The sequence below is a fragment of the Haliotis asinina genome, chromosome 8 (assembly GCF_037392515.1).
Source record: "Haliotis asinina isolate JCU_RB_2024 chromosome 8, JCU_Hal_asi_v2, whole genome shotgun sequence".
NCBI lineage: Eukaryota > Metazoa > Mollusca > Gastropoda > Lepetellida > Haliotidae > Haliotis > Haliotis asinina.
The window spans coordinates 13,401,189-13,545,367 of NC_090287.1; the positions used below are offsets into that span (position 1 = coordinate 13,401,189).

At 40.1% G+C, this 144,179-nt stretch overlaps 2 protein-coding genes across 2 annotated transcripts; one reads left to right on the top strand and one right to left on the bottom strand.

Annotated features, from left to right (window-relative positions):
• The first annotated feature begins 16,309 nt into the window (after window positions 1–16,309).
• On the top strand, window positions 16,310–66,503 carry LOC137295069 (uncharacterized). Its single transcript, XM_067826339.1, has 4 exons — window positions 16,310–16,842; window positions 56,950–57,602; window positions 65,565–65,607; window positions 66,028–66,503. The coding sequence occupies exons 1-4, from the start codon at window positions 16,732–16,734 to the stop codon at window positions 66,238–66,240; spliced, it is 1,020 nt and encodes a 339-aa protein (XP_067682440.1). The 5' UTR covers window positions 16,310–16,731; the 3' UTR covers window positions 66,241–66,503.
• Window positions 66,504–75,380: 8,877 nt separating this feature from the next.
• Window positions 75,381–83,260, bottom strand: LOC137293452 (solute carrier organic anion transporter family member 3A1-like). The gene is made up of 9 exons (XM_067823988.1): window positions 82,531–83,260; window positions 82,021–82,107; window positions 81,563–81,739; window positions 80,633–80,797; window positions 80,087–80,273; window positions 78,940–79,066; window positions 78,183–78,337; window positions 75,967–76,031; window positions 75,381–75,712 (listed from the first exon to the last, which is right to left on the bottom strand). The coding sequence occupies exons 1-9, from the start codon at window positions 83,258–83,260 to the stop codon at window positions 75,381–75,383; spliced, it is 2,025 nt and encodes a 674-aa protein (XP_067680089.1).
• Between the last annotated feature and the right edge of the window lie 60,919 nt (window positions 83,261–144,179).

The window sequence follows — 144,179 nt, forward strand, 5'->3', positions numbered from 1 at the left end:
AATTATGCCAGATGCAACTCCCTGTTTTTAGGTGAACCTGGAACGGGTGCCACAGACGGAATACGACGCTCTCACCGTTAAAGAGAACACCTGGTGTCATCACTATTTCACGGATCAATAATAGATTCAGAGACGGTTGTTTGGTTCAGGCTTACCATCGAACCTCAATCGATGCAATCACTGGTTTGTCTGTCCATAATCAGTTATCTCGAGGTCGAAAATATATATCAGCTGAATGTGGCATTATCATATAAAGTAGTAACAAACGAACAAGCACACTTTAATTTCTCAACTGTCTCTTGTGACTTTGATATCAGAAGCTGCATTTAGAAACACACTGATATCTAACATCAGTGATAAGCCTGACGGCTTTACCGTTGTAGTCTAATTGCTATACAATTGCCCTGTTTGATCTCACTCTCTCGCTATTTCACAGACAATGTTCTTAAGTATCATCACATTTGTCATGACCTCGTACCACCTACGCCAGTTTGTCTTGTACAAATGGACCCAAATTGGCCGTAAAGAGACCATGACAGACGCTGGTCAAATTACCATGCTGATCAGCGAATATTGTCAAAGGTCAACACAAGTCTTACACAAGTCTTACACAAGTCTTACACAAGTCTTACACAAGTCTTACACAGATGGCAAGGGGATCTGGTACTGTACGTCCGGAGATGAAACTGGAAAGAGTTTTCATACTCAGATCAAGATCATAAAGTGAAATAGTTGCTGACAATATAGAGATGATACATTTTCAAGCGGATCGGCGAACGCTGCGATATGATATAACAGACGTGAGCTATCATTGTTCACCAGGAGTCGCTTCCGTTTAAGCTGGTTTTGTAACAAGAAGAAATGCGTGTTCAGAACATTAAGCACCGGCTTGCCTGGCCCAAGATCCGTTGAATGACACGTCTGTTAACAAAACATCCATTATCTATAAGTAAGGATTTGAGTGTGTGAGTGAGTGAGTTTAGTTTTACGCTTCACTCCGGAATATTCCAGCTATTTGGCAGCGGTCTGTAAATAATCGAGTCTGGACAATCTGCGCAAGTGGGAACCGATGACATGTGTCAACCAAGTCAGCGAGCCTGACCACCCGATTCCGTTAGTCGCCTCTTACGACAAGCATAGTCGCCATTTATGGCAAGCATGGGTTGCTGAAAGCCTATACAACCCCGGGACCTTCACGGGTCAGTAAGGATTTGAACACATCTCATCTTTATGAAGACGCTCTACACATTATCAATGGGGTCGCCTAGTGGTTAAAGCATTGCTTATTGCTAAAATCTGCTTAAAACCCAACTCACTCACACAAAATCGAGTTTGATATTGTGATATCGTCATATTACATGACCCTCTGAACCACATAGTTGCTTCTCAGGTCATATTTCCCTCGGAACTATTTCTAAATCGGAATTATCATCGGGAGACATAAAGTATACTTCAAACATGATATTATTCTTTGTAAGGTAAAGTAGTACTACATAATTGTTGGCCAACGCCATCGTAATGCGTAGTTTAACTGATAGCCCCAGGAGGGGATTTACGACATAAATATTCATTATCTGTTGGTCTGGGTTAATAAGTCACTGTGACATTTTGGTTCAAATGGAATTTGACCTCACTACAAACGCGTGTGCCACACCCGATATGACACCATTAATAGATGAATAGCTTCACACTTTACACGTTCAATTAGGGACATATGTACCCACTCGACATTGCAATGTATTAATAACACTGGCCTGCTATAGGAAATGTTCACTTAGTTGTATATTTCATACGATAGCAGTGCCCAAACGTACCATGCTGTGTCATTGAACATTTGAACTCAAGCTGACACGGGAATAGTGGCGGTTAAACGTAAACTTGGTACTTGAAGCACAATTACTTGTCCGCAAACAATCGATCGACGTGACAACGTGAGGCACAATTAATTTTCATCATGTATCATTATTTTAGGTTTTGAGTGTACATAAACGTTGGACTTCCTCGTTTTCTTTAGAAAATACAGGGGTAATTAGAGCAAGAAGTAGGCATTCACAATGGCACCAGCTATGCTCCCCAGTAATTGATTTATGCATTTCTTTCTTTCGAATCTGAAGCCAGCTTGGGTCGGCGAAATAATGCAATTAGGACATTGGTGATTGGTTGTTGTTTAACGCCACACTCTGCAATATTCCAGATATATGGCAGCGGTCTGTAAATTAATATTCAAATCTGGACAAAACAATCCAGTGACAGCATGAGCATCGATCTACGCAAATGGTATACGGTGACGTGTGTCCACCAAGTCAGCGAGCCTGACCACCCGATCACGTTGGTCGCTTTTTAGGACAAACATGGGCAATGGAGACCAATGACAACGGTATCTTCATATGACTGACTTTAGCTTTCGGAAAGAGTACCTCAGAAAACGTGTTATATCAGTCATCTAATGCTTTTCACTGTACTTGATTCAATAAAGGGGAAAAAGAACGATTTCCTGTCTGCTGAAATACGTGTTTAGCTTGTCATATAAGAAACCAGCGGTACCGCTCCATCCTGTCCACGTGTTAGATCTGTTCTTAGAGATTCACTGTGACAAAAACTATCCACAAGACTGCATGATGGATGGACACAAGATGGATGACTTCATGTTTCCCAGAGTCACCTTTCTCGAGCAGTATCACTGTAGCGCAAAAACTTTGGTGTAATGATTTCACAATGTTTGAGGTACGGTCGGACAAGCCTTTCCTACGATGTTTTCAAGAGCGTCAAACGACTTGCCCGAAGGTTTGTTTATTTGTTTGTTTATACGCCGCACTGAGACTGGGCCAGACAATCCAGTGATTGCCATCATGAGCAGTTTATCCAAGAACATAGGATATTACGACATGCATCCACCAATTCAGCGATGCCAATCCCGATAGTCGCCTCTTCCAACAAGCGTGAGCAAACCTGATCAAGACTACATGTAAGGGCTTAGTATAGCTTACAATTTGAAAACGTTTGTAAGGTTGGCACATGTATGTGGAGGTCATTTCCAAATGCGTCAGTAACTAGTATTACGTCCAATGCATTTAAGTAGTTTGACCTGACAGACAAAATGCGTATCGCGCGAATTTCTGACAATGTAACAGTAATACTTTCAGTTACATTATGGTCGAAATCGTACAATGGCGTGGTTAGACACTTCTGTTAATATAGCCACTTTGAGGATAGGCTTCGTAGGTTCGGCCGCGCCTTACAGCATAATTTACGCCGATTTTATACCCCATCAACTTTATGACGACAAAAAGCTTTCATGTAACCCAGGTTATCACAAGTCTAAGTCCTCAATGAGGTGAGGCAAAATGGGGTTTATCGTCGCACTTGAGAATATGTCACTCTTATGCTCATGTCTGTGTGGCTGCTTGTACTAGCCCAGATTTAAGCTGGTTTTATAGTGCCAGCTCATTGAGATACCATGCCGCAGTTAAGCATGAGTACCTCACTCAGACACATTACACTGACTCCGGCGCGACCAGTATTTCTTTTTACCAGTCATTAATGCCGGGTGTCGTACAGGGACCAACAAGTACCATAATTTACCGTCTTTTGGTCTAAGGACGCCGAGGACAGAACCCGCGACTTTTAGCTCTCCGGGTGGATGCTCGAACCATTACAGCATGGAGGTGTTCCTTTCAGCATGAATCAAGGTAAACGTCAAGGTTGCACTTAAGACAGAAGTGCCAAACATGAGTCTATGTGTTCACATTTGCAACTTAGTCCCCAACACATGTTTGGACTGTCGTGTGTACCCACAACTTCAGTTTTCATGAAATTTATTCTGATTTGTCGAATAAGGTCTCGTGGTGTTCCTGTTATTTTCGCACGGAAGTTGAAAATCACCTGCACGCACCTGCTCCGTCCAATATCAGCTCGTGTCGGTCGAAATCTGACAACTTTTGCATCGAGGGTTGAATGTGCACGTGCAGCAGAAAATCGTTTGCCAGCAAAGGAAGCCTAAGGTGAAATGAATCGATCGTTGCAGTTGTTTAGACGTCAGGAGAGCTGAGTTGGAAAGTGGTCCGTTTCAAAGTGTTTTAAGACATTAAAATGTTGACAACTGAAATTTCCCTAGGAATTGTCACCAAAGTCAGGTCTTGTTATAATAAAACAATCAAATGTGGTATTCCTGGTATAAAGGAGTCTTTAGCTGATTAAACTTCGTGACTTGAAATCTGCAGGAGTTTTATGCATTGAGATCAGGGGTGCAACAGGATGAGTTGCATTTTGAACAGAGGATATCTGCTTAATCTCAGCCATGGGTTAACAGTTTCCTGTTTTCATTTCGCTTCAGACTGACACCCAATTAAACTATAATCCCATGCTTGTTGACCGAATATATAGTGAAAAACAACTGAGCAACTTGTTGGAAAGGTGATGGTTGGGCTTTGTAGTGGTTTCACAATCCTGAAATACTGCAATGATACATTAATGAAGATATGCACATATTTATGATGAGAAACAAGCAATGCCACTATAAGGAATGTTGTTTAATGGGAAAAAACCCCGGAAGCACCCTTTTCAAGAAATGTTCATTATGCTGGCAATTAGCAGCATAACTGAGTTTTGATCAGCTGGTTACAATTCGTGCTGGAATCGGCAGTCAGATTATATTTAGCAGTAGATGTCGTCAAAGACGTTTTAAATGCTACCCCTGCACGATATTCCATTTCAATTCGTGTACATGTACATAGTGAGTGAGTGAGTTTAGTTTTACGCCGCACTCAGCAATATTCCAGCTACTTGGCAGCGGTTTGTAAATAATTGAGTCTGGACCAGACAATCCAGTGATCGACAACATGAGCATCGATCTGCGCAATTGGGAACCGATGACATGTGTCAACCAAGTCAGTGAGCCTGACCGCCCGATCCCGTTAGTCGCCTCTTTCGACAAGCATAGTCGCCATTTATGGCCAGCATGGTTTGCTGAAGGCCTATTCTACCCGGGACCTTTTGTACATGTACATAAGTTGAACTCGCTGATAAAAGCAACGACGTGATCAAACCTCAGAATGATGCAAGTCCTTGAGTAACATTCAACTCTTTTCAGATTATTTGCCTTTATGAAACTAATAACTGAATATTGCTTCACGGCGTTTTTAGCCGTTTTCCAGCACATTTACCGCGTAAGATACCGGATATTAATTAATGTGCTTCACAAAGAGTGACCATAAGGGGTTTGAACCCCGGCTTTGTATGTGACAGGCTAACGTTGTGTTGAGGACAGCGCTCAGATGTGAACAAAAAGCGTGATCTTACGTGACCATGCCTAACAAGGGTTTAAGAACAACTGCAGGTCTGATCTCACTTTAACAAGAAACCTGAAAAAGATGACGCTTGCCAGTGTGTGTGCATGGCTGCTATGCTCTACATGAAACGTTGTGTCTGTTTAGCGCCGCACTGAGCACTTTTCTAGCTTGTCTAGTCACGAATGAATGCATATCTGGAACAGGCATTCCAGAGACTGACATCATGAGCAGACATCTACGAAACTGGGTTAAGATACCATAGATTAACCAACTCCACTTAACCCCTTAAGTCGCCTTTTTCGCCAAGCATCGGAAACTAAAGACCAATTCTTACCCGTATTTTCACGGGTAGTATCACATAACGCCATCTGTAGCAAGCGTTCTGCTGTTACAGGCAAAACTTGTACGTAATCATAGTAGAAATGTGAAATGTGTAAAAACTATTGATTTCCTCAAGAATTAACATTTCCCGCAGACCTTCTAAGGCAGTCCCATAAAGCATGCATGGAAGAGCTTCAGGAATTTAATGTCCGATGGAACTTTCGCTGTAAATTATTCATATGAAATAAAACTTTCCATATGAATAAAACTATTGGCATAATAACTTAAGTTGTGCATTTTGATGCAATGCTTCCATGACATGCTCATTTTGCTCCGCGTGCAAGTTGGCATGACTGATCACGGTCTAGGCGATTCATGTTCGTTTCAAGAAAATCTCTGATCAAGTGTTGCAATGTGAAACAGTGGTTCCACGTAAATCACGAGGACCATGCTTGCCTATATGTTGGCTCTGATGTAATTGGAGTGACGTGCACACATGTTTATGTCAAAGACATCGCCTACACCGGTATGTCACAAATACATATACCAGTATATTAAGTCCCCGTCTACGAATGTGCTGTGACTGCATGTCTTCTCATTAAGATACGTGTGATTAAATCAGCTACATTTTAGGATCTCCTTCAACGAAGCTATCTGACAAATTCTCGGCGTAACCGAAGTTATTTGTTGTCTTCGTTTCAACAATGACCTAAGCACTAAGACAGTCTTGCATACAAGCTATGAGAAATACGACGGACTTATGCTAAGATCCATTTGTGGAAAGCAAGAGATTGTGTTGTTCATACAAATATCAACATGAGGATATCCCGGGTTTTTTTGTTGGCAAAGGACGGTAAAGGTCTTCATGCGTGGTCTAAATATATTCATTATATGTCATGAATTGCCACTGAGTATCATTATGTGATTTTGGCCGTCATTACGGGTCACTAGTATATGTTTTATGTCATGTCAGATAGATCCCGTGATGATCTTGGTTAGAAATGGCCACCAGCAACCATTGTTGCCCTAACGGTATCGGGTGATCAGCCTCAACGACATGGTTCACACACGTCATAGAACGGAACTCATAGTGGCGATTATAGTGCGGCGGCGTTTAATAACAGACAAACAAGTATTACATGTCAGTAAGTTACCTCTCTCAATCAGCCATAAATTCGAAGCTTCTGTAGCAAATTTAGCACTAAAAAGTAAAATTAATTGATGACATTTCCCAACATGGTGAACCAGACCACACGGTCATGTACAGCAAAGTGACTGTGAGCAATCCATACCATTCAGTACTCGACATATCCGTGTTTCCTACTTACTTATACATGTACATAACACATACTTCCATAAATTAGTTCTGACAACCGTAAGACTACTTAACACGCCAGTCTCTTTGATGTAAGGAATCATGTAGATTGAAATGAAAGTACTCGCCAACGGGTCTGCGAATAGAAAATTAATGACTAAGCTTGTGTTTTTGTGTATTACACTTGAAATATGATTTCTTTGGAAAGACGTTAATATTTGGACACAAACACAGAAAGTTCATTTTGTTTATAAAACGGTAATATCTTCAAACGCATTGGAATAGAAAAAAGACATGTTTCAATTGCAATTCAAAGACGGTTGTGCTTTTCCTCTGAAGAGGCTGTTGAAAGTATCAATCGATATTTCTAATTCACAATCTGTATTGACTTTAAGAAGAGTGCTTAAACACTGTCGACACGAAAATGACACAGCGTTTAGTGTACTATACAAAACATTCGGTCGATGCTAAAAAAGACACGATGCTTAACTTAATAATAACGTTATTTTACATGTCTAAATAATTGAGAAGAATTTCACGAGAAGTGACAGTTTTGACTGACAGCATGTCACCTACACTTTGGGATATTGATCAAAGGCACCGCTTTGCAACGTGTTAAATATGTTTAAATAATTAAAATGATGGCAAGCTTAAGAAGCCTGTCATTCATGTTTTTCTCTGAGGAAACATGTTCAGTATTTCTTTTAAGGTGTTTTTATGTTTGTCAATAGCTATTTGTCTGGGGACCTTTTTCTCTAGGTTTTCATTTGCGCTACCGACGACACTGTCTGAAAGTGCTAATCGTTTTTATCCTCGACATAAACGTACCACGTGCTCTTTGTTCCTTTCTTGATGGAGAGGTGCCTACTTGATTTCAAGAACGTATAGATACGTGTGGGCTCACTCAAAGATTATCTAATTAAATCATTGTGATTGATTACGTTTGGGAGAAAACAAGATGGTGAAACACACACACATATATATACAGTACTCGCCATATATATATATATATATATATATATGTGTGTGTGTGTGTGTGTGTGTGTGTGTGTGTGTGTGTGTGTGTGTGTGTGTGAGTGTTTCACCATCTCGATTTCTCCCAAAAGTAATCAATCAGAATGATTTATAATATATAATTATATATATATTTCCCATCCAAAGTTTAGACTCAATTGTGTACATGTAGCCACTTACTTCAGTCAACGGTTCTACACCACTAGATTTTGCAAAATATTCCATACAGCTGAAAGGCACTGTGTACACCTAAACTGATGTATTGTAAAATTCTTAACGTTGAAAAGAATATTGTCTTGAGTTCGATAAATGATGAAAATCAGAGAAAATTGGCGAATTCTTAACAAAACTTTACACCAAAACGTAGCTGTTCACGCGCACGATACTTACACGTGATGTGATGTGATGCATGATCCTCGTGCAATTCATCTGCATAATCTTTGCAGTTGGTTCCCCAAAATTAGTGGAGAAATCAATCTTCGATGCAACCATATACATAAGCATAACATATAGCGAGTGTGTGTTTTAAGTGGGTCTAAACATTTGATGGGAAGCATGCATAATCTACAAGCACCCCTGGACAAGCATACTATACAGTGTACATCACAGAAGAAGCCGAACAAGATGTAATCAGAAGACATGCAGACATTCATGAAACTAGCTTCCATGGTTTCTCCTACTCCAATCGGAAACATCTAAGCCTCATTGAGGATGTTTTGTGTAATGTGAGGTTTCAACCCATTCCAGAAACAAATAATGTTTAGACATAAGATCAAGTTATCCGTTTTCAAGAATTCCTAAAGAATTTGACATAGATAATACAGACAGGAAAATGCAAAAATTATGGAAACTGAAGAACAGACTGTGATAAAGAACTTGAACCAGAAAATGTCAATGTCACCGACGGAAAGACACCTCGTAAATGTGAAACGAAGACTTGGGAATGTCTGTACATGTGATTGTGGGTGAGAGGTACGTAATAAACTATGGGGCTAACTATGACGAAGTTTGTGGTTATCTGACAGTGTAACTCATTGTGTAACAGTGTTCCAAGTGTATGTACAACAGTGATTAAGTGGATGTCATTAAGGAGCAGTGGTGTGCTATATACAGACATGTTCTACATTTAGACGGAGTTCTGGAAAGTACTACAGGGTAGTACAATCCTATGGACCTTTCCACTACTGAAACGCAAGGACGCGGTGGTAAGGCGTCTACCTATCACACTAGAGGCCCGGGTTCAAACCTTGGTGGAGGCACCTAGGTTCTGGTCCCGAGGTGGGCTCATTTGCGTAGTATCTTTGGATAAGATGCACATTGTCACAGTTCCCCCAGTGATAAAATGGGTACCCGAGAGGATCTGCTGGCAATGTGAGTGTTTAGTTGATTGTGCATTACAGGCAACATAGCCGTAAGATCCCAGGGAGTTGAAATAGTATTTGAAAGTACGATGGTGTCCTATGACTTAGGATAGTAACGTACGTAGCGTCGTATTACTATTGTTTTTACAGATTGAGACTGAAATGCAGCAGAGGGGGTTTGGGTGATCCTGGCACAGTCAGGCTGGTAAAGCTCATCATCAGCTCAGGGCCCTCGACCCCTCTACACGCAGCCCAGACAGTGAGTGGGACTTCTACCAGGAAACACTGCCCAGTCGAACCCACCAAGAACCTTCCAGAGAATATGAAAGCTCCCCAACACTGCATCCTTCTGCATTACCCAGATTGTCAGAAGGGCTGTGATCCCGGCGGAGAACCCGGGCACTCTTCTGATCTGCGCCAAGAGATCAGGAGGTACCAAACCAAGGGCACCGAGAACAATGGGGAGCCTGACGACCGTGTACTTGGGATACAAGCGAGAGGCGAGGTCCGCATATTTATCATGCTCTTCCTGAATCTTGCCAATCACGTTGCTGTCAAAAGGGACAGAAAATTCAATGATATAAAAAATTTCATTGGCTTTGTCAAAAAGGACAAGATCAGGTTTGTTGGTTGGAATTCGTCTCAGACTGTATATTCCAGAGAAGTTTGAAAGCATCATTTTCCAGGACGCCTTGGACATGTTCAGGGTCGTACCATGGATGGGCCTCGTCGTCAAAGCCACAGGCATGGCGTCGATGATAGTAAAAGCAGCGAGCCATGCCATCGTGGCTTTTAAGAGATGCTGTTTGTGCCAAGGACATCCACTGACAAGGTGTTGGGCAGTCTCATATTGGACATTTCATATTGATATTTTCTTTAAGAATCACATACTGACGATTGCGAGTGGGAAGTGACTAGTCCTGAACTGCAAAAAGGAAGCCCTCAGTTTCACATTTGAGACCAGCCGACTTCATCCAGGCGAAGGACTCGGTTGGATTGCTGTTCTGTTCCACACATTACATATACACACGATACCATGGCTTCTCAGACATCTTCTCCACAAAGGACTGACTCTGGGCAGACTTGGTAAAGGACTTCACCTGGTTTACTCCCATCGCTGTACCGTCCAGCAGTACATCGCCGTCAACAAAATCAACTTTAAATTTCAGATTGTATCCAACAACCTTAGCACGCTTAAAATAACTGTGGAATTCCCTGCTTTCATTGTGAGTCTTGACATGCATCACCAGAGGATCATCTGACAAATAAATGTGTGCAAAAGTACACAATAAAATTCTATCATGAAGAGCCTCCACATTAATCAAACCCCGACCTCCAGATTGACTGGCATATATAAACGACTAAGAGAGGAACGAATCTGGTGTGCTCTGTTATCAGACATGATCCTTCTGGTCAGGCGGTCAAGACTCTGGGTGTCTTGTTTTGTCCAATTCTGGAGCTTGTCTCGAACTTGCATTCCAAGATAGGTGTAGGCCTGATCTTCCAAAAGACGCTCAATAACTCCTCCCCCTCGTAACCAGACCGATCCATCATTAGTTGCCTCGCCCGTTTCAAATGAAGAGTATTACATTTGTCGAGTCTAAATGTCACGCCAATATCATTAGAAAAGGACTCGACAAGGAGAACCTGTTCTTTCAAATTGGTATCTCCTTTGGCAAGGAGCTCGGTGTCATCCATGTAGAGGAGATGGGTTAGAGGTGTTGGGGATCTGTGCTGAGGAGGTCCGGGATGGTAACCCTCCTCCCTATTGAGCAGAAAACTCAAAGGATGTAGAGACAGACAAAAAAGCAAAGGACTAAAGGAGTCCCCCTGAAATATTCCCCTTCTGATTGGAATAGATTCCGAAGTCTGCACCTGCCCTTGCGAAGTACATCTCAAGTTGAGTCGACTGGCAACTCATTAAAGACTTGAGTAAATCAAGTAGTAGTATATTTTGATAACTACTGTATTAGATTGAACAAGAAAATGAACAGTTTCTGGCATCGAAGACCACCCTTCAGCCATCGGTGTCCAATCGTTTGGATCACATTGGACGTTCCCTGTGCTAAAACACTTCATCTGCAGTATAATTGACGTCACCATCATTTGCATCATGCCACAAAATTCTTTCTTCTAGTTTCGGAAATCTCTCTTGTGACTAAGGAGAATGCTCAATGCGTCATACTGTTCTATGCTGCAGCGTATTCGTGTATAAAGGAGCAACACAGCTTTGGTTTTCAACGACGTGGTTTTCAACGACGGAAATTAATGGTCTGACATTCAAGAATGTAGTCCTCCAGTTGGCATTCTGTACAGAAGGAAACCGGCACCATCTTCTTAACAGCTGTTAGAACTTCTTACCTTCTTTGCAGGAGCAGAAATTGGATGTTTCCTCACTTTGGTGACTGCTAGTTACTGGGTGATGTTGTGTTGACATATCACCAAAAGGTTGCTTCTTCAAAATGTAGATTATCACGAGAGCTGATGAACGTATGACGTTTCTGATCATGAGTCTTGCAGCCCAGAGTTGTGAAATCTTTGTTCATTCCATAAAATGTGACAGGAACACCCTGACATGTTGCCTGCTATTATGGTAAGTACTTCTCCTGAAACCTGGGAGCTTGAAACCGTTTGCCTCCATCATAGTTTTGCTCCTCACAGCTCCTTCTTACTTATCCGTTGGGCCCAGGTCAGAATTAAGACGAACTGAAGAGGGGAGGTTCAACTGATCCTCAGTAACTCATGCCCAGAACGGTGTTCATGCTGTTGATCATTGGATTCTCTGGCGCAGAGAATCCTTATTTACGGACCGCTGCTAAATTGCTGACTGCGGCGTAAAACTAAACTCACTCACTCACTATTTCGGGTAGTAAGGGGACAATCGTGAAGTTATCTGAGATCGACCTCGATGCATGGAAATCAGTAACTCATCGCATGAACCCCGTCAGCGGGTTTCCGATGCCACGCCATGGGGCAGAGCCCAGTCACCTAATGCCCATTTGGTCCGGACGTTAGGGCATTTTCATGTAAAGGTTTATGGACTGGGAGTTAAGCACGTATTTACGAGAGACAGAAACATAATTGCAAGGAGACAGGGACGCATACTTTGACCTGACTTCCACATTAAACCAATATCATTAAGTAATATACAGTTCAATCTGCCCAAATCACTCTCTTCTTCACAATCCCACCCAACCGTATCCACTCTGAAAACAAACCATTAGCAATCATGGATTGATATGCTAACAACTGAAAAGAGTTTGACAGGTTTTGATCAGATAATGACACCATGGCTACGGAACACAAACACGTTCAATAACCTTAATGGAGAACTGATAGCTTAAACACTTTGAGGACAATCAGTTAATGAAACACATTGCCTTGGGTGTTTTCCGACCTTAGGTATAAAGGATTTATTGTTCCACTGCAGTACATCATTTGCTGATAATATTGTTACTAGGTATTTTGCGTTATCATGATAAACACATGCTAAACTTCTATACTACTTTTATTATCGATATTATATAAATCCATCATCATGAATCTGTTGCACATGTTTCTAATATAGCGTAGATATATATGTGTCACGTGAGCATTTGTCTGGTCGCGGAGTAGAATGGGCGATGTGGGTAGGCTTGTGGTTAAGGAGTTCCCTCATCGCACCGAAGACCCGGGTTCGATTCCCCACATGGGTACAACTGGTGAAGTCCATATCTGGCGTCCCCAACTGTGATATTGTCGGAAGTTTGCTAAAAGCTTTGTGAGACTTGCCACATGACTTTATAATACTTGGTGAGAATACGTTACTGAATGCCCTCTGGTGGATGCGTGCCCTACAAATGGGAGGATATACAGGTTAATAGTACGAATTCGATTACAAAAACCTTTCGGATCAAGTAAATGCATCAGCGGATTTGGAAACATAGCAAACAGTAACATACGGTATCGTTGTATGAGATAGTAGTTTGGCTGTTGAAAGTCGTATTCACACCACAGGGCTGAAAATGAATTTTCAGGTGTACATCATTGCTCGTACGTATGTGCTACAAATACGGTGCTTCGTTCCTACACAGTTGTGCTCTTTGTTACCGTATCATTATTTGTGTTATCATTATGGTGAGTATTGTTATCATCTTTAAGTATCCACTGACATACGTTGGGGCACCATTTAGAGGAAATACAGTATGCCCAACAGCAAGACATCAAGTGTCGCAGCCTTCAGACGTCCTGTTACGTAACGACGTCCTGCGAATAATCGAACCTTGACCAGCAGAACTAGTGGTTAACAGCATCAACACTCCTTGCCGCATGTGCACAATGACACAATCAGCCACATAAATACTTACAACCGACAATCACTGAGTTGTTTACCATAGTGAGTGAGTTCCGGTCTGTAAAAAAATCAAGTCTGGACCAGACAATGCAATGATCAACAGCATGAACATCGATCTACACATCTGGTTTACGATGACATGTGTCAGCCAAGTCAGTGAGTCTGATCACCCGATCCCGTTAGGCGCCTCTTACGACAAGCATAATTACCGAATATCAGTTTTAACCCGGATCCTCATGGGTTCCAAGACGAGAATGGACAAACATGCTCATCTGGAGATGTGATAAGACCATGTGTCATCATACTACGCCTCGTTAACTATACACTAAAATGCAACCGTTCCTCCCAACTTCGATCATTTACGGGCTGCAATAATATTCAGTTGGAGAAATACTAGTATCTCCACACAGACCCTGTCTCCTACAACCCGTTTTAGTATTTAATTCACCCATACTTTATGTACATCCCTACTCAGGTAGACAGCTATAAAATGCCAAAGGTAGATCCTATCACCTTGCCAATGATGAAGACACTGCAGCAACCTGTCTCTTCAGATGTTTAACTGAATCACTCTTTGAAACATCTGATAGGTGTAACCCAATTCTAAATAGATCATGCCGGTGAGTTTAGATTTTATGGTTGCTATGCCAACGTGATGAAAGGTCATGTGTCATTCCGGTTAGAAGCACATAAATAACCAGCGAGAATGTTTACCGGATCCTATATAAGGCAGTGAACAAATACCGCATTGCATGAGACATACAGACAAAAATAAGAAAAAGTGAAAAAAGCAAATACAGAATTGTTAAGTTGCTTATACTTTTTTGTATAATCAAACAAAACAACGTTTAACATTTTAATAAGGAATTTACAAATCAGAGACATAAACCTACAAATATAAGATCTAGCCAAACCCGTGAGTACTCATGGAAATTTCAAGCCACAACTCTGGTTACCTTTTTCAATAATGTTATACTACCCCTTCATGAGATATACGTACACCGACTAATCAGATAACCAAGCATATTGGTTCTCTGGAATGGTCATCATATTGAAAAAGATGAGGCGGTGTCCATCAACATGTTATAAAATATGATGAAATAATTCTGCATGGAGATGAATTACGCAGCGAGATATCTGTAAAGGATCAAGTATATATAATTTAAACTAATTAGTTTGTGTAATAAATGCCATGTCTCCTCAACTCCCGGTAGCGGTAGCAGTAACAGTAGATGAACAAGCTCATCAAATACTAGTACTGAGGCTTGACAACACTGATCATCCCCCGTTGGATGGTCGTAATTCGTCATTTAACAACTTTCCTTCAGGCTGAGGATGTATGATTGTACATTCATATTTGTTCTGTAATTATTGTTTGTGTTGAAATGGTTCAGGTTTAGGTTCAGGTTTCAGCTTTAAAAGTCTTATATTCATTACATGACAGATCCATTTTACAACATATCTCCCGGCTGACATTGTCACTTTAGTTACCAACTGTTGCAAAACACTCTACATTAACCGTTCTTAACTGATACAGTTATTCTGAATTTGCAAAAAGCTGTTGAGTCTGGTTCTCTTCCGTGTCCATCTAAAAAACAGATAACATGTTTTTTATTGACCCTCACCTGTTTGAATACAAAGGGAAAATACAGGGAACTGTCCCAATACATTAATATGACTTAATGTCCTACGTATGATTTGTTTTCGGTTGTGGCAATGTGATTATGCTTTGAAATCGACAAAAACGTACACAGGTATTATATACAGCTTTACGGTAGACGTAAAACAACCATGTTATGTTATTTATGCCTGGTTTTGCAATGATATATGTAATCTAGCTTTGCACTGTGATTTTACATAGAGAGTACCACAACATTTCATGAAACAGTTTCCGGCGTATAATACGACGAGCCCCATTGGGTAGCCAAGTGGGTGAAGCGTTCGCTCCTCATGACGTTCACCAAGGTTCGATTCACCGGATAGAAGGAAGGTATGAAGCTCATTTCTGGCGTCCTCTACCTTGAGCTCTCTGGAATATTGCTAAAAGCGGCATTAAACTTAATTCACTCGTTATGCGACAATACATAGAGTATATTGATCATGAACTGCTCTAATCCTACTAACTTATAACCCCATGATAACATCCCCAGCACACACCATTCACTTCCCGTGCTCTATCGATCTGTTCACTGTTAGAATAATCCCAATCAACACGTCAATAAATCGTGAAATCAAATAATTACTCAAAACACTGCGGCCTGGATTAGTGAGGCGTGCTAACAACATGATGCCACATATTAGAAACGAAAGTAACCACTCAGAGAGAGCTAAAGACTAAAGTGACTATCGTGACAGTCGGATATTGTAGTCCTCTCAGCTGATTAAGGCTAGAACTCGAACGTGGGGTCGCAGGAACTCTGTCTTGCCTCTTAAATCTCCTTCCATCGTTCTATTTTGGCGACACATAAAAACTTCTTTATCACACCCATGCCGTGGAAGATCTAACCTCAAGTCACGTGCTCTAAAAAGCCAATTAATTACAGCATACAGACAGACCTAAGCTCACCTTTAATTTCAATCGTTCTACTCTCGAGATGGGAGCGACTTCAAATAGCGCCAGTGATTTTCCGAACATTTAAACATTCTCAATAATCGCTCGCGCGGCTAACGGAAACTTGACACTGGGTTCAGTGAAATAATTAGGTCTGTGCACCAAGAACATCCTCTGATCATATTTAAAGGGATATGTAATTACGTTAACATCCGCGTGGGTCGCGTGGACAGGCCGTCGCGAGGCAATATTGAGCTTCTTATTTCTGAAACACTAACTGTTCCAGTTGGCCAGAGTGAGCGTCGACGGAGCAAGGGATTGTGAGAGTGTATTGGTATTTCTTGAAGCACTAAAGCATACAAACGTCTTGAATAATTTCCAGAGACACACAAAGAGAGGAGGAGATTCTAAAAATAGTTCCTGCTTTTTTTCTCACCCAAGCGCGATGCCGGGATGAAGTGAAGTTCATAGCCTGGAACAGATGTTGGTTGTTCGCCTCGCTGTATGAAGCGAGGATGTGAGACTGGATAAGCTATAGTAGCCCAACCATGGTCAGTTTCTTCAATGACCAGTCGGCTTTACCGTTCATTCTGTCATTCTTGGTCGTGACTCAAGCACATGAACACTTTGTGTGTAAGGACGAGTGCTACAATATACAGGTAAGTCATGCCATTCGCGTGTTTACCTGTGTAATTATTGATCTGTTGTCATTGATGACATATGTCACTTTAACTCAGATTCACATGCAGTCGTCGTAATGATGATGTAATTTATAGTTCCAATTGTAGCAGAGTTGCTTATTAATCGAAGCAATTATTTGCCCATTATAGCCATAATGACCAAATTGACATGTCGTGGTACGCGTAATCGCTTCGTCAATTGTCCGTCTGTTAATCGCAACACGCGTGTATGATTTCCTTGTCGTGATGGTGTAGAGGTAATTATTTGTCGTGTGTTTATCTCTACTCTGAATGAGTCTGCAAATCAACCGTATATACCGGAATACCCAAATGTGTATAACCGTACATGTAATCGACGTTACAGTTTAAAATTGTCATAGATATCTTCATATGTCAATTAGTTTGTTTTTGCGATTTGCATACCGAGACATACATCTTAAGATTCGTTCAACGCTCGCTAAGATGGAAATCTATCCTTCTACTTTGTATATTAACTGTAAATCTATCCCTATTTCCTTTAGCCTCAGTGACAAGTTATCATGAGAGAATATCACATTTCCATGCCATGTGGTTCTTAATGTGGAATTAAACTCTAACCTTTGATCTCAGTAGGTCACAGACAGCGTTCGCCGTGTTATACCAGTCATAATTCAGAGATATGTTTCAGTAACATGTATAGATACAGATATTGTACACTGAAAAGCATAATTATTAAAATGTGAAATGGACACTTCATATAGTTACTCTTTATATAATCAGTTTTAAAGAATACATAATTTATCTTGGCTATTTTATTGCAATGCAGTTTGTAAAAAAGGATAAGATACATAACATGATCAAAAGGGTAATGTCTGTTGTTTAAAATCGTAGTTTGTGTGTATATTTTGACGCTGCAAACAGTAATATTCCATAATCACGGTGATGCGGTAATATTCGATTTTGGACAAGATAACTCATTGATTGCATTCAAAGATGGTTCCTTTTACAATACTAGACTTAACTGCGAATTACGTCTATGACAAAATCGAAATGGTCCCAATAAACATAAAATGGCTATTTATTACAATCACAGCGACAAAACGGTCATTTCAATACTTTTATACGTCATAGTTACTTCATATACTATAAGAACATATCCATCAACCTTCATAACTATTTAGAATATGGCCAATTAGACTGCTCCAAATCCTGGGAGGACACGTGTGTATTGACGGTAGTTGTATGATCCAAGAATAACATTTCTATGTTGAGAAGCTACAACTTGTACAACTAGACAACCAGGATCCCAAGTTGCCACAATGATTACCTAAAAGTCACAGCGTGCAGTAGTGAGCTATAAATATAAGCATCACAGCTCGTTTATTGGTTTGTGTTTGTATATATTGGAATTAAATACGAAACGCCTGTTATGTTTACCGGGCGATAATTACTACACGAGTGCAAGCATGTTTCACATGGACACATTGGGTTGTTAAAGTGATCAAATTCTTATAAGTATGAGTTTAACATATACAGAATGTGTTAAGTTGTTGGAAGTAAACTGCATTCCTGAATGCACCAATTGTTTCCAGACATTATTTTAGCATCTTGCGTCAGGAGATCTGAGTTTTAACTTCTATCCCTCGAGGAGGCAAGTCTAGATATGCGAAGGACCCCAGTCAGTTCCTTATTCTTTAAAATTATTATTGAAACTATTAATTTTTACCTTAGAGACTAGTCCAAGTCTATGCATGTCATGGAAACTTCCCACTGTTATGTATTTTAATAAGTCGAAAATGAATTTAATAAATGCCAACACGATAGAATTTATCCGATTTAATATGTTAAACGAGAGTACAAAAGGCTTCCCAAACTAGGAATTTGATCAGAGTATGATGCTAATCTGAACGTACTTCAGCATGTCTGTTACAAACAGCCGCCAGCTCTATCGTTTTTGGGGCAGCACGCCACATGATGCTGAAGCAGATTCATAAACATTAATCCATCACCATCACCAACCGTTCCCCATCAGGCCAGCATGTCTACAGACGTGGTGCTCGTCCGCTAGTAAACACAAGCAGCCAGTGATTACTCGTATAATGCAAGACGTGCTCTTATTTACAGAAGGATATGGAATTTTATGCGTAACTATGGACAAGCGATATTGCTTATCACGAACAGACAGGAATGTTTCAAATAACATCGGCCCTTTCTCCAAGAGTTATGAGCGTTTGTTTATTAAAGATAATCCACCGAGGTGTATTCCTGTAACTAGCATATGTTGCTTGAGAGGATGGTATAGGCGTGTTGCAAGGTGCACGCTACGACCCCCTTCTCTTGGGACAACTGAAACAGTAAATAATGGATTATGGTCTGTAGTAGGTATTGCCATGCGGTATCTGATGATGCATGATTGATGTAAATACCCGCGTCAGTGTATTCATATAGCTGATGTTGCAGGTATGTGAGATCACGGCATTCATTGTCTTCAACAGATAATGGTTGTTGTACTTAAAGAAGCTTTAGCGAACACCGAAAACGCCGTCTGATGTTTGTATTTCTGACGTTCTTAGCAGCAAAGTTTCTTCGTGTATTTCGAATCAATATCTTCGGTATTAACGTGTCAGATAGATCTTAAAATATGTCAAGTTACTTCACTTTTATGATTTATTGTGTAAAGAAAAAAAAAATAATCCATATATAATGGCACTGTGTGAACCTTGAAGAATGTAGATCCTACCAACCTATGCTGTTCTGAGCGCTGACTCAGTAGTTCTCGTGTCAGGCTCGGACACTCGGTTCATCGCGCGGACCTCGTACCCGGCATCGTGGATTGTTGCTCATCCAACAATCACTGGATTGTAGGGTCCAGACGCACTCACACCTCGCTGTATATTGTCCGGAATATTACAGCTGGCGTTGAACACCTTGCGAACAAATAAACAAAGAAACGATGGCGAATATTTATTATCAATTTTACTAAAGCTAGTCATTGAGCCATGCGTGACCTGCAATGCAATGACATACTAGAATGTCATACTTTTGCATTGTATATTTCCAATGGTAAGGGATAATGCATAATTTATAAACATAATATATATCAACCATGAAATGAATCTAAATTACTGCTATTTGAGAAGATAAATAACAAATGTAACATGTACATAAAGTGTTATATATGGCATGCTTTCAACACACTACTGAAATTCGACTTTCGTAAAATTTTATAACTAAATATTGCGAAACCGCCTTTCAAATTAATTAAATGAGTGAAAATACCCCTGAAGCCTGATATAGGCTTGTCCAAATATTGACAAGTGTGACATAAAACTGAAATATAACATTTTCCAATGAGTTAAATGTAACATCACACTGACGTTAATTGGAAACGGGAACCCTTTTTATGTCGATCAAAGGCAGTAATTTGATACGAATGATATTGCACATTATACAGCTGACGTTCATTTCCCACACCTGTGATGTAAACGTCATATTTCATTATACTGTTGCAACGATCGATAACATCAAACGAACCTTGTTGTCAACGAAGAGTGGTGTCACAAAATGTCACGATAATGTCACGTTTGTGTGTCACATCTTATAAAGCTTTTACATAAAACACATTTATTCATTGTGATTAACTTCTTCCGAAAATCAAAACAGGTCAAAACATGGTTAATGCAAACCTTTGAATGAAAATGCAAAAAATAAATGGTTTTAGCTGAAGATTTTTTTCCATATTATATCCAATTTCTGAAAGTTGTCAGAAAACGTTTAGAGAAATTGAAATGTAATATAAATGGCGAGGCAGCTGGTACTGCATGATCAGTGTGGGGTTCAAAGGCAGAAAGGTCTCTTTGACACAGACATTTTGTTGTAGATTAAAATGGTTCTCGGCGGGACACAACGGTTTGCAGTTTTGTGACATTTTATCTAATGCCGAGTCAGAACCTGGCTGTTGTCGTATGCATGTGTGTGATACTTAATCAGAACATGCCGCTATTTTCACGCAAGTGCATAAAAGATATACCGTATTACCTATTCTAATGTTATATAGTAGAATTCATATGTGGTGTCTCCGTGTGATTCATGTGTCACGGATGGCTTCGTACGCATATTATCAACCGTTAACCTAACGTAATCATACAAAGCGATTCGGTCATTAAAGCTACAGGCATGTCATGTCTCAATACCATAGAGACTGAAAACAAATAGATGCCCTACTCAAATGTAGAAAGATCTGGCAAATTAACAATTGTTAGGTTTTGTAAATAAATGTATCTCCAAATATGATATTTTTTTCATAAAAAGTATAGTTTTGAATACGATAAGTACATGTATATTTCAGTCTATTGGGGTAAAGATGAATGTGAAATCATTAAATGACCACAACCTTTTCATATGTAATTGGCAGTTTGTCAAGAAATGTATATTTTCAGCTTTCATATCACGCTCTGTTTAGACTTAGAGTGTGTATGTGTGAGTGAAAGAGTGGTGTTCAATGTCGGTTTGATAAGTTTTCCCACAATATCACGTCTTTCAGCGCTGTAGGACATTTCAAGAGAACACGTGTCAGACATTTACCACTTTGTGGAAAGCAACGAGCACGTGTCTGGCACTGACATGCCAAGAAACATAATCGGAATCAGCTGGTTTTCGGACCCTTGATTCTGGCGTGCCCAAGGTAGGCAACCCGTGATATCATTTAGATCTGGAACTTTTATGAGATTTGTCAACTCGTAATTGCCTGTATGAATTGCAATAGACGTTGAACATTCAACGAGTTCAGTAAATCATTCAGCTGAATACATCTTCAACACAAATATATATCGATATATTGGACTGAACAAGAATTTCGAATAAATGACGACAGTCAATTAGAGTGATACCAACTGATAACAGACAGGGTGACATTTTTTTTGTTTTAAGAATTATGGCATTGACGGACTATTTTGTTAAGACCTCCCACTGCTTTATAATGCAGTTTTGGGTGAGTAGCCCTTTTGGATCTGAGAGTACATCATTTTCCCAAATAACAAAAATGCAGAGATTGAGCATGGTGAAATGGATTCTTTATGTAGAAAAGTCAAAACTGGATTTTATTCCACTGACGTTATTTTGTATCATTATTATCATAATGTGTAATTGTGGTTTTGCTTTTTCTCTCTCATCATCAAAGAGACGTTTAAATAGAGATATTGGATTATATTTGCAAATACGATATTTGAGTGTGTAAACACGCCGTTTTAGGGACATTCCAACAATATCCCGCCTGACACCATAAATAGTGTCATACATTATACTCGGGTCGGGTATCGAACCCTGCTGTTCATCGTGACAAGCAAACCCGGTAGTCTGCTAACCACCTTATGCGATACCGGAGAGAGAGAGAGGAGATTTCTCGTCTGTCATACATAACATCCTCATTGGAAAACTGTAAATGTATTCAACTGGTTTGTTTTTGTTTTTGTTTATTTTACATTGTAATCAATGAAGAATACAGTTTTCAATAACGGTAGGCGCTTTCTCTGTTAAAGACAATACACCGAAATGACATTTCGCGATGGATCGTACAAGGTTACTGTAAGATTTCATCATGCGGTGATTAATGTGGTGATAGCTTGTCACTTTGCATTAAAAAACAAATGCACTACCCAATGATGAAATATGATTTTGAAGGAACAGTTTAGAGTTAGTCAGATGAAAAGTATAATTGAAGCTGTCACAACAATATCACTTTTAAACTTTCTAAATGCTTATCTTACGGAAATGTAAGATGTAAATCAATGTAAACCATACATGTATGGCTAAACAAACTAAATGTATGCAAGTTGCATACATCGTAATACTGTTCTTGCTGAAGCACATCCGAACAAGCGCTTTCAAGCTTCAATTGTTAAGAGAGACCTTCCTGTGCGTTTAACTTTGAAGGAATATCAGCTCTTAATTCATAGCTTCAATATGTGTAAGAAGGTTGAAACATGCAATGGTTGGTTTCATTTAACGTCTTTGCCGCTTTTCAACCATTATTGTAGTGTCGTTTTATGTGGGAAATGTTCCACCAACCGTGTACAAAGGCATTTGACTAATCAGTGTTTCCACCACATAATTGCCTGGAATACAAGGAACGTCTTCGACTAAATAAAACATGAACTAACCACAGTGAAATTGTTCGTTTTCACGAATAATCGTCCATGAGAGGAAATCTCTCGCTGAGTTTGTTTTCTGTTTTATCTGGATATGATGGTTGTAGGATTAAGAAAGTGACCCTTCATTATAAGATCCCCCGCGTCTTAATGCAATGTGTGTCAGTTGGAAGATTAAGAACGTGACCAATGAGTACAAGCTTCCGTTCTTCACTGAGTTCATATGGTTTCATCGTGGTGGGGCACAGGATCGTAGTCTACGGCTGCCTAGATCGTCATGTTCATTTGCATCCCTCAGCTACCAGGATTCAGCGATGCATGCATCAGCCTCATCATCGCCCCTTGCCAAGGCATCACGCTGTAGTGGTTTGTTTGTAGGCATCTGAGACGTAGAAGTAACCTCAAAGACATAGAACAAGTCTACATTTACTTTACTTTAATAGTTAAAAGACCAAAAAAAATTTGTAAGATATATTGATTTCCGTCCAGTTAAGTGAAAAAATGTCGTTTCGTTTCATTGGACGTTATGGAATCAACGGTCAGTGACTTGTGCCTTTGAGTCACTGCCTTTGCATGTGTTTTACGGGTGCCATTGGCACAGGATACGCTTATCCTAGTGGTCAATAGTAATTCAAAAATATACTCATTGAACAGACTGTCGACTCTGCATTTAGTAGTGGTGTCCTGTGAAAAGTGTTATGTAGCTTATGCTTTATTTTACAAGCGGTGGTGTCGTATATATATATATATATATATATATATATATATATATATATATATATATATATATGTGTGTGTGTGTGTGTGTGTGTGTGTGTGTGTGTGTGTGTGTGTGTGTGTGTGTGTGTGTGTGTGTGTGTCTGTCTGTCTGTCTGTCTGTTTGTGTGTGTGCGCGCGTGCGTGTGTGTATAGTTGCTACTATAAACAGGATCAATACATCAAATTCACTCACTCACTCGCTCACTCACTACAGTATTTCCACCCTGACATGTTATAAGACAACATATATATTCACCGGAAATTAGCCCTATCGCACCAGTTCAACATCTTACGTGACGGTATACGCGAGACTTTATGTTGCAAATGGAGACGCTTCAAGAACTCGTCAAATCGGTTACTGTATTGACAGCCCATGTAAGCCTTTGGCAAAAGATGCAACTGCTACTCCTCAAAGCATTGAGAATAATCACGCCATGCGCTTTAACAATACACCTAAATGTAAAACCACATTTCCAAGATAAAAGAAACCACGCATATTTCAGGAATCCGCGAAGATGGCGCACTGAGCCAAAGGAACACATAATCAGGTTTTACAGGGCTTAATTGTTCTAATTGCATTAACGCCCTGAGACCTGTCTGCAGAAATCAGCAATCCTTGGTCGTCGTTCCGATGCTTATCGGAAAAGAATACTTGATTTAGTACGTACACACAGCTATACATCTTTATAAGGCGCCACATGATGGAACTGAGGTTCCTGTCTTCTGTGAACTTTCCCTCTGCCTTTCGTTTCGTACGAGGAAGAGTTAACTGGCCGCTAATTACCAACGCATATTCCTTGCAATTTGCCTGTAACATTTAACATTTCGCCATGTTAAAGATCTAGACAGTTTTGCTATGTAAATTAGCAGTCATTCCCAAGGAGGTAACATTTCTATATTTTCTGTAATTATAAACACGGTTTCCCGAGTATTAGTGAAATGTGAAAGCTGATGTTAGGTTTTCTAACAAAGGTAAGTGTTGGCGTTCAGCAGGACCTATACAGGAGCATTTCGGTCTGTAAATCTGACATCCAAAACACACTTGATTGATTGCACGGTGAAACAAAGACGTGTGTTTTACGTGAAAATGTCATTTCTGAGTTTGAGGAAGGACTATTATTTCTGTTAACATTACAGATATAGCATTACAGGCAAACGATTTGAAATCGTTGACATGCTGCTAATTTTCAAGCTCGATTACCCCTGGGTAATGCAACCTTGTCACAACGACAATTGTGTATATGACGACGTCAACAGTTGGCACATCATCGCTAGTCACGTGTTTCCGAATGTGTGTCGGTTCATTTCGCCCTTCTTCATAGGCAGTGGCCATGTCTCGCGACGTTGACATGAACGTCAAGACTATTAAAATCTGAGACCTCATGACAGGTTTGGTCGTGGATCGGTCATGGTGTAGGATGGAATAATCTCTATCACTACAACTTACAGAGCATGGGCGGCAATTAGTACAGACAATTCACTGAACATGTCTCGGACATGACAGACAGACAGGTGCCTTAACGTCACGGGGTACTGACCATGTTGGTCGAGCTTGGCCAGACTTCACAAGAGTGGAACTTCTTAAATCGTTATTGTATACTCATAGCTGTATGCCTCGTCGTGAGTCGGACAAATAATGACGGGACTGCAGACTGTTGATCTCAAAACGCCAGCTTTGACATTTATCACTTCACCCTCTCATCTACTGTTATGATTCACTGCATACATACATACATACATACATACATACATACATACATACATACATACATACATACATACATACATACATACATACATACATACATACATACATACATACATACATACATACATACATACATACATACATACATACATACATACATTGATTCCATGTCTGACGTTCAAATATCTGAAGTCTGACGTTCAAATATCTGAAACTCAGATTCATGCTTTTCATCCTCAGGACAAGAAATGTTTAATTTGCAAACAACACAAGGCGTCTTTTCATGGAACAAAAAACTTGGTAATCTTTTCAACATCTGTCACACTTGTGTACCTCAAGCTGACTTGTTCCTTAAGAATTCAAACGGGTGAGCTACAACTATCTCAGTAATTGGATTAAAATGCTTCACCTTTCAATCATGATGCTCCCGATGTGTTTGCTTGACTTTGCTCGTATATTCTACAACTGTTTGGACTGTAAATCACATTACGTATTGACACGACGTCTCTATGGACAGTGTGTGAGCAGTGTTTGTGTGATTAACTTGTACTTTTTATCATTCAATACTTATAGGAAAGGGACTGAACATTCTCCTGCGTTGCGTTAACGCTTCCAAACATCCACCACAGCCAGCTTGTTCATGAAATACATATCTGTGTTACACTTCATGGGTTCATAATAACAGCCATAACATAATCTAGCCAAATTAGGCTTTTAATGTAGAAAACCTGCTTAATGTCTCGTGGTAGCCGTGTTTACGAGTGGCTGAGCGCCGGGTTAGTACTTCCATTGCGCCAGACTTTCGATTTCTTGAGCGTTAAATGTCCAATCCAATTTCACCAGTTTGACAGGTTTGTTCCAAGTAAAATATATATATTCTATTCACGCTGGCGTTTTCGACATAATTCTCCAACTATCTCCTTTTTCCTTACGATGTAATTTCATTAGAGATAATAACTTAATTATCACCTCAACTGAAGCGGAAAAGTTAGTCAGTATTAGATTGGATATTAAGGAACTCCAGAGACTTCCTGAAGAAGTTTCCGACCAGATTTCATCTTACACAAACCCCCCAAAGTAACATAATTCGTCTACCACCAATAAAAACACACACGTTCGGCAGCGAAAATGTAATTGTTGCAATATCTGACTTTCGGTATTAAGAATTTTCCGATCCATATTTCCCGATTGTCAACTTTTTTGTCAATTTCCAAACATGTTAAGATGTAAAAAACGTGTTTGAGTTTAACAAACAACAGACTAAAGGGATCCGGCGGAGTCAGCTTTAGCGAATAATGATAACGACAAAAAGATGAAGTTATACTGGAACATAGATTTGATTGTTTCCGCAACCCACACACGTCGATTCAGAGGTTACAAGAAACTCGCGAAACTTTACAAAACGTGTCTAGAAAGGCGCTATTCTTGTCACCGCGAACCTTCAAGTACTACATGGATCGCAACTAATTATATGTGTTAAATACTACCAGGATGACAGCTAACCATCTATATTAGTTACATTTGCAATAATAATAGTAATGAATTGGACGATAATTTGTGTGTTCGACGTTTATAATAAAGAATGATGTTTGGAAGTACTAGCAATTATTGAGAATTATCACACTTTATATTACGTAAAATGCCAGAGCAAACCATCTGTCGGATATAGCAGTCTCACAAACAGATGATACTCCTTCTGGCCCCATAGAACTTTTACTGTAGTATAATCCCATGTCTTATTCAGAACATAACAGTATCCCACAAATCAATACTTCAAAGAGCGGAGTGAAATAAATGAATCTGGTTGTTGAATGAGAGAGCTTCATATTATCAACCACTGGTTTTCTGGTCCAAACATAATTTGGGCATTCAACTTTGATACGGCTGCAGTAGTGCTGACTAGAGTGTGTAGTTGAGTGCCGGGGTTCGGGTTTGAATACAGTGTTACTTCACTTTGGAGATGTAGGCGAACCCTGTTTGGATTTTACTCTACTGTGAGTATTTACTAGAGCTCACTCTCAGCGAGACGAGGAAACGATTAGAACGCGTCACAGATTCCGCGCATCATACAACGGATACGCCAGCGTATTATCTTATATAGAGTTTATCACACTAAACGAATTACATTTAACCATACTGTCTTCTTGTCGAGAAAAGCTCCTGTTGCCAGAAAAGGTTAAATGATGTGATCGCTTAACAAACCCTGTTTAGATTTCACCGTCAAAACCTACAAAAAAAACCCAGTAGGGTCTGGTGGTCAATGATATGAACAATGTCCCACGAGTTTATGGTACGATTAAAATAGCAACAGAATTGGTAGCCTGGAGCTTATTTTGAATATATAAACCGGTATATAAAACAATTACAATGAAACGATTTCCAGTCCAAAGTTTTCAAGTAAACCCATGGCAAAAAATATTATCTTGAAAGCCATTTGATCATCGAGATTTTGGTTGTAATGGTTTTACAACACATGACATGAAATTGGAATAACCACGACGGTCCGCTGAGTAAAAATGGCAAATATCAACATTAAAATGATGAAGATTTCTGTATATGCAACCGAAGCTGGAATCCCGTTGTCCTCCTTCAAAATACTTGCTTCCAGTGCGCATCCAATACGAAGCTTATTACAGAACGTGAGAGCGCTTAAACAGTTTCTTCAGCCATGCGCGATAAACGACTACATTAATGCACGGTCAGTTAAATCAATATGAGGTTTGTTAATTTTAACTTATTTTATTGTTTTGATTGCGCTATTGAATATATAAAAAGAAATTCATATCCTTTATGTTGTTTGTTCGGGCGCCATGGTAAAAATTGTCATAAAAAGCATCGAACGTTTGATTGATTAAAGTATAAAATACCACACAGCTTTAAAACACAAACCAGGAATGCATTGATCTTATAGAATCGTTAAAGCTAAAGCTCTTGGGTGTTTTTGCAAAATTTCCTATGTAAATAGGATCACATATGAGTCTTAATAGACAATGTAATAAGGGAATATTGTGCAATGTTATTCCAAATTGTGTCCGATTGCATACATGTGCATAATCCTGCGTAATAATTACCAAGTGAATTATTCATACATTTTATTCACGGAATTACAGTCAGATGATTAAGGCAAATCATCAGCTTAAGATAGACGCATATCTCCTTCTCCATCACATTTGTATAGTGCATATCTAACTCTACTAAAATGGCAGACAAGTGTCCTAGAATATGCAGCTGTCACTACTAGTCATCATCAGCAAATAAGTGGGTGTACCTGAACAAATCACGTGAGGATTCTAGTATATTCACACATTGTGCTTGTAAACAAATTAATGCATATTGAGCATAATCTTTCTGAGGAGTGGGCGAGTGTTGCAACCTTGAAATGATGAACGCAAACTGTTCTCGCTTGAAGATTGAACCCAGGCCCTGAGTAGGTGAGATAAGCTCTTTCCAATTGCAATCTCATCGGTCTTCTGTACGACTGGTTTAGCTTGGTTTGGCGTGTGTGTTGTTTAACGCCGCACTCAGCATTATTCCAACTACATGCGTCTGTCTGTAAATAACTGAGTCTGAACACAATCCAGTGATCAAAATCATGAGCATCGAATCTACGTAATGGCAATACGATAACACGTGTCAAACAAGTCAGCGAGCCTGACTACCGATCCTGTTATTTTAACTAGGTTCATCACGGGTCTTATGTACAATACAATCGAGGCGATAGACACATAAATGTGAATTGATACTAGTGTCGTGATTCAAGTGGACGTAGACATTTGAATCAGTTAGATGAGTGTCAATCCCCATGCACTGTAAGTAATTCATTCTGGCATCAACATCATTCACATCAGCTAAGTAATTCATCAATTGAATCAACCACTAGGCTTGGACACTGGACTGGCTGAACATCACATCTATGAATCAGCTATGGATACCAAGGATTAAAGTCCTCACTGCAATATACGGATGCTTTTTAAATTTAACGTTAATGGGTATTTTCACCTCCTTTATCCATAACAGTTGTAAACCCTATAAACCACCTAGAGACCACATCTAGCGTTCTGTATCTATACACGAGGGACCGCAACCTCGGCATCGAGCTGAATTCACAAACTGTATGATTTCGATTTTCCCATTATGAATTTCCCTTTCATGTGGAGCAATACACCATTAGCTCCATGGTGTCCACATTCCCCATCTACTTTGGCCCTTAAAAGCGTGTACATATTATTCACATTTTACGAAAAGACACGTTTTTCTTACAGCTAAGCTTTTAAGTAAATGTGTCACTATCAAAGGCTTGGACATATCTTGCCAGACATGTTATGGTAAGCATTTTGGGAAATCTCCTGAATATGACATCTTGCGTGTGAAAATGGTGAGCATTGCTATTCAATGCATATGACTTTTACACACCTACTTACTAACTGCCTCTTGTGTCAGTGGATCGAGTGGTTATACTGAGAGAATTGGCTGGCAACACGACGGTGTGCCACAACCAGGTTGATGAGTGATATTGATCGCCGGTGAGTCTGGTATAAATGCTTGAGTGTTTATATGCCACGGTCAGGTATCAGCAGTGTTACAAACCGTATTTTGTATCAGTGAAACGCGATAGCTAATTTACGGAACAGAACACGTTCTTTGTGAACACCTGGTGTTATGAATGCGAACCATTTGTAATATTTTCATTGCTGTTTCGCTCTTATCTGTTTTGCTGCTGTTATCGTTTAAAGGCGCACTCACACAAACTTCTCCCATACGACGACGACGCATGGATTATCTAACTTGGGTCACACAAGCCAGTGATACAATTTATAAGCATCGATCTACGCAAGGCTATTCATCAACCGGGTCAGCGAGCCTGTTGATCTCATCCCGTTAGTCGCCTCTTTCAGTAAGCTTGGATTGTCGATTTAATCCAGTTTGAGACGGCATAACGCGCAAAGGAATCTATTTCGGCAGATACTCAATACTAATTATTCAATGAGTTGACGTTTATGTGTTCAACACTGCGTTCAGCTAATATTGATATTCATATAATATACGAATATCACAGTTGAAAATATCATCATGCATATATGATTTTGTTTAATAATTTCGATTGATAAGTTTGTGTAGTGAACAACTTGATATCAGTGTTTTCCCCTTAACCTTAGAAGGCTGCAGGCCCTATTTGCATAGAACCATAAAAATCTGTGGGTACTGATCAGAATGTGTAAGCCTTATATTTTAGCTACAGTATAAGTAATCCCCGGCTAGCAAAAACTGCGACAACTAACAAACTGAGTTAAAGAGTATAATTAAGAAATTTCAGCTAGAAATTGTATTTTCTGAAAAATACTTGCATTAGTGATTGGGGATGAAAAAACTGTCGGGTTATGGGGATGAAAAAGCTGTCGGGTTAAGGTCCTGCAAAAATAAAGCTGTGGGTCCGAGTGGTTTTCAGTCAGCTACGGACCTGAGGATGGACGTAATTTTCGAACACTGCTTGATTTTGCTGAACAACTCTTTATGACATTTGGATGTAGGTTCTTCTACCGTCAACATGTGCTTACCTAACGTAATGGAAACAACACAGGTCATTCAAACTGGCTCGAATATATATATGAAAACCTCATCTGTCACTAGTTGCTCTGTCGTCTTCTTGAACGAGTTTTAGCAATTACAGTGGGCAATATCTATCAATATCACAGCAGGTGAAAGAAGAAATGGACTTAAAATAGTGTGCCCACGAGGGGAATCGAACCCATTACTTTGGACTGACGAAAACCTTAACCATTCGGCTACCCTAATGCCGAGCACTGGTTTGAAAAAAGGTTCTTTGTAATTATGTTTGTTGGTTTGCCAGCATTGTAAGCGGGATCGCAGGTGTCTGTAAATCTAGGCTGTATAACCTGGTGTTATCTAGGCATACCAGAGGTTGATATAAGCAACGTCTTAGTCATCCACAGCTGACCACCTAATCCACAGCTTTTCTTTTACGACATTCGGAAATGGAAACCAAAGCGAAAACAAACACGAACATGACCTCATAGTCACAGCATGTTTTAACAATTACGAACTTTGCATGATCTTAAGAAAACTGAAGAAATCTAAGTTTGAAGCCAAGTCCATTGCACAATACCACCTGAACCATGAACACGTGTTCATGAATCACTAGCAAAAAATGACGATGCTAGGTGTTCGTGAAGGGGTGAGCCCATCCTGCCCCAAAAGGTGACACTCGTCATAAACGAAAAAACCCAGTGTTAACCTGAACAAACAAGGGAACATATGGTGCAAGCAAACCTTTTTTACTCACAACAGGCATATGTTTTTGTCGCTGATGCGTTAGATTTGGAAATGTCTTCAACACCTCTGCAATAAAAGAAATAAAGCTTTCAGCGAACCCCACTTCCTTGAAGCTCTTCTTATATTCTCTACGGACGTGATGTATTCATTGAATGCCATTTCACTTCGACGTCAACCTTTTCTTTGTTCAACGTGTATGAAATATGCACTGTACATATGTCAACGCTGGCAACAAGAATGGATTCTCTGTTCCATGGGAAATCTTCGTTCGATGGTAACTTGAGGAAGTGTGGAAGTAATTGTTGTTTAAAATGCAAGCCTTTCGGACTGTCCGACAAACGAAGCATATTTCAGTTCGCCAAAAATATTATCACATATTCTATAACAAATAATCCAAAGGTTGTGTGTGTGTTTGTGTGTGTGTGTGTGTGTGTGTGTGTGTGTGTGTGTGTGTGTACATATGACATAAATGGGTTTTGTTATGATTATTTTATGATTATGGGATATGATTGTTTTAGTGTTATTCACAAGAAATAAAAAAAAATACGAACACGAGATATTGTAGTTTTGGTAATAGGGCCAACATCTGTATTCTGTTCTTGCCAAGACGTCGTTGTTTTTGCTATTTCACTATCAATACGTCATGTGTATAAGTGAGTGAATATGGTTTTACGTCGCTTTTAGCGATATTCCAGAAATTACATCAGGAATGGGCTTCACGCATTGTACCCCTGTTGGGATTTGAACCCAGATCGTCAGGGCGACGAGCGGACACTTTCACCACTACCCCACTCTCTCTCCCGTATATAAGTATGAACACTCACTTTGTATAACACATGCGTGGTAATCGTGTAAGATTTTACACCGAAACGTCACATCAGCTCCAAGACAGATGTCCATCAGTAGATATAACAGTGATTTCATAACGCCCCTACGTTATGAGCGAGTTGTTTTATAAATATTTATAAATTGCGTTACAGAAATAACGCTTAATGTGCTTTTGTATACGCATGAGTGCAGAATGAACAATGTCTAATGACCCAGCATCAGAGAAGCATTAACATCGTTTATCTAGTCATACGCTTGTTTATGGATGGCAAACCCAAGACGAGCAGGATACGCTCATCTCTTGTCACGAACGATTGTATGATTACAGTCTGACACTGATTTATTGACAAGTGTATATGTTATAGTGGGCTCGAAGTAGATATTTCTTATGTGTATGGAAAAGGTTGGAAGGTTTCGTGGCTTTATACGTGTCAGTATATATTCTTCGCAGTAATCAGCTGAGTAGGGTGGGCTTTCCGGATAAACTCATATGACGTCATTCAAAGACGCAGCCGGAAAACTGTTTAATAACTAGCAATTAAACCACTTGATGTTATGAGTATCGGATTAATTATTGTACAAATTCCTCAACTCAGAATCTCGGGACAGGAAGCAGAAAATATTTCAGGATATTAAGTCAACAATATTTTTTGAAATTATGCCAAAACGATTAAACAAGTCATGCCAAAGCAGTTAAACAAAACACGGTATTATAGAACAAATGTAAGTACATTATTATAATTGTATTATAATTCAGATTCAATTTGACATCACAAGTCAATGACTGTATGTAATGAACATGACACACACACAATACTCTTTCGTCAGGGCTTCGTTTGTGAAGATCAGGGACAGAATTGGTCTTCAGTAACCCATGATCGTTGTAAGAGGCGACTGACGGGATAGGGTGGTCAGGCTCGCTCACGTCATCGTATCCCAATGCATAGATCAATACTCTTGCAGTTCATCAGTGGATTGTCTGGTCCAGACTCGATTATTTACAGACCAGGAAAGTTGCTGAGTGTATTCAACTCACTTGCTCACTATTGTCAGGGTTGATACAAGAACGCGTGTTAGAGACACATTTGCCCTTGAGGAACAGTTAGAGCTTCCAATACAAAGATAAAATGCTTTGTGTGCCAAGGTCAAAGGTCGCCCTCTCCGGCTTGGTTCTGACGCCCATCTGAAGCCAACGGTTCAGTGCAAGTTCCCTTCTTCCGATGCATTCATTCCTAGTTGTGTCATTTGTAACAGATTTATATTTATATTTTCCATATATAAACCCTCTTTTTCGTGAGATTTATCAGTTTTGTCATGAGAATGTGACAAGAATATTTAATCCGTGAGTCTGAAGCCAATTGGCGAGGATTGGTAGGTATGGGGGAGCCAGACTACTGCATTCAGCAAAGGAGATGTGATGTTACTTTCCCGCACTAAAGGAGAACGCACGTTTCCGTCATTATTTTATTTTCGAATGATCTATTGGGGCGTAAAATTTTTAGGTTCTCCACTGTCATTCTATAGACGTCCATACCTCATCTGAGAGTCGGTTTATATACAGGTGCATAAATTGGTGTCGGAAACAGTTGAACGTAAGTTTCATATTCAGTTTAAATCAAATGCAGCATTCACAATGGAAACTCTATTGCAATGCTATTCTACCATTGCTTAAACGAGTGGCTGAGTTTAGTTTTACGGCGCAGTCAACAATATTCGAGGTAAATGACGGCGGGCTGTAAATAATCAAATATGGAGCAAACCCATCCATAGCCAATCATCAAGATCACATTAAGCATCGATGTACGCACTTGGGTCACAATGATAGTTGTCCGCCATGACAGCGAGCCTGACCACCTGATGTCATTAATCGCCTCTTACAACAAGCACGGGCTACTGAAGACCAGTTCTAACTCGGATCTTCGTGATATCCCGGATATATTTTTATATATACTTTGTCTTATATCCATTAAGCACCACTCATAAATAGCCTTTATGCACCTGTCATGCAGTGGTGATGTTTTATAAAACGTGGACTGATGGCTTTTATTTGACATAAACACCTGTGAAGGTATATGCGCTTCGTTTCACACCTGCACGATATGATTGTTCAAACCCATTGTAAATGATTAATGATATTTATGAATATCCCACGTCAGATTTCAAATCTTCTTATGCCAAGGAAACGTACTGAGTAACATTTTGCACATCAATCCCTGTCACGCAAATCATACGTATAGGTTAGGGGCTGGCTGTCATTAAATGAGGATAAAGACTTGAAAGACTGTAAATGAAAACCAAATTCCGGTCCTTCTCAATACAGAAATAATAGCTGCCTGTGCGCCTGGGATGTAGTCATCAAACGCTATCGATGAAAGCCTTGCCCTCTTCATGACAATGGTATAATCTCACACTTTGCCTGGTTCCCATATTACGTTACCGAACGACACGCCACAGCTGCCGTCTCCTTCTTGGGAAAGTAATATTGTTATCGGTCTGGTTCTTCTTTATCTCACCTGAGCTCAAGCCTTGCCCCTTTGATTTATGCTGCTTTTAAGTTCTTTGGCTTGCGTTCATAGTCAGACGTCAGCTGTACTTTATGACGTTCTGGCTGTCCCGTCGAGAAATAATGTGAAAATGGTTTTTCAGGAAACAGTTGGCTGTAGATACGGTCAGATTATGGTTTCGGGTTGTGATGTATCTTTCACTGTTTCGAGTGACAGTATGTTGTTGCATGTGTCGGAAAGGTTAATGAGTAGATTTCGCCAATTGTAGAGCTCCTTGTTTCACTTCAAAGCGTTACAGGAATGAATAACACGTCGGGTACATTGGCTTTTTGGCACATACATCTGTACACCTGTAACTCGTAGATGCTGCTTGTTTGCTTCTATTTTGTGAACAGTGAGAGATGTTGTCAACAAGATGGAACACTGAGGTCCCTTTCGGTTTACTTTAACCTTTCCTGGGTTTAATGATTTTGGAAACTTCCAAAGTGCCTGTTTCCTGTCGGTTTCCAGGCAGGCTTCGGCAGATTTCTCCGAATTCCTTCTTGATTTATTTGATTTCCATTCAATTTCCGGTGGTTCAGTATTTCCAAACCAGAAACATATTAAAAACCTTCAGCCAGAAACCAGAACGGGTCGTTTTTAGTGTCCTTGAGAGCTTGAAATCAATCTATTTTGCAGCGAGAACTGTCAGTTCACACCTTTTGCCCAAACCAAACTAGACGCGGGTTTTACACTATGCAAGCAGACTACTACCAGACTTCGCCCACGCTACGATTACACTACGACTACACTTAGACTACACTACGATTACACTACGACCACACTACGAGCACACTACGACCAGATTACGGACACACAAAGACCAGAATACGACCAGGCGAAGACCAGAATACGACATCGCTACGACTACGCAGGTTTTTCCAATTTCGGACACTTGGTCTAGAGCCGTTCCGATAAATTGTCACTCAGATTTACTTCTATTTTCTGGACAAATCTGATTATCCGCTAGCCGTCTGCACCAATAAAGGCGACATAACAATTTCTATAATCATACCAAATCTCGCCCGAAACCTAAAAGCAGAGCCAACTGTATGAATTCGAATATTGAAATGGACTATAAACGTGAATTGATTTCATGCGCAATTTCTTTTATGACTTCAATTCTGCGCTATATACACCATATATGCAAATTTGATTAAGACAATAGGCAGATGTCGATAACCTCCTCCCAAACTGAATCATTTATGAATAAAACCAAATAAAACCAAAAATTTACACCAGACAGATACCCGAAGATACCGATAGAATGTTAGTTTTGTTTCTTTTAAAAACACACTCTTTGAATTCAGCTCGTATGAGAAGAAACCCGAATCCTTTGGGGCTAGATCAGTATAATTCATTTCACGTTTGTTCTGTGAAATTCATTGATGTTTTTGCAGAAACAGAAAGCCACATATTTTTTACCACCGAATCAATACAAACAGGTCGCATGGGGTGCGGAGGACGATAGCAAATGGGTTTTAATCAGCACACACCGAAGACACACTTAAACCTCGAAGGAAACGGATGCGAAAGTTTCACGGGTCGGAAGTTAAAAATCTCGCAAGTAATGGGGAGGCTACAAAAGTCGATCTTAAGCATACTAGAGATGAAAAGATTTACAAATTGTGTTACAGACTTATTGCTTAGGCCCCGCTGACAGCCAAAATCCCTTAAAGATCCTCAACGACGAAAAAATCAATGAAATTCGACTCGTGCGTGAGAGCGAGTTATCATCGTGCATCAGGGTAAGCGGTCTGTGTTTTGGACAGCAAATGAAATAATAATAATTTTCTTTTTATAATGATGGAAATATGTACGATTATTTTGATGATAACAATGGGAACATGGACGTTCTGCCCTTCAGGCGGGGTTTATTTCGAAATCAGGGACCGTTTTATAAGTGGATGTGAACGGTGGAAATAAAAGATTGGCCGTGTGAAATGAAAAACTATGATGAACCTGTTTATGTTAAAGTTCGGACAGTTGGTGAGTCAGGACACTGCCAGTGTTGGTATATGTTGTTAACTGTCCAAACAGGGCTCGTAACGGGGTCTGTTATCAGTTGGAACATGATGAACAGATTAGTGGTTTGTGCAACATTGATTTACAATGTTGCACCAAGACCTTTATATATTTAGATCACAGATAGTAAACTCTCTAAACAAATCTGTCCGAAATGATAAACAGAAAAGAAATATGTTCGTCATTTGATTTATGAGCCTCGAAATGTCAAACTAGAAATACACGCAAGGGTTAATATTTGACGTCTGTACATGTATGTCGTTAAAGGACCACGACTGTCCAGCCTCTGTACCAGGGGATATTAACAGGTGACAGCAGGCTTGTTGCTCATATGTATCAGCTAGTTGTGTCAACCTATTTTGGACAGACAGGTATTTCTGCTTGTACAAGAGAACTCAGAATGCGAGACCTTTCATTCAGGTAAATATCAAATATCGTTATTCCTCTGAACAGATATTCGTGCATTAACAACTGGTCTACGCAGACTCTGTTATTACCGTATATTTCTCAAATCTGAAGTTTTTTACGAAGGCCCTTGTCACTACTGCTGGATATAATTTCTTTAAATTGCCGACATTAATTCATTGTTAGTAGTATGACTATAGAAATAGACAACCTGCGTTCAACATACTTGCATTAACCATAAAATGTCACTAACTCGTAACTGAAAGCTTATTGACATTGATTTGTTCTAGTCATTACACATACGTTGACGATAAAAACAGAAACATGATATGTCTGCTAAATCCCACCTTATCTAAAAACAGTTAAAGTGTAAACTTGCACAGCATACAATGAAGTGAAAACACGGCAAGTATTTCATTTTCAAAATGATAGTTTTATTCAGATTTGCAGATGTATTATAAACCTGTCTCGGTGGTTGCAGCACGTATTGGCTTCTCATATAGAGTGGGTCGGTGGGTAAGTGGTTAAAGCGTTCGTACATCACACCGAAGACCCAAGTTCGATTCCCCACATGGGTACAATGTATGATTCTGGTGTCGCACGGCGTGTTGTCGCTGGAATATTGCAGAAAGCGACACAAAACATAACTTATTCAAGCTGATATAGAGTGGCTGTTTTGTTTTGTGACATGCGGTCCTGTGCATAGAGCCCAGGTCACAAATCACTTGAAGTTAAGCAACGTCGAACTCGGAGAGTCTTTGGTTGGGTGACTCCAGCTTGACTCCTGAGAGTTCCTATTGGACTACAGTCCTACCCCATAGCTAAGCACATGTGATACATGTGGTCTCACCTTAAGGAAGTGGTTTATGCAAAATTGCCTCTGTTCACCTAGCAGAAAATGGGTACCCGGTTGGGTACATGACTATAACAGTGTAGCGCTTCACAAGCAGCTTGGCTTATCCGGGAAATAGTAATCACATTCTGATCACTGTGTCTACTGAGCCAGCTTGTCAGATGGATACTAGCCGCTATATACAGTATGGTTCAAAATTATTGAGAATAGCTAAAGCATTTCATATTATTAAACGAGAACAAATCAGATAAAATTGAATGTATTGTGAAAGTGAACTGACCTTTTCATGTTGTGTAGGTAACAATTTAATATTTTATCAAGTCTCCTTGAGCTTCACGGCACAGTCTAAGACGGGTAGGCATACTTCCTATCAGAGAGGTTAGTGCCTCGTGAGTTATGCTGTCCCAGTATCGGACCACTTCTCTCTTCACGTCTTCAATTTTTGTCAACCCCTTTTGATTCACACATTCCTTCATCATCCCCCAAATGTTCTCAATGGGATTTAAGTCAGGACTATATGCAGGAAATGGTAATGCAGTCACATTTTTCTCCTGAAACCACTGCTTGGCATGTTTTGCGGTGTGTTTAGGATCATTATCTTGCTGCAAAATCCAGTCATTTCCATAAAACACATGTGCACTTGGAAGGAGAAAATTATCTAATATGTTAGTGTAGCGTTGACTTGTCAGATTTCCCTCAAACACACACAGCGGGGTCGTTCCTAATAAGGATATCCCTCCCCATAGATGAAACTTTGGGCTGTATTTAGGTCGTCGATACAACGGTGCTGACGCAAACTTTGTCCATATTTTCACATTATTGGGATATACCCATATTGAGCTTTCATCAGTAAAAATCACATTTTCCCAGTCAAAGTTTTCATGTGCCAAACACCACTCAGCACGCCTGTCTTTATGTTCTTGTTTCATGAGAGGAGAAGGAATTCCAGTCTTTTTCTCCCATCCAAGATCAATCAAATTTCTTCTAACTGTAGATTTTGATACAACTGTTGATCCCCTTTCTATCATTTCATAAATGATGTTGGACCCTTTGCTTTTTAGACGCTAAAATTCCCAGCCGGACGCGATCTGAGAAGTCCAATTTTCTGGGTCTCCCTGCTCCTTTCTGGTGCCCCAAATCCTTTCCCTCTTTAAAATTCTTCCTAATCCTATACACAGTAGAAATAGGAGTTCCTGTTCTCTCTGCCAATGTATTTACATCATCAATTCCTTGATTACACAACTCAAAAATCAACCTTCTTTTATCTTCAGCAGACATTGTTGACAGTGCTGAGGAAAATGACGTCTGCTACAAATTCAGGGGAGGTAACTCTAATTGTACTATACTCAGTAGGCCAAGATGAGTTACCTCCCTTATACCATTACTTAGTTTTAAGTATCAGTGAATCAGTTGAGGTGTTAGGATAGCTCAAAGTAAGAAGAAAAATTCTCAATAATTATGAACCAGACTATAAATGAATATATATTTAAAAATGAATTCTTATTATCATTGCTAATGGATCTGGGGTCTAGCTTGTTCATGACATCCCGACTGCGCTGTTGACGTGGCTCATAACATCAGTCACTCGTTTTACTCTTATGTACTATTATTACACTAACTGATGTGAAAGCCGTGTTGGCATCAGATACGAACACTACAAGCACTACTCATATGATGCCATATTATGCATATGTCTGAAATATTATTAAGGCGTTAATTCACTCGGTTTTTTGTGGAATGCATTTTCGTTCCTATGCTTTGTCGAAAAAGGATATCAGTGAAGCAATATGCACATTGAATATCAACCAAAGTGAAACAGACCCATTCATGTGATGTATATTCTACTCCAAGTTTGGACATTTTTGGGTAAACTTTGCAAGTACTGGAATAATCAGAATCTGTTTACAAAACAAGATTACTGCAGAGACTCACTGTTACACGCTTCAGTGCAGAATTGAAATGCATGATGCATTTTGATGGAATGTACGTGCGATGTACAATAAGGAAAACTGTATCTTCCGACCTCTAAACTCATTGCCAGTATGTTACACTGTACCTTAAAACAGTTGAATATCGCTGTGTAACATGGCCTCGTGTAATGTACATGCAATGCACAAGACGTACAATTTGACTGACTCATTATGTCGATCAGGTATACGCCAGTTGTTATTTTAATGCAAGGAACAATTTGTTTGAGGAGCACTCTAGAAGTTGGTGGTAAAGAGATGACAAGACGTTATGGATGATCAACCTCTGCCTTGATCATCCAAAGTCTTGTCATGCAATGAACACTATAATACACAGAGATATTCTGATGGCCTGACCTAACCTATATTCTTTAGAACACATTATTGTGTAGCATGGCTGTCAGTGCCACTTCTCAGTGTAATGGACATGCTAATACAGACACCTCCACGTCGGACAATAACCAGCATGCTACTGAAAGCGACAGTGAGTGAGTTTAGTTTTACGCCGCACTCAGCAATATTCCAGCAATATGGCGGCGGTCTGTAAGTATTCGAGTCCCGACCAGGCAATCCAGTGATCAACAACATGAGCATCGATCTGCGCAATTGGGAACCGATGACATGTGTCAACCAAGTCACCGAACCTGACCATGCATAGTCGCATTTCATGGCAAGCATGGGTTGCTGAAGGCCTGCCTATTCTACCCCAGAGCTTCACGGGTCTGAAAGCGACAGAATTTATTAGGCGTAAGAGGCAAACCTGGAGTGAACAGTATGTGAATAGATCACTGAAAATCAGCGAGTGAGTGATTGAGTTTAGTTTTACGCCACTCTCAGTAATATTCCAGCTTTATGGCGGCGGCCTGTAAATAATCGAGTCTGGACCAGACAGTACAGTGATAAAAAACATGAGCATCAATCTACGCAACTGGGATCCAATGACATGTGTCAACCAAGTCGCCTCTTACAACAAGCATAGTCGCCTTTTGTGGCAAGCATGCGTTGCTGAAGACCTATTCCCCCCGGATCTTCACGGATCCTGAAAATTATTGGTAACTCCGGTTGGAACGTCGTGAGTTATACCGACACCAACTACATATGGTTTGAATTTGCATTTGGCGTGCAATGAACTATATGCAGTTACAGAATTCAAACGGTAGGCTGTATATTCTGTCTGCGAAACAATGTTCATGACACGTCACTGTTTACGTCGTAGGCGCAATGTAATGTTCATGTAATATACAACATAACACAAGATACATTCAATATGCACTTGGAAAAAACAGGATGGCATAGTTTATCTGCTAGAATTGGTATCTTTCGGACACAGAGTCCACGCCAATGTCTGAGGCGCTATGCAATGAACATGCAATATACAATATGAAACAATATACATGCAATTATTGAGGCAACGTGGTATACAGAATAATTAGATTATCTCCCTTTCCATGTCTTCATTTCATTGTAATGTTCATGCAAGTAACAACGGGAGACAGTAACACACTACAGAATCATTAAAGGCTTCAGTCATCGCACTGTAATGTACATGCAATGCAGAAGATGAGAGAAAGTGTTGACACAATCCAGCACGGCATCGAGGGATTCATTGCACACCTCATGTACTGAATTACCTGTGCAGTTGATTACACGGTATGAGAACAAGGCAGGCAGCTGTTACATGCAAGTATAATAATACACGTACATAAGTACTGTATCATCTGTAATTTCATAGCCTAATCTGAGGTAAAATTCCAAAATTGTACTTCAATTTTAGGTGTATGATCTTACTGATATCGAATGTAATACGTTTGCGTCAGTCATCATCAAGCCATCATCGTTAAATCTGAGATATTGACATATACTTAATGCATTACTTGCCTCCGCCAGACAGTCATTATGGGGATAATGGCGGAACGGGAATATGATAGAGAGACGGCAGAAACATTAGCCCGAGATATAGGAAGGAATGCAGAGGGGGTTGAAGAGAGCGAGGGGGATTTCGAGCAGCTGCAGCGTTTCTGTGAAGGAGGGGTGTGACTCGTGTTATGGCGTCTATGATTGTATGTGTGTGTGTCCTAAGTTGACAGGCACAACGATGTTATGGCCTCTGTGACTGTGTGTGTGTTATTGTGTTAAGTTGACAGGCACAGCGGTGTTATGGCCTCCGTGGCACTATGTGTGTTATTGTGTTAAGCTGACAGGCACAGCGGTGTTATGGCCTCTGTGACTGTGTGTGTGTTATTGTGTTAAGTTGACAGGCACAGCGGTGTTATGGCCTCCGTGGCACTATGTGTGTTATTGTGTTAAGCTGACAGGCACAGCGGTGTTATGGCCTCCGTGACACTGTGTGTGTGTATTATTGTGTTAAGTTGACAGGCACAGCGGTGTTATGGCCTCCGTGGCACTGTGTGTGTGTTATTGTGTTAAGCTGACAGGCACAGCGGTGTTATGGCCTCCGTGACACTGTGTGTGTGTTATTGTGTTAAGTTGACAGGCACAGCGGTGTTATGGCCTCCCTGACACTGTGTGTGTTATTGTGTTAAGCTGACAGGCACAGCAGTGTTATGGCCTCCGTGACACTGTGTGTGTGTTATTGTGTTAAGTTGACAGGCACAGCGATGTTATGGCCTCCGTGGCACTGTGTGTGTTATTGTGTTAAGCTGACAGGCACAGCGGTGTTATGGCCTCCGTGACACTGTGTGTGTGTTATTGTGTTAAGCTGACAGGCACAGCGATGTTATGGCCTCCCTGACACTGTGTGTGTGTGTTACGTTGACAAACAGAACAGTAGTGTGGCCTATGTAACTGTATGTGTTTGTGTGAGTGTGTGTGTGACCGTGTTACTCTCTCCCCCTGTGTGTGTGCGCGCGCACGTGCGTGTGTCTTAAGGTGACAGGCACAATGGTATATCTGTCTGCCTCTGTATCTGTATGCGTGTGGGTCTTGAGGTGACACGTGACAAGTGACAAGTACAACGACAGTGTGACCTCGGTAACTGTGCGTATGTGTGTGTGCTTGCATACGTGCGTGTGGATTCAGATGATAGGCACAGCGATTGTGTGTGTGTGTGTGTGTGTGTGTGTGTGTGTGTGTGTGTGTGTGTGTGTGTGTGTGTGTGTGTGTGTGTTTTGGGTCATAGGCACATGCGTCTGTGGCATGCACGTACTTTAGTGGGAACGATGGGAAGGAAAGGTCAAATGTTGGCCCGTAGTGGGGGTGTGGTGGTAACCACCAGATTCACAATTCAGTGGACTCGATCTATAAAGAAGAGGAAATACACAAAAACAAAATTGAAATTAGTAGGAATAGACAAGGGCACGAGCGCATGTGTGGGTGATATTTGCTAGCAAGGGTGGAGGTGGGGAGGGAGTAGATAGACTGTACTGCCCTTGCGTCAGATAAAAAAAAAGATTGTGGATAGAAATAGAGAAAGGAAGATGTGAGAGAATGTCACGGAAATAATGTGAGAAAATATGCATAAATGCAGCAATTACATGCGAAAATTCCCTCCTAAATCATCTTATTGGTGTCGTAAAAGAGATGTGTTGAGAGGTGGCATGAGATTTAAAGAGGGAATCCCGCCTCCCCACTGGCCACAGCCCGTTTTATACTCTGAAGCTAATGTTCAGATCAGTAACACAAACACTAACGATGAGCTTTAAGTTCCCGCACCGCTATCCGGGAATCCAATAACAACAACGGTTGAACGTGTGCAGCTCCACAATAACACGACTGTTACATTGAGCCAATGAAAGACTCTGCTGTCTAGCTTTGATAACACGGTCACCGAATTGCTATCTTCATTCTGACTTTACCAAGACTTAATTAATCCCACGGGGACTATCTCAACCAGACGAACAGAGGACTCAGATACATCGGTACAGATGCAAACTTCAGACGTAAACATTTTTTTGTCCGCCTGCACAAAAGATTCTGTTCAGCTCCTTGATAGATCTCTTGTGTCGTGAAAAACATGGGCTTACGATCTTAATTAACAAACTATTTTCCCGGCATAGGAAGGTGAAAGAAGGAAGCAAGACACGTCTATTTCTTTTTTTAATCCCCTACAATCTTTTGCAACGGGATCACAGTTCCTGAAATGGATTTTTGCTTTTAGCTCTCATAACATAAATGCTAAGGTATTTGACTGACAGATGTATATATCGACCCACTTTGTCACTGGCTTGAAGCGTTATTCGTTGTTAATGAAATAGATGGGTTTTCTTCTGTAAGTACACTTTTATGTTGTATGTGGAAATAAATATTTGTGTTGTGCTGCCAAATCAAAGATGTCAGAATCTTTCAATTCAGGATTCAAAGACATCAAACATGGCTTGTTCAAAGATCTTGTATTCATTCCAGCTATTGATGGAACTTGCTTCCCTGTCTGTGTTCCCATGGCGATCCTGGTGATCCTAGATCTGAACACCCAAAAGGCCACTCGGTTCTAGTCGGATTTCATCGCTACATTCATATCTCGTGCAAAATATAGTAACGATAATGAATGAGAACGTTGTAAACCAAAAAACAGCAGATCATATCATACCGAATTCCGAATGACGAGAAGTAGAAACTGGTTTTAACTGTTTGTTGTCATAGATAGTCGGTTACCACTGATATATTTTTCACAACCACTTGTTCTTTCCACTATACTGGTTGATGTTTTGGATTGAAATCCAAGAGTGAAGACTGGATAATCTCCCGTCGATCATCATCGAAATTCTTTAAATGCTGATGTCCTATTTTAAGTTCCATAAAATGGGTCTAACGTGACTGTTTGTTTTTCTAAAAAGATCATGTGTTGTGAATAATAGTCATGATCATCCTTTTTTTAAATGTGCCAAATGAATGAAGCTTGTAACATGGTTCAAAAGCCTGAGAAAACATTGAGCTGCAGTTACCGGGTAGTGCTTGGTGGTTAAAGAAAGCACGGCACTGGTTCCAAAATGGTATCCCTGGTGATGTCCTATCGACAGGCCTGAGTGCGTCTGTATGATATGAGGCGACAGGGTGTCTGGTCACCTGTAACGTGGTTGCAGGAATTTGGAAAGATGACCACTCGAGTCCCCTCTGGCTTGCTATTCTCGAAACGTTCGTGGCCCTATTAACATTCCTAATGCATTGGCTACGATGAAAGTTCAGAATTCTTAGAGCTACAACGTTCCTAGAATAAGGGCCCTGGTCTGTATGTTCATATCATGTGTTTCACGACCCTTCATTATGAAAAGGCAAACCCACTCTGTCGTACCCCAGTGTTAATATAGGCGGGATATTACACAATGTAACTTTAAAGCAGCAAGTGCCTCGTTCTTTTCATTACCTGATGAAAAAGTTTCTACACTTGGTCGAATTAGTTTTAAAAAAAATAACAGTCTTTTGGGTGAAATATATTTTTCCACATATGTTCAAATGAGTTTACTGTCATGAAATTGACCTACCCTTAACTTTGGACCGCGTCATGTAACACTAAAAAGGATCATTGTCAAAGTAGACATTTTTTTTCAGATTTGATGTTTGGTTTGCATTTTGTGTTTGAAGAGTTTTTCTTTTTTGTGTATTAAATGTAATTTTGAGCTTACCGATTTCCGCCTGTTTGTAAAAAAACCCCGAACATTACATAAGAGTATTACTATGAAATGGGAAGAACAAATGTTTAAAATATTTCGCCTGTTTGCACTGTTAAACATGTTTCAAATATTTGTGGCAGTTATATGTACGAAGTAGGTAAAATATTATCACACGACTCAAACTCCACTTCTCGGTTAGTGTCTACAACAATAACCTATACCAGCATCAAATTGGGAACAGTTGTAAATATCGCTTTGAAGATATTCGCAGTTAATGTCATCTTTACCGCATGCCAGGGAAAATTAGCTACCTGATTCTCATCACATTAAAGCTATGTTCATGGATGTTGAACTAATGAGGTTTTAACCGCCATGACGTACATTAGGTTATTTACTACACGTGGGGTCTTCTGACGTTGATGATAATTTAACAGCAGAGGGGTTCCTGGAATTCTGGCCCAGTTATCTGAACTCATCGGGTACCTCGCCGTAGTAATATGCATTTAATGGTTCGAGTCGTCGTATTTACGCTGTTCTGATGCGGACGTCTGAGAAGAGAATAGGATGAAGTTTTTTATCAAAGAGCGAGTACTCTTCAAGGAGTGAATATGTCTGAAATGTGTGACACAGTCATATTACATTTTGTTTCATATTTCGCAAGGTCTGTGTTAAGTGTTAATGATACAGCATGGATTATGATGTGCTTTATTTCATGACAGGTTGAATAACAACTTGCTATCTTCTCTTTTTAACGCGCTTCAGCGGTAATTCAGGCTCCTTCATAACTATACAGCGTTAATATCTTCCTTTAAGAATGTAGGGGTATTGGATTTACAAGATTCATAAAATGCAAATGATCACGCTAAGGAGGAAACCGATGGTGAAGAGAAATTAAGAGAAAATGTGACAATATATTCCATTTCTTGTTTCATCCATGTTGATATAAACTAGAGGTCATAAGAAACGCCACTAAAATGAAAACGACTGCAAATTGTCAAAATAATTGTCATTCTGTTTGAAAATGGCTGAAAACATATCTCTTCCCAGTAAACATGTGAGCTTAAATTTCGTATTTTGTGAATAAAGACGAATTTACTCGAATAAAACGGAACCTGTGCATAAAGTTGCCCATATCAAAATAGGGTCTAAAAGCTAACCAGGTTTATTCTTTGACATCATTTTGATCGACTGACATGCCTCCTTTAACATCAGAGAAGTGGGAGATAGCAATAGGACCATGGGAAGCTGCTAATCTAGACTTGTCACACGTCTTCGACAGACTGCCAGTACTGCAGAGAGGCCAAAGAGTGGTAGACTGAAGGTCACCACCCAACAAGAAGTTGGGTATTTACGTGTATCTCACTTGAGGAACCGATACGCCACTGTGACGTCATAAAGCGGGAACAACATTGCACATCCAGTTAGCAGAAAGACTGTGGTCAGTCGACTCCGTACCAATCGACCTTTCAAGGGCATGACGTTGACGTGCCACCACCGACGTGCCAGATTGAGATGAACCAGGACTGTGCCACACTGGCAGCAGCGACACTGGCGAAGTGTGAACTTTGCTGACGTAGGCAAGTTCCAACTCGTCAAGATCTGTCCCCATTTGAGCACCTTTGGGAATAACTGGGACATCGTATTCGGAAACGCCAAAATCAGCCATTGACGGGGAGCGCTTAGGCAGGTGCCTTACTAAAGGAATGGTGTCGGATCACTAATCAAGAAGCGAGAAGACTCCGTTTGACGTCGGGTTCGGGCCTAAATCACTGCTAGGCATTGCCACAACCGGTATTGAACAATATATGCTGCCCAGAAAGCTCCCAGTCGATTCTGCATCGGCGATCGAATGCCGGATAATGCAGCCCAGTGACATTCATGTTATAATAGATCACAAGCTGCGTCGTTTATCTTCTTGTTTATATTAAATACTGTTGGTGAATGATTGCTTTTTACAATTAAACATACAATGTCACCATAGTGTGCTTAAGCTTTGTTTTAGACCAGAAAAATTTTTGGTGGCGTTTCCTTTGGGAGCTATTGTATATATTACCTTTTCCCAGATAATACATTTACATTATCTAGGGCGATACTGGCGAAATGGAATGTACCCCACATTTTTGAATGGTATAAATCAAGACTGGGGTACAACAGAGTCATGGACCCCATAATATGCACTTACAGACCCGAGGGCAGTCGAGTGGTCATCTTTCCAAATTACAGATGATCATATCTCTAGAATACACAGTCGTCCAACTTCTAGATGTGCTTTTACGAAATCAATTGTAATTCTTGACAAATATTCACCGAGTTAATGAATATTAGAAAACATTACATCAGTGCATGTCTTACTACAACCACAGCTTAGTATAACCGCAACCACACTCAGAGAATTACTCATGCCGACGTACCAATGTATGATCACCGCATTAACACCTACCTTTCCCAGTCATAACGATCTTTTATGTTAAAACAAATATAGGTGTGCCATCTACTACACAGATCTTTAAGCAACCAACTGGACATATTTAATATTAACTCGCAGCATTAATAATTGTGTTTCATAAAATATCATCATATTTATTACTGAACCATCTGTAGACCGTAACGTCACTGCCGTCGTCGCCAGCCAGAGATATCAGTGGGTCTAGCGAGGAACATGAAATGTAATAACTCTGGTCGTTATTTTTTATAATGACGACAGTTATATTTTTTATCCATAACTAATAATGATTAAATGCTGGAACTAATCTATTAGTACGTTATTAGTATCGATTCCAGTGAAGTACGACTACGTAAAGTACAGTACGCTTTGTTCTAATGATGATTAGACAGTTATTATTTCAACTTCAAAAGTGGTATGTTAGAGGCAAACAAACAAGACTGCGGTTTGGATGGGATTAACGATAATTCAAACATTTATTCAGGAATATTAGTTACGAACGACAATTAATCTTTTGGTACTTACGGTCATCTTTCACATCGCATGTTAGACTGGTATGTTTGCCGACAGCGTAATTGCCATCAGTAAACAAATTTACAGCGAAGATGTTGCCCATGGAACTATCTACTGATTAATGAAACTTTAGAAGTTGGATTTGGATCGCATCTATTTCCAGTGCCAGCGTCAGACCCTCTGTGCTCGGACTAGACACTTTACATAGGTCTTCTTTGCCTTGCTCGTAATGAAGTCAAAACGCGTTTAATATGTCAAGAAATATTTAAATCATTTTTCTAAAGACTAACCCCTTTTTAAATCCTTGGCTAACATGACGCCATTATAGTGAGATGCAGAATTATATATATGATTCGGGTTTTTTTCTGTTATAAAATCCCATTACCAGACCTGTCTTGGTAATTGTACTCTGTGCTACCAGAGAGCCCCGGTGCAAGAATGCTTGTGTTTTCAGGTTATCTGTAATGAGTCATAAAGGAGGGGTTTGAGAGCGAAATACTTGCTACCGAGTATCGCAAACCGTATAATTAGTGATGCAATTCCACTGAATAATCCCATTGAATTCCGACATGGCACAGCTGATTAATGGACACAGAATTCCAAACGCCGAGTGCATGGAAACAGCTCTTAGGATGAATGAGTACAAAATTCCTTCAGATCCTCAATAGCTGATCATGTCTCCATGGAGTATACTTGAAATGAATAGAATTCTAACAGGCATCTTTTGCTTGGAATCCATAGACCACTTATGCAGAATGGGTGAAATCTGTAATTAATATATTTTGTTTGGAATCCATAGACCACTTATGCAGAATGGGTGAAATCTGTAATAATTTATTATTAATATCTACTTCGATTCATATTGTCTACACAAGATGAACTTCTGAAAGGAGTGCAGCGGAATTCCCTATGATGTTGCCCAGTGGTAGGGTGTAGAGTTGCACTTGTATAGAGTTACGGTCCTTGATTGTACCAGGACACACTTAGCCTTGTTTCAAATTTGGTACTCTCGAATTTCAACCAAATATGCGAGTTCAGTGAGAAATGTAATTTAAATGATGCTCAATGGTACGTTCCAACTAAACTCACTTGAATGACAGAATGTATCAATGCTGAATATCCAACGTTTTCGCTAGTGAAAATATAAATGAAATTCACACCTCTCGATCCAGTTACTCTATCGTGGATGTATTGTAGCTACACTGTCTCTAAGACAACATCTATACAACTGTATCATTACGTATTACAGTATGAAGTATAAGTGTTTTCATTACAACGTGCGAAACTTCACGACGTCGTTGACTTCCCCCGTGGATTTAGATGAAACTAGTGATCGATAGTGTAGCACACTCTGTCACAAAATGGTGAAGCACTAAAAGTCTGTTCAAAGTTGAGAGTTGACCTAAGCTTGAATGAACAAGCAACACATATGCCCTGACTCAGAAATTTGAAATCAATGAACCCTCAATGACCACCGAACATCTAAAAAAATGCCGAGACTCCAATCGAATTAGTTACATGGCTCTCTTGAGAGCAAAAACAGGTTGTTCCAAGCCTATCATTGACCTTTTTGCAGCGTGTTTTCCAACAGAAAATGCATCTGTACGACTTCCCGAACCAGACAAGATCCTAAATGACATCTCGGTGGACCAGTTCCATTTTCAGCTTCAGAGCCTCAGACACTGCCCATGACCAAAAGAAACTGTCTTAAATTGGCTAAATGGCTCCTGTTTGTGCCACATGGTTCAATCCGTTCCGTCAAATCAGTTTCTTTCATTGGTTTTCTCCTCTATGCCATCATCAGACTGTTCTTACGAAGGAGACGAGAGGCGCCATCTAATCGCTTGGAATGTTGAGACTGCCTGACTTGATACAGTCATGTTAGCCAACGAGCATCGAGAATCACGTACCGTGGATTCCAAGATCACACTTGAGATGAGATCACTTGACTATCTGTGGTGTTTTTCTATGTTATCGGTGTAGGTTTGATGGCTATTGATAACAGATACCTTTGAAAGTTTGGGGTCTTTCACATTCATTATCAAATCTAAATGGATTTCATGCTTATCTTACAATGTCGATTGCTTCGTTGGGTTATTTGCCGATTTATCCGTCTATCAGTTTATTTATAAACCATCTGTTAATTTGTGCAAACACGCGAGTCTTGTTCTCGCGATACTGAATGTGCTTGGCTCTACTAAAACTTCCTACCGTATCCAACTCTTATCACGTATTTATGAATCAATGTTACATAATGACCAACCTTTATGTTCTCGAAACTGTTGAGCATCTGACAAACAGTTTGCACCTCTTTTAAGCTTGCCGTGCAGGTCAGTTGTTTACCTGGCAAAGACCCACGGGAATGAAAGGAGTGAAGGAGTGCTGTTGTGCTGTTCACGTACTGTCACGGGTAGAACTGGGACGGGTAGGAAAAAATGGAATCGAGTACCTGCATGTACGTACCCGAATCGGAATCGAGTACCCGGAAATGTAAGGAATACAGCATTTCTGTCAACTACATGAATATTCAGTCAAGAGTTGACAGATATTATTACAGAAATCGTGAAAGGGTGGCAATAAGACATTTAAACAAATCTATTCTTAGTTTTTTTTAGATTCACGTCTGTTCAACCAATATAAAGACTAACGCCGTTACTAACGTTCCTTGTCAAAAACAAAGTCATCAGTCGGACACTACCAATGATGTAAATGCGTGCCACATCTGTTATGAAAAGACAGGTTATTATCTGCCCTTTTCATTACAGAGTTCTCTCCCTTCCCGGGTACTCGAATCCAGCCGTACCCGACCCGGTTTCGAGTACCCGAGTCACGGTAAACAATACTGTGATAATCAGTTGTATGGGTGCATTGTCACTGTTGTCCCATAATAAAGCCATGCAGTCTCAAAGAATTCACTTGACGTTCTGAAGACCTACAATGCCTGGGAATCCAGAACACATACTACTCAAAAGAAGTTAGAGAAAGAAATAAATTTTGCGCGTCACTGTACGAATGGATTACTTTTCGCTTCCCATGAAAAAGCTATTAGTTTTCAGTTTATAAGAAGCTTCATTTTTCACACATCCGTCTAAAGGGTTGGGCGTCGTCCTGTCGAGCAGAAGGTCAGAAATTCGATTCCGTTTGCGTCATACAAAAAGTGGATGGTAGGGTGGTCTAGAGTGTGAAGCGTTCGCTCGTCAGACCGAAGGCCCGGGTTCGTTTCCTGAAATAAGTACATTGTGTGAAGCCTATTTCTGGTGTCCCCCATCGTGATGTTGCCGGAGTACTGATACTAACGGCGTAAGTAAAACGCTGGTCGGCTACAACTTGAAATGTAAAATGTACCGAGAGAGAGAGAGAGAGCATTTCATCCCACGTCAGATGTTCACAACCAGCTCGTAACCTGCCTTAACAGCTCACTTTTTTTCTTCTCAGTTAGTGTGCATGTATGTCTATCTTCGTGTGTATTTATGTTTAATCTGCCTAATGTCTGACAGCAAGTGGTTCTACCTGCCATTTCGTGATCCATTTACTTGTTCATTTACAGCAGGCTATAGACCATAGTAAAAACGTAGAACTTCTTTTATCTTTCACATAACTGACGGTAACCTAGTGACTGTTTGTCAGAAACGCTTACAGTAATGGCAGAAACTTCGGTTGAAAACGTTGAGGATATAATGAAACAGGAAAGCTTGTAATTAAACTGCAAGAAATCTTTGAAAAGAAAGTTGTTTTGTTAATAATGCCAACATGACCCGAGAGCTATCGCCAAAAAATAACTGCGAGCATTAACAGTTAATCAATCAGAAATGAAAGTGTGAAATTCGGATTTACTCTTGAAAATTATTTCACTTCAATTAACTTTTTCGTGCACTGCGTTATAAAATGTCTCTGAGACATAAACGAAAATTCCTTGTTTTATGCCTGTAATAGCCAAGGAATGTAATTTCTATGCAGAAATGTAAAAGTTACGGAAGACGCTCATTTTGTTTTCTTATAACCGACTGAGCTATTCCATTCCGGTCTAATTCATATAATCTGGATATAATGCTTCGTATAATGATTCAATCAATTTCTAATTTTCTTTTTTGTGCTTCTCAGCATGTACGTCTCAGGTTGAAACCGTGTCATAAATATCACCCCATGTTTGATGTTCGGGAAGCTGGCTTACCAACAGGATTAAACCGACTCTTTCCCTATGTGAGGATTATTGAAGTAACCAAACTGGCCATATTCTAGCTTAAATGTTGCCAAATGTATAAACACAAAAGAACACCTACATTACATGCATTAACTTTGGGTTGTGAACTGATTATCCGTCACGAGAAACTCCATTCCGTAATCCCTGACAGAAGATCCATCACTGAAAACATGAAAGTAGTGTTTTCTTCTTTTTTTCCTTCGTGTTCTTCCTATTGCTATTGTCAATTTTCTTTGTTTGGACAAAGAAGAAATAATGAATAAATATAACAAATAATAAAAATAAAAATAAAATAAAATAAAAAAGCCTAGAGCATGTTAATTTATGTTGCATCACTCTGATGACATATATATTTTCGAGCAATGTGAAACATATACAGTGCAACAGTGCATTTTGACCTCATGTGGTAGGAGAGAAACGTCTTTCACATGTTTTTGTTTGACGAGAGTATCAATGGAAGAAAAGGCAAACCCAGGGCCTAGATTTTCGAAGCTCTCTTAGAGCTAAATTAGTCGAAAGTTAAAAGTCACATGCAACCAAAAAATCAAACATAATTAAAACACATTTATCACTTATTCATGACATATTATATACATTGCTGCTTTTAAAAAAACAAATAAACAAAATTATAAGCGTACAATCGCGATTCAAAAGTGCAATATTTTGTACTTGGGCTTACTTCCCCCGAAACGAAGCCCTCGGGAGACCGAACCCAGTCATAGCGGTTGGATATGCACTCAAGTGTAACGACGGCTCCCGATTGGCTGTTTCATTTGCTGATATGCTGAGGGTTCATTGTGTATACAGACAGATGATCTGTTTTAGACGCATGGCGAGTCACAAGAAAGGAAGATACTTTATGGATAACAACTTCTTTTTGTGTACTTGATGCGTCGTTTCAGCATGGATTCATATACTGTTGTCAAACAAAATCATATACACGAAAAGAAGTTTTTATTCATGAAGAATGTATATAGAGATGTTGGGTTTAGAAAATACATGATCTCTGAATTTTCGATCCAATAAAACATCATGTCAGTAGAGACAGTAAACTACTGCGTGGCTGGAATCTGTCATTCGTCCAAGTACAAAGCAGGACTTGAAACTGACAAGAGTTTGCATAAGTTTCCGTCAGATCCAGTCATCCGAAAAAATGGATGTAATTTGTTTGCAACCCACAGACATAAAAACTTGTCATGTGTATCACACGTGCCTAATTACATAATATGGCAGACACGGGACTCGGGTGCACGAGTCATAAATCAACTTATTTTCTTTATGTCGTATAGTCTTGTAGGTGTTAAGTTCAAATTGCACGTGGTCAATGATTGAAGCTGTGTATTGCATGTTGTCTTTAGCAGACAGGCAGACAGACATATAGGTGTGAATAAACCAGACACTGAGCTTTCTCTGTGACAGAGACTGCTTACCACCATCAACAAGTTGTTTTACGTAACGAGTAGAATATTTACTTGTTTGTGTACACAACCTAGATTAGACTACTGCTCACGACCTCTGACGCTGGGCATGCATACTGTTTCAAGCTCCGCGAACCTATTCACTGCGCATGGACGCAGCGCAACACAGCTGTTGAAACCAGTTTTCCCCCCAGCGCTGGGGGGAATTTAGTGAAACGTTTGAACTCCGATTTCGTGGGCTTTTTTTCGTGGCGTTTTTTTTCAACTTTATAGTTTGAATTGGCATTTGTTATGATTTGTTTCAGTAAGTGCATACCGAAAGGTACCAGAATCTGCAAAGTTGTGTTTTACGTTGCATGTGACCTTTAATGTTAATGACTGGCACTAACTATTACCTTAGCTCTAAGAGAGCTTCGAAAATCAAAATTGGAGTTAGCTCACCGAATTGCAATAAAGATTAGATGGATACGCAAGTGAGGTGTACAATAGGCTATACTAACTCCAACCGTCAATCGTCATCAACTGTGTTCAAGCCTTAACACTGTGGCATCTCAGTAATCCATTTTTTGTATATCAGATCCTTGGTGGACCACGTGGGACAGAAATCACGACATTGACTATCTGACGTGTTTTAATGCGAATACGCACAGCTGATAGACCAGTGTTACATATGAATACGGACAGTTGATAAAACAGTGTTACATGTGAACAGGGACAGTTGATGGAGCAGTATTACATGCCAATACGGAGACTTGATGGGTCAGTGTTACATGTGAATACGGACAGTTTATGGAGCAGTGTTACATGTGAAGACGGACAGTTGATAAAACAGTGTTACATGTGAACAGGGACAGTTGATGGAGCAGTATTACATGCCAATACGGAGACTTGATGGGTCAGTGTTACATGTGAATACGGACAGTTTATGGAGCAGTGTTACATGTGAACAGGGACAGTTGATAAAACAGTGTTACATGTGAACAGGGACAGTTGATAAAACAGTGTTACATGTGAATACGGACAGTTGATAAAACAGTGTTACATGTGAATACGGACAGTTGATAAAACAGTGTTACATGTGAATACGGACAGTTGATAAAACAGTGTTACATGTGAACAGGGACAGTTGATAAAACAGTGTTACATGTGAACAGGGACAGTTGATGGAGCAGTATTACATGCCAATACGGAGAGTTGATGGGTCAGTGTTACACGTGAATATGGACAGTTTATGGAGCAGTGTTACTTGTGAATACGGAGAGTTGATGGAGCAGTGTTAAATGTGAATACGGACAGTTGAAAGGGAAGTGTTACACGTGAATACTAACAGTTGATGGAGCAGTCTTACATGTGCATACGGACAATCGATAGAACAATGTTACATGTGAATACGGACAGTTGATGGAGCAGTGTTACACGTCAATGCGGACAGTTGATAGAACAGTGTTACATTTGAATACTAACAAGTGACAGGTCTAAAACATCATTGATTCATGCATTCATTTCTCGTGTCTTTTTGTCTCGAAGAACGTTCAATTTCTTCCCGCTGAGCTTTTGCCATTCTTGTCACCTTTTATCTGTGTATTCCACAGCCGTAACAAAGTAGATAGCCTCTGTGTTTGTTTGATGGGATTAAATGTCGTTTCACTTGTCTAAAGTCCATTAACAGAAGACTGTTTATCGTTACTGAAACGAACATTGTCCATGTGCTTTGGGCACTCAAAGTACGAACGTAAAATGTATACTGAGTATTTCATTGCCCTACTTGTAGGGAACTAAAAAGGACGCGTTTAAGGAGGTGGTTTTGGTGTTAGACTGAGAGGGTGAGGTGAGTTTAACGCCGCTTTGACCAGCACACAAGCGTGTCTGATAAATGTAGGAGGGACGCCCGCAGTAGACCAATCCGAGTTTTACGTTTTCGTAATTCTCATTCACGTGGACGACACAATGCATTTCTATATTCTTTCGATATTTAGTGGGGTGGATGCTGTTACTTACCTTTGTGATGCGCTAGCCTACCAACTTCTTAATGCATATCAAACATCTACATGTAGGTTTTCAGTAGAAGTGCATTCCAAAATCTGGCTCTCTTGATATTTTATCTGGACATGGCGTTGATATACCACGGATCATAATCGAGATAAAACTGGGATTCGAACCAACGGCGAGAGGATAACTGTGGTGCTTCGAATCCACACGTCATGAGTTAACATCCCCTTTGGAAACTAATGGTTGATGGTGTTCACACACTATCACCATCTGATCTTAATTAGATCGATTTGAGAAAGGTGATACATGATTAACATTCGGCACTGCTCTGGAATAGATACTACGTTGGAATTGGTGACACATTTTTTGTTTAATCGGGCAGTTAGTCAAATACATTAATGACATGCGATTAATGTAATGTATCTTAATAACAACAGTCCTTTACTTTCAGTTTTCTGACGAAGACGTCGATACACGTGAAGACGTCAACTCAACGTCAAATGACGACAGAAGAAAATCCAACATGGCGGAATTCCTTTTCACCGCACCTTGCCCTCCCATCTGGAACTTTACTTTGGCGTGCAACTATTTCTCCAGAAAGACGATTAGTTGTGAGGAGAGTACATCTATCCTGAAACGATGCCTTCAGTACTATGATTCATACATTCCATGTAACACAACCCTTGACGTCATAGAACGGTGTATGGAAGAAAACGCCACAGAGTGTGAAAGCTTGTTTGATTTATATAACAATTACTGCTTAAACACGTGCAGACCTTACTGTGGTGAGACCAAGGAAAAATACTTCCAAGGAAATGATACAGATTCAGGACTGATATTGACGGGTGTAAAAGTATCAAAGGGCGATAACTCTCATGGTTCAAACAACAAGGGGAAGAACTCCACCCATACTGTTGTTAGATATAATGGAATGCTTTTTAATATTTCTGACGCTAATAATACCCATATCAAAATTATCAGTGTGAGAGGCGTACGGGTACCTGACCACTGGACATGTGGAGTTTTGTGCATCATCCTCCTGATTGGAGGCACTTTCGTTTTAATCGGAATACTTGGACTCATAGCTTTCTGCACAGTGAAAAGGTAAAGTAACATTTTAAGTTCATTTCCTTTGTGGTCAGCTCTCATTATCAATGGCCATTACCAACTGAGGCCTTAATGGAATTCAATCGATGCCCCTGACCTTTATGGCCAAGTTCATTCCGCTGATGAAACAGGACACTGTCCACGCGTGCTCATCAGCTGCGCATCCAGCGGGTCATTAACTTTGATTAGAATTGTGCCCTTTCTTCTAATCGACCTTTGCACCAACATAGCATACTTTGTTACATTAATACCTGTACAGGACGGGGTATAGTAAAGGTCACGCGATAATTAACATCTAGAGATAAATTTTAGAAGTCTTTATTAAACCAGTATTCAGTGGATGGAACTATAATTAGTTCATTGTGGTTCTTGTATGTATTGGACATGCAGCAATTTTAAGAGTAGAGTTACGAAACCCGATGTGTAGAGAAGGCTGATTTAGGAATTTTCATATGATTCTGGTTCCACTTTCGATTTTGTGAACACTTTTGCTTTCAGAGAGTGATAAATGCACCTGAATTAAGACTAAAATAGAGCGTACATTAAACCACTGTATCACCTTTGCCGTGCATTTGAGCAAAGGGGACAGTTTAAAAGGGTACCCGCTGCTCACAGGAAGTAAGTTTGTCATATCTGCAGCTGAAAGAATGATTTAAGAAAGAACTTGTCGATTTTCAGGTTGAGACTATAGGTTAACTTAGAGATCTGTGGAACCCATTAAAACATACGAGAGTACGTTAAAATATGACACTTGTTACCTTGCCTGGCGCTCCTTATTACGGAAATAAAATAAGGGCTGGTTGGCATGACGTCATGGTACGTCCAAGTTTCCTTCATGCTGAACTGCGTAATATCATCTTAGGAGGCCAGCAATATACATCCGGTATCCGTCTGGGCCAGCAAACCGAAAATGACATTAAATTATATTTTGCAGTCCATTGCGATATACTAACATTGAGAATCAGGCTCATATATCTCGTCAGGAAATGGTCGCATCATTAATATTTGACTACTGTAATATTGCACAGGGGTGCTTGAGACAGCTTACCTTTAGTTAGCCTCTCACAACGTGGTATTTTTCAGTCAGGAATCAAATCTTTCTTGCAACCACAGAAACTATTTTGAAACTAGTCGGCCTGTATAGTAAAGAGTGTTTGTTTTTTAAAACCCGAGGTTAAATTATTATTTCAGCATTTTAGGAAGCAATTTTTAGATATCCTTGGTCTGATGCTTGTGCACTAGAATACCAGACAACCTATACAACTGTCGAATAGATAAATACTCAATACATCATTTATCCCCCAGGATCTACGTGTGCTAATTTCCATCATGCAAATATGTCACGATTCACATAATTTCCTACAACTTCAAGACAGAAAACGACAGGACACGTTGTGTCAAAAGAAAGTTTCCCAGTGTCTGTCAAAGTGACTCTCCCTCGTGTTATTTTTCATCGAAATACGCACATGCCCATTTTCGTCCCAGACAGAGTGATGTATAAAAGACACTCGAGCGTCACTAAACCCCCAAGAGAGCTTTGGGAGACACATAATTAGTGCTTGAAAGAGCGTAGTCTAACTAATCTGAAACTTTTGACAGAACCCAATTCAAAACTTTTTAAAACGTTTTTCCAGACTGATCCAGGGGTCGAACCAACTACATAAAGATAAGGACTCAATTTATCTTCAGTAGAGGAACCGGTCTCCATTTCCCAGTGTTCAAAGTGCCGCGAAGCTAATCGCTGATATAGGTTCCTTAATTATTAATAAATCATGATTAAACATCCGGTGCAATTTTACCTGAGGTGATGGGTCGGCTGTAGCTTACTTGTCTGGCTGTCTGAGGTTGGACACCAATTATAATTGACAAGAAATGAACTAATTGTCTGTCGCTGTCAACCCGAGCACATTCTGAGAAGACGAAAAGAAACATTAAACTTTCATGTAGGACTGTGATTCTTAATGAAGGTGTGTTTGAAGGTCCGGTTTTCAAAGGAACCATTTCTGAGAAACAGGAGATGACGTAGCCTTGATATGATTTGCTTGGTTTACAGATTCTCTTATCTTAATTATCAACGCTTATGAGAAGCTAATGAAATGAGAATGAAACAGTTTTCAATTTAGCGCCTACGGCAAACACTGACGATAATAAACAGCAGTTTGATTTTAGACTGATAATACTGAATTTCCAAAACTTCCAAAACCTGATTCAAATTGGAATTAAAATATATTAAAACATCACGTAAAAGTGGTGTGTTTACAAGTAAAAAACTAAGCGTATTCTACAATGGAAACTATGTACAGTCAATTAATATCCGCTGTTACGGTAAACAACTCGATAGTACACGTCTCATCCGTTCTCATAAATGGTGAAAGAACCACAAAATCATAACTTCCGTCACTCCAAATGTCTTTATTCTGTAAAAGGGTTTTCGGCTTTCCTCCTACTTGAAGCTGTCAAGTCATGATATAACCGATACATTGTTCAAAGCGGTTTTAAGCCTATCTCACCACGCGCGGCCACTCACAAAGAAGACCTCTCCACAAGGAAAATGTAAAAGCATTAACTGCAGCCGAAGCTATCGGTATCTGCCATTCACGCCAAAATCATTGAGTAATACATCACGGTTTAAAATAGATTATCTGCTTTCGGAACCATTCTATTCAAATGGATGGACATGACCTACCTGTCTAACGATACATCTGTCTTACTCCCTATAAACGTGGGTTTTATTGACTTGTCGGTACAAAAACCTATCGCCTTTCCCTAAGTGGGGATGGATTTCCGATCCTGTACAAACTCCCCTCACACAACAACATGAATCGTAATCCCTAAAAACTGCAAAATTACTTCAGTCCTTAAACGCTTCAGATATTTGTATTTATAACTCGGTATGGCAGCCTTCTGTGTACTTATCGGATCAGAATCGTCAAGAGGGTTCACATGTGATCGTCATTGCAGGGTTTATTGGAGGGTGTGTTGGAGAATCTCCGATAAGTAATAATACTGCACTATTTAAAATATAAACACTCCTGTTTGAAATCATGTGTCTAAGGAAGTGTATCATATTGCATCTGTCGATCACAACGCATGATCTAGATTGAAGTGATGCAGTTCTGAACCGGGAATCTGTTGAAATTGGTTCATTTGGACAATCCTTAAGGCTTTGAAAATCGGTTATTGGAAGAAGTACAGCCATAGAATAAGTGTTGCATAGAAACAACCTAGTGTTTAGTGCTATACTCGCCCGCTTTCAATCGAGTGAAAATCGGGAAAACGCCTTTAGTTTGCTGTAGCTAAAATAAAAAAATATATCCAGGAAGATACGATAGCCTACATCAGAGTTTGTGTAAATAATTCATCACCTATTGACAGCGTAACCATTTCTCTGATTGTACCACGGCTAGAACTCCTCCAATCCTTCAATACATGGCCGTCAGTTAGCGTCCAAATAAAGAGCCGGTTTTCAATGGTTCTCCTGCAAAGTCTACATCGCAACCGCAGCCTATATTTGATCTAATTACTATTCTGAAATAACGCGTGTGTAATATGATGGAGAAGGATCATGAAACATTCAAGGGTTATCAGTGTAATCACACGTCACGTCCTGCACGCCGGTGAACACCACACTCTCTGGGTATCCAGAAGGCCAGACCACATGATACCAGTCGTGCGTGCTCTGTTGTATGATCGCCATGTCGGACCCCTTGGCCCGTCACTGTCAACAGCTTCAGGTATAGCTTACAGCATAGGCTAATATCTGTGTGAAGTCGACCTGTTGTCCTGTGAAGGGACGGCCCGAAGAACTCATTTACGACTCTGTGATGTTCAGGGATGGGACACATCAGAGGCCTCTTTGTCTTAGATCAGAAACAAGACGTGCTGAGAGAGAAATAGGGTTGCAGTTTTTTTTCTGTTGGTCTTTTGTCAGCGGTCAAGAGGTGTGATAGACACGAGTGTATAATGTATTTATGAGGTCATATTCGCACCCTGAGATCAATATTATAATTCAGTTATTAATAATTTGGATCAAACGAACATGGAGTTGACAACACATCTGAACAAGCAACGTGCGACCTGAAAGATTACAACAGCACACGATCAATCAAATCACCCAACTTGACCACCAGTTCCTTTTCACCGTCTCTCACAAGCAAGAGCGTCCCGAGGCCCTTCTCTGAGCTTTATACTTACACAATGCTCCTTACGTTTGCTCTCGACTGAGTCGAGTGAACGTTTTTCCTGCAAATTAGGTTCACAACGCAAGATGCGGTATGACAACAAAGTCTGTCTCACAGTTCCTGAACGACATTAATTCCCCTAATACCTAGCCCTCCCTGCAATGTAGTCTGTCTCACAGTTCCTGAACGGCATTATTTCCCCTATTGCCTAGCCCTCCCTGATGTAGTCTGTCTCACAGTTCCTGAACGGCATTATTTCCCCTAATGCCTAGCCCTACCTGATGTAGTCTGTCTCACAGTTCCTGAACGACATTATTTCCCCTAATGCCTAGCCCTCCCTGCAATGCTGCAGCTCTAAATGAAGAAAGTCTAGATTTCCCCCTAAATCTCCCAGCTCACTTGGGCTCCTTTTCAGTTTAAATGTGTTTATTTGTTACTAACAAAATTATATATATTCAACGACATTCATATGCCATCAGTGCAATGGCAGCCAGTACCTATTGCTTCAGAGGCTGACGAAATGGTGCTTGATAGTAGCAGCAATGATCTATGCAGGTACCGCGGTCAGTCGAGTCCTGTCACTTATTCCAGTCATAGGTGAGCGAAAGAGCGATATTCCAGCAATATCACGACAGAAATGGACTTCACACATTGAAAACACGATGGAATCAAAACGGGTATTCGGCGTGACGAGCGAAAGCTTTAACCACTATGCTATCAAAAACGCCCCCACTGACCTTAAGCAGTCTTATAAATTATGGATCATGTCAACTGCAATATGATGGTACGCAGACAATCAAATTAAGGGCTTATTTGGAATGTGATTATACATTGGAGTGAGAAAGAAAACCGTCTTTTGCTGAATGGCCTCCACAACACCATCATAATAGGACTCCAAAAACAATTAGCTGCTTCGTCGAAACACTCCTTTGGGAGAACGAATGTTTAGAAGAATAATCTCAACCGGTAATATGCTTTCGTTAAAACATATGAAATTTCATCTTGCATATGAAGCACTGGCATTTTTGCTTGTGAAAAGTAATACAAGTAATTCTGGAATAAGCGAACAATCGATTGATGACGCCACCAGATGTAGTTGCAAGGAATATCGTGTTCAGTGTCGTAAAAGAATTGAAAGCCTTGGTTATATATTTAGATCGTATAGCTCTACTTTTTAATTATGTTGTAATATACACAGCTCACATCAACCTCTCAAATGGCAAGAGTCTATTTGATTAAAACGGCACTGACATGATCGACATTTCACGTTTCTTAGATATTACTTTGGATATTGTTACATGTTTTGTCTTCTTTGACATTGACACGACTGACGAGAAACGTGGCAATCCATGTACGAAATCCCAAGTAGCAGGGCACTTATTCTCGAAACGTTTGTAGTTCTAAGAATTCTTCACTTTGATCGTAGTCAACGTCTTAAGAATGGACATTGGGAGAGCACCGTGTTTGTTGTACGTTGCCTATAGTTTTGGTGAGTGAGTGAGTGAGTGAGTGAGAGCTAGTTCAGTTTTACACCACACTCAAAAATGTTCCAGCTAAATGGCGGCGGTCTGAAAATCGAGTCTGGGCCAAACAGTCCAGAGATCAGCAGTATGAGCATTGACCGACGTAACTGGGATACGATGACATGTGTCAACCAAGTCAGCGAGTCTGACCACACGATACGGAATGTGTATCATTATGTCTGATGGAAATGTGAGACGCGACCAGTCAGTCGCCATATAGTCAGGTCAGCTCCTGGCAACACGGTGTCAATGTTCTGACCTGAAACATACAATGTACAACACACAATGTATACTATGCTACGCAGTTTGCTGTCAGGAGTTTGCAGAGATATGCAATATGCACGTTGCCATGCCGACGGGGTGTATTTGTTTCTCACCTGTACACTTTAGCAGCATTGTGCATGGACATAAAAAAGCCATCGTTCAGACAATGTTTACATACGTTAAACATTCTCGGTAAGACGTTTTTTTCAAAACCAGTGTTTTCAATCAATCGAAACTGACTATTCAATAATGACAACGATGTCAGGCGAAAAGAGGTTGCGTCGAACGTGCTGATTGCGTCCCTCTCATATATATATGAGCAACGTGCATATATATATATATATATATACACACACACACACACACACACACACTCACACTCACACTCACACTCACACTCACACTCACACACATACATATATATATCTGTGTGTGGAATTTTGTTATAACAAATGAATCTGTATGAAATCTTGTTACAATTTCACGTAACAGGGTCAGCCATTTCGCGTCATTCAAGATTCCATACACTTTTGTCAATTTCACTTAATAGTTTGACCTACAAAAGTGGATCACTTATTGTCACTAACAGTTAAACTAACACTTGACAGCAACTGTTGAAGCATTGACTTTGAAGCATTTACACCTGTTGTTTGACACTTGTTGTGTCCAGACGAGACACACCTCACAAACCCTTGTCCGGCGCATATGAATAAAATGACATTTCATGAAATGACTGAAGTATATTGATTGTTGTTACTCAAAATGACGCAAGATGGCTGACCCTCTTAGTCTCGTAGTCATTTCACGAAATGGCTGAAGCTATTTGTCATTGTACGATTGATTTCACAATCTGACTATAACATCATATTACATTTACAGACTGCAGTCATTCTAATCCAGTGCAGCTAAACCCTTAAACGTCAAGCACTTGACCGCAAACAACAGGACAGAGCATTTTAATAAGTTTAAGCCACCAGCCATAGCATATGAAGTTTCGCGTATGATATTATTAATAAAATATGCACAGCATTTGTACAGTTGGCAATATTCATGTCCATTCTAATAACAATAACGTTTTAAACTCAATAAATTGAGGTGTCTCCCGCCACAGTGATGAGTGATATCAGAGAGTTTATGATACTATACCTCTATTTATTAAGACCTGGGGAAAACATAAGTGAACTCATCAAACGAAATGTTTGCGAAGCCTCTTGTGCAAATAGATTAGCTGCCGACTGTCTTAATGAACAATACTGCTCATTTTATCTTTTCTCAAAAGAAAAAAACACAGAACCTCGCTGTACGTTCACACTCGCTTTTGAGTAGAGATGTCACTGTGCACTGAGACGACAGAGCATTATGTAAATATATTACCCACAACAAAATAGAAGCGCTCCTCAATTTTCTACTTCGGGAACTTCTCGTTTTAGTTCGTCATGGAGATACAAATTGTTGGTTTAAATCCTTCTTTCACTTTTACAAATTATTGAGAAGCTCCAAGGACGATTGACCGATTGAAAAGCCTTCCTTACGCGACCTCTAACTAAAGTGTCCTGGTGTCTTTGTAATTGTATATGAGTAACATACATAATAATCTAATTATCTTTCTATCTAATAATATTATAGCCCAATGATATCAAATTACCTGTTACATTACCTGCTTACAACCATCAATATGCGAAGAGAGAGCTAGCGCTGCATATGCAACTAACAGTAAAGTTAAAACAGTTGGGATATATTCAGCCATATTTGATACACCACAAATTATCAAGCCACCATCGGGATACGCATTTCATAAAGCTTTAGTTACTTTAGTCTATTTTATGTATGTTTAAACATATAATATTTTCATTTGGATAAAACATTATAGATATTCGCTTCGTTGTTCCTGATTGCCATTTTGCAAATTACCAAAATGGCCACAAGAATTTAAACAAACCACAAGCAATAAACACTCGAGGAACTTAAATGTGCCACCTTTTATCTTCCAGATACCGCCAAGAAGAAAACTCATACAGAATCCACAGCCAAGATGTAAGGAGTTCGTCTTAATGAATTTCAGCCAATTCAAACAATTCACTCCAGAGACAATGAACCGACACATTTAAAAGTCAATACCATCCCAAGTAAAACAAGTGGCCTGGCGGGAATATGAACTAGTCTTGCGTAAGATGGGTGAATAGAAACCATTAATGTTAATTACAAGAGTAAAGATTTTTCACCAGAATATTCAACAATCACTTTAAAAGCTAAAGGTTTGCCAGGTCGCTGAGCGCGCTTTTCTTAGAAACATTAACAAGATGCACTTGATCGCGGAAATACATTTTAGCACGAGGAAACAGGATTTGGAAACGGGAAATGGCAATATTAGAATTGACGTAGTTTTTACATTATTCATTCTCGAGTTCAGATTGTGCGAATCGGTGCATTCAAATCTCATATTTTTTATTTCAGAAATGTGTCGGGCCGGACGAATGTGGCGCAATGTCAGACAGCGCGTTGTTACCAACAATGGGTTTGAAAGCAAAGCAACATCACTATCATGGAAGATACAGACACCATGGTGTGCGAGACACGTCTTTCACCCAAGTACATTTTCCAAATGGATCTTCCAGACTGTTACAAGAAATATTACCTGTAGAAGAGATGGAGAATACCCAGCTTTGAAGATCGGGGTTCCATGGATGTGTGGATGATGAGCCGGATGAACAGTGCATCATTGGGCATATGTGGATGAGGAGATGTTTGGGCATATTATCACATTCATATTATCTACATCGATTGAGATTGTAAGGGAAAGTGATACTGTATAGTCTTGTAATTCATATTACGCCATATCCACGCCTTAACGCTTAATTATTTTGTCACATACACATGGTATCATTACAAATGTAACTTGCCCTGAAATACTAAAATACGTGCTGCTTTAATTAGAATTTGTTATACAGAAAATCAGTATTCAATTTCATCCACGAAGAAAAACCCCAGTAAATTAACAAAACAGAAGTCATTAGAACCACGTTCGTTCCAACTCGATTTCCTAATTTTGTGTACAAGACGGGCTCCTTGTTTAACAAGAAATGTGTAAAAGAACAGTGAGGTTTGAATAAGTGTATCATGATAATTGGTTGGCCCACGAGGACGTGTAGAGGAAGTTTGTGTTTGTACAACGAAGCATTTATTATTCATTTATGGATCCGGAAGTTCCAATGTTTGGTATTGTATAGTAGTAATGCCTCATTATCCGTAACGTACGATATCATCGTATCAGTCTAATGTCATATGGCACAAATGGGTGTGGCATTACGTGCTTGTAGGACGTAGGTCCGAAGTGACCCAAATGTAGCAGAAAGTAAATAATTTGAAGAGCGATCTTTTTCCGAATTTTGATGAAGTAATACTTTAATTGACCACATATATGATATGAGCGAAAGCATATTAATTTTTTCCCATTCGTTTACGAGATCGACAAAAGACACAAGGCTTTAAAACAAATCCATCAGCAGTGCATTTATACGACAACGTCCGGCATTTTAAGCTACTTCCATACCTCTCATAACACAACTTGATTTGACAATAACCATAAATTAAATAATTTCTGTTGAGCTATTACACGCATACTTTATACAAGTGGTGATGTGTGTGTGTGTGTGTGTGTGTGTGAGAGAGAGAGAGAGGGGGGGGGGGGGGGGGGGGGTGCTTACGCTTCTGTACAAACACGTGCATCTGCAAAGGTAATCAAACTGCAACGCTGTCTGAGCAAATGCACTCGCATCATTCAACACAATCTCACTGTAAAATGTGTTTTTACTTACCAATGTGTTTTTACACACGAAAAACATCGCATGCAACAACAAAACGAAATAAAGTATTCCAGGACATACGATACTCCACCCACGGTTCTTACAACAGATTTAGCGGAGTTTCTGAAGACAACTGAACAGATTTGTTTAAGATGGACTATGTGGTAACTGATGCCCACTCAGAAACAATAGCCCCTTTCCTTTTTCAGACATTCGAAATAGAATATCCATCATCACCACTATATTCCAAAATATTTTGATATTTACGTCTATTTACGTCAATGAAATATTAGATATAAGACGCTAGCTAGCACACTATGCCGAGAGACACACACACGCAACTTTACCAGTATCAGTAAACATTTACCAGTATCAGTATACATTTAGCAGTATCAGTAAACATCATTGCTAAATATATGCTTGCACTATGTTACATGTTGAAAGAGATTTAAGTATCAGAAAACATTTAACAGTATCAGTAAACATCATTGCTAAATATATGCTTGCACTATGTTACATATTAAAAGAGATGACCTATATGATTATATCTGATACTTAGACTAGTATCAACAAAGAGCATTAACATATTATGAGGAAAGAAATGATCTTTGCGTCAAGTGTCTGTCGTTCGGAGTACTGGTATCACCATTAAGCAAGTCGGTGAAGTTTACGACCTGTGAAGGTTCGGGTTAGAACTCAATTCAGCAATTCATGCTTGTGTAAGAGGCAACTAACGGGTGGTCAGGTTCGCTGACCTGGTTGACACGTCATTGCTCCCCAATTGCGCAGATCGATGCTCATGCTGTTGATCACTGGATTGTCTGATCGAGACTCGACTATTTGCAGACCGCCGTCATATAGCTTGAATATTTTGCTGAGTGCAACTCCAAAGCCCATGGTAATGAATATCTCCAGTAAGGATAACCGTTTTGTGGTAATAGGTCTCAGGTAACAGGTTGTTGTCGTAAGAAGTAACTACATGTAAATTGAAAGGATTGTCAGCTTCGGGTATCAATTATGGTGCCAAGTTTGATGATAGCAACAAACAAACATTGCGCATGGCATCATATCAGCGTGTATGTGCCCACTTGTAGTCCGAAATTATATCAGTAAGGGCTCAAAGCCTGATATCTACAAGCATATTAAATGTATCGAGATTCTTTTATTTTTGTACAATGTCATCACCTATATATATAATGTTGTATTTTGGTAATGTATATATATATATACTAATTATACATGTGGATGCGAGTCGTTCGTAACTGCCCTAATCTGTACATGAGACAGAACCCTGGAGTGAGTTTAGTTTTACGCCATTTTTAGCAATATTCTAGCAATAACACGGCGGGGGACACCGGAAATGGGCCTCACACTTTGTACCCATGTGGGGAATCGAACCGGGTAATCAGTGTGACGAACGAACGCATCAACAACAGGGTTACTCCCCAGCCCCTAATAACCTTGAACACGACCCACTGGTGTTAACAAGTGATGAGTCCACTTTCTGAAAGTGTGCTCAAATTTGGACCGGCCAAACTGGGGTTCAATTTAAGCAATTCGCTTGGATATCAGCCTCAATCAGACCTCCATCCATTTCAAGTGTCGGTTCAATGGTCACCTTTTACGACCGTCGTTAACGAAGCCACTGGGAACCTGCATGATAGAGATAATGTAGAAGTTACCCACAACCAACTAGGACGCGTCTCTTACATGCCAGCCTTTCAAAATAAATATTCTTGCGAGGTTTCATGTCACGGTTTATCGAACGATTTGGGTGTTGAGTTACCAAATTGGGGCGTATCAACTGTACGGATGAAGACTAATGTGGACTTTGTGTGCTTTCTTAAGTAGTTTATGGACGTGTATTTTGGTTGTGTGGCTATCGATATTTCAGGCTTGAGATTCAGGAAGTGAGAATAAAGACACGAGGCCATCTGTGGATTCTATGTGTGGTTTGGATGAAAAGAAATGTGAATGGACACTCTGAACTTGGACCGATTTATGGAGATTTTATTTTCAGATTAAGAAAATGGGAATGAGATCTGGGAATTGGTCTTCAGATCGGGATTTGGGTGGAAATGAGGATGTAATAGAGTAGGGGTATAAGAAAAGAGAAACGGGATTTTTTTCAAAACTCAATTGGATTAAAATCTGGGCTTTGGGTCTTGATTTCAATTTGATATTGATAATGGTCTCATAAAACCAAGATTCCATATTTCATGATAAGAATAACCTTTCAGTCTTCAATTACTCAACGAGGAAATTAGTTTAATAGTTTTCGTAAAGTGGAGTACATAATTGTGTTGACTGGTTGTTTGGTGCGATTAAACACGTTTACCAGATCAATAATTGTCAGCTTTAAATACTTGTTATGCATCACATTGTATTGAAATGTCACCTGTCCTTCACCGCTCATTATGTGTTTATGTTTGTTGACATTGTATCTGTTATGCACATCAAACGGACATTTACTTGTCATCACTGACATCTGGAGAGGAGTGCCACATTTTTGTAATAATTTGTTATTGACATGAATGTCTAGTATAATAAAACTATTGATATTTTTACTATCTGCTATCAGGTGTCGTCAATCGTTCAACACATTTTGGGATTGTTGGGTTGGATTGAAATATACAATGATAAGTATTTCTCGTTGACGTGAGGAATACGAAATCTTGCAGATGGATTTCAACAATGTCTGAACACAAAGAGCGCAGCACAATCCGCAGGAATCAACAGCACTGTATGTAGAAAGACACCATTTGATATTCACACTGAAATACCTTGAAAGGCATATTATTTCTTGGTCATAATTGGCACAGGGGACACAAAAAGGAAGTAAATAAGGGGTAACTTTTCTGAGAAGCATTTTTAGAAGTTATGTGGGTGAAGGAAAACAAAGTTCTATGGATAGTATCGGTATGGCGGTGTTAGTATCTACACAGAAACGTTACACTTATTGCAACAAAGACGTCAACATCCCTAGAAGTTGGCTTTGATTAAAAGACTCGATATTTAGGGTAATCAAAGACAACGTCATCATACGAGATTGGAACAGATGGACTTGAGCACAAAACCACACGATTTCTTGTCCCAAGTCAATGGTATTGCTTGTTCAAAGCGTTTCAGCATGTATCAAATGTCAGTCCCCAATCTGTCCATCCCGATCAATGGTTCCTGTCTTAAGATTCAATGTTTTCTTTCGACACATTGTACTGCTCGGTGTTTGTCAATCCGATGAAGAACAACACATCCTCAGCTGAGAAACCTCAAAGCATACACACACGGTGTTTCAATAAGACATCACGGATGCCTGTAAATAAACAAATCTGGGTCAGGTAAACCTATGGTTATCAGTAGCACCAGTGATTTACGTCATCAGAGCATGGTAAGGTACAATGATCGCTCGTCCATCTCTTACTGGGAATTCGGGTTAGAATACGTCCCTTGCACTGCACGCTGAGGGGATGAGTGGTCAGTTTTGGTGACTTCGCCACTGTACACCAACGGCATGTAAACGTCAATGCTATGTCCCATTATCTACATAGGGCGGTGGGGAAGCTCAGTGGTTAAGGTGTTCACTCGTCACTCCGAAGATCCGGGTTCGATACACCACATGGGCACAACGTGTGAAGTCCATGCCTGGGGTTCCCCGACGTTATACTGCTGAAATTTTGCTAAAAGCGGTGCAAACCTAAACTCACTGTTTTGCGCCATATAGCGCGACTATTGCTGACTGCGACGTTGAATAACAAACAAACACATCCAGTAATGGCAAACATACAGGACCCATTCTTCACCAGAATCCAAAGGTTGGAATGAGTATCAGATGATCTGTCATTTGTCGACTGGCTATATTGCAATAACATTCCGCTTATTATTTGTTTTTGTTGCTTAATGACGTACTAAACAATATTCCAGCTATATGCCGGCGGCTTGTAAATAAAGGAGCCTTGACCAAACAATCCAGTGAGGATCTATCAACTCTGTCTGGATGGTGATGACAAGCTATCAATCACACCACACAGTCTGACCACCCTAAATCCATTTGGACGCATCTAGCAACAAGTATTGGAGTTTATTGTGGATAAGTTCCAAACAGGAAATCCCACAGGGGACTCTCATTGAGAAACTGCTTCATCATAAAGGGTTTCAAATACACAGCTTTAGCATCTAACTTAGTCTGGGCTGCTGATGAAGGAGAAGCACAGACTAGGAGAGAGATGAGGGTCAATGATCCTTCAAGTCCAGGCCCATAGGCAGCTGATGTCTTCTGATTAAATCGGGATTTGCTGGTTACAGCTGATCATGACATTTAACCTATTTCAAGTGCGAGTTCATTATTTATCTATACAGCGATCAGAGAAATGTTTCTCTTGAATGAATCAGTCATGGAACAAATTGGTATTCTTCATCATTTTTAGAACGTAAGGAGCACAAGTGTTCGGTTTCGACGTATTTTTAACCATGTAGGGTGTTTAGGTACACAATATTTTCCGGTGTGAAAATCATACCAATTGTATAAACTGTTAAATATGATAACAGTCCAATAAAATAGTACCGGTCATGTATTGCCTGTTAAAACGGCATACACTGCTGCCTAGAATGAAACAATTTTGACGTTTTTGTATAGTACTGTTTTGGGCCAATTCCTTAAATTTACTCTGCTCGTTGCTCTTTACTGTGAAACTGGGATGGCTTGTGTCCTGTCGCGTTGTGACCATGCAACCTGTTGTGAGCTAACGTACGTATATGCGTGTGCATTTGTACAAGGTCTTACTTGTTGCGGTTACTAGTGCTGGTATGGAAGCTGGACCAGGGCGAACACGGTCTGAAAATACTGAAGTCTATACCAGACAATTTAGTGACTGATATCATGGACATCGATCTAATCAACTCGGATACCATGACATGCATCCACAAAGCATTCATTCTGTCTTAACCCTATCCAGTGGACCCTTTAAACCGACATGTGTTGGGACCGGCAAAATATGGAGAGCCAATATAGCGGATGCTGGTCATGTGAGCGTTAAACTGTACTAACAGTCCATTGGGCGGTCTTTATTGTGCCGAAGTACGGAGTAGGTTGACGCCGGATTAGAGTGCGTGTAAATGATCATTAATTCAATAGCTCCTGCCAGGACCAAATTCTAGTGCCGATATTAAGGGGATGACGGATTACAGGGATGCCGGTTTCGAGGGTTTCCACTGTTTACCATATCTTACGAATGGTATAGCTTTACGAACGCCTTGTGGATCGGGACACACGTCAGCATGTCTGACCACTCCATTCCCATTCCTCGCCCCTAATAACAAGCGTTAGTTGGTGAAGAATCTTTTAAGTCGGAACTTCACTGGTACATTGGCTTATGACAGTTATGAATACCTTTAAACCAGTGCACGAGTTTACACAACTGATGTGACTGAGATCCGCTTAATGATATGGATTAATACAATAACCAGACATGCAATGCCTATTCAGGAAAAAAATAACAGAATATTAAACAGAGAATGTGTTTGAAAGTAGTTCACATATCTTTTTATTGTAATTACTTTATTTTCCTTTGCAAACAACATTTTATCCGATTGTCTCATAGTTGCCCAAAGCAGTAGCATTAGAATTGTGGTTTTTGATACAGCATCATAACAGATAATGTCGAAAATGACGTCATAACAGAGGTGTGTCCCTTACTTGTTATGTGCCGTAACTGTCTCTGTCGGTTCAACTCGTCTGGTTGCCAGGTGATGCAGTGAGTGATGGAACACATGTGTGGGGAATCGAACCTGGGCCTTCGGGGTGACGAGCGAGCAGGTGTGTACCATTAGGCTACCCCCCGACCCCGCCACGGGTGGAACGCTTGCCACCTGCCTCTACCTGCCATTCACCTGTCGTGTTACATTAACAGCTCTATAGAGCTAAAATAATAATCATAGTTTCTCTCAACTCACGCACATTTGCCCTCAAACGCTTCCACGTATCGGTGTGTTAAACGGAGACCTGTATGCTCAGGCTTCATGATGATAAAGCAATCTACCTCGGAGCTGAGATGCCGTCTTCGGTCTGAATCACATAACAACACACTAATTCGTTTACGGTGCACTCATTACAAACCTTTCTCAGATTTTAGAAATTTACATAACGAAATAGGAAAATGAGCACAACTGTTTTTTTTTCGAAACAGAAACTGCAGTCAAATTGCTTATTACTCAAGTTTTATTACCTCAAGTACAACACCCTCTCTCCCAGATGCACCACTGTCCATTAATGTAATTTCTGCGAAAACGGAGATGTGAGACATCTCGCTTTCTGCTTGGAGGAACAGTAATAGACGCGAAATGAACACGTGCAATATTGTCATATTCAACCAAAGTTCTTCATAAAATATGTTTGTTCTTCGACAGAGCACCTGCACCTGTCCCCAAATATAGATGACTCTGTTAGAGAGGGAATATTTCAAGGAATGATATTAATGAAATGAAGTTGTAAAACAAGAAAATGTTAATTACTAAATGATTATAGGTAAAGCAACTTCGATACTTCAACTTATCAAATGTAGTGTTATAAAGTGAATTTCATGGGACCATTGCCGTCTTGCTTCTTCGCTTCCTATCAGGTTGTTAAAGTAAACCAGCAACAGTTACCTCCCTTATGCAAAACAGTGCGTTTGAGGGAATATTGAGGAGCCTCAATAAAGGATCTTTGACACTTTGGTACACGTATGTTAATGGCACATGCGGTCTGTCTGAGAAAACATGATGCCGATGAATCACAATCTAAAACCGAGTTGGTTCATGATAAAACATTCATTTCAATGCAGAATGCAGTGAAAAAGTCAGGCCAACTCTGTCTCTATTTCCGTGTAAAGTTGTACGAGGGGAAGTTACAACCAACTATTGCATCAATTTCGTGCCATTCAGGTAAGTTTTTGCGAAAACCTGACCTGTGACCTAATATCAGCTTGATGAATCAAGACAAATCGAGTCTAGCTTCATATTCCTCAAAATGATTAAAAGTTGGGGACATGACCTTGCGATCTCAAGGCAGCCACCGGTTTGCCTTGTCCAGGTTTTACAGACTAGGCCCCCCTTCCCCTAGCAACCTTAGCGATACGATGATCGTAGACTCAAAGTAAAGTGTGTCTTACAACACATACGCTAAGATCGTTTTTTGGAATCGCGACCAGTATTAATAAATCTGGAAACTGACTGCGTAGTCATACACTCAGTCAGTAGGAAACTAGCAGTTACATCGTGGGGGTATACAGTAATGTCAGAAAAACATGTAAACTTTTATATGTTATGGCTAGTGCGTGTGCGTGCGTGCGTGCGTGTGCGTGCGTGTGTGTGTGTGCATGCGTGGTCACCCATTCAACCACGGGATAAAAACGAATCGGCGTAATCGGCAACGATTAATCATTTGTGTACCCGACCTTCTCCACCCGTGGAAATCTGGGTTAGAATTGGTCTTCAGCAATCCATACGTGTCGTAAGCAGGCAAGTAGCAAGCCCTTTATGTTGCCTGTACTTGACTCGTTGCAAAACTTTGTATTTAGACAGCACTGAGGGCTTGGTCAACCTATTTACCAACAATCATCTGTCAGCCCGGGTGGTTTTATGATGGAAGCTACACCCTGGTAACAGGCGACTCAAGGGAGCGGCTGGTCACTCTCGCTAATTTAGTTGACACATGCCGTCGTAGTGTGAAGATCGATGCTCATGTTGGTGGTCACTGGATTGTCTACTCCAGACTCAATTAAAAATTACAGACCGCCGCCATATAGTTGACATTTTGTTAAGTGCCACGTTAAACAACGAAAGAACTAACAAACCCAACCTTCTCCGTGGTTTCTAAATGTTCGCAGGACACATTCAATCTCATAATATTCATCTTTTTCTGTTTATAATACTCAAATTCTAGAAAACGCTTCACACATTTTCCCTCGTTATATGTATGACTCCACCCCACAGCTGCTCGTGTGGTGCCCAGAGAAGGAAACGGTGTTTCTAATATTTCTGAGAGTTCCCCAACGTCCCACTGGCGTTGTTTGCAACGGACTTTTCTCCGTCAATTTGAGATATCTTCTTCGTCAGGACGACATTTTGTGTTTGCCCTTTGCTCTCAGTTTTCCTGTCTTCCCAGCGACACACAAGGAAGGATATGACAAGAAGGATGAAGGATGCGATTTTGATTGACACTTCCAGACCAAAGACCTTGTATCGGAGATCGACGATGTCGTACAGCGAGCAGGCACTGTTTCCCTCAGAGGAGCTCCCTTGCAGGATTTTACAGGCGCTGTCGATAACTTTACCATACACAATTGGAGCTGGCAACCAACCTTGAAGAGAAGAATATGTTTGTGCCTTTTCATTAATAGGAATTAAAATATATTAGCTGAATTTTGAATAATATGTTTGAAAAGTATACAATTTGTGTTCTTCTTGAAAATGATTTAAAGGATTTAATGGCGCTTTAAGCAGTATTTTAGTTACATCATGGCGTCATACAGACTGACCGTATCAGCCAGTTGGGACATGGTCTTAACAAACCAGTAATCGCGTTTCTTTGTTTGATATTCTTGCACATGCATACCAAGTAATGTTGTGACAAAGTTCAACATGCCCATTGCAATGGCCTTGTCTCTTTCCTCCACGCTTCTGGAAGCAAATAACAGCATACATTAAATGGTGTGAGTGATTTTAGTTTTACGCTGCTTTTAGAAATATTCCAGCAATATCACGGCGTGAGACACAAGAACTGGGCTTCACACACTGTGCCCATGTGAGGAATCGAACCTGGATCTTTTGTGTGACGAACAAACGCTTTACCCACTAGGCTACCCCGCGGGCCCAAGATGATGTGGCGTTGATATCAGAAGTCGCCTTGAAGTTGGAAAAGAGGACGATCGGATAGTTTTTTATTATGAGACCGTTCTCGTAAATGATGTTAAAACTGACGACCAGTGTTCATAGTCCATGGACATCCTTTGAGGTTATATTGGTGAATAAATTCAGAATAATAATAATAATAATAATAATTCAGAATAATCATCTTAGTATTGAACTCTGTTTTGGCATGACCTGTTTTTGGTTGCATGGCCGTGATATAGTGTAAACGGTCAAGTCGTTCATCTGCAGGAAGCGAAGGAATGCACACTGAAAACAACCAGTCCCATACCTAGACTCGGACAGTCAGCATTGGCATCATCTTTACGACACATTTGTAATGTATGCTCAGTCAGTTGAGCTTAAATTTCTGCAGATAGCCTTTCCCTTCAAGAAGTATATTATTAATTTCTGTAGACCAACATGTCCGACATTGAAAGTAATGAGCGCATGGCCTTCCCACTGACCACGTAATGAAGAAATATGAATTCAAAGAAAATGATTGAACTTGTAACTAAAATGTGTACGTATGCAGATTCGAACTTATCCCTAGATGGCTAAACGATGCCGCTCTCTCACTCACTAAGTTCTCATCGGTCATATTTGAGAGACATGCGTCCAGGAACTGACAAGTTCTTTGGAGGATATTTAAAAGTAATGAATAAGCAGTCAACAATTTTGCTGAGATCAGCTTCTATATTTTTCAGACAGACACGAAGACGCACCCGAAGGGTTAAGAAATACTAATAAAAAAGAAGTTGACATATAAAAGTCTTGTAATTTTGATTCAAGGAATGATAGCTGAACGACGATGTACGATATTCAGGCAAAGTATACAGCAGATACAAAATCACTTGCCGACAATGTATGAACTTTATTTACCAGACTGAGATTAGTCAGTGTTGTGATATGTACCGGTATGTACATAGCCGCAGGTAACAGAACTACATTGTCTGATTTGTTTTCCGGAATAATGTGTGTCACAAGCGTGGATGGCACGTCAACTACACAGGGGACTGATGTGATAGAGATTGCGATGGCGCTAGGTGAAGAAGGGGGACAGAGTGATTGCATCACTCATGCGCCGAGAGATAACACCATTGCTGTAAATCTATGCCATTGTAAGCCACCCCTGTGCCACCTGCATGGCTATTATTGTTTGTTTGAATTTTAACACCTCATTCAGCAATCTTCTAGATAACTGGCTGTGGTCTAGATACACGTCTGGCACCGGTTTTTGTCCTGGCCAACTGTCAACTTCGATGTTTGTCGGCCACTATCCTCGAAAACATGTATAGTCTGTTTTGCTCTAAATCGGACCGATGAATTACAATCTAACTCGAAAACTAATAAATATATTTAAATACTCAATATATAATGAAATACTGTTCATAATGAAAACATCATACCAACTCTGTGAGGTTTTTGCAGCTTTTTGTTCCAAAAATACAGAACTTGTTTAACAATTTACGATTAGAATATTGACTTAGTTCACTATTTGTCACGATGGCGCGGGTGAGGGAAGGGAAAGGGACAGCCAGGTCTGACCGCACAGCACAAGTTAATGAAGAATAACTTAGTCGGCACTTGTGCATGTGCTTCTCGAACACCTGGCTGTCCCTTTCTCTGCGCTCCTTTCTCGTAACAGTGAACGGTGTCAATATAATTTTTAAAGATAGTTTGTTAAACAACTTTTTTATTTTTGGTACAAAAATCAGAGAATATCCCAAAGACTTGGTGTGATTTGATTATTGGCTCATTTCTAACACAACTACAGTAAAGTATGGCTTTAACGAACCCGAAGGAAAGAGGGTTAGTATAGTTCGTCATAAGCATTTCGACAGCATTTGACAGGGGATAAAGAGACAGTTCATCATATTCATTGTTCGTTATATGCACAGTTTGCTATATTCCAAAGGTTACCTCAAGAACACCATGTAGTGTGGAAGGAGTGCAACTGTCGCGAACATTGTCATTATCACCGACGTCGCAATGTAGGGGATGAGGTAGTTACAGCCGTTGTCGCAAATACCTGGGGTGGCAGTCATCCCTTCGACACGTGAACAGTTACTGTATACCTGTAAATGTTGTGACATCTTTGACTAGCTAAAATAATTTTGCGACTTCACTGGCAACCATCTCTTCTCCACATTCTTCAGTGAGTGAACAATCGCCTATTTGGGCAGTGAGTTTAGTTTTATGCCGCACTCAACAGTATTACAGCTGTATGGACGCGGTCTGTCAATAATCAAGTTTGGACTAGGGTTATAGGTCACTACAAGGGTTGATGAAGTCCAGTTCTTCACTGTCCTCTACGGGGGACATTGGGCATCCACTGTACTTGTCTATACTCACTATGAATCATGTTTCACATATGTCTCGCAAAATCAAATCACAGTATAATTTGTGAATAAATACTGGGCAAAGAACAGTCCTTCGTTACATAAGCTGATCTATGTTGCATCAGCCTTTTGGCATCCCCACGTACGAAGCTTGAAAATAGCACAGTATTACAAGATGATTTTTTAAACAACTTTTTCCTTAACTGATAAAGAAAACGTCAGATCTCAGATGATGGTACAACGTCTTCCTTATGTTTTGTGCACCTATCTCAACTTCGAGTTATGTAATCATTCGTCGTTCTGATTCGAACCCAAATGGACTATAAGTATTGGCTTACATCTCCTGTGTGGTTCCAGCAACCCGCTTGACATGGAGTAGAGTAGGTTACGTGATCAGCTCCACATACGGGCAGAAACGACGTTCCACTGCAGAAGCATGCTTGGCCAGTTTCGTTGTCATTTCGGCTGTTGTGAGATATAAACTTTGTAGTTAACACGATTACTGATCAAAAGTCGTAAAACCTCAATTACCCATCAATGATGCACTGAGGGCAAAGCCTCTTGAGGTCGCTTTGAGCACGATCACGGTTACAACAGGGAGCGACCCGTGTCTATCCGGGTTAGAACTGATCTTCAGTAACCCATGCTTGTCGTAAGAGGCAACTATCGGGATCGGGTGATCAGGCTCGTTGACTTGGTTGACACAATCATGCCATCGCATCCCAGCTGCGTAGATCGATGTTCATGCTGTTGATCACTGGATTGTGTGGTCCGGACTCGATTATTTACAGACTACCGATATATAGCTAGCATATTTTTTCTGAGTGCGGCCTGAAACTATACTCACTCACTCACTCGTAAAGATTACCTCCAGTGGGAAGAATCGTTTTGTTGTCTCTGGTAATACGTTTTTTGTCGAAAAAGATTCACATATTTAAAGATCGACGTCACACAGCTGGAATTATGCTCAGCGCGGTGTCAAACATCAAACCAACCAGCAGCACAGTGAATGAGTTTAGCTTTATGCCGGACTATATTCCAGTTATATTTCGGTGGTCTGTAAATAATCGGGTCTGGACCAGACAATCCAGTGATCAATATCATGAGCATCGATTTGCGCAATTGGGAACGGATGACGTGTCAACCATGTCAGCGAACCTGACCACCCGACCCCGTTAGTCGCCTCTTACGACAAGCACGGTCGCCTTTCATGGCAAGCATGTGTTGCTGAAGACCCATTCTATCCCGGATCTTCACGGGTCTCCACCAGCACAGAGAGGCAGCTACAAGTTGTAGTAAAGTGAGAAAAGTCTAAGATCCTGCATATTTATGGAGCAGGTAAACCAAAAATCTCATAATCAAGTCGAACTCGAAGGATTCGAACTCTCTGTTTTAGGATTCTACATATCACCCAAACATACAAAATTTGAAATAACGTCGTTGGATTTGAATTACCGATGTTACATGTCTTCATATTAAACTCACAAGAAATCGACTCCTTCAATGGGGGTATTTTCACAGCCAAGTATGAGGATACACGCGTTGAGAGCAATCGTCAATGACTGTACCGCCATTATCAGCTTCAGGCAGCCCTGTCGCGAAAGGTTGAGTCTGCCGGTGATGACGCCGCCCATGAACGTTCCAGCCGCCGACGTTACCAGATTAGATATACCTGCAAACATGCATTCTCCTCTTCATTTCGTAAACATGGGCATGCATTATCAACCTCTGGGGAGTGGGTGTGCATATACGAGGCCTCGTCGTTGCAAGAATGTCATGCATCCTTCTCAGTACCGTCGGCATGTTTTTTAATTCATTTATAGATATCCATTTCACTTGTAGAACGTACCGGATTGTGGCATGGCCTCGTGGTTAAAGCGTTCGCTCGTCTCGCCGAAGACCCATGCATCTTCGAGTCTCAGAATGGGTGTATGAAAACCATTTCTGGTGTCCCTCTCTGTGATGTTGCAGGAATATTGCAAAATCGGGGTAATCCTAAACTCACTCACTGTAGTACTTGCAATTGCAAACCTAGAATTAGACTGGCCTTCCATGCTGGTATATTGAACTGTTGCTCCACATACTTCGGCGCAAATGAGATTAAACCGCTGATGGCAAACCCGTACATACAGCTGTTCATTAGGGAGATTGTGTACACTGGTCTGGAGAGAACTCGCAGAATAGACAGAGGCAAATCTGGAAGATTGAAACAAGACAAAATATATTGCCAAAATATATTTCGGAGTTAGTGCTTGATTATGTGATGCAAGTTATAAACGTCAAGTGAAACTGATATTGGGTCGTAGTGCTTGATGATGTTCGTTTCCATTCAGGAATATTAGAGATCAACGGCGACGATCTGTAGATAATGCAATCCTGTGATCAACACCATGCGCAACATCATGCGCACTGATGCGATCAAATGTGTCATCCAAGTTAGTGAGCCTAACCACCCGATCACGTTAGTCACCTACGACAACAATGCGTTGCTGAAGATCAGGTCTGAAGCGGATCTCCTCGGGTTGCTCGGATATGTAAAACAATCTTTTCAAATAAATGTCCCTCACATCAACACCAAGCTGATGAAAGAGGCGCTAGGCCTCACTCGTTCACATTAATTTTAACTGACAGGTAGGAGATAGACATTTGCTGGCGTGCAGACTGTGATCGCATTCAAGCATCACTACAGAGAACAACTAGGACTAAAGAAAAGGTGGAGGTAAATAGTTTAAGAAGAGACTTCCCTCAAAGGATCCAATCTCACCTGAAGTCTAGACTATATCGTTAATACACTCTTGGAAGCTGAGACATTGTCTCATTGTCTCCGACTGTTATCTACAAGACGGATGCACATTGTACTATAAATATTGGGCTGGTAGACAAACAAAATCATGTTTGCGGAACTTGAATCAGTTTGCTGGAATTTCCAATTTGTTGCGCTTTCTCCCTATTTAAGTATACCTTTGATCTTTCCAAGTGCTGTTTCCGTGTCTGGAATCTCGTATTTAGGGGCCCCTGCAAGTCTTTTTGGGAAAAGAAAAATTGGAATAGACACAAGCAGTGCAATTCCTCCGAAAACAACGAAACCCAGCCACCAAGCGCCAATCCAGCGAGGATCATTAGGAGTCAGGTAGGTACCTGGAATTAGGAAAAACGACATACTCGAAATGAGGAACACATTGTAGTTTGATGTCCAAGCCATTCTAACGAAACGAAAATGAAATACATAGAAACAGCATTCGAAAATCATAATTATTTGGTGGCTGTAAGAACGAGTCATCTGAGGAAGTGCAATTTCGCAAAACATGCGGAAGCGGAAATGATATTAAGGTATTTGTGACAATAAACATGATTTCATATAATGTTTATGTATGAATTTTGACATTTATATGTGTGTGACTAAATGATGCGGTAACTACTTTGAAGATCCACTGGAATCTTGGACAAGGCACTCCCAACCACGAGTGCCACAGATGGTCCGAATAGCATGGATGTCATCAACGCGCCTGAAACCGGGAAGTGGTATGCATTTTACTCAAACTGACGTCTGGGGGCCTTGTTATAATCCACTATAATACTTATCGTCGTTTTCAGAATGTGAAAATAATTATCTATTTCAATCCTGTGTCATTGCCATGATGTTCCAAAGAGGTTTAAAACGGACCGTCATATCCCAACCTCTCTAATGTTCGTAACAACACAAATATGTTTCGTTTCGATCAAACTAGGTGATTTATTTAGTATGGCATGCTAGAAAATATAGGTACGTGTAAACCATTTCTATACAATAATTGATTCACAGCATTTCAGTGTATGGAACCTTGATTTAAACTTAACCATAAACCATAAACCATTTAGACTGAATGAAACTGAAACACTGGTTCCGTGTAATAAAGACGAGTTATATAAGTAAATATTGGAACACTTACCTATATATATAGAGGTGTGTGCTCTGTTACCTACGTTGTTATCAATGTAAAAACTGGACAGTGGAATGCGTGGAGTTTTGGCAACACCTTGCAGTGCCATTGCAAACCCAATGACCCACAACGCCAGTGTCGACTGACCAGTCTCGTAGGTAGCTTCTTCTTGAGCAGGTGAACTGATATTGGTCACATTACTCTCCCGACACACGAACTGGGTTTCGTACGCACTGGTCGTGTTCGATGCCTCTTCCGGGAGTCTGACAGGATGGATGAAATTCGCCAAGCATGTCAAAATTCCGGCAAAGCCAAATAACATCCCGTTCGCGCCAAGGATCCTTGGTATGTGACCATGTTTCCCGAAGTGGCTAAAGAATACGGCTGCAGCGACGTAGCCGATGTCGTTGCTGCTGAGGAGAATCCCGCTAATGGTGCTGCTGAAGTTAAACTGTTTCTCCAGGGTGGTGATCTGTGACGACAACATTGTTGTCAGCGTCTGCATAAACATGGCGACAATACTGTATGAACATACGAATGCTATGAGGCTACCACAAGGCTGACAAGCCTGGGGTTTACACGACCCGATGCCACATTGTGTTTCCTCATTAGCATCCTCATCCTTTGTGATGTTCTTCTCATCCTTTATCTTGTCCTCGAAGACCGAACGAGAGCGCATGAAGAACTTGTAAATGCTAGCCTTAGGCATTCCTACGACTGGATCCTGTGCGCTGTTCATTTTTCTATAAGTGAAAAATTTATGTTATACATGGAGAAAATAATCCTTTAAATAATATTATGTATGATATGTTAATACTTATGATTTCATACCAGTTATATAAATACATGATTTGTTATGCATATATTTACCCAGTATAGTCGTCCGTCGACTCACGTTTTCGGATAATGGTTTTCTCACTAATTTTCAAATAGATTCCGATCGTGCAATCACCGAAGTTAATGTATGTGCAAACAGAAACCATTTTTTAAAACTCACTCTAACGTGTCAAAAACTTTACTTTCTGCAATCGCCTTCAGACGATCCTTTCACAATATCAGTTTCTCTCTCGTCATCGTGTGCCAGGAATAATAACAGTTAAACAAATTAATTAAACGGACGATAACTGAGGAAAAGCGGTATCCTGGGCCTTTGCTTGAGTGGTTAGGATCCCAGTAACATATTTATCATTCCGTCCATCACAAGTTTTTTCTTATAAAAGTTCAGCTATTTGCAAATCACCTTCACGTATAGGTGAGTACGGCGTTAACTAATTATATGAAAAGCACTTTAGTCCGGAGACTCGATATTCCAGGTTTTACAGCTGTACTGTGTATAATTTTAAAGTGTATGCTTTCTTTACCCCGGGAGTGTATGTCAGCACACAAGGCTCTGACGCAGAAACTAAGCTCATGACCATATAATTGTATTTGGTGAGTGAGTGAGTGAGTGAGTGAGTAGTGAGTGAGTGAGTGAGTGAGGTTAAATGTGACTTATATAAAGGTCTCGGTATACCATGGTCTCCATTGTATGCTACACTAGTGATAGATAGATGCATTCAGGTTCGTCGGTAAAAGCTAAATCCTGTTTTTGATCTGTACTTGAGTTTATAGCACAATGAAATTGGTCTCGGCGTTCAGCTTCTTTATGGATTGCTGCCCAGAGGATCGAAATGATCCTCACAGTCACTTATAAACGGGTTACTGTGAACCTGAAAGATATGCACCGTAGATCTTGCAAAATGGTATGTAAGAGAGTTTAGTTTTAAGCCGCACTCAGCTATATTCCAGCTATATTGCGGTGGTCTGTAAACAATGGAGTCTGGATCGGACAATCCAGGGATCAACAGCATCAACATGGATCTAAGCAGTTGGGATTCGATGTCAACCAAGTCGGTGAGCCTGTCCACCCGATCCGTCACCTCTTACAACAAGCGTGGGTTACTGAACATCAATTTGGACCCGAGTCTTCACGGGTTAAAAAAGGAATGAATCTCATACTTTTGTACCGTGCTGTAGGGGTGAAAAGATAAAACTTTTTCAGGATGTAACACTTAATACGGCGCGCGCCGTTTTACTCATGTTCACGTCAAATCTCGTAGAAACGTATTGATTCTGAATATTTGAATTTTGAACAACTGTCAGAAGAAACATGCTAAAAAAGAAATAGTTTTGAGATATTTGACGCATAAAGTGTTGGATGAACATAACATTTAACGAGAAGTAACTATTGTATCAAATACATCGACAAGAATTGTTACGCCTTAAAAACCTAAGTACAACGTCGGTAGAACATATTAAATAAATTTGTAAATTTCGTAAACGATGCAGTTGCCAAATTCGCCCAAGAGAAAAGTAATATGCATAATTTCTAAAAAGTCATATTTTCATGTGTATTCATATTACAATATAATTATTGTGTCATTTCACGTCATTCTTAAAGGATGCAGTTGCTAGTTTCGTTCAGTTGAAAAGTAATATGCATATATTCTAAAAAGTCAGATTTTCACATGCAACATTTTTATGCATAATTACTGTGTGATATGAGGTTACCTGAATCAGTCAGTTCTTCACAAAGGGGTTGCGTCCGGTGCACAGACCGAGTCTTGTCACTCTTATACCTGCAGATCGGCTGACCAAGTCACCTCCAGCTACCTGTTGCTGTGTCATAGCACTGCTGGTATGAAACTAGTCTGATCAAAGAGATTAATGTTGATAAGGAGCCGTTCATAAGTTCAACGTCCCAACACATCGTATGAGTTCTATGGAGGCTAGATAGTACAGTCAAAAGCTGATTTCAAGACAGTTAACAGTTGCACTTTTGCTTACAATTGTCGCAGTTCAACTGCAGTTGCGAAATCGGGTTGGTTAATAAAAACCCTAATTCGACACTTCGAAACATCTTTAGTTCAACCAGCTTTATTCGTTTGTGAAGCAGACTCCGCATGAAAATACAATTTCTTGAGGTCGAAATGTTCAAATCGTATTTAGAATGAACTGGGTGCATCTCAAAACTACGGAATTGGCGTTTAGTTATTCCTGGGATGCTTGAACTGGTCCCCCACACAATAGCTACAATGACGATTGTTTGTGTAGACCTCGATCAGAAACAGGGGACTCTTAAGTCGGTCAGATGATTGCGCTACCACTAACCGATATTGTAATGTTCCACTGGGGTGTATCTGTACTAGAGTTCAAGGTTTGAAAACATGAACTGTCATGATGTGGCATCACACATGTTCTGCATCTTTTTAGCATCTTTGTAGCGCCGTGATTGCGTTTCAGTCACTGGATGCACACACTTCGGGAATCGAACCTGATATTATTCTGACGACTTAAGAGCTTAATCGACATGCTACTTAACCACCTCTTATGTCTAAGTGTGTCAGAGGCCGTGATAGTTGTAAACACTGTCATCAATTTGGTTTCTTTGTTTATTGTTTAACGGTGTACTCGGGGATATTCCAGTTATATCGACAGTAAATAATCGAGTCTGGATCAGAAAGTCACGTGAACAGTGTGAACATCGATGCCGTTAGGATACGATAAATAATATGAATTACCTTCAAGTTATGTAATCTCGCTTGTAGTTAGGGCTTACAGGCACACAATGAGCCTAAGTATACTACTACTAACTACTACTAACTCCTCCTCCTACTACTACTACTACTACTACTACTACTACTTGCATTTATGTCACCCCGACAATGGATCTGTGTGCACAAGAGTATCATTCTCAGCTTCCTTTGGAATATGCAACCCAAGCTACCTGTGAGTTGTTGGATAGTTCGGTCAGATTACCAGATTCTTCCGGGTACCCAGACATATTATGAACTAAGTCATTTGGCAAAAACACTGGACCTGCCGCATGCCTCTCAGTGTGGAACAGAACCAAAACCCAACAAACGTTTAGGAGTCAAAGTCTGAAAATGTCAAGGAGTCTTCTTGATTGACGTGGCTTACTGTCACCTGATTTGTGACCTGTGCGCTTTGCATAAGACAGCATGCCACTACGAATGGCCACCTCGATCGCCTTGCGCAGCTTGGCAAAAGTCTCTGCCACTAGCATATGCAAAAGCATCTACCAAGAAGCAACCCTCAATTCTGCAAGAAAATAAAGATATCGACATAAACGCTTAATAACACAAGCTTCATGCCTTCGCCTCATGAAACTAGGGTGAACTTACGGTCACGGTCATCAATTCCTGTGAGTCCAGGGATACAACAATTGCCGATAACAGGGTACTTGTATGTACAATGACAATGCACATTGTAAGTTTACATCGTATTGTAGTCACCTGTGGACATCAAGCTCAGGGCCGGTAACCCAGGCGGCAATTGTTATTTGATATCATTTCAGGTCCCGTATTGATTCCAGTCTTGGTCAGGAGGGACATTTTATACTGAAACAAAATATTCGGAATGTTAAAAGCATTTTTGCAATACTTTGCCATCCATGTAATCGTGATACACACTGCGTGCGAGTCAAACAGTTACCTTACTTAGATTTACATAGATTAATTGAGATGAGTTTGAACATCATTGGTCTCCATCGGGGTTCAGTAATGAAAACAAAGCGCAATACTATGGTGTAGTCTATGAGTCAGGATTTTACAGCCGCGGCCAATGACTTCAGAGCACAGTGGATGCTGACGGTTACTGTTCGGATGAAAACTACAACAACTGATTTAAACACGACCTGTTCGATGAACGATGAAAGCAAATGTTCAAGATTGAATCAGTGAACCCTCTTCAGCGCTAACCTCTTTAATCTAGAAACCTCAATTTAATCAAGATTGGGTAGTACTGTATGTAGATAATCGAAGAAATACTGGAACGGGATTTTATGGGATCGACGCGGCAGGTAACCCGGATGGAATATTCCCCCACCATCTGTGCTGGTCGTACTGGACGATCGTTATCGACGTTTAATAATGCGATGTGATAAAGATATAGGTATCGGATTGAACCACCATTCCGCAGTTTACGAAGCTCCAAAACAGATGGTGTTTAACAACAAAGGGACGCAACTCTTGGCAATCATTGTTAAATTGAACGACTTCTCCCTTCTTACCGGTAGAGATATCTTCACGTCAATGCAGTTGAAAAATGGCACGGCTGTTAACTCATAGCTAACGTACGGTCCATAGCTGATGTGAGAAGTAAGATGCATAAATGTCTCTCTTTAGCGTGATGAAATATCTCCGAGAAAACATAGGCACATGTATCACTGTTGATGGTGCATCAAACCGTAAATTCTACTTCTGTTCCCAGCAATCATTTTACGTTCGCTCCGAACACATGGACCTGCCAACACGCAGCTGGGATAGAAAGGCGAGGAACATACTTATCCAGCATCTGCAAGTGGCGCTGCGCTAAGGGATGAGCTCCTTGTGGATGTCATCAGTTTCCGGTCAACCTTTATGCGCTCCTCTTCGAAAGGAGCATTTGAATAGACGATCTTAAGTAGTGCCAGTCACCAGATACCAAGTAGTTTCCGAAATAATAACACAACACAGATCTTCTACATGTTTAAAATCTATATAATATCAAGAATAATATCCTATTTTATGTTGTTTGTTGTATATTCCACGTTAAGCAATAGTTCAGCATTATGAAGACCAACTGTGAACAGCGTCTGAGTAAGGGAAAATAGTCACCGATCTCATGAGCAACATTGCTGACTCCTTTGACAAAATAAGTTGCTACATAAGATAACCATTAATCTGTATTGTGATGTTGAAAATGCACCAGTCAGCAATTCCTGACAGTGAGACTCAGAACGCATCATGCACGAAACATGTTGTGTGTTTGAGGAAGGTAGAAGTTCGCTAAAATAAAACTTGTATATTAAAGTGCATTAAAAAGCAATTTGTGACTCCCGCTTCATGTTTACTGATAGAGCATGTTTTGGAGACACCCTTTTCCAGATCACTTCATCATGAGGACAGAAGTGATTCTAATGTTTTCACTATTCATATATCATGCCAAGGGTGTAAGCTACATACTAACTGGCCACACAAGTGCCAACTCCCAATACATTGTAAACAGTACCAGTTTGAATATCTAGACACAATGTTTGTGAAAGATCAAAGTGTGGGTGTCAGCCCCTGTCTAAATCTAACTAAAGCAATCCAAATCTTTGGCTGTTGATTATGACGGGAATACATTCAGTATCGTTCTGAACACATTTCATATGATATCACCTGAGGACATATCATTATCCAAGAGGTGCCAAAGACATACTTTTTCCTTTTCCGCAATTATTTTACAAATATCATACCCCAGTGTGTTGTGATAATTCATATCTCGTGAACCACATTACCCACAAATGTAAAACTGTGGACCTGATTTTGCTAAAGATCCCTTCATAATCAAATGATAACTTTATAAACATTGGACATCGAGAAGATAGTTAGGCTCCCTACTTTTTGACATCCCCTCGTACAACTTGTGAATCCCTGATGAGAGCACAATTTTGATACCGGCATCATTACAAATGAGTGCCTTCGTGAGATAAGAACCGATTCACATATGCAACACTTTATGAGAATCCATTGCGAATCCCCAAATACCATTAATGACCCTTGATGTGTACGTTGTTACATTCATGGGGACACATTATCGACCCTTCTTTGTTTTCTTTGTTTGGCATCAAGAGACTTGCTTGACAACGACATTATAATCTGGGTCGAAACGTCGCCTATATAGAAACAAGCTGCATATCCATAAGATTTGTGCTCATTCTTGACTCTTCTTTTTGAAAGATGATGTGGTTTACGTGATGTCTTGTTTTATGGCCAGGTACATTCTGCACTCATCAGGAGAGGAGGGACCTCGGGATGAATTTCGTCTTCTGTAGAAAATGGTCATGCTGGGATTTGGGTAGTTAAGACAATCTAATGCACCTGCATTCTTATGCAAATGAATCATTGTTATACCAGAACGAGACTTAACAAAGAGATTCTGTGGGAAGAAATATCAGAGAATATATTGTACAGACAACACTAAACATTCCTGAATCATGACTCATTTTAGACCATCCGTTCCTCGTCATGCGAGGCATGGGTGTCGACTTTCGTACTACACCTACATCCCCGCTCCGGATGGAGTAGATGAGAAAGTGAGTGAGAGAGTGAGTGAGAGAGTGAGTGAATGGGTGAGTTAAGCCACTGTTAGCAATATTCCAGCAATATCGCGGTGGAGGGCACAAGAAATGGACTCCAAACATTGTACTGTGGGAACATTGTACACTTTATTGTCGGAGCTGTTTAAGGCGGCGTAAAAGTACGTTCACTCACATATACGTCATGCTGATACTTGTTCTCGTTTGACTTCAAATTAAACGTGTTGATACACTATAATCACTGGTAGGGAACTTGTTTACAGCGAGAGAGGAGTCTTTGTGATTTTTGCGATGGCAACTTTGCGATATGTCACTCTTTGATAGATAATCGTGCTTTTTTTGTGCCAAATGATCCCATAACACGGTGTACAAATGTGTTCCAGTGAGGGTTTATCCTCTTCCATCATAATGCATGTGCCTTTTTATCTGCGAAAAGAACCGCACGTATCAATTTCCATGAATTGGTGAAACGTCACAGAAACTTTGTGATTACGAAATTGATGTAACGGAAACTTCATTCATTGTCACAGATAATTCCAAAATCCCAAAATATATCTGACAGGTCATTATTCGTCCAGTCTGGTCAGTGAATCGGGTTTGTACCTAATGTTAGTAAATGTTAATTCAACACTCTTGTAATACTGATTTTCTAGGAATACAGGCTAATTATTACCATACCATTCCCTTGCTGATACTAAAATCACAAAGACTATGACATATCGCAAAGTTACCGTTGTAAAAATCACAAAGACTCTTTGACATGTCGCAAAGTTTTTGTTGTAAACATCACAAAGACTCCACTCTCAGTGTAACCAAGTTCCCCACCAGAGTTATTATACTCTTTTCAGGTTTAATAAATGAACTATGATATGATTGGAGTAAAACTTAACAAGTTGCTGCACGTGTTTAAGAAAGAAGGGGTTTTTTGGTAAATTTTACACGTTATGTTGATTCAGTAACATTGTAACTGACTTGAAGAAACAGTTGGGAGCTGTGGACCAGCAAAGATTCTCCAGGACTTCAATGATGTTTTCAGAAAAAAAGAAACATACGTTCGTCAAATATGCAGTTGAATTTGTTTATGATCATGTTTGTGATGAAAGTTTTATTTTTTTGGACCCGGGTTAGAACAGGGCGTAGATTTTGGAATCTCTCTCGGAATAGATAGGTTCAAGTAAATGTAACGTATGGCAAGTGCGACTATCTTAGCGCAAAGAGAGCTTCGAAAATCTAGGCCCAGGTCTTCAGAAACCCATGGGTGTCGTAAGACGCGACTAACGGGTGGCCAGGCTCGCTGACTTGGTTGACACATATAACATCGTATCCCAAACAAGTAGATCAGTGCTGATGCTGCTATTGGATTACCTGGTGCATACTCGATGACTCACAGACCGCCGGCATATAGCACTAATATTGCTGAGTGCGGCGTAAAACAACCAGCCAACTAATCATTCTATTTGGAAAACTTTGCCAATGGTAAACTGGGGCAGAGTTGCTGCAATTGCCTGACCTTTGCTGATCAGAATGGTACACACAGGAGAAGAGAATGATACACACGGGAGAAGAGAATGATACACACAGGAGAAGAGAATGATACATACAGGAGAAGAGAATGATACACACAGGAGAAGAAAATGATGGAGAAAATGATACACACAGGAGAAGAGAATGATACACACAGGAGAAGAGAAAGATACACACAGGAGAAGACAATGATACATACAGGAGAATGTATGTCGGCGATATTCTATTTTAACACCAGAATGAATTTGGATAGACAGGACTGTTAATTCGGTTTGCACAGGTTGTATATTACAATTTAACCCTTATGGATGTTGTGGGCACCTCTACCACCTGCTAGCACGTCCCTACATACATTTATTCTTAAGAAATCTCCGAAGTCTTACATCCACGTGTATACATCAGATTGAAAATACACGTTTCAGCTGTACAATATCTCCGCCTCGTCTGTTTATATACTTATCAAGGGCATAGTGTTTCTAAGGCAGCTTTGTAACCGTATATATGTTCGCCTAGAGAAGATTTTAGACGTGTTCGTATATATTTCAAGACATGAGCAGTGTTTACGATTACACTTCTGGCATTATTTACACATATTTGACGCCACCATGAAGATTATGATGGAGCAAGTGTCTGGTTGAGGTGTATGCCGGATCTCATGAAGCATGTAGATTTGAACATGTAAGCTTATATCACATGGATTGTACACAGTCCGTGTCATAATTCAAGTCCATTCCATCATTCAGGTAGTCACCTCTGACATCGGTTCGTTGGAATCGATATTCCAAGCTGTGAAATGATTTGTATATTCTATGTATTTAGAACGCATTATAGGGTTTTGCAGAGCCGCACGCGGAGATAAACATCTCCGTCGCGACAGTTTGTCGCATCCTTCCTCTAAATATCTACACATAGTATGATCTTTGACATCAGACTTATGACTTCAGTTTTTGATGTCATGATAAATGGAGATTGATCTGTTAATGTCACATTCCACACACCGACAGTTTCCTTGAAACTGAAGATCCACGGTTGATCATATTGTGAATCCACTGAGGTATCAGTTCGGTATCTAGGTTTAGTAATGTTACATGCTTTAAGCTCTTTTAACCAGAGGCTGATTGTGATTTGAAACCTCCGTTTGATCAGTCAGAATGGTTCTTGCTCACAGGGCGTTTAGTTTAACGCAGCACTCAGCAGTATTCCAACTATATGGCGTCGGTCTGTAAATAGTCGAGTCTGGACCAGACGTTCCAGTGACCAACAGCATGGATATCGATCTGGATATCAATTGGTAACCGATGACATGCACCAATCAATTCAGCAAGCCTAAACCCTTAGTCGAATCTTACGACAAGCATGGGTTACTGAAGGGCAGTATTCTACCCCAGATCGTCACCGGTAGGCTCTTGCAATTGCTCACAGCAAACTGGACGTTAAATATGAAACGAATCGAATCCAATATGACCATTTAAATGAGCATGAACCAATGTGAAATATCCGAATCAGCAAACTATTATACATTTCTATTTCGGTACGTGTTGCGTTATATATAGTCTGTCTCACAGTCCCCGAACCACTTTATGTTCCATACAGCCAAGCCCTCTCCACAAGCTCTAAATAAAGCAAGTCTAGATTTCCTCAGGTTCTGAATCTCTGGTCTCCCTGGGGCTCCTATTCAGTTAAAATAGGTTTGTTTGTTACTATCAAAATTATATATTCAGATACTAAGCAATAGCCTACGTTACATACTGCAGATAGAAGTCCTGATAAGGTCTGTTTTCAAATGAGCAAAGGTTTGGGATTATGGGATCTCAATGCCCTGCACTTATGAAACTTTAAATCCATTATTAAACTTCTGAAACTTTGGCGATTACCCATTAGCCTTATTGAAAACGAAATTATATCTAGACATGCCATTCTGGTGTCAGATACAGACACAGTTTTTTACAGTGGTAAGTTGAAATTCTTGGAATAATGTACAAATGGACTTGCAACCCAACTGACTCTCGAAACGAGATGTCCTGCAAACCCATTAAAACGCATTCTATTGATTCCTGTCCCTGAGATCGCAGCAACAGTGTAACAGTTATACCGTGCCATTCTTTGTGTAAGCGAGGTCTCGGGATGTTGTAGTCTATGAAATGTGTCTGTGAATTCTCATTTAAAGGATATTCTTAAACAGACCGTTATAATAGCGTGTCTAAAACATGCAAATCCATTTTCCTTAAGTACCTCTTACAGTACAAATATTCGATTTATGGCTTTTCCAGACGGGATTTATTTACGCTTAACAACGCCAACAAAATAGGCCCATAAACTACAGTATAAGCCAACATCGATAAGTCATATATTCCCTTTCCAGGGACGATTTGAACAGATTCTTGTGGGACCTCATCAGCCGCATTCAATGATTCCCCTTTCACCGGGGAAGATGCTTATCTTTTAACGTAAAATAACAAATTGGAACCAGAATAGGAAGGGTCGCGGTGTTCACGTCGGATAGTTTGCTTGATAATATTATCAAATGATGTTTTAAACGCCATATAGCATGCATGACGCATTCCTCAATGCCAGTCGACCAGTCATTCGCGTGATTATTCCAGCCAACGAGCATCCATTGCCAGCTAAATCAAAGACTTGGACATCACAGCGATGCCGATACCAACATGTCTCCATGCCCCGAACTGGCATATAGACACTTTACATCTCACTGTACATTCATTAACCACAAAGAGATCAAATGCACACAACATCACAGACCGTCCAAAGCCTCGGCGAGTTCCAAGTCAAACAGAAGGCCATTTCATGATGGGAATATTCTTTAATTGCAAATTTGCTTGTCCCTTCTTCAATGGTGAGACAACGGAAATTGCCTGCTGGAAATGAAGCTCTCAGGCGGATCTCCATCCTAGGTCAGAAACAAATTTCCTGCAGTGTGGCACCAAGGGTTAAACTGTCACGATCTGTGACGTCATTGACATTCAAGGTCTTCATTCCTGATCTCTTTGGATCCCGATTGTAAAGAAAGAACCCTTGTTGGGATCACACAGACATGTTCCTGGATAAAAAAGATCCTGGTTTTAAAGTTCATTTGGGCATCTCGACCTTTCCGAAAATGGTGAACTCATGCATAGTTTCGCATCGTTGTTGAGTAATGATAGGCCGAGACACATAACTTTCCGTTTCCATGAAACTAGATGGATCGATACGATGTTATACGATGTGATTTGCGATAACGTAACATAAATATGTATAAATAAATAAGTAAATAAATAAAATATTTGAATATATCGTGATGATTAATTAACACTGACATAACATAATAAGACAAGAAGTCGTTTCTCTGTATTTCTGCATGCGTGGTTTGAAAGAACCCAACCAGTATGGTACTTGAATGGAGTCAGAGAAAACGTCCTGATGATGATGTGATGGTCCGGGTCTGATCTTCAACAACCCATGCTTACCTAGTCAACTGTCAGGTGTTCGGGCTCACTCACTTGTTTGGCACGTGCCATCGTACCCCATCTGTGTGGATCGATTCTAGTATTTTTCATCGCTGAGTTGTGGAGCAAGGGTCGATTATTTACAGCCCGCTGTCATATAGCTGGAAAAGTAGGCAAAACCTAACAAACCATGATGGTGGCTAAGACAGACGACTGAGTAACTGGGATTAAACGCCACTTCAAACAACAGTTCACGGCTTTTCCGTGTATTGAGCAAAGCTATGGCGTTGACTATTTTGATAAAATCCACGAGCATGGAGATCCGGCTGACATAGCAACAATCGACAATCAAGCACCGGATTCTGACACGCCTGTGGTAGTACGCCTAACGACAACAAAACCAGATGGCTTACCCGTACATCTGATCTGAACTTATCATGGCCCATGTTACTGGAAATGGGTGGAATGATTCTGAAGGGAATTGTGACTGCTTTGATGTAATGCACTTAATTATTCTTCACCATAATCCTTTCATGGTCTACACAGTTTTGCCAACGATGATGAAGTGCCTGGGGCCTTCTTGTCTGGAGGCTTTCTTCTTGTGGTGTAAAACGTCATCTAAAACAGACATGACGTCAATTGCATAATGCTTGACAAACATTTCGTCCTTCAAATTTGGGAAGGGACTGAAATGTGAGAGTGCTAACTATGTTCAATACGGAGAATATGCAATCTCAAGTTACATACAGACATGAAACTTAGCTTCGCCTTCATATTATTCTACGACGGTGTCCTAAGTGGATTATCACATAATATTGACCATCAGTGAACTGACATTTTCGGGAGGTAGTAAGACAACAGATACAGAAAGAAGACGATTCGAAGGATGATGAACTCGTTAGAACTCGTCAAAACCCAGCATATTGAAGACATTTCTATCTATGACAGTTGGAAATACCTGTTGATAGCTTGGTAGCACAGTTTGTCCATTTTCATCACCAGAGATTGCCTAGTCACTTCAATGCAAACATGCTTCCGGGTTGTGTTAGGTTCGCATGCAACCTGTAAGCATATTAAATATGGCATGCAAAACTGTATGGTTGCAATTCAAGTCCTTCTTCCTATGGCCCCAAACCTTTTAGCCACCACTCAAATATAATTACAAAGATAGACTGACATCAGCATCCACGGCGGTGTTAATGACATAGAAATCAATCGAAGACAAGGTGGATTTAATGCAATAATTGGGGGCTCTTACCACACAGACAAAATGCTTTTACAGCATCACCAGACACGCCGCATATACCACATAGACTTGTTTACCGTGCAATTACTACACAGATCGTTTACCTCATCCACAGATAAGTAGATTTCCACTCTGAGAGAAAAGATGAACTTAACACACCTACGAAATGCATGTGAAGACAAATCAAAATGCAGACAGATGATGTTATGTATTTACCGCATAAACATAATATATTTACTGCATACACAAGATAGATGCAAATACCGCATAAAAGAAACATAATATGTAATGGATAGTATACACCACCAAGTCGAAATACACTCACAGATATACCATTCCTGATTCATTTACTGTCAGAGTAGGTCCATTATTGTATTCCTTTATCTCAGAATGGTTCGTCAACATCCGATCCAGTTTAACGAACCTGGAATTTGTTTGTGATAACTTAAAAACAAATTATTTTCAGTTTCAGTGGCCTGCTAATTGGACATGAGGGGACGAGACATCAATCAATACACTTTGTGTTATCTTTCAAACTTGTTAACATTTGTTCATTAACCGGGTCGTCAACAATTTGGCCTTTTCTCATGCCAAGGAATGTATTTCTAGTTTCATAAAAAAATACCTCTAAAACCTTGATCGTAATTGTGTAAACGTTGTCTGGTCCTCAATTACGAACCCAACACCTTCAAAATCCCCCAACCCCTTAAAATCAATGACATTCTTGATTCGGCCTTCCGAACTAATTATTTTGCAAGCTTCAAACGAATGACTACCTTTGTTCCAGGTCTTAAATGAAATACTCCACAATCCTTATCAAAATAGTGGACCTGCTAGCATATTTATCAAAGGGATAAAACCGTGCATGTGCATAAGAAACAGACTAATCAGCATGATCACAAAATGCTGCAAATTTGTGAAGATGCATGCATTCCCTCGATTTTCGTATGAACGCCTAAGTCAAGGCGTGAAGTTGGAAGAATCTATTGATTCTAGGGGTGTCAGGTTAGGGCTTTTTTTCGAAAAGCCAAATCCGGTTCAGGGTCAGAATGATTTGAAAGTGTTCATTTCGTTTCAAAGATTAGTGGAAGGAATATGCCAAGGTTTAACTATTATTAAAGTGAGTGTGCAATGGGTGAGCAATATCGCGGGGAGGGATGGGGGCCACCAGAAATGGGCGTCACACATTGCACCAATTTGGGGCATCGAACCCAGGCCTTCGTCTTTAACCAGTGGACTACCCCACCGTCCAACCTTTACTTGGCCCATGTTATTTAAGTAACAAATGTGATGCAATGTCATGGAACTGTAATAACAAATATAAACAATATTTTCATATACATTACGGTGTTATCCATATAATTACTATCATAAATAATGTTGTTATCCATACTGCCTCATGTGCCCCATACCATAATAGTGAGGAGACCCATAAGGTTTTGGTGATTACAACGTATGTCGTGGGTAATCGTGTGCCATCGGACCATGACAACATGGGTTGTTGCTCATGTTATTAATCACTGGTTTGCATGACACAGACCCGCATATGTGCCTTGACTAACCTTGTATCTGGATCAACAGACTGAGTTTGCATTCCCATAATCATGTATTCCCATTATAATTGTTTGTTCGTGATTGTTCAAGCCCATTAGTCAAGACATCTGCCACCGTAGGACCCCGTTCTAACTCTAACAGCTTTGGAGAAAGACATGAAAGCGGACAAATGATTTCCCGTATGGCATTTTCATAGCGAAACTCAGACAATTTTATATGTCATAGCAGTCTAAGAAATACATGACGTATTTTTAAACAAATGTGTTCTACCACTTTTTACCAGAATTGATTATTCCTTCGACATAGCATCATCTGTTTGACTAGATAGATGTGCTTTTTAAGAACGGGAAATCAAAATATACGACTGAGAGAATAAAAACGAAAACCAGTTCCGTCCAAATATTTATTGATAATTCATAAAAGCCGAGGCGCGGTATAAAGCCTAATTGAGCCCAAAGCTGGAAAAGCCAAAGAAATGCATTGAGCCAACGGAGCTACGGAAATCTATAGCTATGAATGCGATTTCTGTTATTTTAGCCCAGTGAATTAAATCTACAAACTATGCAGTAAATCTAATTAGTCTCTGTTCTTAACATGGTTTACTTGTTTAAGTGTTTCTTGTATATTGTTTTGGCGCCAAGCACATTATTGTCCTTTGCATTGAAATCCGCACAATGTGAAATGGACTTGATTGTGGATTACTCAACAGCATTGCGGCACGCACGACTCCTTAAATATTTTATTTACGATTTGATGAGAAAGGTTTAGATGTTCATTATCGGTACGAAAAAGATTCTAAATTGAGGTTCTAAATTGCTACATTAAAGTAAACCCGATTTTATTATAGATCGGAATGGAATTTATACAGGTTCAAAGTAATCAGCTGTATACACATCAAAGGAGAGAGGTGCTGAATAAACAAAACAATTGTGACTGTAGTCACGAGTTAATTGCTAAACGTGCGTGAGAAAGCTGATAGACTGCAGGTACGTTACAACACAAGTGGTACCAAATGTAAAGATTCAGGAGAGAGAGAGGGGGAGTGTGAGAGAGGGGGAAGAGAGAGGGAGAGAGGGATGGGAGAGAGGCAGAGAGAGAGTGCGAGAGAGAGTGAGAGAGGGGGAGTGAGAGAGAGAGGGAGTGAGTGAGAGAGAGAGAGAGAGGGAGTGTGAGAGAGGGGGAAGAGAGAGGGGTGGGAGAGAGGCAGAGAGAGAGTGCGAGAGAGAGTGAGAGAGGGGGAGTGAGAGAGAGAGAGAGAGAGAGGGAGTGGGAGAGAGGGGGAAGAGAGAGGGAGAGAGGGGTGGGAGAGAGGCAGAGAGAGAGTGCGAGAGAGAGTGAGAGAGGGGGAGTGAGAGAGAGAGAGAGAGAGAGGGAGTGTGAGAGAGGGGGAAGAGAGAGGGAGAGAGGGGTGGGAGAGAGGCAGAGAGGGAGTGCGAGAGAGAGTGAGAGAGGGAGTGAGAGAGAGAGGGAGTGAGTGAGAGAGAGAGAGAGAGAGAGAGGGGAGGGGTGGTGGGGTGGTGGTGCATGTGAATCCTGCTCTGAAGCACAAGTATGCGTTTCATATAAAACGCCTATTTTGAACACGACTCAAAAATAGTGATTGAAAACAGTCGATGTCAGTTCTAATTATGTTCCATGAAATATATTTTGGTGCAGGTCCCTAGGGTATTGCCCGTCTTAACATGTTTTGACAGTGTGATTCTGATTCACAACTGTATTCTTCCGCTCGCTGGCACCTTCAATGCACCATAGCCAAGTTTTTTAACGCACTTTTCTCTGTCCCTGTCAGCAACGAAATGAGGTATGAAATTTAGAATCAGCAAATTCACTGTATGTCATCCTGTGTGTCATGTGGATGCACATCTGTATAGAATATTGCCGTGCATTGTTAGATTTTTACATCATCACGTGAAAGCGTTTAGGTGAGGTTTCGTGATCTATGTATTTTGGTTGTTGCCAATATCGATGTTTTCTATATAATTTTCTCCCAAGAGGGTGACACTGTGTCTTCATAATCAGTCTCAATTCACAGCCTCTGTGTCGTCTGTTTGTGTACCACGCCATTACTAAGAGCTATTTTCTCCAGATAAGGATCAGGAAAGGAAGTAATTCCCGCGGAGGGATACACAGTTCGTGATTAGGCTTCTCGATAAGGGGAGATAATGCGCATTTAACTAGATGATTAGCATACATGATTAAATTGCAGTTTTATCGGCATTCGTTATCGATTTGAAATGAAATTTTATCTTGGGAGAGAGTCATTATCGACTTATTCAGACCGTTTGCAGACTTAAGTGTGATCGTAATAGCGAAAACATTTAATTTGTGCGGCAATTTTTATGCCATAAAATGGCGTCATTAACTACTAGAGGAAACTGGTTTTGAAATGGAACAAGCAATTTTTTTAAATAATCAAACATGGAACTCTTGAACAAGTGGTGAATACATGTTCGAAGCTAAAAAGCTACAGTTTTCAGATTTTTTTCAGTATCGAGTATAGCTCTTCTGGTTTAAGTCACCTACTAAAAGAATACCAAAGCAGACGAAGCGTCAGCGAGACTGATGTATGACACAATGCCACGGTATTCTGGTTCTGTTGGTCATTTCCAGCAGATGACGACGTTCTGTTAGTCACGATCTACACAAATGGGATACGGTAACATCCATTATCTGAATCATCGAGCCTACACAATCACGATAGTCACCTGTTATGACAAGCATGGTTTTGTGGAGACTGCTTCTGAAGCGGATCTTTAAAGGGACATCACTCTCCTGTTGGTAATCGTTAATGGGATGTGTTTGCTTTTGCCACGTAGTTTAAGATTTGATCTTTGGCGACAGGACATTAGGAATGGCGTAGCTATGCCTGTGTGCACTTAACTGCACTTCATTTCCTGCACTTTATGCAATTATAATATATAAAAAAAACTCCAAATAACTCAACAAATGGAGCTCAAGGCTTTGGTTGTTTTACCTACATTTTATGGGTGCAATCGAGCGTTCTCTTTCCATGAAGACTTCAAATAGTATTTCAAACCCAAAGTAAAATTTTCCGAAAGTTTTAAGAGTACATAAGGAAATGGATTGTCCCAATTAGACGAAAAAAAATAATTATGTATTCTGACTAAATGATCCCGTGTTTGTTCATTGTAATACTTGACTTACCTTGGCATGTATTTGTGAATGGTGGTTCAAGTTTTTGTGAAAACCTGCGGAACCATTATTTGAGGTTATAGCTAAGTAATAATCTTTTCTGATTAATGGATAACGTTCTGCGCTTTGATTAAGTATGTGACTGTGCTCGATATTAATCATTACTGGTGTCATCAGCCATTTCCTTGGCTGTCATGAATATTCGATCATATGTCCTAATTGTTTTTACGTACATTTGGAGATCTCCATTTTCCATTTAATCGTTGACTGAAATTTGTTCTTGTTTACGTCAGAATACTTTACACGGTAACTACACTCCTGATGGCCCATATGACGACAAACTATACATACATGATACATGTCTAAATCCATCATCACTTTCACTGGACAAACGTTTCCAAGGTTTCATACTCACAAATGTCCGCTGACATGCTGGATATGCTCAGAAACCCCTTGAAAGAATTGCAGCCTGTTGAGAAGAAGTGACCGAGAGAACAAACTCCTGTCTCTAAAATTAAGCCCCAACCTCCACCATCAAGTCACTACCTCCCTCCTGCCCTCATCATACACGCACGCGCACACACATGCATATCATCCAGTTTCGTGGAATTCTCAAAGGTCGGCACGAAACAGACATGCCACCTGCTTTCACTCAACTAAAACGATGCAGGCTAAAGACATTAGCCATCTTCTATAAGAATGATTCCTATGTGTTTATCCTGTATTTGAAAAGACGTCAAATATTTTGGGGAGTCCAAAAACACAAAAAGAAGTTAAAACCAATAACATACAAAAACTACATAACTAGACCCAAGGCACACGAATACCATTTCTAACATCAATAACAACACCAGAGCGAAAATAGTTATTTGTAGAAAATTGTGCCGGGACATAGGATATTGAGGGTAGGCGGGTTTGTAATAGCAAACTCTGTTCCTCCCTACACTTCGTGTTATTAAAACCAATATAGACCCACGACCATGGACAAACACTCCGTGGCAGATTCTAAGGTTTCTGTCACGATCACTGGCAATATCAGTCAGCTATCAGATTCCTGAAAGCCAATAAAGGCTTGTTAGACTGGAATCCGGAAGTGTTATTGCCACAGTAATGTGTATTTGTTTTCAGAAGTAAATGGAGGGACGATTATCTTCTACAAACACATAGAACATGCTGGGTCAATATACATGGCAGGATTGGTACACGCTGGAATATGCGTCATGGTTCGAGGAGAGAGTTCTCTCCCTTCCGCGTAGTAATTGATTCACACTCGACCGCCGCACACCGTTATCACAGCGCGAGGAAACACGAGGAAATTACTCGTGTTTGGGAACAGCTTGGGGAAGCTTTATGTTTATGTTTATCGTGTTTATCGAATTTCAATTTTTAAAGGCAGATTACCACTCCGAGTTAATGGCATGTTTTCTGGCGTGCGATAAACAAACCCGGAATGGAAAATGTATCTCTGCTTTGAACTTATCTGTAGTATCAAAATAAACAAGTCCATATCGGTAAACTATCACAAAACAAATAATCTTTGACGAAAAGTATGTTGAGCATGCATAGATAATACAGAATGGATTTGCCTGAATAATTTATTTTCTGTATGGTAATCTAATTTCATATAAATGGCAACTTTTTACTTTGAGTACATCTATTAAAGATAACTGAAAACTGTCAACACTTCAGTCAACATATGAAATCTAAGGCTGTCATTATATTGTAGTTATATTACATTCCTTGAAGTTTGTTAGACTTCAATCATGGGCACACTGTGTCGAGTCTAATTTCCTCCTCGCATAAGGTGAATCGGCAGTCTAAAGACTCGGCCAAACACAGGTTGAGGACCAGATATGTACATGCACCTTTAACACGTCCTATAACATATCGGAGACACCATCTTTTGACATGTTTCCGTTCAGATGAATCACACATATCTGATAGCCTTTGGGAATCTGTTTGACTGGTTATATAATTGGAAAAATCTATCAATCTATCTACCTATCTGTTAAATACTAAAGATCGTCACACAGATGTCGTGTTCTGTACATGGAAACTAGTGTTGGTGAAAGTATAACATCGAAAAGGCGTAATGACATTTCTTGCACTCACACATCGGGTAACATCAGCAGGTTCGTACTCGGGGTGATATGAAGCGACGTACCCAATGACGTCAATATTGCAACAATAATGTCTGCGGAAAACACGTCAACAATATATCGACTTTACATCAGATATGAAGCAAGCGTTACGTCAGCAATATAATCAGCGTTACATGAAAATAGTGACAGAGCTACTCCAACAAAACTCTCTGCATTTTTTCAACAATGCTCCAGGGTGCTTTGATTCTTTGCATATCATTGCTTCGCATGGATTTTAAACTCGCTTTTAGAACCAAATGCGTAATACAAAGACGGCAGGCGCACTGGCCAGCTACCCATTAAACTAAGATCTCATTTGGCACTCCAAAGACTAACGTGTCAGGGTTCGTCGATGAGGTAGTATTTCACCGTTAGACTATTACGACGCTCGTGCATCACAAGTGTTACCAGACAAAAAATAACTGAAAGTTCATCTACGTAACCACGGTAATTGAGAACCAAAGTAACAGTGGGACGACGCCTCCGCGCCAAATCACAGCCCTTTGACTCCAAGGAATGGTCACCCGTCTGTGAATGATTCCTGGAAGTGAGGCACCGGTGTCACGCGTCACATCAAACAAACATCTTCCGTTGTTAACGGCGCCATCGAACGTGTGAGAAGCTCTACAATGGAAGGTCCGGTACGGGGACAGAGATAATTAAACACTATCAATCTCAAAGTCAATTGAATTTTTAACCACTGGCCCGTCCCCTGGCCATTGTCAGCCTGGAGATTATCCAAGAATTGAATTATGGAGGGCTTCAGAAAGAGACATCTGCTTTAATTTGTGAGAGTATCGCGTGATAGACTTGTTTGCAATGTCTTTGTTGATAGTCCGTTGTTGGTGAAGCCATCACCATAATTTTTGGATGATGGTATACATTATGTGTATTAGGAAAATATAAAAAATGCAAACTTGATTCGATTTTTAATAAATCCTTACGTTATAGAATGCATGTATGTTGTTTCTTATATGACACGCCATTGTTTATTGAGTGTTTACTTTTCCTTCCTGTTAAAATATGTATTTGTATTTTCCTTCGCGTTGTGGTTTGATGAACTGACAAATAGGTTGGAGCTAATATCACTGCAAAACAAAAGACAGAAAACACCAAAAATAATGGAATTAGCATCAAAACAACAACAATAACAACAACAACAACACGACCAAAACAAAACCAGATTCTTTATATCCGTCAAATTGTGGTAAGCGTGTTATGTATGAAAGTACAGATCAATAAACAACATTTTAAATGACTCCTAGCCAGAATTTTAAACGCAGGATATCCTTATTCTTGTGTTTTCTCTAAACTCATGAACTATCGCTAGTGACTGAATGGAATGTGTAAATACCACTAGGATCCACGAAGGCACCAAAGGCACTACATATCCCCATAGCCTCTAGTATGGTGATTTGTCTTCACTTGCTGGCGATCTATAGCCAATTATTTCATATAGTCTTGTTGATTCATACTGTTTTCTTTTAACTGCTATTAACTAGTTTTTCTAATTGTTTCTGGGATATTTTAGCCACATACTGTCCATCGATGACATGCTTCATATTCATACAGAATTGATTAATAATGGTCAAAAAGTTATTTGACTGAAATGCTGTCCTTCGACGTAATTGTACAGTTGTAACTCAGACACTTGGATATACAGAATCGACTTGACTGGTCCACAAGAACATGTTTTTTTCGTTCAAAACTAAAAGGGTTTCAAAACAAGAAAAGAATTAAACACAACTTATAACCTGCGCAGTTATTGCACCACACAGCATGAGCTTTGGAGACGGTATTCTTTAATGCTCTAACTTTGTCTCAGAACACATGTTCTGTAACTGCCCAAGACGTTTGTCGCCAGAAGGGCTTACATAACTTCAAAGCTTCAAAGGGTTGAATTTTTTATGGAATGAAAATGATAATCGTTTCTTTAACATGCTCAGTAAAAGTGTTGTAGTGTGTAAAAACGCAGACAACAAAGACGACACTTCGATGTGTTTCGGGATGGGATGATGTTCCAACATGCACGCATTATTGCGGTCAGAGCATTCGTCTCTGGCCCAGTCGAACAAGGTGATGAAATAAGCATAGTTCTCTCCCTTTCGGGAACAAGGATCAAATGATCAATGGTGTTAATCCATTCTTCTTGGTATGAGTGATGGACAAAGTTGCAGCCACATCGCGATAAGAACAGGTTAGTACATAAGTATATATATATATGTGTGTGTGTGTGCGCGCGCGCGTGTGTGTATGTGCATGCGTGTTAAAAATGCATTTCCTACGACAATAGGACTATTACTGAGTGAGGCAGTGCGTGAGTGAATGCATGCAAATTTCCGCCGCTTTAAAGACGAACCTGTATCCTTGGAGTGACAAGCGAACGCTTTCACCACAAGGCTATCCCACCACTCATGAATAATCGTTGTAACATGGCATTTTTGCATCTCCACGAGGCACCCCGCCTCCGAAAAAGAATCCAAAAATGCGCAATTGCAGATATAACACAGCATGCCCCCAGTACAAGCATCGTTCAAATTTTAAAATTCAAGAAATTTGCAACATCCTGTGAGTCCCACTGGATAAGTGTAAGTTGGGTGAGCACATTTCCTAGAGGATAGAAAAAGATCGATAGTAATCCAAACAACCTTGACGATTTACAGAAACAAAAGTAGGACTGGATGCTTTATGGAATCATCCCTTTCTGTTGTAACCCTGAAATAAGTGTCATGTTTGTTCAAATCATCACGAAAAGAAACTATGTCTAAAACAGTCAATTTACACTATGGCAAAGTCCAGACCGATGATGTTTTGTAGGAATGCTCTCGTTATGAACAAACGTCATTTTAAGTTTAGAGGATTCTGTTTTAAGTGATGTGTTTTTTGTTGCGAAAGATGTTTATTTGCGTTGTGAACAGTGACAGTCATGAGATGCCGACTTACGTGAACAGGAAAAGAAGGACATTGGCAAACACAAGTGAAACAAGTACAACGACAAGACAATGCATCATTATGTTCCGCATCACCCACTGTTCTTGGTGGGTGAGATTGTACAGTATGTTAAAAATAATTCTGGGGGATCGTATAAATAGTTATGTAATTAACTCGTGATCTCTTTTGAAGTAATAAGAATAGTATACATACAATTTCAAGAATTTCAAGAAAGAATAATATATTGATTATGGAAACTGATTTAATCGAGCATAGGAGGAAAAGATGTAGATGAAAATCAGGGTTTACATTAGGTGTTTCGGAAGGGTTACACATTTTAAAAAGAAAAGTCTGCATTTCTCATGAAAAGAAGAACCATGCAACGGTGTCGCCTCTAGCAACCATAGGAATATTATTCTTAGCATGTACACATCCCATTTACAGCTTTATCCGCAACATGCATCCAATTATCAACACTCGCCTCCTTTACGCATCCAGCTCTCAGCCCTAGACGTCTAAAGTTATCCCTTTCACACCTTTCCCCGCCTGTACGTACTCCATCCTCACCTTTCCTCGCCTGTACGCATCCTATTCTCACCTGCATCCCAAAGTCACCTTTCCTCGCCTATACGCATTCTGTTCTCACCTTTCTCCCTTTACATGCACCCCATTCTCAACTCTCGCCTCTTTTGTCCATCCCACGCTCAGCCCTTGCTGCCCAAAGTTAACCCATCCTCACCTTTCCCCGCCTACACTCATCCCATTCTCGCCTTTCCCAGCCTACACGCACCCCATTCTCATCTTCCCCGCCAATACCTGACTGTCAGTTCTAGCTTTATATACGCTTCCACCCCAAGTTTTGCTATGTCCTCCAATATGCATAATACTCTCACTTCCATGGGCCTATACGCATCCATTCTCACCTTCAACTTCCTATGTGCATTCCATTCTGAGCTCTGTCCGCCTATATTTACTGAGTTCTCCAGCTCATGATCTCAAATTAAATCGAGTCGCTTGGTGGCAGAGAGTTCTTTTGTTCCTCATAGGGTGAAACAGAACTAGTCGTTATTTCAGGCACGATATGTCGCTCCTTGTCGGTTTATAATCAATAGATGATGACACATTCAGATGGGTACAATATAGGTGACCATCGTCTGCAAGGTCCCTATAATTTGGAGCAATGACAACTGTACAACATAATCTGTACATAGTTTCAAGTGCGACTCTGGGATGATGTAAAGTGCACATAGAATTTTGGCTTGATGTAATATATACTGCGGGATCAGGGGTCAAACGTTTAAATGACTTGAGAAAACTTTCAAAGGACTGTCAATTAGCACTGAGTGAGAATCATGTCACCCCATCAGATTTGCTGATGGTAATAACAGACCGAGATGCAATGAAACATTCACTGTTGTAATGACAGGCCACGCTAATTATTAACGGTAGCATGAAGACAATGTTACCGCATTAATAAACGTCAATTCCGGATGAACACAGCTGGCCTTTATTCTCAATATTATATTCACACAGACACACAAACACAGACATGCACCTGGAGAAGGAGTAACATTCACGAGAAAAAAATTTAGATTTCAGTTCCAGTAGTGGTCTGGGTGAGGCCGGTCTGTTCTTGATTCGGCAACAGACCGCCGCGTAACGTTTTGGTCTGCTGATTCTCAAGGCGAAATATTTCCAAAGTGTTCAGTAAACTTTACTTATAACTGGATCTGTGAATTCTCTTTGGCAGCGCCATTTACAGGCAGACAAACTCAAATACGTCTGAAGAGTTTGTCTAGCTTGAAACCATTGGTACAGATTTATGTTTTACGTCGGATATAAAAGTGGTACAGATTTATGTTTTACGTCGGATATAAAAGTGGTACAGATTTATGTTTTACGTCGGATATAAAAGTGGTACAGATTTATGTTTTACGTCGGATATAAAAGTGGTACAGATTTATGTTTTACGTCGGATATAAAAGTGGTACAGATTTATGTTTTACGTCGGATATAAAAGTGGTACAGATTTATGTTTTACGTCGGATATAAAAGCTGGTGATATGGACCATCTCCATACCAGAAAATTCAGAAAATAATGCTGAATTAATATGGTTTTATGTGTTTATTGAGAGCGATGACACACGGAAGTGTATATGAAGGGTAATGAGTATCATCAATAAGTGCATGTGACGGTTCAGTGGAGTGCAGTATGTGACAATCACTCACGATGCCGTAAGAATGTATGAGCATAATAGATCAAACCCCAGAAAGCGTTAGCGTTCACTAATAACAACGTATACAAATAAGATGAAGTCTACTGATTGAAATAAACAATGAGTCAGTTTTGTCCTTCAAACGTCAGTCAGAATATGCCTATAGTGATTTTGAGTGAACAATCTGCTCAGGAGAAAACAGACAGAATGATGAAGGTTGGGTTCAGTATGCAGTATACCATGCTTGTCGTAAGAGACGGCTAATGTCGTCGTGTCCAAACCGCGTGGACCGATGCTCATGATGTTGATCACGGGGTTGTCCGGTCCAGACGTTATTATTTACAGACCACCGTCAGGTAGCTTGAATGTTGTGGACTGTTAAACAACAAACAAACCAATCGACCAACCAACAGAAACAAGACAAAGAAAGATACGTGAACAAGAAAGCTTTGATCGGTCAAAAGCAAACGATCTTACGATATATCACAGACTACACTCTCAAAGCTCTACAATTATAGCTTTGTTGACATTTCTGTTCATCTTTGAAAACCAATGTAATTCAAGTCGTAGACATTCGTGAAAAAGATTACATTGCGCGATATCATATTACCCAATACCATTTGAATACATCGGAAGATCAATATGCGACTCCCGGTTTTATTGAAACATTTGGTTGTGGATTTCTCATACAGAAAATGTCACATCAGTCATAGGAGAACGACGTACAGTCTGATTGGGAATCCCTGGCGTCTCTGTCTGAAGCTGAAAGAGGATAGAAGTAGTCTAATCATATTTCAGGCGTACGCTTGGAAACTTGAATGTCTTCAGTCATGACGTTCTTCCACTAAATCTCACAACGATATGTGTTCGTCTTCTCTTTTGTATTCAGACTTTGAGAATGAGGCTAATTGAGAAAAGATGGCAGTGGCAATTCAATTCAATCGCTGGCAGAAAGACCATCATTACAAGTAAACGGAATATCAAAATGGCACGCGACGTGATGTCATGTAGGACAAAGACGCTTGGCGTTGGTTTCTTGGAGAAGGCAACAAAAAGTTGAAAAAATCAATCAAACTCAACTTTGGGTAATTAGAACTTTAAGAAAGTTATTCCTTAATTGGTGTGTGGTACGACAGGGGAGCGGAGATGGTGAGGCACATGAGATGCTTTCTACAATGCGGGTCAGGAATTAACGGAAGAGGGCTGTTAGAAGATTATTACCACACACAATGAGATACTGGCCATCAGAATACAATAATGCATCTTTAATGAAGATTGGAAAGATCAGTAATTACAATACAATTAGCGACATGACGTTAGGGACGGTCCATATTTGTCAGGGACATGCATAGTAACGTGAAGACAAACATATGCACACAATATGGGTAACATGCTATTGATATCATTGTGTAACTTGTTGATGTTTACATATAAAGAATCCAGCTAAATATGACAATAAACACGGTATAGATGATGACAATGATGACGAAGATGATGGTGGTGGTGATGATTATTATGATGATGACAATGATGACCATTTATAAAGTGCCCATTTCTATAGACTGTGCATGCTCAAAGCGCTAACACATGACTACCCAGGGTAAATGCATCACATTATCACATGTGTTTCGTTGCGGTGCAGGACTAGACTATTAGAAACTCTCATGAAACAAGCTGTCACCCTTCCAAGGACTATCCGCGCTCAACGTAGCTCTGTGCACAGGAACAAACATCACCATCACATATTAAAATGTCTTTCATACTATGTGACACAGATTTTGTTTCATGCTGACATAAACATGCTTTATATATTGAAACTTTAATATAGAATGGCATACATTTTATTTCCTATTGACATAAGCATGAGATATACTGAAACGTGTCAAATATGACATGAAATACATATAGTTTGATCTTGTAAAAATGCGTCTTTAATAAATATTCAGCCATGATTAACGGCGCTCTCACATTCCGTATTTCCACAGGTCACGTTTTGCCGTTTAGCCTTTCCACTTTTTACGTGCGTATTGTTGAAATGCTAGAATGCAAATGGTTTCCTTCAATGGCTTCACACGATGTAGTTAACGAAGTACTTTGCATTTTACTGAACCGTGGATCTACTGCATCATAACCGAGATATATTTGTCAGCTTCAATTTACATCAATCTACATGTTCGGAATAGATGCGTTCATGTGGATGTTTTCTTTGCAGCTTTATACCCCAGGCAGACGGATATATAAAAAACAGGATATCTGGTTTCACCATGACTAACCGATTGCTTGTCCTTCTTGGCCGAAGACAGATATCTGAGTCTTCCAACTGCAGTTGTTATGTTACAAAAACCGTACGCTGAAAGTACGCGTCTCCTGAAAGTTATTTTTTAGATCTTTTTTGCTACAAAGCCATTCTCTCTCGAACCTGTAAACAAGAATCAGGCGAGTATTTCAACTTCTGATGGGGTTTAGTTTTTATTCTCTTCAAATCTTCCTTCCTTTTCCTGATCGTAAAAATGATGCTACCAAAAATTTAATGGTTGAAATCGACCGAACCAATTCCAATAGCACTAAAGCACGATTTATCGGTGATGATCCTGGGAGTCATGAGTGGTATAGATTCCCTCTCAGCTCGCTCTTCACTATTAAATCAGACGCGGGCCATGCTAGCAGGAGAACATTGATTGTGGCACTCAGACAACAGCGGAGTTGTTTCCCCGTTTGTCTCATAGCCAAATCCTTCTCCTGATACCGAAATCGCGGATCTAATACTGATAAAATCAATGATTTAGGCGCAATATTATGCCTGGGTAGGTTTCACTTTCTCCTGCTATTAGCCTATAAAATTCCCGATCAATATCCTTGACGAGATGAGCACGGAGGCAGCAAGATGAAGCTGGAGTCAAGTTATAGGCAAATATTGATATGGAGGACCACAAGAGATCATTGATCATTGGACAGCCATCGGTGGAGAAGGAAAACAGGACCGTCCTTTGACAATCACTAGGCAGACTCATGTCGCTGGTTATTGTATGGCGATTTTTGCCATCTGTCATTGATTAATTGAGCTATTGCATTGAATGATCAATAGTTCAAAATATACTGAAGAAAACGTACGTGACTAGTGTGTCCCTAATGTTCTAATGTGTTCTTTCTGTGCAAGAGGAGTGGTATTCTGATTTAGGCATGCTATTATCCTAGATTCAGACTATGAGACTTCCGCTGGTTTGACAACACCGAACTTGATCGTGGTTTTACCAACGAAGAGTACGCTTAATACACACGTCGTGTTGGGATTCTCGCCAACAGTAAGCTGACAACCTGTGACATGAATGAAATACAGTTCAAGGTTGTGTTAAACCCAGCTTTTTCATACTCGATACGAGCTGGAAATTAAGACATAATGTCAGGTTTTACTGAGAAAACCGCCAGAATGCAGCTGTGTATTTATGGGTAAAATTGTCTCCCGTGTTGTACAGTTTGAGAAATGATGGTTTTGAAGAATTTTCTTGCGCTTATATTCGTGGGCGTTCATTATGCAGCTAATGCTCTGTATATCTGATACAATAAAACAATTCTTGAATAATGAATGGAAACTACTTGAATAGTCTATGTAATAACACGTTCTGTTACACTGTACGAAATAAGCTGGTTAATCGACATACATGAATAATATGTAATAGTATTGTTTTGTGGGAGGTGAAGGAAAGGTACCTGGATTACATGGAGGTCTGAAACACACGATATGGCGTTTTTATATAATGTGTTTTGTCGTTTTATCTGCACCCTTCGTTCCTCTCTGTTGTGTTATTGTGTACGAAAATCATTTTTCAAAAATCCATCGTTGTCCCAGCAGTCAGTTCTTCATCGAATCTGGACAGATTGCCTGTGGTTGATAAAAACAGCGTTCCATGTCATCGTGGTACACATTAAACTAGGTCACGCATCATGGCCACCCTGGGTAGGCTGACTTGCTGACCTGCTCACAGGTCATCGTTTTCCAATATCGATGCCGATGCTGTTGAACCCTCGATATGTTGATCCACTAAAATATTTACAGGCCGCCGCCAAATAGCTGTAGTATAGGTGCAGCGTTAAACAACAAACAGACAGACAAAACAAACATAACCCCAACTCATTAGCCGACTCATACGACAAGCAGTAGTAGCTGAAGTATGTTTTGTTCATGTATCTCATTCTTAAATGGTCCTGGTTTTTCAAAGTGGACATATATGTTGATCATCATAGACACAATGTATGGTTAAGTATAACGTATATACGGACTAGAACGTTTGCCTGACTTACTCCATCTTATTCAGTATAACAAACTGTAAGAACGGACATGTGGTAGAGATTTGCATATGAGGTGACATCTTGAAGCATTCTTGACATTAACGCTCGTGGAAGGATATGTATGCAATGGGAAGCAGGATGTAAATGGAAATCTTTCTCTCCACTTGAAAGGTGTAAAAGTGCGGACACTTCCACATCAGCCTCAAATTGAAATTTCAAATAAATCGACAATTTGATTCATCCGATACCGACACTTGAACAACCGAGAAGTGCAATAATTCCCTTCAATCGATGGCGAACAAAAGCTGCGTACTGAGATGAGAGGAGTTGTACAGCCCACAAAACAACCTGCAACCCACCAAAAGAAAACCACACCGAAGCAGATCTGGCTTGTCGTGTACTTATCCCCTGTACTGAATGGTGTCTGCGGTGCGTAAGACATATTGAAAAGAACATCCCGAAGCCATATGCGTTTTTCTCTCCACATCTTGAAGGAATACAATCAACAAGCAATGAATCAGTGAAGCCAACACGATGTAGCCGAGAGCGCTGCAACATCAAATCAATACAAATCACGTCTAACAAACACATTTAACATTGGTAATTGTTCTTGGTGTTATTCCCGACACGTCGGGTCCGTGATCCGCAGAAGCCTGATAATTCTGGACATATGGAACAAAGTGTACTGCAGACAGCCAGGCGGGGGAGAACTGATGCTGAGAAAAGGTTGCCAGTCGAAAGGATTCACTGAAACCATTACTTGATTGAAATCTTGCTCTGGCACCCGACGGTATCAATGCTGATGGTAGCAGTTGAACCCGATTCAACGTAACTGACACCAAGATTGCCATTGTGGAGATTAGTCGTCGTGTGTTTATGTAATGCTGGTAGTATGAATGACCCTCAGTTGTATTCGAAGGTGTTACAGACGGATTGGCGCTTGTAGTGTTTCCATTTGATGGGACTAAACATGCTGGTCAATAGTGCATCAACTTGTCGATGGCCATGAAGTACATATACATGTAATTAGGTTTGACATCTACTTGGTGACAAAAAGGTTGTGCTAACAGACAAGATTTCCTTTGCCAAATCAGAAAGTACTGGTGTAATGCCAAGTGTATACTGTTACATTATGCCGGACACTTAATATGCGCTTTGATAGTGTTTCTTTGTTATTGATAACATCGTGATTTTACTCAGTATCGAGGGCATGTACTTATTATTGTCTCAGTTGCTGACACGGGTCTGCACTGTATGTAAAAGCATAATCATTACTCACGTGTTACTGTCGCGGAGTCACATGTAAACACATATTCGTAGCTCTCAATTAGTGACGTGGGGCTACAAGTAAATGTATAATGATTACTATATGCAAGATCGTTCGCGTGGGGCTATATGTGATTACATAATTATCACTCGCGATTGTTGACGTGGGGCTACATGTGAATAGATATTAGTGACAAAGGACTTGTGAATACTGTCGAGTCCCGTTTACACGGACATCGGAAATGCCGGAAAATTTTCAGATGTAACCAAAACGTCCGTGTAAGCGGGGCTCGACTGTACACAATTAGCTGTCTTGGGGCTGCAAGTAAAAGCATAATGATTACTTAAGATTTTCATGAGGAATTCGAGTTAACGAATACTAATAACTCCCGACTGGTGATATGGAACTGTATGTAAATGAATATTAATTACTCAGGCATGTTAACGTGGAAAAGCATGGAGTAATGTGTGAATTAAAAGTGATTACTTACAAGTGGTGATAAGTACCAAGAGAAATAAAGTTAACATGAATTATGGTTACTGCCAAAAGCAAGTGCAACTGATTACTTACGAAGGGTGGCATTGTGTGCTGAGTAAAGTAAGTACTTATTTCTCACAATGCCTGGTATATAGCTACACCTGCTTGCAAGCATGTATTGGTTTCCACTGAATACAATGAACTAAATGAAAGTGTTGACCATGACTCACGATTGCTGACTCATGTCAATGAACAAATCTAAATCAAGATGCTGGCATCCAGCAAACACATACATGAATAACGATTGCTTGTATAAAATGTAATGCATTTAATGCATTATTCATCCATGGTGAGATTGACCTTCGAGTACAGGTGTAATCATTGCTTCATTAGAACTTCATCATTGCTGAAGGTATCGCTATTTCATTGTGTTTCATATTGAAAACTGTGATAATATCGGAATCTTACATTGCTTTCGGTAGCGATTTCGTAAGATTATGTGAGCGCTTTGAAATCTTAATCGATTGCTAAAAAGAAGCTATAGCGGAACTTTCTTAGCTTGACGGAAACTTTGATAACTCATCGAGTTAGTTCGATACAAGCAGAGTGTCGAATTAGACCACGGCGATTACATGGCCTTCCACGGCATATCAAATATAACATTTGGACTTGACAAGTTTTCACTGTGCCTGTATACCCACTATGTTATTAGCATTACAAACTTCAAATCAAGGAATATCCTATTTTCCTTTACTATGGTGCTATGTTCAACTTTCCTTAGTGGTTGGTTCAGAAGCATTTAACCTAGTTACGATAAGTCATAAAGAATCTTCGTCGGTCCATTTTACAAGTACTTCTTACCTTCCTTCAAATTGCAGTCAATTATCTCCTTCATGTACTCGAGTTCTAGTTAACAAGATACACATAAAGGCCTACCCTGCAACCCTGGCGCGATCATACAAATACACTCCAGCGTTACGGTACTCTATCAAATTAGTTTCGACCCGGTAGTATATGAGTGATTTAGTAAGAAAGCCCTGGCGTTCGACCCAGCTTCCATCTCTTAGCTGGTATTTATAGTAGCCACGTATTGACATACTTAAGTCACCTCTTCAAGGAAAGGATCAAATAGCAGCACAGCAATCTTCTCTTCAAACAGATTTGATTCCGTAACTCATAACTATCCTGGCTATGTTTGCGGTATTGGTCATACCAATTTGTGTATTACATTGGACAGCAAGTGAATGGGGTCAGCAGTAGACGATGGATGAATACGATGTGGATAGAATACGTGTCGGGAACATTATTTCGCGAAGGTTCATTCCTAATATGGCAAAACAGTGTATACATTTGGAAATCCAAAACGACTAACAAATTACAAACTTGATTGATATCTGTATTGCTAAAACCTCGCGAGAGAACTGAACACCTGGGATCCTAACTATTGTACCGTACCACCGCCATTGAATGACCGGTTGCATCGGTTGCTGAAGACAAATTCTAACCCGGGCCTTATTGGGGGCAATGTAGAGGGGTGTATTGATTGTTAGTTCGCCGATGCTGTAATAGTAGGCATATCATACTCTTTCTTGTTGAAAAGTAACTTTCCCATGCCCCATGCTTATTGTGAAAGCAGCTTGTGAGGGGGCGTAGACTTTGATCACTCTGTCTTATCATACCTCAACCGTGAGCTCGGGGGCTCGTTGCTCGTACACGAGACTACAGTTTGTCTGGCCGAAGCTGGAGTGTTTATTATTTACCATTGCAGAGCATCCAGATGCTCACGTGGCGTAAACAAACCTTTCATCTTCACTGTAAAGTAATGACATGCGCATCAGGCATGTCATAACTATCTGTCGGTTATCATATGTTTACATCCGCAAAATACAAACCTGTACAACAGTTTGTTGGGGCCATATGATTATGATCGGATGTTGCAATAACTCGAGGTAAACTGGTGCTAGACATATGGAGAAGAGATCTTTGTCATTAGATATTTCTTATTACTATTTCGTTACTAAACTATTTAGCAGCCTACAATGACTGAAACACTGAACAGTGAAATAGTGCATAGTTAACTATAAATAGGAAATACCAACAACGGACTCAGAGTTAAGTTGTGAAGTGGTGCTGCATAATAAACTTCTAACCAGCAAAGGAAGGAAATAATAATACCTGAGGAAATAGTAACGCCTAAGGAAACAGTAATACCTAAGGAAATAGTAATGCCTAAGGAAATAGTAATGCCCAAGGAAATAGTAATGCCTAAGGAAATAGTAACGCCTAAGGAAATAGTAATACCCAAGGAAATAGTAATGCCTAAGGAAATAGTAATACCCAAGGAAATAGTAATGCCTAAGGAAATAGTAATACCTAAGGAAGTAGTAATACCTAAGGAAATAGTAATGCCTAAGGAAATAGTAAATTAGTACAGTCACTACAATTTGTACAATACCAGCAGTTACTACAATGTGTACCAAGTTGAACTAGCAAGTAGTGTAACATACTCACTCAGTGAAACCGAATCAGTGCAATATTTAGATCTCACATACCCATATCCAGGAGAAGTTATCGTTCTTGACTCTCTGTTTTTCAGCACAGCTGAATGGTTAATGGATGCACATTTATTGTTCACATTAAAGGCTTCCTATACAAACGCAGATGCCATTTTTCAATGAACGTTGTTTTTTTTATATTCCGAATATTTCTTCGAAACACTGTAACAGATCCAGTAAACTGCGGTCATGTAAAACTGACAGGGACCACTATCTTGAGTTCGTTATAAACGTGTTTTGATACCTTTGTTTCAAAGGGTCGAGAGTGACGATTTTGTTGAAGAATGCCTTCGAATCCAAATTGAGTAGATCGATGCTCATGATATCAAAGTATCCTGATTTTGTGTTCCAGATATGGGTGTTAGCAGACAGTTGCCATAGCCTGATATATTGATCAACGCGACGGTAAACAAAGAAAGAAACATAGAAATATCACCCGGATAACCGAAGGGTTTTCGGTTTTTGGATTGAAGAGGTTTCAAGGTAGTTCGTATTTGTTTGGAAACACATAGCAGCCTAGCATCCAAGCACGCGTGCGCGTGCGTGTGCGTGTGCGTGTGCGTGTGCGTGTGCGTGCGTTCGTGCGTGTGTGTTTTATCCATGTCTCTCAAAACAGGTTCTGGGTAAAGGTCACTTTCAAAACTGCTAAATAACAGTCGATGACCTACTTGAGTCAATACAAAGACATAACATTTTAATCGCCTTAGAAACAGCTATCCTTTTTGCCTATTCACAATCACTATTTCGTTAACAGGAAACAGTTAAACCTATTTTGAAAACATTGGTTTATTCTACTCACAGCCCTGGCTGAGAGGAGACAGAAGGGTTTACTTGGTCTATTACATTCATATGATGTTTGTTAAGGAAGGCACTGAGTACATTGCCCATCGTCCTAGCAGACTCCGTGGCACCGTTAAATAGAAACATTTGAGACGCTCAAAACTTGCACCGAATTAAATGTAGCTGAAAGAGCCTTTCTATATTTACATGACGCTTTAAAGAGAGTGGACTTTAAGTTGCAGAATGCCATAGGGAAATAAGTCAAGAAGATGAACACATAAAAGGTACAATTACTATACAAATGAGAATGGTATGTTCAAGTACAAATTGAACTGAATTAATATCACTTGATGTCTTAAAACGACATGGCTCCCATAGGTATTACATTACCTAGTACTAATGCGTCTGGTTTATGGAAAGCACTGAGCGATTTGTTGTTATTTTTACGACTGCCTATACATTCCTGTTGTTCATCTTTATTGTGGTATTGTGGTACACAAACATACCAGCACTACAAATAAAAGATACCAATGGGACCGTTCCATTTGTGTTATATTTATATCTATGTATATAGATCCAGAGTTACAAAACATACCCCAGTAGAGTGAATAACATGAGTTCTAGCTTCAACTTACAAATACACAACTTTTCCTTTATGTTCAACAATATTGTTCCATCTGTAGCGATTGGGTTAACATTATAAACTTCTGAGGTACTATCAAACATTTTCTTTCTTCAGTGATTTCACAGAGCGTCGAATGACTGTTGTTTAGGCCTTGTATATCATGATTTCGACAAACAAAATAAGGAAGTAAATCTTCATAATGTTTAGCCACAGACATATTAATATTGACGCATCAGTGATCAAATTACTATTGAACAAAACTTGCCTTCGTGATGGATATACCGATGGACAGGATTTATCCTATTCTTTGCGCGAACACCCATATCGTCACTTTTATATAGTGATTCGAAACCACGGGTTAACGATATGGTCTGAATCGTGGTATCGTCTCTACATTTGGCAGTAATTTCGTATGAATATGGAAAGTGTTTTCGCTTTCAGTTGCATGATGGTTTCAGCAATTCATATTTTATTACTAAAATGTGAATATGATTTGGTGTAAGTTTAATAACTGCAGACACGTGCACCTCCTGGATATTCACCTCAGCTTGGTCGGGCGCGCTGACTTGGTTGACACATGACATCCTGTTCCAGTTGGGTAGATCGATGTTCATGATCTCAAACACTGGAATGTCTGGTCCAGAAACGGTTATTTACGGACAGTCGCCAAAAGGCTGGAGAACTGCTGAGGACAGTGTTAGTGACCAAACAGACAAAACCATGTCCAGATGTTTATATATACAAATAATATACATTTTGTAGTTTTCATAAAGTAAACACAGAGTCAAGACTAGAACAGGAAAAGCAATCATAAGGTACAGCGAGAATCTGTACATATTTTCACATTTTACTATCACAAAAACATTCTGCTGTGTCTTTAATTCCTCGCCTACGTAAATCATAAAGAAACTGACAACCTCCTCTCTCTGCCTAGCATGTCTTCTAGGAACACAACGAACGCATGAAAGGCCTAGAGTAATTCAGATTGAAATGTATTATTAAAGCTTTGTGTTGAATTACAGCTTCTTCTCGATAAGGTTTCACCGTTCCACAGGGTGATATTGGAATAGGACTAAAAATCGTTAAAAAGTTGTAAACCCATGATTGGAACTCCTAAATTTAAGGATATACTTGTAGCAACCCAATGTAGGTTTATATATCTTATTGAAGACAGTGCTGTACTGTGATACATGTTTACATTTCCCTCGTAATTCTTGTAAATATAATAAAGGGTTTGGGTAGCTTGGAAATGTGCTTCCAGTGGTAACCATTCAATCTGTCACTCCGGTCTGCTATACACTCCATTCATTCGTGTGCTCTCCAGTGAGGGTCATTAATACCAAGTCATATTTGAAGCAACTGGTTGTTATTTTGAAATACAAATTTAAACATTGTACGATACTTTTTGGTATCCATTGCATATGATTCATTCCAAGAGTTTGTACAGCCACAATCTATATGATAAAGATTCCAATTTAAATTCAGACTCTTACTGCTGACAATGAAATTGGTCCAATGTAATGATATATTTCTTCAATGAATTGTACACATTGGCAATCATTACAAAGATATCAACAAACAAACAAACAAACTGTAGGTGGATACCCGATCTGAGATGGTGTTAAACCTCACCATTTTTGTGCTAACAAACGAAACCGGAATATGGATTTCCGGCACTATCAATGCATGAAAGATGGTCGCAACACTTCACAGCAAATTGCTGTGACGGTATCGTCCTCGCTCATCATAAATAATACATATGGTTGCAGTATTATCGAAAGGGCATCGCAACCTTTCCAGCCCAATGTGTATCAGTCTTATCAAACATAGTCAGTCGTAACGAGAGTGATGATAACGCACCTGAAAAACTGGTCTGAGATAAGCTTGTACTGGAGAAGTGTAAGCTTATCTGCTTTAATCTTGTTGAGTGAACCTGTTACCAAAATTGAGACAAGATTAAAAAATGATTTAAGAGTTACAAGCTATCAAAGATAACTAGGGAATGCATTTCGCAGAAGTTCAAGCCTTAATATTCGTACCACATGCTGCAGGATTCGAAGCGAAACACATACACTAATAACTAAAAACGTCAACACGAAACGTCCATGTTATATGCGGAAGACGAATAACTTGCCGTTACGTGGACAATATCTTTAAACATTGAGTGGCATTTATAAGCTAATGTGATGAACCACGAGGAGAGTTCTATGGATATACTACTTCCTAAATAAATTAATATGAGTCTCGTTTCGGTGTAGCTACTAACACGGTTATCAAACAAGTAATGGGACGTCTGTCTTCCACATGCACTAGGCTCTTGTTTTTGGATGTTTGAATCAAACATGATGGTGGTTTCATTTCACTCAGACTCAACGAATATTGAATCAGTTGCTTCACTGTCGGTTCTAACATGTCCTACAAAGTGCCCATTACGCTCACAAAATGTTGCATTTACTTTAGTGTATAAGTGACCTCACCAGGTTTCAATTTATCTACGACTATCAGATGTTGGGGTGTTCCCATACATTTTGTTTCTGGTACATAAAAGTACTTCCATATCCTTGCAATTGGTGGAACGTATGAACTATAGAATAGAGAGAAGGCGAAGCTTACGTTCGTTAGTTTAAAACTCTTCGTGTGTCATTGGTTTACCCACCGCCCGAATGAAATGTGAAATAAACTGAAAGTAGTTTTTTACACACCGCTAAACATAACTGATTTAAAATACTTAAAAAAACTCAAACATTTACCGTAGCTTTCAACACATTTATCATTACAATAAAAATCGTAGAGTGCGATACGATAATCGTTTTCCCATTTTTAATATCACGGAAAGGGTCTGTAGGAATGGAACCCCAGGGTTTCAGTGTAGCAAGCAGGTGCGTTGAAGACTAGCTTTGGGCTATTCCAACAACTAGAAGACGCCAATGCAGTGTCACAAAGGTGATGTGAACACCAGTCTGCCTCGAATATGCTCCTGTGAACAGTCATGTGACTTAGCTCTCGTGGAATGCAGTGGCGTGAGTGAGTGAGTGAGTGAGTTGGATTTTACGCCGCTTTTAGCAATATTCCAGAAATTTCACGGCGGGGGACACAAGAAATGGGCTTCACACATTGTACACTTGTACAACCCGGGTCTTTGGCGTGGCTCAGCGAACGCATTAACCACTAGGCAATCCCACCGCCCCTACTACCAAGTGAGATAGAAGTTATAAAAATATCAAGTGAAATCAACTGTCACCGCACTTAATATCTCGGCACATCAAACTGTTTCATACCGGATAACGTGAGTATTTGAGAGAGTGAGTGAGAGTAGTTTAACATCGGTTTGATAAGAATTTCAGTTGACTTCAAGAGGGATGTACTTTCCAAGAGATGCAGTTCTCCAACGTTTAACACTAGCTAGCAAATGGTGCTAGCAAATCTAGACATCTGGGAGAAATAACCTTGGACAGTATAGGTTGTTGTCCTTCTGTCCATTATCACCCGAGTCCAACTCAGAACGACAGAGGAAACTGGTGTGAATACACGTTCAGAGTAATAGTTATCTACATGAGTGTAAAAATTAACATCAATAGGTCTTGTTGGTACTCTGTATACATGTAATCGGTTTGGCTTTTCATTCAGGCTTTGCTCCTAAATGGATTTGAAACTCAGGGATTTCATGGCACATGCCAAGATATGTAATCTGAAACCTTTTGTGTCAGCTATATATATCTATTTATTAGTTGCAAGGGTATATACATCTACCCGGTATTTGTGGAGATGACTAGTCTGTCATACAGCCCCAGCAACAAATCTAATACAGCCCGCTCAAGTCTAACATAAAGTATTGGTCTCATTTCATTATATATTAGGAATATAAATATATGAGAACTATTTTGTGGATAACATGTTCATGTCTGTGACTTGATGGTCTTAAAAGGCATTCAGATGTTGGACGAACATGGTTTTTAAAAATGCAGTCCACCTGTTTTGTCATTATGTTGTTATCGCTGTACATCCCCCACCATGTGTCGTTTAAACATGTATTATCTGCATATATTCATTCTGTGCGCATTCACTCGATGAAGAAGCAAGATATTATTAGCTCTGAAACGTCGTTTGAAGAAAAGACGTTGAATGACGTTGGTATCCATGAAACGTGCCATGTAGTCACACTAGATGTTACTTTAGAATGTGACATGAACATTGTATTCATCATATACAGGATAACCCCGTTTCCTGATTAGCAAATCATGAATATGGTGTAAAGATCACTGAGTTAGTCTTCAACGCACCTGCTTGTCACACTGAAACCCTGGGTTCCATTCATGCAGACCCGATCCATGATATTAAAAATGGGAAAACGATTATTGTATCGCACCGCAACTGTGTTCTCCAAAGACAGGCACTTTTTAAGGTATATTTTGTACATTAAGCCAGTGCAATCTCAATGATTCTCGAAAATGCTCTAATACAACAGAATGACAGGTTTGACAACATGAATGCAAATACGACATATTGACGTCCCTGGCTGTTACCGTCCTGGAGACAGAGATCCTCGACTGACTGGTTCACGCCATGTTATGCATCATCTAACGTTTCCAAGCCGCTGCAATGCAGTGTTTTGGCTGGAGGTTGTCAAGTGACAAATTAAATAAAAGGAGTGAGGTTAGTTTTTTCACATAGTTGACATTTATATCGTCAAAACAAGTCGGAGGAATTGGTGTGACGGTTTGAAATGGCCGGACCTATGTATTCTTTGGTGGAAGGTAGAGGATGAATACCATGAAAAGTGTGAATTATCTAAAACATAAAATATGCTAGCTTCAAGAAGCTGCAGCATTAAAGTTCAAGTAGTTGTAGGTGTAGCGTGAGTAGTAGTCGGATTAATAGTCGTAGAAGTAGTCGTCCTCGGCGTCGTCGTCCTCGTAGTAGTAATTAAATTCAATTTGGATTTAACGATTTAACATTATTGCACATGTATGTGTGTACGGTGTGTGTGTGGTGTGTGTGGTGACCGTGTGTGTTGTGTGAGCGGTGTGTGTTCTGGTGTGGCACAGTGTACCAACTCGGCCTAGTGTAAGTTTGGTAGTGCCTTGATGAATTGCTGCGTCTCAGTTTAACATTTACAGCCCTCTCAAACACCGTATACCGACGACCTGTCCTTGTGTCATCCCCTTAATGTCCAGCGCTAGAAGGAGGAAAACCAGGAGTAATCACAGTTGTGTCATGTATTTAATCAGAAATAATTTCCGCCTTACTTACTTCCTTGAATATACGCACTTAGCTGCAATGACCAATGTTTCATAATACATGTTTCAATTTTCCCTGTTTATGATGGCATATCATCATCTGTCTACAACTACATAGCGGTGTAATTCATCTTTTGGAAATAATTCCCTTGCTACAAGCTGAGATATTTTCTGTTTGGCATTTCTGATTCTGTATGTAATGCAAATAGGGTCTCGTATTCCTCTTGCTGATTACTCTGTCATGTTTTTCGACGGACGAACGGTGGCATCTTAATAGAAATAAGTATTCGTAGACATTTGATTTTAGAGAAAGGTTAAACAAACACATATCGTTCAGACTAATGTGATAGTCTCCGATAACACTGTAACCTCTCAAAACTTAGACGGCCATATCTTAGACAGCTTAACACAAAACATCTGGTTCAATGCACAACTAATCTTAAAACTGATGCCTATTTTTTATAATGGATCAGTCCGTTAGAATCCATCAGACAAGACTTATGAAAATAGAGGATTATCCTGCCATAACAATATACCTGACATCTGAACAAAAACCGCACTCGACAAGAAAGTATAATACCTCCTCTTCAACAGATTTGGCGCAATATCGTATCTTCTCCAGGCGTTTTCGGCCGGGTATACTTGCCTAGTTCTGGCTAGCAATACAACCTAGGTCTACTCAGCAGGGAGCACAAATTAGGACTGTTTTTCTCAGCCACGGTGTGTTGTCTTAATCAAATCCCTTCACTAAGTTATGACAGTTTTGGAACATAACCGATAAGACGCTTGAAGTAATGAGACAGCGCTAAACACATTTTTGATACATTGAAGAGTTAAAAGCGCATATATGATGAACACTCATCATTCTAAAATTGTTCATTTTTCGATATCAAAATAACGTCTTACTACTCGTCATAGTTGCATGCCACTGTCAAAGTATAATTATAAAACTTGAATGTGAAACCCCATGAGACTTTAGTGAGCAAAAACGCTCTTTTCATACTTTGTCATGCAAAGACAATTTTTCAGAAAACCGATCAGTCGTTCGGAATATGTCATTTGTCGACATCACGTTTCATTTATTATTCCTTTATTCATTATTTCTTTGCTGATCCTATCTAAATTAATTTCAGACCGCCGTGATATGACTGGTATATTGCGAAACTGCGACACTGAACACACCTAATCTCCCTCGCACTCTATTGAAAACAAATGTGCTAAACGGCAGTTGGCTGTATAGCATTGATATTTCATTTCGGTATTTAGTTTACTGTTATTGAAGTTGCTCACAGCCCTGTGTGTAAAGGCAGCCTAAGGATGTGATTATCGACGAATTAGTTCCACGATTGCATATGAAGTCATGCAGACTAAAGCAATCTTTTAGTTCGTGTTGGTACGTCTCCGAGTTCCATTTAGGATTCTTATATTAAACGGATACAAGGATACTGTGTCTACTATCAGCCAATAGGCGACTGCTTTGTCCGTATTGTGCGACGTGCCATTCTTTCAGACACGAATCTGCATATGACTTTGAATTCGTAACGTGCATTTGGGGGAGAGATGGACAAACTTGTTCGCCAACAAAAGGTTTCTAAACAGTAATCCCTCGGTTCCGCTACCCAGAATGGTCAAACCAACAATTTAATTGCGCCTTGTCCAACTAATTCTTTCTAACAACCCCGACTCCAATTAAAGCTGCATTTAGAATGCAAATGAAAAGAGCAAAGCATGCCTTATCATTAGAATGCATTTCACATTACTCAGAGCGTGTGGAACCTTTGTAACATGCACGTGCTTCGTTGAACGTCCATCTCCACTATGTCATCTACTGGAACCAATGCCGTGGCTAAAACATCCTTCGATTCCCAGGAAGCGGCCGCATCTCTCATCTCATTAAGAAACCTTTTGACATTAGTGAGAAAGCCCGAGGGTGGTCCCTTTGTTTTGCACATGTCCGACCGTTCCTCGACATCCAGGCAATTGGATTACGAGTCTGTGCGCAACAAAACCAAGTTGAGTAACATTCTCAACCAGTTTCTATACATCGGATCGAAGGCTCCACGATTCGTTAGATGATCAATCGGAGATACAATTGCCGGCTTCTTGACTCGGGGAAATGAATCTAAGAGTCAACTGTAGTTTGCCGTGGGGCAGTAAGCTTTAGCCTGCGTCTTTGAAGAGTTCTTATTGCAGGAAAACTTCCACAGAAACGCTACAAGAACGCAAACCGTTTTGCCCACAGGGCAAAGATTGTATGGTTGGAATCCAGAAAAGCACCAAAGATAGAAAACATGATAATTTAATTATTGTGGTTTTGTTAAAAATTACCAGGTTCAGATCTTTTAATGCTCTTCATTTTTTTTACATCACTGTCACCTACGAAATGACAGAATATCAGAATTTAAGGTATGCTAGGTGACGGTACATAAAGTATAACCATTCTAATCATCGGAATTGAAGTTCTGGACATGCACGAAATAAAACGTATGCAATAATTTCAAGACAGGCGTCCCCTATGTGGTGTTTGCCAGGTATTCACAGTCTCCTTCTATTTCCAAAACAGATCGGGCTGCTTTTCCATCAGGCGAAAAAGGTTCATGGATAATGAAGAAGAAAAGCAGGTTCATCTCAGTTACTAAAGTACCGCAGAATCCATTATCCATTTGCTTATTCCATATTTTAGAAGAGAAATGACGATGCTCTGAAGAGCTCATCAGCACGGTTGACAACGGGCTGCGTCATCAACGTGATATCCTCAGTAACGTCGGGCAGCAATTTTGTAGCTGATGCTAAATATTGATCACTGTAAAAGTGGGGTAGATTTTATATAAATACGATTTTCCAACTTAAAACGCGCTGAATTAAGACGAAAAGGGTATTTTGCAGTAGCATTACGTGTATGTATTGTAATTTTCAGGTGTTGTACCTAATTCGACAGGTGGACAGACTTTTGTGAGATAGATGGTCGTTGTAAAAAGCATGAATGTGCGCGTGGTCACCGCTTGACAGGTCAGTGTGTCGTGTTCTCGCTGTTACAGCAAAATACCCTCTCAGTGCGAATATTTAACTCAGTTAACTTTACATTCCAGGAACAAACAGGGTACAACTTGGTAAAAATCCTATAGCATTTTGCTTTAAATCCTCGATTATCGTAGAATCGGTTTTGCGTTTCAGCATAGACACACAAACAATCATTTTAGGCTGACAACTCTGATCTTTATACTGCGTGTTTGGTTTAACATCAAGGTTTTCAGGGTATATTAGAGGTTCATGTGGAAAGAAAGTCCACACTAATGCAGCTGCAGGTCACTTTGGTATTGTGCTGACTAGCATAGAAACACAGGCAGGGCGAAGTGGATTTCAAACCAACAATTGCAGGTTCCTGTCTCGCGCAAGGGACGTAACTGTGCAGAGGTCAACATGGTCACACGCAAAGTACTGTTACCGCATTATCTGAACAGCAGAAAGTTCCACATGAATAATGTTTATACTTATCAGATCAGTTACGATTACAAATTATCTTTATCCCCCTTGCTATTCTGGTTGTAATGTTCTTACTTCGTGGACAATAATGAGTAGAATATAGGCCCTTGTATTCTCTCTGGTATAATCATGCTTGTAGCTCATGCTCTTAACCACTGCGGTGCTATAGCCTAGTGGTTAACCCGCAGAGACTCGATTCTCCACACGGGTGCAGCGTGTGAGGACCTGTCTGGTATCCTCCGCCCTGATATTGCTGTAATGGTGCTAAAGCGGCGTAATTACACACATTCCTCCACCGCTGTGTCTCCAGAGTCACAGGGTATCTGTGACTGAATAGTTTCACATGAAACATTATGCTTGTAATATCGTGAAAATAAAGAGAGACCATTTTAATAAAGTTGTTTTATAGTCACCAGTACAGAACTAAATCCCAACTTTTTTCGACATTAAATTACCAGTATTGATTGATTCAATTGCTGACCCTCTTTGTTGTTTCATCTGAAGAGAAGTTACAGAGAGTCCACTGCCCTCTCATATCAACTCCAATACAGGGTAAGGGCGTCTGCAAATAGACTGCCCTACACGATCTCGGGCGTCGGCGTCAATCACAACTCCATGCCTCAATGGGAGCGTCTACGACAACCCTCTTGTATCTATCACGAGTTAATCATTCTGGTTCTAAGACGACATTTCCAGGGACACGAGGGTGGTAATAAACTTCTCCAGATAGTTTCCGAGCAATTACTTTTCTCCAAGTACACCCAACTGGGTCTCAAAAGAGGTCAATTTGGTCACACAGACCCGTCTAAAGAGGCCCTCATTATACTTAATGGTCCAGTATTTTACTAACGACCGTCATTTACTAAAATTCCCTCCTCTTTACATATGTGTTTATATTGGAGCGGCAGGACGGTAAAATGCAATTTCATGCCAATCTAAACACGTGTATGGGAAAGGAAGACTTCTGTCTGATTGTGACTTCTTGTTAAGAAATTCATCATAGTTAAGCATAAACCTCTTGAAAGCGACAGATATAAGCCTGATTGATTACGTGTACTCTTTCTCCTTCTCGACCACAACCTTCTGATTCTTTGCCTTGTTTATAGCTGTGTTTTCAATGGAAATCTTACGAATCCTCTAGAAATAAAGTAGTCTAGACTGGCTAAGCGTTTCAATCAGTACTGATGTGCTGGTTTTAGCTGCCTACTTGGGGATGTATTTGTAATCAGTTTGGCCACATCGTGAATTATACATGTGATTTCTGGCGTAAGTACATTTATCGAGCTTCTGAAATATTGCCAGTCGAAACGTTTATGTTAGATGCAGGTCCGATTGTGGTGAATATACGGTGGTATGGGCAGCGTATACTTACTTTGATGTAACTACAAGAGATTGGCAGGTAATCACGCGCTTTGCACGTATGCAGACAAGGAAGAGCTCTCCTTGCTATAATTATACGTATTGTGTATCAGCAGCGCGAGACTGCGGAATCCAGGCTCTCAATTAAGTATTCAGGTAATTTACATACGGGTTTCTAGGGGCTGAGAGCGTTAATTGTCGAGGGTGAATTTCATTGTATGGCTCAGCCAGTGGACAGTTATTGGGGAATATATCTCGGATACAGAAGGGAATTATTTTTAGAGAGTCGCAAGTAAAGGTTCTTCGGGCTTCACACATCTTGGCCCCATCACGTCTAATGTTTAAGAGGGGGTGATAGAAACAGTGCATCTCTATTGTTTAAGACTTTGTAATTGTAACAGTGCACGTCTATTGTCTGTGAGTGAGTTTAGTTTTACGCCGCACTCAGCAATATTCCAGGTAAATGATCTAGTATGGACCAAACAATCCAGTGATCAACAGCGTGAGCATCGTTCTGCGCAATTGGGAAACGATGACATGTGTCAACCAAGTCAGCGAACCTGACCACCCGATCCCGTCAGTCGCCTCTTACGACAAGCATAGTTGCCTTTTCTGGCAAGCATGGGTTGCTGAAGATCTATTCTACCTCGGACCATCACGGGTCCAGTGGGTGTGTAATGTTAAAGACAATGTTATGATAAAATCGTCCTTTTCTACGTCAGGGTAATTGTATCTGTGCACGTTTAATGTTAAGACAGTGTAATCGTAACGGTGCATGCGTATTATTGTAGAAACAGTATACTACGAGTAGCATGAAGAATTTATATAAAGTTTTTTCTTTGGGATGTATTAACATAAAGCCGTCGAGCTCTGCCCTTGGAAAATGTTCCCAATGGTTTGTGGCATTGTAATATTATTAACATGGTGGAAATGCACAATATTTTATAAAGATGACAGAATATTTTATTGAAATCTCGAAATGCTAAACGTTCCACATCTTCAGTCTGCCAAGGGTCACACTGATAACGAAGGTCCAAGACCAATATCTTGTAAGTGATAGATAGAGATAGGCTAATCCAATTTATCGTTCTTGATGGGGGGGGGGGGGGGGGGGGGGGAGGGCCAATAGTGGCCATAGTGGCACAACCAACCCACACACATGGCAACAACGGACGCAGGACCCAGACGACCCATCCACAGATGACCCATCCACAGACGACCCCCTGACTCCACTACAGAACCGGGTGGTACAGACCAGCAACTGGAGGATCATACAAACCACTGCCCCGGGCACCAACACTACAGGTCCCCCCCTCCCACCCCCCAAGTCACGATATGTGGGCATTACGTCCTATATTGTCAACTTCGCAGTGAAGCAACGGTAGCTGGTTGACATGAGGGATGACAAAGACAGCGTCACCTCGATCGTCATCATGGATCACAATAGAAGGAGACCAGAAGCAGAAGCCGTTACAACCCGGACATCATCAAGATGTCAGCCGTTTACCAGCAAATCATCAATTCCTTCTGGACCCAACAATCACGTGAGTGAATCAACTTTCAAGATCAAGTCAACCTCGGCATACCTCAAGAATCATCTGTAAGTTTCTTCCGACGTTTGTGACAATATCTGTGAACTTTGGTTCTGACTCTCACCGTGAACTGTGTACATGAACTTTTCAAGGACGTTCTTGGGTATGTGAGGTATGTTAGTGGTTATGTTGTATCTTCTTCGGTCACTGATTCGTCGTGTTCACGTTTGTCATGGTTTCATATACTGAGTACGTATTGCAATCTATGTGATGTTATTAGACATACATTTTTTATCAGATTACGTTGTTGAAATCGGCTAGCTAGGTTATTACTCTACGGTACGATACTCTACAGTACGATATGGTTACGTCCTACGCCCTACGCATGTACGCATTTAGTGCAGATCAACGTTATCTGCGGGATCCGAGTCTTCCCATACAAACCAGACTCCCGGTTTCGAGGATTTTTCTCATACGTTGTATGTCTATGCCCATCGCTTTAGATAACAGCTTTCAAGAAGTTGTTCAATACCCTGTGATTTCATGCTTACACTTTCATACCGTTCCTTTTGAACATGTGAGCATCAAATTGTACTCATTGTGAACATGATATATTCGTTCTTTCGCTACATGTAAACGTATACATATCTTGTGAAGACCCATTGCTTGGCATATTCCATGAGCTACTTATAGGGGACTGTATATTCAGTACTAATTCGTTCCGCCACTGTGACTTTACTCTTAACTATGATACTGGCGGAAATAAGTATATTCGGATCCCTGGTTCACAACATATGATTCGCAGAAATATCACCCAGGCAAATCCATTTGAATGAGTTTTTTCATTACATGCCAGTATAGACTTTTGAAGTTGGTTCGTTTCCTTCTCTTCATGTTCTTACGTTCGTTTAGAGCAGATCACAACATCTGCAAGCCTTGCTTCTAAGATCCTGTTGTCGTGAGAATGCTACATTCAGATGCAAAAGCACCATTGTATACTCTCTCAGACTACGAAAGTGACTCGGTAGACACTGATACCCCTCGAAACATGTTACTGAAGACTCCAAGCGTATCTTTCGTGAACGCTTCACCATGAAAGGTAAGAGACGGAAACGCCCCTATAAATATCTTCAGATAAAGTAAGTCACGGGGATTTGGGATGTGTCCTTCATACCTAAATTTAATTATGTCAACACCATCTAGATCAAACATAGTTCTAAAGTGCTAGAAATTGTCCGGACAATTTCACCCAAACCCTATATGTTCTTCTATTTGGTGTACACATTAAATAACTCACATTTTCTTGTGTTTTGTTTTAAGGAAGGGGGTCATCTTTATCATCCTCTGTATCCTGATAGTCGCCATTTCCCAACCATTGTTTGCCTCACCACCGCCCTTTGAAGACTCCGTACATAACAAATGGTCCCAAATGCATTTTCATACCCATTGCCAAACTGACCAAATGTACAACATAGAGGCTCCGGTGAATATCACCAATCTCCAGATAGTCGGTTGGCTTCGTCCTAGATTATATGTCGATATGCCAGGGCTTACCATCACTGACGTTTCTCTAGGTAAGGCTGTCACCTTACCTTCTTCCTTTCTATTGCCATTCAGAATTGCCTCCTGTTTGCACCCAATTTTAAAGAGGCCATTTTGTGCTTATATATTGATAGATCATCGTGGGTACATACTGCCAGGCGGCTCTGTGAAACGTGCAGGGACACTACCTGCTATCTCTACCTACCCATCTCTGGTTGTGTAATTCTGTATAGTGTCATTTCTTCATGCAAATTTCGGGGCGAAATTTTAAAACGAACGGGGGATATTATTAACATGGTGGAAATGCACAATATTTTATAAAGATTATATGACAGAATATTTTATTGAAATCTCGAAATGCTAAACGTTCCACATCTTCAGTCTGCCAAAGGTCACACTGATAACGAAGGTCCAAGACCAATATCGTGTAAGTGTCAACAGATAGAGATAGGCTAATCCAATTTATCGTGAACTTCACTCGTGGTCATACCGATAACGAATGTCCAAGACCAATATCTTGTATGTGTCAGCAGATGCATCGTGTCTTTCGTTTGTCAACGCCGTTGTCGTCAAATACGTGATGAAAATCTTTATGTAATTCTGACAGAGAGAGTAACTTAACTTGGCAGTAGGCACGTTATCGGTAATCGAATGAGGCAATAGGATTTAGATACAACAACTTATCAGCAATATTATCAGTAAAGCCGATTAGCTATGACAACTGGAAAAGGGTATAAAACAGGGACGACCACAGTCACAAATCATCCTGTGACTGTGGCATAATAAACTCCTTGTTTATTTACTCAGGTTCTCGTGTTGTGTGTGGGTTGGTACAATTACACCTCCTAGCTGCCAAGCGAGCTGATTCCCCAAACTCGCGAGTTAACAATATGACTGTGTGTGACTCTGAGTTCATGAATCACTGCAAGATAGGACAGAAGCCACCTGTCGAGCCAGTTGTGCCCCTACTGTAAATGTGATTTTCATGAAAGACGAACTATCTAAACAACAAAATACCCCTTTAACCCTACGAAAGCGCCCCTTCTATTACAAGGCTAGATTAAGTGTGGGAGGCGATATGTAGTAATTATGGACGATAAATGAGTTATGCGTACAGTTTAGTATTTCACTGTACATGGAGAGGGAACAAGAACCTTGGATTTCTTTTAACAGCTGTGTTTAGCCGTGTTTACGTTACAAGCTTCGGTGTATGTTTGGTTTTGTTAAGGATGCGCTGGCAGAATTACGTACTAATTTCTTAAGCTTAGAAGGACGCCCAGTGCTGTTTGTTGCTTCGTTGGGAACGCGTTATCTCGCTGCGCTGAAACAAGGGCTGAATTCCTCCAAAGTGCGCTCAGCCTATTTGTGTTCGGCGCTCTCAGCATAGCGAAAAACTACCAATTCCCTCACTCACTGAATTAAATAAGGCATTTTCTCTTACATAATCAAAGGATTACGAACGACTCTGATTGTGACTCAGTTTCAAAACAATGACACACGGTGTTCGTAAACATATTTGAGTATCCTGCTCCATCGTGCTGCCATCAAGTTATTCATCAAAACACATGCAAAACCAAGTCAGTTGTCTACTTGACACCCAAAACGGCACAAATGAACATAGTGAATTGCATTAAACACCATGTTTATAACTGTTGCGTTAAATTTGGAAATGTCATCGACAAGTTTAGGGTGGAAGTTTTCGAATCTTTACTGAGGCATTGACTAATAACGCAGTACAGTCTCATAACGGTCTTTAAAATTGTCATGGAAAGAGCTTACCTAATTTGACTCGGCGGTGGTTGATTTGCTGAGTGGTTTCACCTCTCTCTCGTCAAGCCGAAGCACCGGCTCCATCCGCTTTTGGGAGTAACATGTGAAGACCATTGCGAATGCCTTTAACCGCGATATATTTGAATACTACTAAGCCAGGGAAAAGTCGGTTTTCATTTCGGGAAATCAAATAATGGTATCTTACTTGTCCGTAGACTACTAGATAATTTCCTCTTAGCGTTGCAGACTGCAAATAAACTTGGATTTCATCTCATATCTGCTCATAATGGAGGTTTTATGAATTTTGCTACAATGATATAGTAGATCTGTTGTTCTTTGAAATTTATAACTCTTCAATAAACAGTCCAGTAAACATTAACATCAAACATTGTGTCATAAAAGCAGAGCAAATGCAAAATTAGCCAGGACAACTTGCTTTCTTGAAGTCACTTGCCCTGTGGCAAAAATGCACCCCTGACTACTTAAAACGGCTTAAAACCACACTCTATTTCGATGCTTTTTTAATTACAAGAGTAATAATATTTATTAATGCTAGGTAAGGATCAGAATATCATGTTTATATAAAACCCTGCATTGTCGAGGATGAGCATGGGTGTCATGGGATCATAATGATGACGTAATTATCTATTTCACGAATATACTTTCAGTCAAGCATATTGCTCTATCGTATTTTATAACATTTTTGTCACTTGCGTCTATAACCGTGTTTTCAAGCGTATCAAACTTCAGAGAAGATAATATGTTCCTCGACCAGGGACATTAAGTAAATTTGAAGCAACGAAGGCATCCGACTTAAGCGTTCAGAAAAAATATATCCTTTAAAATTGATGTTTAAATCTCTTGTAGAATGACAGTCGGTGTCAGGATCAAACTCATAATCTCTACTCCCTACGTCAAATTACCTCACTTGATAGAAAAACAAGTGCAACAAAACAGCGGCAGTGCAATCAACATGGGTTCATTTGCGTCTTCAACTGTCACAGGCATTACGTCTTTGCTGGCTTATTTCACAAGAAAAACCGTATGGAAATTGACACGAGGAAATGTACGAGTGACAGGAACAGTTGGAAAGTGTTGTTACTAGACGAAAAACAATCTGAATATGGCCCGCGGCTATTTTCCTAGCTTCTATGGTGGTGCTCCCGCTTCTTGATTTTCTCTAAAGTGGGAAGATATTGGCTTGTAGTTTTTGAGTAGCTGGTTGGATCCTCGCAGACATATGGAATGTTTTGGTAGGAGCGGCTCCGTGCTCCTCAACTCAAGTGCTTCTGGTAATGGCAAAGTTTACATGTGCCATTCTAGTCGCTCTTGAATTCATTTCGCTTTGCAAAGTTGGCAAAGTCTACGAAACTTTTCTGACCAAACTCTGTTCGTTAGAGTGAGTATGGAGTTGTGGAAAATGTCCAAAACCATAAATATAGCCGAGGGTGATATCAGGAATGGAAATATATACGACATTTACACTGTGGCATATAAGGAAGTGAAGCCGGCTTCAGCTATTATGATGCTCTATCGTAACATCATTCAAAGCTGTGACGCATTAAACACACACAACAAAGAAGGGTACACCTGGATAATGTTAAAAGCAACACGTCCACATTCTTCCCCAGTAAGTCCATACTGATTCAAGGGAAGAGTATGTGAGTGACTGAGTGATTGATTGAGTGAATGTTGTTTTACGCCGCTTTCAGCAATATTGCAGCTGTACCTCTACCCGGGACGCCCGAAATGGGATTCGCACACCGATATATTTAATCAAACCTTTGGTGCTTGAGTAAGTGGTACTAGGTGACCACAGGCTGGTTGTGTGGCCCTGTGACGTAGTCGGTTTTGCGTCGTTGTTGCTCATACCATCAATCTCTGGTTTGTCGGGCCGCTGCAATACATTTATAGATGCAACTCTTTTCACTGTTTTGTTTAATGTTTAAACGAATGTTCTTAGGACAGAAGGGAAATCGAAGACATAGGTTCGATTCTTCAAATAGAAGAAGCCTGTTCTTGACGCCCCGGAGAACGACAAGAGATATAATTCTAAAGAAGGTGTATTCTTGAATGGTCTGTGACCAGACACATACTGTCATTAACAGCGGGCAGGTTTTTTCATTTGTCGTTTTTTCATATAATCCTCTATGTTAAATAATTATAGTAATGTGTGCTTATACAATGAAACTCGTGTAATAAATACACTTAATTTTAAGTTTTAAAAAGAACTGTGTGACATGAACTGAATAGCAAACCCTGGTCCTGAGCAGACTATCGTCATTTAAAACTGCTGGTCAACTAATTGATTGATTAAGAATTTCTTTAAATTAATCAAATTGTTTGGATATACAATGAACAGCGATGCTGGTGTTGGTTGCGTAATCCACGAGTATAGAATACGTTTTTCACAGTTGTAGGATGAACTTTCTGTCATTTATTGCACGAACTGCAGTCTCTATGAATTCATCACGGTATTCCTGTGACATACAGCCTTTGACCAAAACCATTAACTGTTACGTTCAGACTGCCCAATAAGTGCATGTGGCAGAATAACGTTTTCTCTATTTCCAATGTCCCAATAACTAACACTGAATCGTCGTTCTGGTTAATCAAGACGTCTATATTTGGTTTAGCTCTGAGACAGGGACTTAATCCTTCTGAGACTAAATGAATCCATCACGAATCATTTAAAACTGCATTAGAGGCAATGTGCTTAACACAGTACGTGATGGATCATACAGACACGATTAAAGAATTAAAAAGTAATTAACTATCCTTGTCTTAATCACAACTTTAACTATAAGGATCCCCACAGATTTGCAGCCATATCATCAATAATGTATTACGCCCCACACCATTGTCTCCGAGGTGCTAGAGCGTATCTGATAAAGGTCTTCCCAGGGTTGTTTCTCCAAAGGCCGACAGATGCTGATATCAAATCAGTCTGATTAAAGCCTGCTCTAGACCAAAGTTACAAAATAGAGGGCATTTTCCAATTAAACCCACCTGGCTTTTTGAAACGGCTTGGGAATTGACTCGCCCAACCAACCAATAAAAAAGCGTCAAGCAACGCCGATTTCAAACCGGTCACAAGTTATTTCAAGTTAGAATAATTATTTCTATCAAAAACTGACAAACTCATTTCACTCTGTGAGAGCATTTCCTCTGATGTGTTGGCTACCCTGTGTTCCTGCACATTGAAAGAATGACTTCAGTCAACGAGGGACTGGGAGGTGGGGAAAAAGCATGGGGAAAATGAATTTGATCAGATTAGTATTGCGGAGGTGTAAATGAAAATACGGCACCATGTCTGATTGTAGTGAACTGCCGGTCACCACGCCCCGAGAAACACCAGGAAAATCAAGATGTCTTAATCACATTCTTTCCATTTGTGCTAAAATTCATTAGCATTTAAGGACACGTTTCGTCTTAATCTTCTAACTGGTAATGGACAATACTGGGTTATCTCCAACACCAAGACTTTGGAATAGTTACAGGTTCGTCGTAATTATTAATTTGAACTACTTCTGGAACTTGTAATTGCGAAACTGAATTTTTAAATTGTGTTAACGTGTGTGAACCGATCATTCCTGTTCAGTAATTATTCATCCAAATTATGACAACAGCCGAAAGATTCAGTTAACATCAAACATATTGTCCTTATATCAATACTTGGTGAAAGTTTTTAATCATAGTACAAACTGTTATCAACTTAAAATGATTCGGCTTTAAAATGTTTTTATTACATAAAATATCTAAAGATAAGCAGTCATAATACACATATGCTTCTTCTGCATCATCGTTGAGATGGTAAAGCCAAATTAACTCGGTGCGCCTAGAGGCTGCAAGAGTTGGATAATCCCCGGGGAGTTGAGATTGGTAATATGGTGTGCCGCTAAGACTGACATCCAATGATCGGTGAAAAAACTCCAAGAACCCCGTTGAGCATGCATGCAGTATGGACTATACAAAATGTATGCCCAACACAATTCACTATTTAGGCTGGTTTTATATCTTCATATATATCAAGTGACAACCTGGTATATGGGATACTGATTTTTTCTTACAGTTTTTCAAAACAGCTTTATCATGTTCACAAAGGGCGATAATGGTTATAAACCAATAGCGAAAGTTTTATTTCCACCGGAAACTTACTTTAAAGTATCATATTCGCCCGTTGAAACAAACACTCTATACCACACTGTTGATACACAGTATATGTCAAGTAAATGTCCAGTAAATGTCCGGGGTCAAGTACCATTCAGCAATATAGTGGGGCACCCATCCCATGCTGTTTCACAATCCTCACTCATCAGTTCCAAACGAGCAGGGTCCCGTTTCACAACGCCCTCGTAAGCCTAAGATCTCGAGACTTTCGTCAGACTTACCTCCTATGTTACAGTATAGGAGGTACGAATCATAAGAGAAAAGTTACGAGATCTTAAGCTTACGAGAGTTTCGTGAAACGTGGCCCTCGACAGTAACCAGCACAAGTAACACAGAATGCAATTCGTAGTAAACAATAATCAAGGTCCTAATGGCATTAATTTAAAAGGATAAGCACCTATACACAAATACTTTCCTGTATAGATGTAAGCTCTCCGGACCAGCCACACTTAGAAACGCGTTTGTCTGATACCGGAAGCTAATTTCGCTGGTTGACATCCTGTCATTGGCAGCCCACCAACTGACTGGTTTGTTTTTGATACATCAACAATGTAGATAATGTTGTTGGACTTTCCTGTCAGCGACGGAAGCTGACCGGTGTCAGCCCCTGGATACAAACAACACAATTTGCAGCTATTGACAGAACAAGCTGACCAGCGTCCAGTTGTCTCATTAGATGGCTTCAGGCTTCTGGTCAAGCCATGGAGGCGGAAGCGCGGCATTAATGAACTCCGCACGTACCCAATAGGCATGTCCGAGCCAGGACGGTCATAAACAAACAGTGATAAAAAGGGGAAACGTGAGAAGTTGTGGTATTGAAATACTGCGAGGTGTTATCTTACTGTTTGGCGACCCCAGGAGGCCTTTCAATGACGACGAACATAATGACATATGACTGAATGCTAATATTGGATCATCAAATGAATTTGGAATTCAATATAACACATTTACTGCAATGTGCAATCTAAACATGTAGTGCCTCATCATCTTTGAAACGTTGTGGTTTCACATGATATAGTTTTGAGTGCACCCATGCTAGGTAAGGTTACGCCACTAAACACTGAAATACTTGCACTCTGTAGTCCACTACAATGGTCTATAATTTAAATGCACTAATGATGTATTACCGCTTTGGTAGTAGAGATTACCTGAAGCATGTCTTACATTGAACGGTATAGAAGTCTTGGGTCAGTCTATAGCAGTAGAGGTTATGATTACTTGAGGCATGTCTTACATTGAACCGTATAGACGTCTTGGGTCAGTCTATAGCAGTAGAGGTTATGATTACTTGAAGCATGCCTTACATTGAACCGTATAGACGTCTTGGGTCAGTCTGTAGCAGTAGAGGTTATGATTACTTGAAGCATGCCTTACATTGAACCGTATAGACGTCTTGGGTCAGTCTATAGCAGTAGAGATTACCTGAAGCATGTCTTACATTGAACCGCATGGGTGTCTTGGGTCAGTCTATAGCAGTAGAGGTTATGATTACTTGAGACATGTCTTACATTGAACCGTATAGACGTCTTGGGTCAGTCTATAGCAGTAGAGGTTATGATTACTTGAGGCATGTCTTACATAAAACCGTATAGACGTCTTGGGTCAGTCTATAGCAGTAGAGGTTATGATTACTTGAAGCATGCCTTACATTGAACCGTATAGACGTCTTGGGTCAGTCTATAGCAGTAGAGATTACTTGAAGCATGTCTTACATTGAACCGTATAGACGTCTTGGGTCAGTCTATAGCAGTAGAGGTTATGATTACTTGAGGCATGTCTTACATTGAACCGTATAGACGTCTTGGGTCAGTCTATAGCAGTAGAGGTTATGACTACCTGAAGCATGTCTTACATTGAACGGTATAGAAGTCTTGGGTCAGTCTATAGCAGTAGAGGTTATGATTACTTGAGGCATGTCTTACATTGAACCGTATAGACGTCTTGGGTCAGTCTATAGCAGTAGAGGTTATGATTACTTGAAGCATGCCTTACATTGAACCGTATAGACGTCTTGGGTCAGTCTATAGCAGCAGAGGTTATGATTACTTGAAGCATGCCTTACATTGAACCGTATAGACGTCTTGGGTCAGTCTATTGCAGTAGAGATTACTTGAGGCATGTCTTACATTGAACCGCATGGGTGTCTTGGGTCAGTCTATAGCAGTAGAGGTTATGATTACTTGAGACATGTCTTACATTGAACCGTATAGACGTCTTGGGTCAGTCTATAGCAGTAGAGGTTATGATTACTTGAAGCATGCCTTACATTGAACCGTATAGACGTCTTGGGTCAGTCTATAGCAGTAGAGATTACTTGAAGCATGTCTTACATTGAACCGTATAGACGTCTTGGGTCAGTCTATAGCAGTAGAGATTACTTGAAGCATGTCTTACATTAAGCTGTGTGGGCGTCATGGGTCAATCTATAGTAGTAGAGAATACTTGAGTCATGTTTTACATTGAACCGTATAGACGTCTTGGGTCAGTTTATAGCAGTAGAGATTACGTGAAGTATGTCTTACATTGAACCGCATATACGTCTTTTGTCACTCTATGGAGATTATTTGAAACATTCTACTTTGAATTTCTTTGGTGAATTGGTGAGTAACACTGGGTAACACTGATTACTTAACACATTAACATTGTAACACTACATGTACGCATTCACTGAATGGCATTGAACTCATGAACCATATTCTTTGCATCTCATTCAGGGTCCATTTACAGAATGAAACACTGACTGAACTGCACTGCACAGCGTTAGTCCCATGCATTATCATGTCGAAAAGTATCACACGCGTAGATGCATTCTCAGATACCTACACCTAGACAGGCTCAGGGTCGAAGACTCATTGTTTTGTTTTGTCGAGCAAAAAATATAACGGGTGACGTGAATCACGTCCGCGACCGTTTCATCTGTTTGGAAAATGCCATTTGGCGGAGTTATAAATTAACCTGGCGCAACTATACTTGGCTGAATCTTTGAAACAATTATAAATGTACGCACAGCACAAGGTTATGGGTGTCATCATTTTAATTGTTGGATGACAAAGAACGCTTAGGAATGTGCTCTTCGGGTGAATGAAACAAAATTCATTCAGCTAATGGAATTAGGAACATTCTCCGAACGTTGTGTGGGTTCACCACGCTTGACACCCATCACACTATCTTCTTGTCCTGAGACTGCAGAACATAATATAGTAATCTCCTGTAATCAAATTATTCCAGTCAGTAACATGACACTGCAATGACTCGTAAGACGACAAATAATGTCAATATTCAAGTCACATCGTGACAAGATTACGTTATACATGAATGCGTGTATGTCGAAACAGTCATTGAAAGTTGATTAACATTTAACATTTATAAGAATAAACAACACATTTATAGTACCAAAGGCTATAGATCATCTGCTTGTAAAGTTAAGGCATGGTAGCAAGTACCGTGTAACTTTGCTTTTAGCACGGTTTGTACGAGTTCACTTCATGCTTCCGGCTGCAGGCGACTGTACGCAATTCCATCCATCAATCAAATTTCAAAAACAATTATATGATACTGTTTTGGTTAATGGCATCCGTTTCTATTGGGATTTCTCAGCATAAAATACTCATCAACTGATGACAATCTGAAATCCATGTATATAAATACCTACTTCAGTGTTCTCACGACTGTCTTTGTCAGTGAACTCTCATAGCGGTGGACCCATATACCGTCATTCTGGAACGCTATGACGTCATAACTCAATGACTGATAAGTTGCCATGACAACTGTAGCCGCCTGGGTGTGGATACTAATGAATTGAAATAGGTTGTTCTGACTGAAATTGATTCTAAAAATATGATACTCATTGAAATCCCCCCCCCCCCCAACTCTTTTTAAAGTGTCAGATTAAACGATTACCACGGAAACCATACAATATCTTTTCTTGTATTGTTTTGCTTGTTAACGTCACCACAGTTATGATATTTTGCGTGAAATATTTCCGAGTTACTTTATTCATGACCAAATAGAAGTCTTCCATCTGATTCCTTGCTCGGTTATTTCCGCCCAGTATTGAAACTCCACCTGTTTGTATATAACAGGCAGCCTGCATGGTTACAGTGCATGAACATGTACCTTCATTATGTGGTACAGAGGATCAATTACACGTCGTGACGACGCAGTGTTGAGGAGGAAGCAACAGCAGATCACTCTGATCATATTTTATGAGGCCTCCTCACAAGTTCCGGCTGGTAAGTGGTTAGCCTCAGGCTCATTAAATAGAAACGCGTGTTTTAGCTTTCACAGACGCACTAGTAGAAATGTCTAGACAGTGCCTGGGTATACTCGAGCCAAGACAATGGTTGACAGTCTTGTCTGGACTAAATGGGTTTAATAAAAGCTCTTATAGTTAGGCATCGCACAGATGTTGTAGTGCAGTGACGAAATAATAATTATTTTACATAATACACCATTAATCATATACATTTTATTGACTATATTTATACTATAGACAATGCTCCTATTTTGCGCATAAAAGTTAAAACCCATCACATTAAGAAAATATTTTCCACTGTTCTTTCTATGATACCCGCTACTTCATAAACATGTGCATATAAATCACTGTCTTTATTTGTGATAAAATCAGGTGTTCGGGAAAACGTTTACCCTTAAGGACCCGACACTCGTCCCAAATACAAAGCAAGATTGAAAAACAAATCAATATCTTACAACTCAGAAAAGGCAATATGCGATTATCCGAATTACATGGCCATCTGAAACATCTGTAAGCATGGTCCATGGAACCGCAACTGTTTAACATCCAGTGATATTTAAGCCTAAAACAGTCATGGAAAGATAACAATATAAGAATGAACAACTTTTTTACTAAAGACAGAGCGAGGTTATGTGTAGGTCCTAAAACATTGTCAAGCATGTCAGACACAACAGAAGTTCTGACCCTCCCTATTACTTCTAGTTGTCTCTCAGAGAATTTGCGACAGGCACATGATGATTTTCACAAAATTATTGGCAAAGTAACTTCCATTATCTAAATACGAGAATTGTGACTGATATGCACCAGAATTGTAAGTATTTAAAAGGTTATTTAGAAAATGTAATCCCAAATGCAGATATGCTGTACGGTATTTAGGAACTTGCCACTGATGTCCACAATGGCAGCATCTCGCATGCCTCTGAGTACACGGCACGGGGGTCAACTTGGCCTATCATTTTCTGATTGACTAGCAAGTTTGACCTTATCGGGTTAACAGACAGGTGTAATCTTCAAATCAAAAGCTCTGGGGTTTATCACGTGACCACGGAGCATTAATATCATTGTTATGTTTGATTGGCGTGGCCTCCCTTCAAATCGCGTGAACAGATATCTGACAAGTGATCAGCTGATAGACTTGTGAGGCTTCCTTGGCAAGATACCGGGACGTGTCGTTGTCCCTATCTGGCGGATCAGTGCAGTAGGCAGTGCTGTGTTCGGTCTCCCCAACCGACTGTCACGAGATGCCTTATCATAGCTCTACATGTCTGGTTCAGTCGAGGTCATGCAGACATTGATATCGCGTTAGTTGTACCATCGCAGCGCATATAGAAGCGCGCCGGATTTATACCCTGACTAGTTCTGCAACTTCAAGCGTTGCGTCACAAAATCACAAAATGTTTTCTGCTGGATCAAACACACAGCGACCGAATTTGCACGCGACTGAGTCCATCAGTCCAGCCACCGAATTTGCATGCGTTTGGGTCCAAGGGTCCAGCCACCGAATTTGCATGCGTTTGGGTCCAAGGGGTTGTAAAACCATGCTGCACCTATTTCAGAAGCAGTGGTGAATTTCATTCATGACATCATATTGTGCACGTGGGAGAAGGTTTGCCCACAATGCCACGTAGGCAGGGTCATGTTTGTGTATATGTGTACAGGAAATTCATAAAATAAAAATAAATTTCAATTCAGATATATTTCGCTGCATTACTCATTACTATTCAAATACCAATTCCAACTAGATTCTATAATCCGACAAAACAGATTTCAAGGGCTGTAAAAGGCAAACTAGCGACGAAAATAGCATGTATGGATTAATGAAAATCAGGAATGAGACCGGGTGTTAAAGTTCGCCTTAGATGGTTTGATTCAATTCTTGTTTGTATTCAGCTTGCGGAGTATACACCGAGTAATGTAGCCTTAACGACACATCATGCTCACACAATGCTGTGACACTGTAATACAACACGACGTTAAGACACATACCACTACTGGTTCTGTGTGAAGTATGTATGCGTATGTTTTGAATAAGAATGTGGGGCTTATCCATGTTATCAGCAATTATCATACCAGTTATTATTATATTAATATTATTCCAATTATTGTGGACATGGATGTCTTTCTGTTCATCTAATTCAAGAGAAAAGAGTCGATGTTTTCTGGCTAAAACGACTCATTCCTTTTGCCCAATGGGAATCCCGGATTATGATCTGTATGTCATCGACCTATGCTTATTGTAAAGCCACCTTGACCGATGGTCAGTCCCGGTTACTTGGTTGATTGCGTGTTATCTTACCCCGACAGCATGGCATGCTGCTGAAGACACGAGCCACAGGTCAGTCTTGGCAAAAGTCGGGTTTTTATTTTCTAGTCAGAGGCGTATGACGGCATTATGTTTGAAGCTTGAAACGACAAACATAAAACTGAAAGAAGAGAAGGAAATGAAGTATGAATAATGAATAATGAAAGAAGAGAATGAAATAAAGTATGAGTAATGAATGAATGTGGGAATGAGGTAAGGAAATATACCTTTTAACAATAATGATAAACATGAGTGAATGAATACACATCGCTTTGTTCACTTGTTTTGGCTAACTTGTGTCGAGCATGGTATCTAAGATTCGTTACAAGGGCACAATTGAAAACACATCAACGTGAACGTACCCACTTCCTAGTGAAAGAAATATCAAAACTCCTCGTGAATCGATGATTGAAGGTCATTTCTGTAAGTCCATAGTTACCGTCACAGCCTATCGACAACGTCAGATACAACAATCCCTCTCTGTTTAGGGAACACAGGTGAGTACCCTTGACAGATCAGCAGATCACAGGTCGAATCCCGAACGTGACTAGGTCGTCATGTGTCCATTTTCTTTTTCTGAAACATATGTGAATTGGAAATATTTCAGGCATTTAAAGATACAATGTTTATAAGGACATCTCACTGTGAGTGCGCGTGTTCGAATCCCGTGTCTGGGTGAATCCTCT

Coding starts and splice junctions, on each gene's coding strand:
- LOC137295069 (XM_067826339.1), top strand. CDS start 16,732: ATGGTCAGTTTCTTCAATGACCAGTCGGCTTTACCGTTCATTCTGTCA. Junction 57,603..65,564: donor GCTTTCTGCACAGTGAAAAG/GTAAAGTAACAT, acceptor TTTATCTTCCAG/ATACCGCCAAGAAGAAAACT. Junction 65,608..66,027: donor ACAGAATCCACAGCCAAGAT/GTAAGGAGTTCG, acceptor TTTTTATTTCAG/AAATGTGTCGGGCCGGACGA.
- LOC137293452 (XM_067823988.1), bottom strand. CDS start 83,260: ATGAACAGCGCACAGGATCCAGTCGTAGGAATGCCTAAGGCTAGCATT. Junction 81,740..82,020: donor GATTCCAGTGGATCTTCAAA/GTAGTTACCGCA, acceptor TCCTAATTCCAG/GTACCTACCTGACTCCTAAT. Junction 76,032..78,182: donor CACTACATGGTGTTCTTGAG/GTAACCTTTGGA, acceptor ATTTGCTTCCAG/AAGCGTGGAGGAAAGAGACA.